The sequence below is a fragment of the Phyllobates terribilis genome, unplaced genomic scaffold, assembly GCF_046119375.1.
Source record: "Phyllobates terribilis strain yellow unplaced genomic scaffold, ASM4611937v1 Scaffold_8__6_contigs__length_399053987, whole genome shotgun sequence".
Lineage (NCBI taxonomy): Eukaryota > Metazoa > Chordata > Amphibia > Anura > Dendrobatidae > Phyllobates > Phyllobates terribilis.
The window spans coordinates 376,512,553-376,634,448 of NW_027362768.1; the positions used below are offsets into that span (position 1 = coordinate 376,512,553).

The window sequence follows — 121,896 nt, forward strand, 5'->3', positions numbered from 1 at the left end:
AGAGACCCTAAACATTGGGGACTCTAGGCAAGTGACCCGCACCTAAGCCCAGCCATGCATGTGAGATACTGCCTGCTCAGCTGGTGTATCTAACTGTATCCATGTGTGATACTGTGTTCTGAGCCAGGGAATCTAACTTTACTAATGTGTGATACTGTGTATCTAAGCACGCCTTGTGTGATGCTGTCAGCTGAGCTGTTGCATATAATCCTATCATGTGTGATACTGTATGCTAAGATGTATCTATACAGTAGTGGACAAAGACAGGAGACGCCACTGTGCAAAAACAATATATGGGCCGTCTGCAGTCCAATAGCTCCTCCTAATGCACAATTCCAGCTGCTTTAGAGATGGAAGTGGCCCCCGAGCTCCTGGGCCCCTGTGCGGCTGCTCCAATGGTCTGTCTGCCCCTGTATCTAAGTACATCTTGTACGATATGAGATTTCATGTCGCTTGTTCTTGTTATAGCATCTTCTTCATCTTCAGTACTGTCAGGTGCTCGGTGCTTTATTTCAGGTGCTCGGGTGCTCAGTGCTTTATCTCGGGTGCTCGGTGCTTTATCTCGGGTGCTTGATGCTTTATCTCAGGTGCTCTGTGCTTTATCTCGGGTGCTCAGTGCTTTATCTTGGGTGCTCGGTGCTTTATCTCGGGTGCTTGATGCTTTATCTCGGGTGCTCGGTGCTTTATCTCGGGTGCTTGATGCTTTATCTCGGGTGCTCGGTCCTGTATTTCAGGTGCTCAGTGCTGTAGCTCAGGTGTTCGGTGCTTTATCTCGGGTGCTCGGTGCTGTAGCTCAGGTGCTCGGTGCTTTATCTCGGGTGCTTTATCTCGGGTGCTCGGTCCTGTATTTCAGGTGCTCAGTGCTGTAGCTCAGGTGCTCGGTGCTTTATCTCGGGTGCTCAGTGCTTCATCTCGGTGCTTTATCTCGGGTGCTCGGTGCTTTATCTCGGCTGTTCGGTGCTTTACCTCGGGTGTTCTGTGCTTTAGCTCGGGTGCTCGGTGCTATATTTCAGGTGCTCAGTGCTGTATCTCAGGTGCTCGGTGCTTTATCTCGGGTGCTCAGGTGCTCGGTGCTTCATCTTGGGTGTTCAGTACTTTATCTCGGGTGCTCGGTGCTTTATCTCGGATGCTCGGTGCTTTATCTCGGGTGCTCGGGTGCTAGGTGCTGTATTTCAGGTGCTCAGTGCTGTATCTCTGGTGCTCAGTGCTTTATCTCGGGTGCTCGGGTGCTAGGTGCTGTATTTCAGGTGCTCAGTGCTGTATCTGTGGTGCTCAGTGCTTTATCTCGGGTGCTCGGTGCTTTAACTCGGGTGCTCAAAGCTTTATCTTGGGTGCTCGGTGCTTTAGATCGGGCGCTCAGGTGCTCGCTGCTTTATCTCGGGTGCTCGGTGCTTCATCTCGGTGCTTTATCTCGGGTGCTCGGTGCTTTATCTCGGCTGTTCGGTGCTTTAGCTCGGGTGTTCGGTGCTTTAGCTCGGGTGCTCGGTGCTTTAGCTCGGGTGTTCGGTGCTTTAGCTCGGGTGTTCGGCGCTTTAACTCGGGTGTTCGGTGCTTTAGCTCGGGTGCTCGGCGCTTTAACTCGGGTGTTCGGTGCTTTAGCTCGGGTGTTCGGTGCTTTAGCTCGGGTGTTCGGCGCTTTAACTCGGGTGTTCGGTGCTTTAGCTCGGGTGTTCGGCGCTTTAACTCGGGTGCTCGGTGCTTTAGCTTGGGTGCTCCCCGCCCTGCAGAGAATATTATCCAGATCTGCTCAGTGGATGGAAGGTGAAGGTGCCACGGACCGGAGATTAGATGCCCGCACTCACTGTAGGAGCCACCATGGGCGCCGTCAGGATGAATCATCCTTGGGCTGTGTGCCCACGAAGCATTTTTCAAGCGTCTATGCTGTGGAATTTCCGCAGCGTAAACGCTTGGGAAACGCTTGGTAATCCGCCCCCCATGGTCCCCAATGACAAGCTGCAATGTCAATGCCCGCAGCATGTCCATTAATTTTGCGGACACACAGCGTAATCGCCGCCATTGACTTGTGTTGGATCGCGTGACATCCGCATCACTACATGTGGATAAGCGGATATCACACGATTCAATGTGCGGATGGTACCCAGGTCTGGAGGAGAGGAGACTCTCATCCAGACCCAGGTACCATAGAAACTGTAAAAAAAAAGAATTTAAAATAAAAAATAAAGATTATACTCACCTTCCGATGTCCTCCCGGTGTTTTGTCTGCTCCGTCCAGTCTCTTGCAATGCTCGCGGTGTTGTGAAGGACCAACCATGATGTCATTGAGTCATGTGACCTGACACATGATTGAATGACGTCACCGCAGGTCCTTCACAACAGCGCGAGCAGTGCAAGAGACCAGACGAAGCGGAGAAAACACCGAGAGACACAGCTTGGAGTTGTGTGAAATCTCCTGTCTCATTTAAGTCTCATACTGCTGCAAAGTCCTTACTCTGTGCTTTATACTGCAAGCCCTCTCTATTAGAATACAGCTATGATTTGTGTCTGCATTTTCTGCAACATTAGTCGGAAATGGAATTCCTGTCTCAGATACTCTTATCATCCCAATGCTTTACACCGCATCTCTGCTCTATTAGGAAACTACTCTAAAATAAGCTGTATGGTCAATTGGAGAGTGAAATCCAATTTAGGGCCTCATTAGAGGTTCAGACTACGTTTGCATTCTCTCCCCCATGCTTTACACTGCATCCTCAATGAGATAATAAAAGATTAGAACAGTGTAAATATCAGATTAAAGGGATTTCCGATAATCATTGTATGTGACGTTCTCCGGAATGTTCTAATATAGATTGTGCTTCAGTTCCTCATCATTTATGCCGCTAAAAATCTATCCAGACATAAGATTTCCCAGAGCTGAGGATTTGTTACAATTGCATCCAGTCTAGACAATCCTCTGTGAGCTGAACATATCAGCAGCACAAATCTCTCTCTTCTGCTGATAGTTTGTTACAATGTATCGGTGCAGGTAGAGAAGAACAATCTGGAGGGATGTTAATGTCACAGACTGGATACAATTGTAGCAAAGCTTCTACTGTTTTCAGGTTCTCAGTGTAAACGTCAATGTTATCATTCAATGACAAGAAGCCGAGATTTTGAGAGCAGCGAAGATTTCAATCACAAAGGAAGGAAATTTATCACAAGGGGATTTCGTTTTTGCTTTTTCGCTTGTGACTGTGTTGTCTTTTTTTTATGCAACAAATTTATCAAAGTGTCGCCTGATGTTTGATATATTCTCTGCATCTTTATATTACACTTCTGTCCAGAGATTTCTCCTGACAGAGAAGGAATTGTGACTTTTTAAAAGGTTGCAAATCATAAATCTGGCTTGCACCCATTTGCGTAGCCGGTCGTGTTCACTTTTCCAACCTTATGTCTATTTCAAGTTTGGCCAGAACTGCAACAAAAGTGGCCAGTTTTTGCACAAAATCGAAATGCCTCAAATTTTGCAACAAAGGACTAACATAATACCAGCGATAAATTCCCTCCGAAGTAGATTAGAGAGTTGCTGAACTTTTCACTATATAGTTAGTTAAGTTCACCTGTTGGGAAACTCTTTGCCCCATCTGATGTGAGGTATGGAGAGATACAACAGGTTAACAGGATAGGAGATAAAAGTTTGATCTCTGGGGGGGTCTGACTGCTGAGACCTCGGGAAATACTAACAATGGGGCTCCCATAGACCCCTGTGGGAATGGACACTGCTCTATTCACTGTCCATGGGACTACCGCACCCATAGAAGTAACACGAGCCTAGCGGCTCACAGACCCATAGAAGTAAATGAGCCCAGCTGCTCCCCTAGAGAACCCCTTAAAGCTTTAGCTCCATAACACCAGAACCCCTTTAATCGGAAGCTTCTATGTAGGGTCAGACCGGACCTCCAGCCCCTCTACCTCCTGGTCCATCCATTCTAGACGGGGGGCTCATCTCCAGCTGGCCTGGTCATGGCGGCTCCAGGACCTGGGCGCTACGCTCCGTCTTCTGCACCCATGATATATTCCACTCCTGGGTCACTGTATTGTTGACGCCATCAATCAGGTCGGAGCTCGAGATATTCAATAATGTGAAAAGGTTAAAGAGCCCTTATAAAGTGCCGGATGTCTCACGAGACGCTGTGTATGCGCGGATTGACGTGAGGGTCTCGTAATTGTTTTGTTTAAAGTCACCGGGGCGGCCGCTATGTGACTGACAGATGACTTTGCCCTTTAATAGACTAATAGATTCATAGAGTCACAGACTGTACTGACTACACTCCGACCCTCAGAAAGTCGCCGCCGCAGGCAGCTGGCTGACGTTAAAGAATCGGCAAGGGAAAACATGCTGGATAAGATGACGCTTGGAGGATTGAGGCTTTTCTTAAAGAAGTAGCACGAAGATCATTGTAAAAAGGATTGTGAGCACCTGGGCCAGAGTCTCCCCTGTCACCCACTGTTGTACAATCGGGCACAAACTGAAAAGTTTTTCTTGATCCCATCTGCTGCTTTATTGATGGGGACATTGTGGTCGGTACTGTTCTATAAGAGCCTTGAGGTCGGTACTGTTCTATAGGAGCCTTGAGGTCAGTACTGTTCTATAGGAGCCTTGAGATCGGTACTGTTCTATAGGAGCCTTGAGGTCGGTACTGTTCTGTAAGAGCCTTGAGATCGGTACTGTTCTGTAAGAGCCTTGAGGTCAGTACTGCTCTATAGGAGACTTGAGGTCGGTACTGTTCTATAGGAGCCTTGAGGTCGGTACTGTTCTATAGGAGACTTGAGGTCAGTACTGTTCTATAGGAGCCTTGAGGTCGGTACTGTTCTATAGGAGCCTTAAGGTCGGTACTGTTCAATAGGAGCCTTGAGGTCAGTACTGTTCTATAGGAGCCTTGAGGTCAGAACTGTTATATAGGAGCCTTGAGGTCGGTACTGTTCTATAGGAGCCTTGAGGTCGGTACTGTTCTATAGGAGCCTTGAGGTCGGTACTGTTCTATAGGAGCCTTGAGGTCAGTACTGTTCTATAAGAGCCTTGATATCAGTACTGTTCTATAGGAGCCGTGAGGTCAGTACTGTTCTATAGGAGCCTTGAGGTCGGTACTGTTCTATAGGAGCCTTGAGGTCGGTACTGTTCTATAGGAGCCTTGAGGTCAGTACTGTTCTATAGGAGCCTTGAAGTCAGTACTGTTCTATAGGAGCCTTGTGGCCAGTACTGTTCTATAGGAGCCTTGAGGTCAGTACTGTTCTATAGGAGCCTTGAGGTCAGTACTGTTCTATAGGAGCCTTGAGGTCAGTACTGTTCTATAGGAGACTTGAGGTCAGTACTGTTCTATAAGAGCCTTGAGGTCAGTACTGTTCTATAGGAGCCTTGAGGTCGGTACTATTCTATAGGAGCCTTGAGGTCAGTACTGTTCTATAGGAGCCTTGAGGTCAGCACTGTTCTATAGGAGACTTGAGGTCAGTACTGTTCTATAAGAGCCTTGAGGTCAGTACTGTTCTATAGGAGCCTTGAGGTCGGTACTGTTCTATAGGAGCCATGAGGTCAGTACTGTTCTATAGGAGCCTTGAGGTCGGTACTGTTCTATAGGAGCCTTGAGGTCAGTACTGTTCTATAGGAGCCTTGTGGCCAGTACTGTTCTATAGGAGCCTTGAGGTCGGTACTGTTCTATAGGAGCCTTGAGGTCGGTACTATTCTATAGAAGCCTTGAGGTCAGTACTGTTCTATAGGAGCCTTGAGGTCGGTACTGTTCTACAGGAGCCTTGAGGTCGGTACTGTTCTATAGGAGCCTTGAGGTCAGTACTGTTCTATAGGAGCCTTGTGGCTAGTACTGTTCTATAGGAGCATTGTGGCCAGTACTGTTGTTCTATAGGAGCCTTGTGGCTAGTACTGTTCTATAGGAGCCTTGAGGTCAGTACTGTTCTATAGGAGCCTTGAGGTCAGTACTGTTCTATAGGAGCCTTGAGGTCGGTACTGTTCTATAAGAGCCTTGAGGTCGGTACTGTTCTATAGGAGCCTTGAAGTCGGTAATGTTCTATAGGAGCCTTGAGGTCAGTACTGTTCTATAGGAGCCTTGAGGTCGGTACTGTTCTACAGGAGCCTTGAGGTCGGTACTGTTCTATAGGAGCCTTGAAATCAGTACTGTTCTATAGGAGCCTTGAGGTCAGTACTGTTCTATAGGAGCCTTGAAGTCGGTACTGTTATAAAGGAGCCTTGAGGTCAGTACTGTTCTATAAGAGCCTTGAGGTCAGTACTGTTCTATAGGAGCCTTGAGGTCGGTACTGTTCTATAGGAGCCTTGAGGTCGGTACGGTTCTATAGGAGCCTTGAGGTCGGTACTGTTCTATAGGAGCCTTGAAGTTGGTACTGTTCTATAGGAGACTTGAGGTCAGTACTGTTCTACAGGAGCCTTGAGGTCAGTACTGTTCTATAGGAGCCTTGAGGTCGGTACTGTTCTACAGGAGCCTTGAGGTCAGTACTGTTCTATAGGAGACTTGAGGTCAGTACTGTTCTATAGGAGCCTTGAGGTCGGTACTGTTCTATAGGAGACTTGAGGTCAGTACTGTTCTACAGGAGCCTTGAGGTCAGTACTGTTCTATAGGAGCCTTGAGGTCAGTACTGTTCTATAGGAGCCTTCAGGTCGGTACTGTTCTATAGGAGCCTTGAGGTCGGTACTGTTCTATAGGAGCCTTGAGGTCAGTACTGTTCTACAGGAGCCTTGAGATCGGTACTGTTCTATAAGAGCCTTGAGGTCGGTACTGTTCTATAAGAGCCTTGAGGTCGGTACTGTTCTATAGGAGCCATGAGGTCGGTACTGTTCTATAGAAGCCTTGAGGTCAGTACTGTTCTATAAGAGCCTTGAGGTCAGTACTGTTCTATAGGAGCCTTGAGGTCGGTACTGTTCTATAAGAGCCTTGAGGTCGGTACTGTTCTATAAGAGCCTTGAGGTCGGTACTGTTCTATAAGAGCCTTGAGGTCGGTACTGTTCTATAGGAGCCTTGAGGTCGGTACTGTTCTATAAGAGCCTTGAGGTCGGTACTGTTCTATAGGAGCCTTGAGGTTAGTGCTGTTCTATAGGAGCCTTGAGGTCGGTACTGTTCTATAAGAGCCTTGAGGTCGGTACTGTTCTATAGGAGCCTTGAGGTCAGTACTGTTCTATAGGAGCCTTGAGGTCAGTACTGTTCTACAGGAGCCTTGAGATCGGTACTGTTCTATAAGAGTCTTGAGGTCAGTACTGTTCTATAGGAGCCTTGAGGTCGGTACTGTTCTACAGGAGCCTTGAGATCGGTACTGTTCTATAGGAGCCTTGAGTTCGGTACTGTTCTATAGGAGCCTTGAGGTCGGTATTGTTCTATAGGAGCCTTGAGGTCAGTACTGTTCTACAAGAGCCTTGAGATCGGTACTGTTCTATAGGAGCCTTGAGGTCAGTACTGTTCTATAGGAGCCTTGAGGTCAGTACTGTTCTATAGGAGCTTTGAGGTCAGTACTGTTCTATAGGAGCCTTGAGGTCAGTACTGTTCTATAGGAGCCTTGAGGTCAGTACTGTTCTATAGGAGCCTTGAGGTCAGTACTGTTCTATAGGAGCCTTGAGGTCAGTACTGTTCCATAGGAGCCTTGAGGTCAGTACTGTTCTATAGGAGCCTTGAGGTCAGTACTGTTCTATAGGAGCCTTGAGGTCAGTACTGTTCCATAGGAGCCTTGAGGTCAGTACTGTTCTACAGGAGCCTTGAGGTCAGTACTGTTCTATAGGAGCCTTGAGGTCAGTACTGTTCTACAGGAGCCTTGAGGTCGCTACTGTTCTATAGGAGCCTTGAGGTCAGTACTGTTCTATAGGAGCCTTGAGGTCAGTACTGTTCCATAGGAGCCTTGAGGTCAGTACTGTTCTATAGGAGCCTTGAGGTCAGTACTGTTCTACAGGAGCCTTGAGGTCGCTACTGTTCTATAGGAGCCTTGAGGTCGCTACTGTTCTATAGGAGCCTTGAGGTCAGTACTGTTCTACAGGAGCCTTGAGGTCAGTACTGTTCTACAGGAGCCTTGAGGTCAGTACTGTTCTATAGGAGCCTTGAGGTCAGTACTGTTCTATAGGAGCCTTGAGGTCAGTACTGTTCTATAGGAGCCTTGAGGTCAGTACTGTTCTACAGGAGCCTTGAGGTCGCTACTGTTCTATAGGAGCCTTGAGGTCAGTACTGTTCTACAGGAGCCTTGAGGTCAGTACTGTTCTACAGGAGCCTTGAGGTCAGTACTGTTCTATAGGAGCCTTGAAGTCAGTACTGTTCTATAGGAGCCTTGAGGTCGGTACTGTTCTATAGGAGCCTTGAGGTCAGTACTGTTCTATAGGAGCCTTGAGGTCAGTACTGTTCTACAGGAGCCTTGAGGTCAGTACTGTTCTATAGGAGCCTTGAAGTCAGTACTGTTCTATAGGAGCCTTGAGGTCGGTACTGTTCTATAGGAGCCTTGAGGTCAGTACTGTTCTAAAGGAGCCTTGAGGTCAGTACTGTTCTATAGGAGCCTTGAGGTCAGTACTGTTCTATAGGAGCCTTGAGGTCAGTACTGTTATATAGGAGCCCTGTGGTTGGCACTGTTATATAGGAGCCCTGTGGTTGGCACTGTTATATAGGAGCCCTGTGGTTGGCTCTGTTATATAGAAGCCCTGTGGTTGGCTCTGTTATATAGGAGCCCTGTGGTTGGCTCTGTTATATAGGAGCCCTGTGGTTGGCTCTGTTATATAGGAGCCCTGTGGTTGGCTCTGTTATATAGGAGCCCTGTGGTTGGCTCTGTTACATAGGAGCCCTGTGGTTGGCACTGTTATATAGGAGCCCTGTGGTTGGCTCTGTTATATAGAAGCCCTGTGGTTGGCTCTGTTATATAGGAGCCCTGTGGTTGGCTCTGTTATATAGGAGCCCTGTGGTTGGCTCTGTTACATAGGAGCCCTGTGGTTGGCACTGTTATATAGGAGCCCTGTGGTTGGCTCTGTTACATAGGAGCCCTGTGGTTGGCACTGTTATATAGGAGCCCTGTGGTTGGCTCTGTTATATAGGAGCCCTGTGGTTGGCACTGTTATATAGGAGGCCTTTGGTTGGCACTGTTATATAGGAGCCCTGTGGTTGGCTCTGTTATATAGGAGCCCTGTGGTTGGCACTGTTATATAGGAGCCCTGTGGTTGGCACTGTTATATAGGAGCCCTGTGGTTGGCACTGTTATATAGAAGCCCTGTGGTTGGCTCTGTTATATAGGAGCCCTGTGGTTGGCACTGTTATATAGGAGGCCTTTGGTTGGCACTGTTATATAGGAGCCCTGTGGTTGGCTCTGTTATATAGGAGCCCTGTGGTTGGCACTGTTATATAGGAGCCCTGTGGTTGGCACTGTTATATAGGAGCCCTGTGGTTGGCACTGTTATATAGAAGCCCTGTGGTTGGCTCTGTTATATAGGAGCCCTGTGGTTGGCACTGTTATATAGGAGGCCTTTGGTTGGCACTGTTAAATAGGAGCCCTGTGGTTGGCTCTGTTATATAGGAGCCCTGTGGTTGGCTCTGTTATATAGGAGCCCTGTGGTTGGCTCTGTTACATAGGAGCCCTGTGGTTGGCACTGTTATATAGGAGCCCTGTGGTTGGCTCTGTTACATAGGAGCCCTGTGGTTGGCTCTGTTATATAGGAGCCCTGTGGTTGGCTCTGTTACATAGGAGGCCTGTGGTTGCCACTGTTATATAGGAGCCCTGTGGTTGGCACTGTTATATAGAAGCCCTGTGGTTGGCTCTGATATATAGGAGCCCTGTGGTTGGCACTGTTATATAGGAGCCCCGTGGTTGGCTCTGTTACATAGGAGCCCTGTGGTTGGCACTGTTATATAGAAGCATTGTGGTTGGCACTGTTATATAGAAGCCCTGTGGTTGGCACTGTTATATAGGAGGCCTGTGGTTGGCACTGTTATATAGGAGGCCTGTGGTTGGCACTGTTATATAGGAGCCCTGTGGTTGGCTCTGTTACATAGGAGCCCTATGGTTGGCACTGTTATATAGGAGGCCTGTGGTTGGCACTGTTATATAGGAGGCCTGTGGTTGGCACTGTTATATAGGAGCCCTGTGGTTGGCACTGTTATATAGGAGGCCTGTGGTTGGCACTGTTATATAGGAGGCCTGTGGTTGGCTCTGTTATATAGGAGCGCTGTGGTTGGCTCTGTTATATAGGAGCCCTGTGGTTGGCACTGTTACATAGGAGGCCTTTGGTTGGCACTGTTATATAGGAGGCCTGTGGTTGGCACTGTTATATAGGAGCCCTGTGGTTGGCTCTGTTATATAGGAGCCCTGTGGTTGGCTCTGTTTTATAGGAGGCCTGTGGTTGGCACTGTTATATAGGAGGCCTGTGGTTGGCACTGTTATATAGGAGCACTGTGGTTGGCACTGTTATATAGAAGCCCTGTGGTTGGCACTGTTATATAGGAGCCCTGTGGTTGGCACTGTTATATAGGAGCCCTGTGGTGGGCACTGTTACATAGGAGCCCTGTGGTTGGCACTGTTATATAGGAGCCCTGTGGTTGGCACTGTTACACAGAAGCCCTGTGGTTGGCACTGTTATATAATAGCTCTGTGGTTGGCACATTTACATAGGAGCCCTGTGGTTGACTCTGTTACATAGGAGCCCTGTGGTTGGCACTGTTACATAGGAGCCCTGTGGTTGGCTCTGTTATATAGGAGCCCTGTGGTTGGCACTGTTACATAGGAGGCCATTGGTTGGCACTGTTATATAGGAGGCCTGTGGTTGGCACTGTTATATAGGAGCCCTGTGGTTGGCTCAGTTACATAGGAGCCCTGTGGTTAGCACTGTTATATAGGAGCCCTGTGGTTGGCTCTATTATATAAGAGCCCTGTGGTTGGCTCTATTATATAGGAGCCCTGTGGTTGGCACTGTTATATAGGAGCCCTGTGGTTGGCTCTATTATATAGGAGCCCTGTGGTTGGCACTGTTATATAGAAGCCCTGTGGTTGGCTCTGTTATATAGGAGCCCTGTGGTTGGCACTGTTATATAGGAGCCCTGTGGTTGGCACTGTTACACAGGAGCCCTGTGGTTGGCACTGTTATATAGAAGCCCTGTGGTTGACTCTATTATATAAGAGCCCTGTGGTTGGCTCTGTTACATAGGAGCCCTGTGGTTGGCACTGTTATATAGGAGCCCTGAGGTTGGCACTGTTATATAGAAGCCCTGTGGTTGGCACTGTTATATAGGAGCCCTGTGGTTGGCACTGTTATATAGGAGCCCTGTGGTTGGCACTCTTACGTAGTAGCCCTGTGGTTGGCACTGTTATATAGGAGCCCTGTGGTTGGCACTGTTACACAGGAGCCCTGTGGTTGGCACTGTTACACAGGAGCCCTGTGGTTGGCACTGTTATATAATAGCCCTGTGGCTGGCACATTTACATAGGAGCCCTGTGGTTGGCTCTGTTATATAGGAGCCCTGTGGTTGGCTCTGTTACATAGGAGCCCTGTGGTTGGCACTGTTACATTGGAGCCCTGTGGTTGGCTCTGTTATATAGGAGCCCTGTGGTTGGCACTGTTATATAGGAGCCCTGTGGTTGGCTCTGTTACATAGGAGCCCTGTGGTTGGCACTGTTATATAGGAGCCCTGTGGTTGGCTCTGTTATATAGGAGCCCTGTGGTTGGCTCTGTTATATAGGAGCCCTGTGGTTGGCTCTGTTATATAGGAGCCCTGAGGTTGGCACTGCTATATAGGAGCCCTGTGGTTGGCACTGTCATATAGGAGCCCTGTGGTTGGCACTGTTACAAAGGAGCCCTGTGGTTGGCACTCTTATATAGGAACCCTGTGGTTGGCACTGTTACATAGGAGCCCTGTGGTTGGCACTGTTACACTGGAGCCCTGTGGTTGGCACTGTTATATAATAGCCCTTTGGTTGGCACATTTACATAGGAGCCCCGTGGTTGGCTCTGTTATATAGGAGCCCTGTGGTTGGCACTGTTACATAGAAGCCCTGTGGTTGGCACTGTTACATAGGAGCCCTGTGGTTGGCACTGTTATATAGGAGCCCTGTGGTTGGCACTGTTACATAGGAGCCCTGTGGTTGGCACTGTTATATAGGAGCCCTGTGGTTGGCACTGTTACATAGGAGCCCTGTGGTTGGCACTGTTATATAGGAGCCCTGTGGTTGGCACTGTTACACTGGAGCCCTGTGGTTGGCACTGTTATATAATAGCCCTGTGGTTGGCACATTTACATAGGAGCCCCGTGGTTGGCTCTGTTACATAGGAGCCCTGTGGTTGGCACTGTTACATAGAAGCCCTGTGGTTGGCACTGTTACATAGGAGCCCTGTGGTTGGCTCTGTTATATAGGAGCCCTGAGGTTGGCACTGTTATATAGGAGCCCTGTGGTTGGCTCTATTATATAGGAGCCCTGTGGTTGGCACTGTTATATAGGAGGCCAGTGGTTGCCACTGTTACATCGGAGCCCTGTGGTTGGCTCTGTTATATAGGAGCCCTGTGGTTGGCACTGTTATATAGGAGCCCTGTGGTTGGCACTGTTATATAGGAGCCCTGTGGTTGGCTCTGTTACATAGGAGCCCTGTGGTGGGCACTGTTGTATAGTAGCCCTGTGGTTGGCACTGTTACACTGGAGCCCTGTGGTTGGCACTGTTATATAATAGCCCTGTGGTTGGCACATTTACATAGGAGCCCCTGTGGTTGGCTCTGTTACATAGGAGCCCTGTGGTTGGCACTGTTACATAGAAGCCCTGTGGTTGGCACTGTTACATAGGAGCCCTGTGGTTGGCACTGTTACATAGGAGCCCTGTGGTTGGCACTGTTATGTAGGAGCCCTGTGGTTGGCTCTATTATATAGGAGCCCTGTGGTTGGCACTGTTATATAGGAGGCCTGTGGTTGCCACTGTTACATAGGAGCCCTGTGGTTGGCTCTGTTATATAGGAGCTCTGTGGTGGGCACTATTATATAGGAGCCCGGTGGTTGGCACTGTTATATAGGAGGCCTGTGGTTGCCACTGTTACATAGGATCCCTGTGGTTGGCTCTGTTATATAGGAGCCCTGTGGTTGGCACAGTTATATAGGAGCCCTGTGGTTGGCACTGTTATATAGGAGCCCTGTGGTTGGCCCTGTTACATAGGAGCCCTGTGGTGGGCACTGTTATATAGGAGCCCTGTGGTTGGCACTGTTACACTGGAGCCCTGTGGTTGGCACTGTTATATAATAGCCCTGTGGTTGGCACATTTACATAGAAGCCCTGTGGTTGGCACTATTACATAGGAGCCCTGTGGTTGGCACTGTTACATAGAAGCCCTGTGGTTGGCACTGTTACATAGGAGCCCTGTGGTTGGCTCTGTTATATAGGAGCCCTGAGGTTGGCACTGTTATATAGGAGCCCTGTGGTTGGCTCTATTATATAGGAGCCCTGTGGTTGGCACTGTTATATAGGAGGCCTGTGGTTGCCACTGTTACATAGGAGCCCTGTGGTTGGCTCTGTTATATAGGAGCCCTGTGGTTGGCACTGTTATATAGGAGCCCTGTGGTTGGCACTGTTATATAGGAGCCCTGTGGTTGGCTCTGTTACATAGGAGCCCTGTGGTGGGCACTGTTGTATAGGAGCCCTGTGGTTGGCACTGTTACACTGGAGCCCTGTGGTTGGCACTGTTATATAATAGCCCTGTGGTTGGCACATTTACATAGGAGCCCCTGTGGTTGGCTCTGTTACATAGGAGCCCTGTGGTTGGCACTGTTACATAGAAGCCCTGTGGTTGGCACTGTTACATAGGAGCCCTGTGGTTGGCACTGTTACATAGGAGCCCTGTGGTTGGCACTGTTATGTAGGAGCCCTGTGGTTGGCTCTATTATATAGGAGCCCTGTGGTTGGCACTGTTATATAGGAGGCCTGTGGTTGCCACTGTTACATAGGAGCCCTGTGGTTGGCTCTGTTATATAGGAGCTCTGTGGTGGGCACTATTATATAGGAGCCCTGTGGTTGGCACTGTTATATAGGAGGCCTGTGGTTGCCACTGTTACATAGGAGCCCTGTGGTTGGCTCTGTGATATAGGAGCCCTGTGGTTGGCACAGTTATATAGGAGCCCTGTGGTTGGCACTGTTATATAGGAGCCCTGTGGTTGGCCCTGTTACATAGGAGCCCTGTGGTGGGCACTGTTATATAGGAGCCCTGTGGTTGGCACTGTTACACTGGAGCCCTGTGGTTGGCACTGTTATATAATAGCCCTGTGGTTGGCTCTGTTATATAGGAGCCCTGTGGTTGGCTCTGTTATATAATAGCCCTCTGGTTGGCTCTGTTATATAGAAGCCCTGTGGTTGGCTCTGTTATATAGGAGCCCTGTGGTTGGCTCTGTTATATAGGAGCCCTGTGGTTGACTCTGTTATATAGGAGCCCTGTGGTTGGTTCTGTTATATAGGAGCCCTGTGGTTGGCACTGTTACATAGGAGGCCTGTGGTTGCCACTGTTATATAGGAGCCCTGTGGTTGGCTCTGTTATATAGGAGGCATGTGGTTGCCACTGTTATATAGAAGCCCTGTGGTTGGCTCTGTTATATAGGAGCCCTCTGGTTGGCTCTGTTATATAGGAGGCCTGTGGTTGCCACTGTTATATAGGAGCCCTGTGGTTGGCTCTGTTATATAGGAGCCCTGTGGTTGGCTCTGTTATATAGGAGCCCTGTGGTTGGCACTGTTATATAGGAGCTCTGTGGTTGGCACTGTTATATAGGAGCCCTGTGGTTGGCTCTGTTATATAGGAGCCCTGTGGTTGGCACTATTATATAGAAGCCCTGTGGTTGGCAATGTTATATAGGAGCCCTGTGGTGGGCACTGTTACATAGGAGCCCTGTGGTTGGCACTGTTATATAGGAGCCCTGTGGTTGGCACTGTTACACAGAAGCCCTGTGGTTGGCACTGTTATATAATAGCTCTGTGGTTGGCACATTTACATAGGAGCCCTGTGGTTGACTCTGTTACATAGGAGCCCTGTGGTTGGCACTGTTACATAGGAGCCCTGTGGTTGGCTCTGTTATATAGAAGCCCTGTGGTTGGCACTGTTACATAGAAGGCCTTTAGTTGGCACTGTTATATAGGAGGCCTGTGGTTGGCACTGTTATATAGGAGCCCTGTGGTTGGCTCAGTTACATAGGAGCCCTGTGGTTAGCACTGTTATATAGGAGCCCTGTGGTTGGCACTGTTATATAGGAGCCCTGTGGTTGGCACTGTTATATAGGAGCCCTGTGGTTGGCACTGTTACACAGGAGCCCTGTGGTTGGCACTGTTAAATAGAAGCCCTGTGGTTGGCTCTATTATATAGGAGCCCTGTGGTTGGCTCTATTATATAGGAGCCCTGTGGTTGGCACTGTTTTATAGGAGCCCTGTGGTTGGCACTGTTATATAGGAGCCCTGTGGTTGGCTCTATTATATAGGAGCCCTGTGGTTGGCACTGTTATATAGAAGCCCTGTGGTTGGCTCTGTTATATAGGAGCCCTGTGGTTGGCTCTGTTATATAGGAGCCCTGTGGTTGGCTCTGTTACATAGGAGCCCTGTGGTTGGCACTGTTATATAGGAGCCCTGAGGTTGGCACTGTTATATAGAAGCCCTGTGGTTGGCACTGTTATATAGGAGCCCTGTGGTTGGCACTGTTATATAGGAGCCCTGTGGTTGGCACTCTTACGTAGTAGCCCTGTGGTTGGCACTGTTATATAGGAGCCCTGTGGTTGGCACTGTTACACAGGAGCCCTGTGGTTGGCACTGTTACACAGGAGCCCTGTGGTTGGCACTGTTATATAATAGCCCTGTGGCTGGCACATTTACACAGGAGCCCTGTGGTTGGCTCCTGTGGTTGGCTCTGTTACACAGGAGCCCTGTGGTTGGCACTGTTACATTGGAGCCCTGTGGTTGGCTCTGTTATATAGGAGCCCTGTGGTTGGCACTGTTATATAGGAGCCCTGTGGTTGGCTCTGTTACATAGGAGCCCTGTGGTTGGCACTGTTATATAGGAGCCCTGTGGTTGGCTCTGTTATATAGGAGCCCTGTGGTTGGCTCTGTTATATAGGAGCCCTGTGGTTGGCTCTGTTATATAGGAGCCCTGAGGTTGGCACTGCTATATAGGAGCCCTGTGGTTGGCACTGTCATATAGGAGCCCTGTGGTTGGCACTGTTACAAAGGAGCCCTGTGGTTGGCACTCTTATATAGGAGCCCTGTGGTTGGCACTGTTACATAGGAGCCCTGTGGTTGGCACTGTTATATAGGAGCCCTGTGGTTGGCACTCTTACGTAGTAGCCCTGTGGTTGGCACTGTTATATAGGAGCCCTGTGGTTGGCACTGTTACACAGGAGCCCTGTGGTTGGCACTGTTACACAGGAGCCCTGTGGTTGGCTCTATTATATAGGAGCCCTGTGGTTGGCACTGTTATATAGAAGCCCTGTGGTTGGCTCTGTTATATAGGAGCCCTGTGGTTGGCACTGTTATATAGGAGCCCTGTGGTTGGCACTGTTACACAGGAGCCCTGTGGTTGGCACTGTTATATAGAAGCCCTGTGGTTGGCTCTATTATATAAGAGCCCTGTGGTTGGCTCTGTTACATAGGAGCCCTGTGGTTGGCACTGTTATATAGGAGCCCTGAGGTTGGCACTGTTATATAGAAGCCCTGTGGTTGGCACTGTTATATAGGAGCCCTGTGGTTGGCACTGTTATATAGGAGCCCTGTGGTTGGCACTCTTACGTAGTAGCCCTGTGGTTGGCACTGTTATATAGGAGCCCTGTGGTTGGCACTGTTACACAGGAGCCCTGTGGTTGGCACTGTTACACAGGAGCCCTGTGGTTGGCACTGTTATATAATAGCCCTGTGGCTGGCACATTTACATAGGAGCCCTGTGGTTGGCTCTGTTATATAGGAGCCCTGTGGTTGGCTCTGTTACATAGGAGCCCTGTGGTTGGCACTGTTACATTGGAGCCCTGTGGTTGGCTCTGTTATATAGGAGCCCTGTGGTTGGCACTGTTATATAGGAGCCCTGTGGTTGGCTCTGTTACATAGGAGCCCTGTGGTTGGCACTGTTATATAGGAGCCCTGTGGTTGGCTCTGTTATATAGGAGCCCTGTGGTTGGCCCTGTTATATAGGAGCCCTGTGGTTGGCTCTGTTATATAGGAGCCCTGAGGTTGTCACTGCTATATAGGAGCCCTGTGGTTGGCACTGTCATATAGGAGCCCTGTGGTTGGCACTGTTACAAAGGAGCCCTGTGGTTGGCACTCTTATATAGGAACCCTGTGGTTGGCACTGTTACATAGGAGCCCTGTGGTTGGCACTGTTACACTGGAGCCCTGTGGTTGGCACTGTTATATAATAGCCCTTTGGTTGGCACATTTACATAGGAGCCCCGTGGTTGGCTCTGTTATATAGGAGCCCTGTGGTTGGCACTGTTACATAGAAGCCCTGTGGTTGGCACTGTTACATAGGAGCCCTGTGGTTGGCACTGTTATATAGGAGCCCTGTGGTTGGCACTGTTACATAGGAGCCCTGTGGTTGGCACTGTTATATAGGAGCCCTGTGGTTGGCACTGTTACATAGGAGCCCTGTGGTTGGCACTGTTATATAGGAGCCCTGTGGTTGGCACTGTTACACTGGAGCCCTGTGGTTGGCACTGTTATATAATAGCCCTGTGGTTGGCACATTTACATAGGAGCCCCGTGGTTGGCTCTGTTACATAGGAGCCCTGTGGTTGGCACTGTTACATAGAAGCCCTGTGGTTGGCACTGTTACATAGGAGCCCTGTGGTTGGCTCTGTTATATAGGAGCCCTGAGGTTGGCACTGTTATATAGGAGCCCTGTGGTTGGCTCTATTATATAGGAGCCCTGTGGTTGGCACTGTTATATAGGAGGCCAGTGGTTGCCACTGTTACATCGGAGCCCTGTGGTTGGCTCTGTTATATAGGAGCCCTGTGGTTGGCACTGTTATATAGGAGCCCTGTGGTTGGCACTGTTATATAGGAGCCCTGTGGTTGGCTCTGTTACATAGGAGCCCTGTGGTGGGCACTGTTGTATAGTAGCCCTGTGGTTGGCACTGTTACACTGGAGCCCTGTGGTTGGCACTGTTATATAATAGCCCTGTGGTTGGCACATTTACATAGGAGCCCCTGTGGTTGGCTCTGTTACATAGGAGCCCTGTGGTTGGCACTGTTACATAGAAGCCCTGTGGTTGGCACTGTTACATAGGAGCCCTGTGGTTGGCACTGTTACATAGGAGCCCTGTGGTTGGCACTGTTATGTAGGAGCCCTGTGGTTGGCTCTATTATATAGGAGCCCTGTGGTTGGCACTGTTATATAGGAGGCCTGTGGTTGCCACTGTTACATAGGAGCCCTGTGGTTGGCTCTGTTATATAGGAGCTCTGTGGTGGGCACTATTATATAGGAGCCCGGTGGTTGGCACTGTTATATAGGAGGCCTGTGGTTGCCACTGTTACATAGGATCCCTGTGGTTGGCTCTGTTATATAGGAGCCCTGTGGTTGGCACAGTTATATAGGAGCCCTGTGGTTGGCACTGTTATATAGGAGCCCTGTGGTTGGCCCTGTTACATAGGAGCCCTGTGGTGGGCACTGTTATATAGGAGCCCTGTGGTTGGCACTGTTACACTGGAGCCCTGTGGTTGGCACTGTTATATAATAGCCCTGTGGTTGGCACATTTACATAGAAGCCCTGTGGTTGGCACTATTACATAGGAGCCCTGTGGTTGGCACTGTTACATAGAAGCCCTGTGGTTGGCACTGTTACATAGGAGCCCTGTGGTTGGCTCTGTTATATAGGAGCCCTGAGGTTGGCACTGTTATATAGGAGCCCTGTGGTTGGCTCTATTATATAGGAGCCCTGTGGTTGGCACTGTTATATAGGAGGCCTGTGGTTGCCACTGTTACATAGGAGCCCTGTGGTTGGCTCTGTTATATAGGAGCCCTGTGGTTGGCACTGTTATATAGGAGCCCTGTGGTTGGCACTGTTATATAGGAGCCCTGTGGTTGGCTCTGTTACATAGGAGCCCTGTGGTGGGCACTGTTGTATAGGAGCCCTGTGGTTGGCACTGTTACACTGGAGCCCTGTGGTTGGCACTGTTATATAATAGCCCTGTGGTTGGCACATTTACATAGGAGCCCCTGTGGTTGGCTCTGTTACATAGGAGCCCTGTGGTTGGCACTGTTACATAGAAGCCCTGTGGTTGGCACTGTTACATAGGAGCCCTGTGGTTGGCACTGTTACATAGGAGCCCTGTGGTTGGCACTGTTATGTAGGAGCCCTGTGGTTGGCTCTATTATATAGGAGCCCTGTGGTTGGCACTGTTATATAGGAGGCCTGTGGTTGCCACTGTTACATAGGAGCCCTGTGGTTGGCTCTGTTATATAGGAGCTCTGTGGTGGGCACTATTATATAGGAGCCCTGTGGTTGGCACTGTTATATAGGAGGCCTGTGGTTGCCACTGTTACATAGGAGCCCTGTGGTTGGCTCTGTGATATAGGAGCCCTGTGGTTGGCACAGTTATATAGGAGCCCTGTGGTTGGCACTGTTATATAGGAGCCCTGTGGTTGGCCCTGTTACATAGGAGCCCTGTGGTGGGCACTGTTATATAGGAGCCCTGTGGTTGGCACTGTTACACTGGAGCCCTGTGGTTGGCACTGTTATATAATAGCCCTGTGGTTGGCTCTGTTATATAGGAGCCCTGTGGTTGGCTCTGTTATATAATAGCCCTCTGGTTGGCTCTGTTATATAGAAGCCCTGTGGTTGGCTCTGTTATATAGGAGCCCTGTGGTTGGCTCTGTTATATAGGAGCCCTGTGGTTGACTCTGTTATATAGGAGCCCTGTGGTTGGTTCTGTTATATAGGAGCCCTGTGGTTGGCACTGTTACATAGGAGGCCTGTGGTTGCCACTGTTATATAGGAGCCCTGTGGTTGGCTCTGTTATATAGGAGGCATGTGGTTGCCACTGTTATATAGAAGCCCTGTGGTTGGCTCTGTTATATAGGAGCCCTCTGGTTGGCTCTGTTATATAGGAGGCCTGTGGTTGCCACTGTTATATAGGAGCCCTGTGGTTGGCTCTGTTATATAGGAGCCCTGTGGTTGGCTCTGTTATATAGGAGCCCTGTGGTTGGCACTGTTATATAGGAGCTCTGTGGTTGGCACTGTTATATAGGAGCCCTGTGGTTGGCTCTGTTATATAGGAGCCCTGTGGTTGGCACTATTATATAGAAGCCCTGTGGTTGGCAATGTTATATAGGAGCCCTGTGGTGGGCACTGTTACATAGGAGCCCTGTGGTTGGCACTGTTATATAGGAGCCCTGTGGTTGGCACTGTTACACAGAAGCCCTGTGGTTGGCACTGTTATATAATAGCTCTGTGGTTGGCACATTTACATAGGAGCCCTGTGGTTGACTCTGTTACATAGGAGCCCTGTGGTTGGCACTGTTACATAGGAGCCCTGTGGTTGGCTCTGTTATATAGAAGCCCTGTGGTTGGCACTGTTACATAGAAGGCCTTTAGTTGGCACTGTTATATAGGAGGCCTGTGGTTGGCACTGTTATGTAGGAGCCCTGTGGTTGGCTCAGTTACATAGGAGCCCTGTGGTTAGCACTGTTATATAGGAGCCCTGTGGTTGGCACTGTTATATAGGAGCCCTGTGGTTGGCACTGTTATATAGGAGCCCTGTGGTTGGCACTGTTACACAGGAGCCCTGTGGTTGGCACTGTTAAATAGAAGCCCTGTGGTTGGCTCTATTATATAGGAGCCCTGTGGTTGGCTCTATTATATAGGAGCCCTGTGGTTGGCACTGTTTTATAGGAGCCCTGTGGTTGGCACTGTTATATAGGAGCCCTGTGGTTGGCTCTATTATATAGGAGCCCTGTGGTTGGCACTGTTATATAGAAGCCCTGTGGTTGGCTCTGTTATATAGGAGCCCTGTGGTTGGCTCTGTTATATAGGAGCCCTGTGGTTGGCTCTGTTACATAGGAGCCCTGTGGTTGGCACTGTTATATAGGAGCCCTGAGGTTGGCACTGTTATATAGAAGCCCTGTGGTTGGCACTGTTATATAGGAGCCCTGTGGTTGGCACTGTTATATAGGAGCCCTGTGGTTGGCACTCTTACGTAGTAGCCCTGTGGTTGGCACTGTTATATAGGAGCCCTGTGGTTGGCACTGTTACACAGGAGCCCTGTGGTTGGCACTGTTACACAGGAGCCCTGTGGTTGGCACTGTTATATAATAGCCCTGTGGCTGGCACATTTACATAGGAGCCCTGTGGTTGGCTCCTGTGGTTGGCTCTGTTACATAGGAGCCCTGTGGTTGGCACTGTTACATTGGAGCCCTGTGGTTGGCTCTGTTATATAGGAGCCCTGTGGTTGGCACTGTTATATAGGAGCCCTGTGGTTGGCTCTGTTACATAGGAGCCCTGTGGTTGGCACTGTTATATAGGAGCCCTGTGGTTGGCTCTGTTATATAGGAGCCCTGTGGTTGGCTCTGTTATATAGGAGCCCTGTGGTTGGCTCTGTTATATAGGAGCCCTGAGGTTGGCACTGCTATATAGGAGCCCTGTGGTTGGCACTGTCATATAGGAGCCCTGTGGTTGGCACTGTTACAAAGGAGCCCTGTGGTTGGCACTCTTATATAGGAGCCCTGTGGTTGGCACTGTTACATAGGAGCCCTGTGGTTGGCACTGTTACACTGGAGCCCTGTGGTTGGCACTGTTATATAATAGCCCTTTGGTTGGCACATTTACATAGGAGCCCCGTGGTTGGCTCTGTTATATAGGAGCCCTGTGGTTGGCACTGTTACATAGAAGCCCTGTGGTTGGCACTGTTACATAGGAGCCCTGTAGTTGGCACTGTTATATAGGAGCCCTGTGGTTGGCACTGTTACATAGGAGCCCTGTGGTTGGCACTGTTATATAGGAGCCCTGTGGTTGGCACTGTTACATAGGAGCCCTGTGGTTGGCACTGTTATATAGGAGCCCTGTGGTTGGCACTGTTACACTGGAGCCCTGTGGTTGGCACTGTTATATAATAGCCCTGTGGTTGGCACATTTACATAGGAGCCCCGTGGTTGGCTCTGTTACATAGGAGCCCTGTGGTTGGCACTGTTACATAGAAGCCCTGTGGCTGGCACTGTTACATAGGAGCCCTGTGGTTGGCTCTGTTATATAGGAGCCCTGAGGTTTGCACTGTTATATAGGAGCCCTGTGGTTGGCTCTATTATATAGGAGCCCTGTGGTTGGCACTGTTATATAGGAGGCCAGTGGTTGCCACTGTTACATAGGAGCCCTGTGGTTGGCTCTGTTATATAGGAGCCCTGTGGTTGGCACTGTTATATAGGAGCCCTGTGGTTGGCACTGTTATATAGGAGCCCTGTGGTTGGCTCTGTTACATAGGAGCCCTGTGGTGGGCACTGTTGTATAGTAGCCCTGTGGTTGGCACTGTTACACTGGAGCCCTGTGGTTGGCACTGTTATATAATAGCCCTGTGGTTGGCACATTTACATAGGAGCCCCTGTGGTTGGCTCTGTTACATAGGAGCCCTGTGGTTGGCACTGTTACATAGAAGCCCTGTGGTTGGCACTGTTACATAGGAGCCCTGTGGTTGGCACTGTTACATAGGAGCCCTGTGGTTGGCACTGTTATGTAGGAGCCCTGTGGTTGGCTCTATTATATAGGAGCCCTGTGGTTGGCACTGTTATATAGGAGGCCTGTGGTTGCCACTGTTACATAGGAGCCCTGTGGTTGGCTCTGTTATATAGGAGCTCTGTGGTTGGCACTATTATATAGGAGCCCTGTGGTTGGCACTGTTATATAGGAGGCCTGTGGTTGCCACTGTTACATAGGAGCCCTGTGGTTGGCTCTGTTATATAGGAGCCCTGTGGTTGGCACAGTTATATAGGAGCCCTGTGGTTGGCACTGTTATATAGGAGCCCTGTGGTTGGCCCTGTTACATAGGAGCCCTGTGGTGGGCACTGTTATATAGGAGCCCTGTGGTTGGCACTGTTACACTGGAGCCCTGTGGTTGGCACTGTTATATAATAGCCCTGTGATTGGCACATTTACATAGAAGCCCTGTGGTTGGCACTATTACATAGGAGCCCTGTGGTTGGCACTGTTACATAGAAGCCCTGTGGTTGGCACTGTTACATAGGAGCCCTGTGGTTGGCTCTGTTATATAGGAGCCCTGAGGTTGGCACTGTTATATAGGAGCCCTGTGGTTGGCTCTATTATATAGGAGCCCTGTGGTTGGCACTGTTATATAGGAGGCCTGTGGTTGCCACTGTTACATAGGAGCCCTGTGGTTGGCTCTGTTATATAGGAGCCCTGTGGTTGGCACTGTTATATAGGAGCCCTGTGGTTGGCACTGTTATGAAGGAGCCCTGTGGTTGGCTCTGTTACATAGGAGCCCTGTGGTGGGCACTGTTGTAAGGAAGCCCTGTGGTTGGCACTGTTACACTGGAGCCCTGTGGTTGGCACTGTTATATAATAGCCCTGTGGTTGGCACATTTACATAGGAGCCCCTGTGGTTGGCTCTGTTACATAGGAGCCCTGTGGTTGGCACTGTTACATAGAAGCCCTGTGGTTGGCACTGTTACATAGGAGCCCTGTGGTTGGCACTGTTACATAGGAGCCCTGTGGTTGGCACTGTTATGTAGGAGCCCTGTGGTTGGCTCTATTATATAGGAGCCCTGTGGTTGGCACTGTTATATAGGAGGCCTGTGGTTGCCACTGTTACATAGGAGCCCTGTGGTTGGCTCTGTTATATAGGAGCTCTGTGGTGGGCACTATTATATAGGAGCCCTGTGGTTGGCACTGTTATATAGGAGGCCTGTGGTTGCCACTGTTACATAGGAGCCCTGTGGTTGGCTCTGTGATATAGGAGCCCTGTGGTTGGCTCTGTTATATAGGAGCCCTGTGGTTGGCACTGTTATATAGGAGCCCTGTGGTTGGCACTGTTACACTGTGGAGCCCTGTGGTTGGCACTGTTATATAATAGCCCTGTGGTTGGCTCTGTTATATAGGAGCCCTGTGGTTGGCTCTGTTATATAGGAGCCCTCTGGTTGGCTCTGTTATATAGGAGGCCTGTGGCTGCCACTGTTATATAGAAGCCCTGTGGTTGGCTCTGTTATATAGGAGCCCTGTGGTTGGCTCTGTTATATAGGAGCCCTGTGGTTGACTCTGTTATATAGGAGCCCTGTGGTTGGTTCTGTTATATAGGAGCCCTGTGGTTGGCACTGTTACATAGGAGGCCTGTGGTTGCCACTGTTATATAGGAGCCCTGTGGTTGGCTCTGTTATATAGGAGGCATGTGGTTGCCACTGTTATATAGAAGCCCTGTGGTTGGCTCTGTTATATAGGAGCCCTCTGGTTGGCTCTGTTATATAGGAGGCCTGTGGTTGCCACTGTTATATAGGAGCCCTGTGGTTGGCTCTGTTATATAGGAGCCCTGTGGTTGGCTCTGTTATATAGGAGCCCTGTGGTTGGCACTGTTATATAGGAGCTCTGTGGTTGGCACTGTTATATAGGAGCCCTGTGGTTGGCTCTGTTATATAAGAGCCCTGTGGTTGGCACTATTATATAGAAGCCCTGTGGTTGGCAATGTTATATAGGAGCCCTGTGGTTGGCTCTGTTATATAGGAGCCCTGTGGTTGGCTCTGTTATATAGGAGACCTGTGGTTGGCTCTGTTATATAGGAGCCCTGTGGTTGGAACTGTTATATAGGAGCCCTGTGGTTGGCTCTGTTATATAGGAGCACTGTGGTTGGAACTGTTATATAGGAGCCCTGTGGTTGGCACTGTTATATAGGAGCCCTGTGGTTGGCACTGTTATATAGGAGCCCTGTGGTTGGCACTGTTATATAGGAGCCCTGTGGTTGGCTCTGTTATATAGGAGCCCTGTGGTTGGCACTCTTATATAGGAGCCCTGTGGTTGGCTCTATTATATAGGAGCCCTGTGGTTGGCTCTGTTATATAGGAGCCCTGTGGTTGGCTCTGTTATATAGGAGCCCTGTGGTTGGCTCTGTTATATAGGAGCCCTGTGGTTGGCACTATTATATAGGAGCCCTGTGGTTGGCTCTATTATATAGGAGCCCTGTGGTTGGCTCTGTTATATAGGAGCCCTGTGGTTGGCTCTGTTATATAGGAGCCCTGTGGTTGGCACTGTTATATAGGAGCCTTGTGGTTGGCACTGTTATATAGGAGCCCTGTGGTTGGCTCTGTTAAATAGGAGCCCTGTGGTTGGCACTGTTATATAGGAGCCCTGTGGTTGGCTCTGTTATATAGGAGTCCTGCGGTTGGCACTGTTATATAGGAGCCCTGTGGCTGGCACTGTTATATAGGAGCCCTGTGGTTGGCACTGTTATATAGGAGCCCTGTGGTTGGCACTGTTATATAGGAGCCCTGTGGTTAGCACTGCTATATAGGAGCCCTGTGGTTGGCACTGCTATATAGGAGCCCTGTGGTTGGCACTGTTATATAGGAGCCCTGTGGTTGGCTCTGTTATATAGGAGCCCTGTGGTTGGCTCTGTTATATAGGAGCCCTGTGGTTGGCACTGTTACATAGGAGCCCTGTGGTTGGCTCTGTTATATAGGAGCCCTGTGGTTGGCACTGTTATATAGGAGCCCTGTGGTTGGCTCTGTTATATAGGAGCCCTGTGGTTGGCACTGTTATATAGGAGCCCTGTGGTTGGCTCTGTTATATAGGAGCCCTGTGGTTGGCACTGTTATATAGGATCCTCGTGGTTGGCTCTGTTATATAGGAGCCCTGTGGTTGGCACTGTTATATAGGAGGCCTGTGGTTGGCTCTATTATATAGGAGCCCTGTGGTTGGCACTGTTACATAGGAGCCCTGTGGTTGGCTCTGTTATATAGGAGCCCTGTGGTTGGCTCTGTTATATAGGAGCCCTGTGGTTGGCTCTGTTACATAGGAGCCCTGTGGTTGGCTCTGTTATATAGGAGCCCTGTGGTTGGCTCTGTTACATAGGAGCCCTGTGGTTGGCACTGTTATATAGGAGCCCTGTGGTTGGCACTGTTATATAGGAGCCCTGTGGTTGGCACTGTTACATAGGAGCCCTGTGGTTGGCTCTGTTATATAGGAGCCCTGTGGTTGGCACTGTTATATAGGAGCCCTGTGGTTGGCACTGTTATATAGGAGCCCTGTGGTTGGCTCTGTTATATAGGATCCTCGTGGTTGGCACTGTTATATTTGGTGTTAAATTAATATGCAAAAGAGCAGCGAGTGGATGGGGGCGTGACAAAGCACGTCCTGCTCCCGGCCCTCACTCCTTATTGGCCACCCAGCACCGGCCTCCTGCGTTTAATTGACAGGTCAGTCTGGCGCTTGCATGAGATCTTGATGAGAAACAGCTGATGACATTGGCTGGACTGAGTTGTCAATCAAACATAGGAGGCAGGGCTCGAGACCTGGCAGTGCTTTGACACACCCCAATGCACTTTCCGCTCATTTGCATAAAAAAATAAACGCTGAATATCTCAAAAATGGCATCAATAATGTCAGCATGACCGCACCTTTACAACCAGCAATGCTCCTCTGGGAATTTGAGCCCTCCTTTTGACTTGTTATCCTAAGTCATGTGACTTGTTAAAGGGTCGATATTACCTTTTAGGATTGTTACATAGGTGTCACAATAGGCGTCAGTAGTTCTCTCTTCTTATTGTCTGACAGAGGAAATTATAGGATATTTAACTGATTAGTAAAAGGTTTCACCATCAAGTCCAACAATGGCGCCGCTCGCGCTGTATCATGTAATTTGGAAATCACGGTTGGATTCAAAAGAGCAGAAATTTAGACCTAAAAGGCAAATACTCAGTAAATAACTATTATTAATCCCCGTTCTAAGGTGGACTTTCTGTTTTAGAGGAGAAGCATTTTTGACATCTTTTAGTTTACTGTGATTTTATTATGGAACATTTGCAGATTGGCGGAAACGTAGAGTGAAATTTGATGCAATTTTGCCCCCTCCTGGTGATATATGGGAATTACACCTAGCTGCTGTGTACATTAAAATAAAGAAAATGCCACAGAATGTGGAATCACCAGGATGAGTAACAGTGTTAAGCCACGTTCACACGTTCAGTATTTGGTCAGTACTTGTAAGCAGCCAAAACCAGGAGTGGAACAATCAGAAGAAAAGTATCATAGAAACTCGTCACCACTTCTGCATTTATCTTGGTTTTGGCTTACTAATTCTGAGGTAGAATACTGACCAAATACTGAACGTGTGAACATGGCCTAATATGAGTGTGGAGGATGGGGAGGTGTTCACACGTTGCATTTTTTGCTGCATTTTTTTTTTTGTTCTGTAGGCAAAACTTGCTCTCTTGGCAGTAAAAAAGCAACCACAAAAAAGCAGGGTTTGATTAGTTTTTGCTGTGCTTTTTTACTGCGTTTTTGTCAGGGTACATTTGTCTGTTGTGAATGCTGATAAAGCTTAGTGCATCAAAAAATAACCTGATTCAACTTCCAAAAACGCAGCAAAACCTGATACCTGCATTTTTTGCTGCGTTTTTGCACTTACCCATTGCTTTTAATGGGGGGAAACGCTGCAAAAACGCTGAAAGAAGTGACAGGCTGCATTTTGCAAAACAGTCAGGTAAAAAAAACAATGAGTGTGCAGGAGATTCCTAAAGTCTCATAGACTTTGCTGGTACTGTAAAACGCAGCTGAAATTTTGCATAAAAAAAACGCAGCAAAAAAAAGCTGCAAAAACACAACGTGTGATCATAGACTTATTGCATTTTTTAATATAAACAGTGATTCCAACCACAGTAAACCATTTTTACAAAACTGACAAAACAGGAGTAAGTTGCAGCACAGAGGATTCCAGCTCTCGATAAAAGCTGATAGCACCATCTGGTGGTTTCTTATAGAACTTTTAGTAATTGTCCCTGGAATAATTGTAAAACGAAAAAGTTAAGAAACTTTCCAGTATAATAGAACTTTCTGCTTGTTAATATATCATTTTCTAGACACATTTATCAGACATCTTGCCACATTTTTACATTTCCGGAAACCTCAAGCTTAAAGGTTTGCTGTTCGGCAGCGCAGCGTTCCTTTGACTCCTGGTTCCCTGCTGCTAGGGGATGCGGGGCGCTCCTGATGACTGTTAGTCCGGGCCGGTCCCATCGTCGTGCCGCTGGCCCAAACTGTGCATTCTCCCATGCTGTAATGAGAGAATGCATTGCCTCTGCAGCTTCGGAGGATCGCAGGGGGTCTGAAGCCCCTCAAGCGGCCCAGATTCACAGCAGTATTTGCAAGTTTTAAAGCATAGAGCTTGTAAGCGCTGCACTCCTTACCTAGGAAACAGGCCACCTCTGACAGGCTAAGGAGGTGGCCAGTAACCTGGCAACTAGTTATAAATTATAAAATAAGAGGTATTTTGCTGTTGAACACGGTCAATAGCGACTGCAGCATCTCAGAGGTTAGATAGAGCGAGGTTGTTCCTCTGTCATCCATTGTAATGGCAGCAAGGGGCCCAACAATTGCCCCCAGGTCTGCTGTCCAAGAAAAAAAACATCACCCAAAATTTTGCATTTCATTTAAAGTTTAAGCCCTTCATTTAAAAAAAAAAACCACATAATTACTATCATTGCATTTTTCTAACATCCTGTAATTTTTTTTTGCACAATTCAAAAAAAAACAATGGCAGATTTGCTGTTTTTTGTCACCTTGCCTTCTACACAAATCGAATAAAAAGCAATTAAAAAGCTGTGGATATCTCCAAAATTATACCATTAAAAACTATAACGTGTTACCTAATGTACAATACAAAGTTATATTGTGGTATCGTGTTAGCCAAAAAAATCGATGTAAACACTTTAATGCCCAAAAATGACAAAAGTATTCTCGGAGTGATACCTTTATTGGCTAACCAGAATACATGTATACAGTTATATGAAAAAGTTTGGGCACCCCTATTAATCTTAAGCTTAATGTTTTATAAAAATTGGTGTTTTTGCCACAGCTCTTTCAGTTTGATATATGTAATAACTGTTGGACACAGTAATGTTTCTGCCTTGAAATGAGGTTTATTGTACTAACAGAAAATGTGCAATCTGCATTCAAACAAAATTTGACAGGTGCATAAGTATGGGCACCTCACCAGAAAAGTGACATTAATATTTAGTAGATCCTCCTTTTGCAAAAATAACAGCCTCTAGTCGCTTCCTGTAGCTTTTAATGAGTTCCTGGATCCTGGATGAAGGTATTTTTCACCATTCCTCTTTACAAAACAATTCCAGTTCAGTTAAGTTTGATGGTCGCCGAGCATGGACAGCCCTCTTCAAATGATCCCACAGATGTTCAATGATATTCAGGTCTGGGGACTGCGATGGCCATTCCAGAACATTGTAATTGTTCCTCTGCATGAATGCCTGAGTAGATTTGGAGCGGTGTTTTGGATCATTGTCTTGCTGAAAGATCCATCCCCTGCGTAACTTCAACTTTATCACTGATTCTTGAACATTATTGTCAAGAATCTGCTGATACTGAGTGGACTCCATGCGTCCCTCAATTTTAACAAGATTCCCGGTGCCGGCATTGGCCACACAGCCCCAAAGCATGATGGAACCTCCACCAAATTTTACTGTGGGTAGCCAGTGTTTTTCTTGGAATGCTGTGTTTTTTTGCCGCCATGCATAACGCCTTTTTGTATGACCAAACAACTCAATCTTGGTTTCATCAGTCCACAGGACCTTCTTCCAAAAAGAAATTGGCTTCTCCAAATGTGCTTTTGCATACCTCAGCCGACTCTGTTTGTGGCATGCTTGCAGAAACGGCTTCTTTCGCATCACACTCCCATACAGCTTCTCCTTGTGCAAAGTGCGTTGTATAGTTGACCGATGCACAGTGACACCATCTGCAGCAAGTTGATGCTGCAGCTCTCTGGAGGTGGTCTGAGGGTTGTCCTTGACTGATCTCACCATTCTTCTTCTCTGCCTTTCTGATGTTTTTCTTGGCCTGCCCCTTCTGGCCTTAACAAGAACTGTCCCTGTGTTCTTCCATTTCCTTACTATGTTCCTCACAGTGGAAACTGACAGGTTAAATCTCTGAGACAGCTTTTTGTATCCTTCCCCTGAACAACTATGTTGAATAATCTTTGTTTTCAGATCATTTGACAGTTCTTTTGAGGAGCCCATGATGCCACTCTTCAGAGGAGATTCAAACAGGAGAACAACTTGCAAGTGGCCACTTTAAGTAGCTTTTCTCATGATTGCATACACCTGGCTATGAAGTTCAAAGCTCAATGAGGTTACAAAACCAAAAAAAGTGCTTTAGTAAGTCAGTAAAAAGTAGGTAGGAATATTAAAAACAAGAAAATGATAAGGGTGCCCATACTTATGCACCTGTCAAATTTTGTTTGAATGCAGATTGCACATTTTCTGTTAGTACAATAAACCTCATTTCAAGGCAGAAACATTACTGTGTCCAACAGTTATTACATATATCAAACTGAAATAGCTGTTGCAAAAACACCAATTTTTATGAAGCATTAAGCTTAAGATTAATAGGGGTGCCCAAACTTTTTCATATAACTGTATATATGCAAGCTTCCAGAGCACAGAGGCTCCTTCGTTAGGCAATTTGTAATATTGCCTGACGAAGAAGCCTCTGTGCTCTGAAAGCTTGCATATATATTTTTTTCTGGTTAGCCAATAAAGGTATCACTCCGAGAATACTTTTGTCATTTTTGGCATAAAAGTATTTACATCAACTTGTTACCTAAAAAGATATAATGTAACAATGAGAACCTGATTACCATATTTCTGCCAGCAGGTGGCGCCGTGATAATGCAGAGAGGCAGCAGATCAAGTCTTGTAAAAAAAAGAAATAAAAATAATAAAGAGCAATTTCATCTCTGTCACCAACATCCAAGGACAGATGCAGCTTTGGAGGAGACTTTGAAAACATTTCAAGAGACTTGCAAATTCTTAAATAAATCCATCTTCTTAACACCAAATATTGCTAATCCCTAATCCCCATCCCTATAGTCATTATATATATATATGTATATATATAAATATATATATATATATATATATATATATATATACAGTACAGACCAAAAGTTTGGACACACCTTCTCATTTAAAGATTTTTCTGTATTTTCATGACTATGAAAATTGTACATTCACACTGAAGGCATCAAAACTATGAATTACCACATGTGGAATTATATACTTAACAAAAAAGTGTGAAACAACTGAAAATATGTCTTATATTCTAGGTTCTTCAAAGTAGCCACCTTTTGCTTTGATCACTGCTTTGCACACTCTTGGCATTCTCTTGATGAGCTTCAAGAGGTAGTCACTGGAAATGGTCTTCACTTCACAGGTGTGCCCTGTCAGGTTTAATAAGTGGGATTTCTTGCCTTATAAATGGGGTTGGGACCATCAGTTGTGTTGTGCAGAAGTCTGGTGGATACACAGCTGATAGTCCTACTGAATAGACTGTTAGAATTTGTTTTATGGCAAGAAAAAAGCAGCTAAGTAAAGAAAAACGAGTGGCCATCATTACTTTAAGAAATGAAGGTCAGTCAGTGTGAAAAATTGGGCAAACTTTGAAAGTGTCCCCAAGTGCAGTTGCAAAAACCATCAAGCGCTACAAAGAAACTGGCTCACATGAGGACCGCCCCAGGAAAGGAAGACCAAGAGTCACCTCTGCTTCTGAGGATAAGTTTATCCGAGTCACCAGCCTCAGAAATCGCAGGTTAACAGCAGCTCAGATTAGAGACCAGGTCAATGCCACACAGAGTTCTAGCAGCGGACACATCTCTACAACAACTGTTAAGAGGAGACTTTGTGCAGCAGGCCTTCATGGTAAAATAGCTGCTAGGAAACCACTGCTAAGGACAGGCAACAAGCAGAAGAGACTTGTTTGGGCTAAAGAACACAAGGAAAGGACATTAGACCAGTGGAAATCTGTGCTTTGCTCTGATGAGTCCAAATTTGAGATCTTTGGTTCCAACCACCGTGTCTTTGTGCGACGCAGAAGAGGTGAACGGATGGACTCTACATGCCTGGTTCCCACCGTGAAGCATGGAGGAGGAGGTGTGATGGTGTGGGGGGGCTTTGCTGGTGACACTGTTGGGGATTTATTCAAAATTGAAGGCATACTGAACCAGCATGGCTACCACAGCATCTTGCAGCGGCATGCTATTCCATCCGGTTTGCGTTTAGTTGGACCATCATTTATTTTTCAACAGGACAATGACCCCACACACACCTCCAGGCTGTGTAAGGGCTATCTGACCAAGAAGGGGAGTGATGGGGGGCTATGCCAGATGACCTGGCCTCCACAGTCACCAGACCTGAACCCAATCGAGATGGTTTGGGGTGAGCTGGACCGCAGAGTGAAGGCAAAAGGGCCAACAAGTGCTAAGCATCTCTGGGAACTCCTTCAAGATTGTTGGAAGACCATTTCCGGTGACTACCTCTTGAAGCTCATCAAGAGAATGCCAAGAGTGTGCAAAGCAGTCATCAAAGCAAAAGGTGGCTACTTTGAAGAACCTAGAATATAAGACATATTTTCAGTTGTTTCACACTTTTTTGTTAAGTATATAATTCCACATGTGGTAATTCATAGTTTTGATGCCTTCAGTGTGAATGTACAATTTCCATAGTCATGAAAATACAGAAAAATCTTTAAATGAGAAGGTGTGTCCAAACTTTTGGTCTGTACTGTATATATATATATATATATATCATATCATATACTGTGTGTATACATATTTATATTTGCAGCTTCTTTGCTTAGTAAAAATAAAATATATTTCAATTTGAAAGCATCAGCAAAATGCTGTTGACTGATCTCAAATTCTTATGTCTTTTTACTGACTCCCCTCCTATGAGCCTCTTCATCCCGGCTATGTACATATGTTAATGAGCTGTTTTGCATATTTAAATTGACATAATTGGAATGAAAATGCAGTTCCAATAAGATCCCACTTGCTGATGGTTTCCTACCAACTGATTTTTTTTTACTGCACCTCAACAGACTCAAGAGTGAAACAAAAAGTAACAGATAATGAAGATGTGGCCCAGGATCCCGGACTTCACATTTTCCGCTGTTGATCCAGGGTGGAGCGTCACTTTAAGCTGCTGTTGACTTTCCTATGACTCATGTGATTCTCTGTATTTCGGCGATACCGTTAATAGACGGAGTCTTTGTATTATTTATTACTGGGCAAATTAATGGTTCTGAATGGAATAAGCCCGGCTCCTATTAATCATGGGTAATGATATAGTGCGCGCCGAGCTCTGCTGCAATCTGCCCGCACGTCCGGCTCCACAATATCCTGAATATGATGTATTGTTACCACTGATGACAACATGGACAGCGGAGGACACGAGTGCGGCCGGTGTTAGGCCAGGGACTGTATCCAGTATTTACCACTAGCCCACCAGGGAATGTATAGCGTATTTATCAATAGCATTACACGCCTGTCCCAGAGCCAGGCTTAGCTTCACTCACCCCGGTCCACTGAACTTTTTTGTGCTCCACGTTGGGCTTTGCAGATGGGCCAACTTGCTCTCATGTGACAGTCTGCCTGGGCCTATATAAGGCCTACCAAGAACCACACGTGTGACCTGATATTAAGACTTTTAGTGTTCCTGCGTTCAGGCTGATGGTAGCCTCCAGGACCTCTGCTATTTGTCTGTGTTCTTCAAGGACCTCTGCTATCTATCTCTAGTCTTCAAGACGTCTCCTGTCTGCCTGTGGCTTCCAGTACCTTAGCTATCTGCCTGCGGTCTTCCAGGACCTCTGCTACCTGTCTGCGGTCTCCAGGAAGTCTCCTGTCTGCCTGTGGCTTCCAGTACCTTAGCTATCTGCTTGGGGTCTTCCAGGACCTCTGCTACCTGTCTGTGTTCTTCTAAGACACCTCGTGTCAGCCTGCAGCTTCCAGGACCTCTGCTACCTGACTGCGGTCTCCAGTATGTCTCCTGTCTGCCTGTGGCTTCCAGTACCTTAGCTATCTACCTGCGGTCTTCCAGGACCTCGGCTACCGGTCTGCGGTCTCCAGGACGTCTCCTGTCTGCCTGTGGCGTCCAGTACCTTAGCTATCTGCCTGCGGTCTTCCAGGACCACTGCTACTTGTCTGCGGTCTCCAGGACGTCTCCTGTCTGCCTGTGGCTTCCAGTACCTTAGCTATCTGCCTGCGGTCTTCCAGGACCTCTGCTACCTGTCTGCGGTCTCCAGTATGTCTCCGGTCTGGCTGTGGCTTCCAGTACCTTAGCTATCTACCTGCGGTCTTCCAGGACCTCTGCTACCGGTCTGCGGTCTCCAGGACGTCTCCTGTCTGCCTGTGGCGCCCAGTACCTAAGCTACTTGGCTACAGTCTTCCATGACCTCTGCTACCTGTCTGTGGTCTTTTAAGACACCTTGTGTCGGCCTGCAGCCTCCAGTAACCCTGCTACCTGTCTGCAGTCTCCAGGACGTCTCCTGTCCGCCTGCAGCTTTCGGTACCTCTGCCACCTGTTTCTCGCGTGCCTCACCTACCTGCTGAACCAACGCCAATGGCCCGTGTGCCCACCCAGACCTTGGAGTGGGAGAATACACTTCACCAGGTGAGCCTAACAACAAGGATACCAGGGGCCAAATTAAGTATAAACCACCAGGGACCAAATCCAGGATTGACTACCCAAAACTAAACCCAAAATTTGCCACTAGGTTACCGGGGACTAAATCCAGCTTTTAAAACTACTAGACCAATGGGGACTGAATCTAGTATGTATTATTTAATCACTAGGGATTGAATCAATTGTTAACTACTAGGACACGTCACCTGGGACAGAATCTAGTATTTACCACTAGGCTACCAGATGCAGAATCCAATATTTACTACTTGATCATCTGGGACTAATCCATCATTTACCAGTAGATCACCAGGAACTGAGTACAGTATTTATTCCTAGGCCACCAGGGACAAAATCCAAAATTTGCCACTAGGTGGCCAGGGACTGAATACAGTATTTCCCTCTAGACCACCGGAGACGGTTTTCATCAGTATTTACAATGAGGCCATTATGGTCAGTGTCCAAGATTTGCCATGAGGACACCAGTGACTGAATTTACCAGTATGTACCACTAGGTCACCAGGGACTGAATCCAGTATTTACTAATAGGTCACAAGCAATTGATTTGGATTTTTATTCAGAAATCCAGACTGAGAATCTGCAACGTGTGAACATATCCAAAATATCTGGTTCTCCTGAGCGGAACATCAGCAAAATAGAAGAAACATAATGTCACTTTGTAACAGTTACTGTCACCGCTCCGTCCACACCTGTCAGTCACATATCTGACTGCACCTGGTGGACGGAGGCCACGGGGAGAAGCTGAAGGTCTGTGAGATGAGGATATGACAAGGACTCGTGTTATACGGTGATTTCTTTACTGGAAACTTACACCTAAGTTACGTTTTCCAGAGATTCCACCGGCTTTATTATTAGAAGCTGCTATTAACTTGTCCGCAGATCCCTGGGAGGAGACGCCGGGATTCCAGGCAGTGATGACACACGGTGACCTCCTCAGCTGCCGTGCGATGTCCATCTATACAGAGTAATTATACGCTTCCTATTACGTGCGCTGCATCGCCAGCTGCAAACTGAGGACCGAACACAGAAATCTCCATCTGATGATCTGGACTGGATTCAGTTCTGAGCTCCCAATTCACATTCTGTAATGAGAGTGTGAAGCAAGGAACGGGACCTCCAAAACCTGGACCAAATGATGCCACTAGATCACCAGGGACTAGATCACCAGGGACTAAATCACTAGGGATCAGGATCACTTGCTCTTAATACTTCTTAAAAAGAAACTGAAGACTTGGGGTCTTCCGTGGGCATAACGCTACTCAGACAACACAGTGTGAGGGTAAAACAGCGTGGCAATACTTTATTGAACCACAAAACAGGCAATAAACACACAGAACAGTCCCAGCAAATACCCAAGATGGTGCAACATTAGTCTCTCCCTTCTCTCCCTTCCTTCCCCGTCCGCCTGGGATAGAATAGCTGCGACTTTGGAGACTTCCAGGGCCGTCTACCTCAACCAGTGGCCCCCCGCTTCTGGCGGGCCCCACAGAGAGAAGGTATCAGCAAGCTTAGGAAGCTAGCAGTCCATTGAGGTACAAGGCCAGGAGACCCAAGGGTTCCACCTTGGCCTCTTTGAGAGTTTTCCATGGAGCCAGGTGACCGGTGGGTTCCAATCTGGCTTCTCCAAATGTCTCCGTAGGTTGCAGGAGACCGACGGGTCCCACCTGGCAACCCAAAACAACATATCTAAGGGGCTAGGTGACTTCTTCATCCCAACCCTGGTCTCCCCAAAATGTATCCATGTCTCTCTGATGGTCAAATGGAGCAAATCTGTATCTTTCCCGTCAGGGCCGGTACCCTTAGGCTAGAATCATATAGATTACAAATCTGTGTCTCTTTGGGTAATGCCATACAATCCATCTACTTTCCTGAAGGATGTCTCTCATTCTCCTTGTAAAATCTTTATGACTCTCCTTGATTTTCTGTCCCAAGTCTGACAGCTACAGAAGAAGCACATGTCCCTCCTGCTTCTCTGGGATCAGCCCCCTGAATGGCAGAACTGCTCTCACCCTCCTCCCCCAAAGCTAAGTGTGCATTAGAGTGGAGTTATCTTTCTCAGGTGACCTAATCACCTGGGTCTACATGTGAGACTCCCTATGGTGAAGGTTCCACTGGATCTTCTTTCAACACTTACACAATGGGACTAGACGATTTTTGAACAATGATAAGAGGCTCCTGAGATACTAATGAGATTAGTGGAATGCTGGACACTTTACAAGGTAAATTAGTGTACATAACCTGACGAGCAAGCAGAACATTAATAAAACACAGCCAGCAATCTCTAATAAAACACAATAAGGTATTTCTCTTGGATTAACATATCTAATCATCTGGCTAATTAAAATTTTAAGTTGTATCATCACAGAAACTATCCCAGTTTGTCCTCCTAAGCAGTAAGGTATAGAAGGTATATACCAGAGGATCACTATGGGCAAATCACAGAAGACCACCAGGGGCAATACTCATACCACTAGATCACCAGGAACTAACACCACTTTTTTCATGAATTTGCTAGGAAGTGATCTTAGTATATACTACTAAAGTAACACAATCACAAGATCGACTGGAACAAATCTCAGCCAATCACAAAATAAAAATCACACAATAACAACCACAGTTTATACCACTAGCTCACCAGAGGCAAAACCTACTATATACCTAGATCATCAGGCACAAAACGTACTATATACCACTAGATTACCAGGGGCAAAGTCTACTATATACCTAGAACACCATGGGAAAAATATATTATATATCACCAGGGGCAAAACCTACTATATACCACTAGACCACCAGGGGTAAAGCATACTATATACCACTAGACCACCAGGGGTAAAGCATACTATATACCACTAGACCACCAGGGGTAAAGCATACTATATACCACTAGACCACCAGAGACAAGACCTATTATATACCACTAGACCACCAGGGGTAACGCATACTATATACCACTAGACCACCAGGGGTAAATTCTATTATCTACAACTAAATCCACAGTGATAAATCTTCTACCTACAGCCACTACTAGGGGTGCCTAGGCATTTTCTTGTAGCTGGCCTTTTTCAGGTTTTCTTCTGCCTAGATTATAGAATATTGCCTATACCGATTATTGTAAGAACTGCAGATCTGAGAGCAGATTATGGGGGAAAATCTTTACATTCACGGTCAACAAGCAGAGACCAGGAAGTAGTGAGGAATTGAAACAAAAATACTTACTTCAACTTACACGACAATCCAAATTATTCTGCAAATTGAATTTAAGTGTCATAAAGATGTAATTTTTTGTTTTTCATATAAACTCATGAAAGGTTTGTATCTCAGGGTCTTCAAATCACAGACATTAGTCTCAGACCCCTGTTATAATTAGTTGCCAGGTGCTCAATTAAAGGAAAATTACTTAAGAAGGACGTTCCACATTATTAAGCCGCTGCAGGTTTCCAGCAATACGGGAAAGAAAAAGGATCTCTGCTGTTGAACAGCGTCACATAATGCAATGCCTCAGACAAGGTATGAAAACATTACGTATTTCATGAAAACCTGTACTGTGAAGAGATTTGTGGCTGATAGAGCACAGATGGGTTTGTGCAGATAAAGGCATAATGAGGAAGGTTTCTGCAGATAAAGGCATAATGAGGAAGGTTTCTGCTAGACAAATTCATCAGATTAAGAGAGCAGTTGCTAAAATACTATTACAAAGCAGCAAACAGGTACATGAAGCTGCTGGAGACTCTGGAGTCCGCAAACCTCAAGGTGTAGGATCCTCCAGAGGCTGCAGTTGTGCATAAACCTACCATTTAGCCAACCCAAACAGCACTCACAAATAGAAACGGTCACAGTGGGCCCAGACAGACATGAAGACTCCTTGTAAACCAGCCATGGTTTCTGATGATGCCGTTCAACCCTGGATGGTCAAGATGGATGGAGCAGTGGATGGTTGATGGACAGCCACTGTGTCCCAACAAGGCAGTGACGTCAGCAAGGAGGTGGCGGAGTCATGTTTTGGGCTGGAATCTTGGGGAGAAGACTGGTTACCACTTTAGGGGCCCTGAAGGTGTGAAATTACTTTGGCAAAGACAAGTACATAGCGTTTGTGACTGACCACTTTCTTCCATGGTACAAAAAGAAGAACTGCGCCGTCCGCAGGAAAATCATCTTCATGCTGACAATGCTCCATCTCATGCTGCAAAGAAAGCTCAGAGTCATCGGCTGCTATGGGCATAAAGAAGAGAAACTCATGGTGCGGCCACCACCCTCCCCTGACCTCAGCCCTATGGAGAACCTTTAGAGTGTCTTCAGCAGAAGATCTATGAGGGAGGGAGGCCGATCACATCAGAACTGCAGCTCTGGAGGCAATTCTGACACCCGGCAAAGAATTTCAAGCAGAAACTCTCCAAAAACTCCCAAAATCAATGGAGGAGAATTGTGGAGGTGAAATCCCAGAAGCTCCGATGTTACGTGGACCTCGGCCTGTGAGGAGGTTTCTGATGGAAAAGCTTCTGATGTCAGGAAATGTGACGTCTTAATGCTGCAGATCCCACAAATCACCGTTCTCAGTTAATTACAACCTAGAAAATGTTCGGACTCTTGTTTTGCAGAAGAATTTGTTGCATTTTGAGTTTTCTTTCGTTTTGAAAAATTTTTAAAGTGGAATTTAACGTTTTGGTGCCAGTGCAAAATCTGTGCCAGGTCCACAGCTACCGTGTGCCACGTGCGACACAGGGTCTAGGTGCCCAGGTGCCCCTGCCCCCTCTGGTTACACCCTCAGCTTTCTTCTTCTTCTAGTTCTCTCTGTATCATTGCTCCATTATGAAGACACCGGTGTGATACATTATTAATGGCGCTTTCTTTTTATAGTAGTGACATGTCCGCTGCCGTCCAGGAGGATGCACATGGGATGAATATAGTACAGTCCTGCTCATCGTTATTGGCCCCATGATGTGTAAGTACATAATGTGGAATATCTCCTGAAAAAATGAATCAAGTGAAACAGTTTTTTGTATAGAGACTCGTGTTAAATACAAAAGAGCAAATGCTAAACAATAATTTATAACAAAAAACAATGGGAGAGAAAAATGGAAAAACCTAAAGTTTGCTGTGTCACTGGTATTGGCACCTTTACATTAATTTAGTATGGAAACACATTTTGACTCACCTGTGGTAAATCACAAAAGAGATTCACCTGTGATTAATTGTCGGTGCCCATGTGACATGAATTAGCCAATGAATGGGGACTTCAGTGTTTTAAAAAGCCACATGGTAGGCCCTGTTCTTTTGTCAGAATGGTGAAGACAAAGGAGCTGTCTGAGGACATCAGAACTGCTATTATTAACAAACACAAGACTTCCAAAGGGTATAAGGCCATCTCCAAAGACCTTGGTATCCCAGTTTCAACAGTGCCCAATGTTATTAAGAAGTTTGCCAAGCATGGAACCATCAATAACCTCCCTGGACGTGGGGGATAGAGGAAAATTGACAAGAGATATCTTCGAAGGCTGATGCGAATGGTGGAAAAAAACACCACGTCAAACATCTAAAGACCTGAATGCCAACCTGGAACAGTTTGGGGTCATTGTTTCAACAAGTACCGTACGCCGCACACTAAACCAAACACAGATTTATGGGCGAAGGCCAAGGAAGAAACCATTGATGAAGAAAAGACATAAAAAGGAATGACTGATCTTTGCCTTAGAGTACCTTGACAAACCACAATCCTTCTGGGAAAATGTTCTGTGGACAGATGAAACAAAAATAGAGCTTTTTGGCAATGCAAAGCAACAGTTTGTTTACAGACGGCGCAAGGAAGCTTATAAGGAAAAGAACACCTTACCAACGGTTAAGCATGGTGGAGAATCCATAATATTGTGGGGTTGCATTGCTGAGTCTGGTACTGGAGGTCTTGACTGTATTACAGGAATCATGAAATCAGAAAATTATCAAGAGATTTTAGAGCGAAATATCCTCCCCAGTGTAAGAAAACTTGGTTTGACTCGAAGATCATGGGTCCTCCAGCAAGACAATGACCCAAAGCACACATCCAAAAGTACACAGGAATGGTTGAAAAACAAAAAAAATGGACCGTTTTAAAATGGCCAGCAATGAGTCCTGACCTCGATCCCATCGAAAATCTTTGGGGTGATCTGAAATCTGCCATTGGGTAAAAGAACCCTGCAAACATTCAAGAGCTCGAACAAACTGCAAAGGAAGAGTGGGAGAAAACTCCAGATGAGAAGTGCAAGAAGCTTATAGATGGCTACAAGAAATGTGTGGAGGCTGTCAGCAATGCCAAAGGGTGTGCAACCAAGTATTAATTAGGGGGGCAACCAATTATTAATTAGGGGGGCAACCAACTATTAATTAGGGGGCCTTTATTGCTGCACATGGTGGTTATTCTGTTTTTTTCTTTGAAATTGCAAAATGGAAGTTGAAAAGCAATGTTTTATTGTTGTATTACTTTGGACCACTAATTAATAAATCCTGAGGATATAACTTTGGTACATTTCTATTTATTTCTGAAGATATTGTACAGTCTATGAAAAAATGAAGGGGCCAATAATGGTGAGCAGGACTGTATATGCTTATACTAATGACAGCAGGGTGCACAGCGCCTCCTGACGCCCACCTCGCCCTCTCTGGCTGCTATGGGTTTTCCGTGTGCTTTCAGTAATGGCATCTACAGTCATGGCCGAAAGTGTTGGCACCCTTGAAATTGTTCCATAAAATGAAGTATTTCTCCCAGAAAATTCTTGCTATTACACACGTTTTGTTATTCACAGGTTTATTTTCTTTGTGTGTATTGGAACAACACAAAAAAAACTGAGAACGAAAAGGCGAATTGGACATAATTTCACACAAAACCCCAAAAGGGACGGACAAAATTGTTGGCACCTTTCCAAAATTGTGGGTAAACAACTTTGTTTCAAGTGTGTGATGCTCGTTCAGACTCACCTGTAGCAAGTAACAGGTGTGGGCAATAAGAAAATCACAGCTGAAACCGGATAAAAAGGGGAGAAGTTGACTCAATCTTTGCATTGTGTGTCTGTGTGTGTCACACTAAGTATGGAGAACAGAAAGAGGAGAAGAGAACTGTCTGAGGACAGGAGAACCAAAATTGTTGAACAATATCAACAATCTCAAGGTTACAAGTTTATCTCCAGAGATCTTGATGTTCCTTTGTCTATGGTGCCCAACATAATCAAGAAGTTTACAACCCATGGCACTGTAGGTAATCTCCCTGGACGTGGACGGCAGAGAAAATTGATGAAAAGTTGCAATGCAGGATAGTCCGGATGGTGGATAAGCTGCAATCAAGGTACAAAGAAATTCAATCTTTGTGATAATTTTCTGGGAGAAATACTTTATTTTCTTGGAACAATTTCAACGGTGCCAACACTTTTGGCCATGACTGTATAGATATATCTATATTCTATTCTGAGTGATACATTGAGTATACGGTGCAGACAGATGATGGCGGCGCTGCCGGTGACAGGCACGTGGTGCAGCGCTCGGCCATTGTCAGCTGTGGGGCTGAATCTGCAACTTTTGTCACCAAACAAAGCGTCTCCTTGTGTTCTGGAATGTGCGGAATATGTGCGGTGGGGGGCAGAGGTGGCCGGTCATTCCCATACAGAGCGAGGGTCCGGCGGGCACAATAAGCAGATCGTGACCTGGGGGCAGAAGGTCTGACATTATATGCGAATATTGGCTCTAGTCTCCCCCATATGTGTCCAGAGAAGGGGCATAAAAGGGACCTGTCAAACCACGAGAGGTATATTTTTCCCTGAAACGCTTTGGACTTACAAGATCTGGCCGGGAACGAGACTAGTCCGGTGCTTCTGCGTACGGCCGGCTTCTCCCACACCAATCTAGGTGATTGACAGGTGTCTCGCTATGGGAATCGTGCAGCCGCCTCTGACCCGCTGCGTGTGGTTTGGGTTCCCTTTAAAGTGTAACTGTCACTTCAGGAGAACTTGCAGCAGAATGTCTGTCGGCCTCTTGCTCCTACTCCCTTCTCCATAGAACTTAATGAGCACTAACTGGCATCTCCTATCTCAGTAACAGGAAAGTCTGTCTTCGATGAATATAGATTTTACCCATGAGTGTGAGTGATCAGTCCGGGATGAGAAAGAAGCAGATATCTCTGATAAGATCTATCACAAAGCTGCTTATTTTCATGCATATTAATGAGTTATAAAATAAAAATTAACACAACGGTTACTCTTTAAATTTGCAATTACATTTTTTTGCAACCTTCCAGAGTAATATATACGACATGATAACATAGGGTGCACTGCCAGGAGTGGAATAGACATCATATAATATACGGGGGCAATGTATGCAGATATGCAGGTAGAACACAGCTCATATACAGTAATATACTGGGGCGCTGCCTGTAGCGCCCCCTACATACTGGTGCGTTGTACTAGTAACTACAGAATTGCACCCATCATATAATGCACTGGTGACTACTGCTGGTGTGTTTTGCATTTCTGCCAGTAGATTGGGGCTCGGTAACAGGAAAATCTTGAATATTTTTTTTTTAGATTAAAGGGGAGTACTCATCTTCTTATCTTCTTCCCCTCCTCTGGGCTTCCACACCATCAGATCGGACCAGTGTCATGGTCGCGCCCTGGGTCTGAACTGTGCGTTCTCCGATGCTGCTGGCAGAGGAGGAGCGCAGAGACGCTGAGGCGGCCAGATCCCGCAGCTACAGAGCAGCGCTTACAAGCTCTATAAGTGGCCGGTAACTTTGTCAACAATGAAACTAAAAAAATTCCTTCATTCTTGAGAACAGAGAGAATTCTTAGCTAGAGGTAAAGTTGCTCATTTTTACAAGCACTTTTTTAATGGTTAAACTGAAGCCCCCATTAGGTGTCGGACGACAGCTCCGCCTTTCATCTTTCCCAGATGAGAGTCTGGATCGGCTGATATCTGTGGTCCTAGTTGATGTTGACTGATCAGGAATTAGTAAGATGTTTCTTTCTGGGAAAGGGTTAATTTGATAGAGGTACAGTATACTGCACTGTTCTGGCAGTTTGGAGCACTGTCCAGCAGGTGGCGCAGTGAATTACATCCAAGCCAGAGTTACAGTCACTAATCACCTGGTGGATGGTGATCTGCAGAGATGCCCCTGACCGTGCCCGAGGCCCACCCTGACCGTGCCCGAGGCCCACCCTGACCGTGCCCGAGGCCCACCCTGACCGTGCCCGAGGCCCACCCTGACTATTATTAGAAGCTGCTATTAAATTGTCCGCAGATCTCTGGGAGGAGACGCCGGGATTCCAGGCAGTGATGACACACGGTGACCTCCTCGGCTCTGCCGTGCGATGTCCATCTAAAGTCGTAATCGCAGAGTAATTATACGCTTCCTATTACGTGCGCTGCATCGCCATAGGTCGCGCCGCACAAGTCTACATCCGATCATCCGGACTGGGCTCAGTTCTGCGCCTAAGACCCTTGTTTGCATTCTCTAATGGGAATGCGGAGCAAAGAACGTGACTCCAGAACCTGGACCAAATGATGCCACTAGGTCACCAGGGACCAGATCTCCAGGGATCGGGATCACCTGCTCCAATGTTTAGTACTTAGTCACAAGAGACAATTTATTTTACTAGATAATGAGGTATAGACTGCAAATACCATAAGATCACTGTGGACAAGTCCCACTAGATCACCAGGGACAATACTCATACATCACTAGATCACCAAGGACAATATTCCTACACCACTAGATCACCAGGGCAATACTCATACACCACTAGATCACCACGGACAATACTCATACACCACTAGATCACCATGGACAATACTCATAGACCAGTAGATCACAAAGGACAATACTCATACACCACTAGATCACCAGGACAATACTCATACACTACTAGATCACCAGGGACAATACTCATACACCACTAGATCACCAGGTATAATACTCATACACCACTAGATCACCATGGACAATACTCATAGACCAGTAGATCACAAAGGACAATACTCATACACCACTAGATCACCAGGACAATACTCATACACTACTAGATCACCAGGGACAATACTCATACACCACTAGATCACCAGGTATAATACTCATACACCACTAGATCACCATGGACAATACTCATAGACCAGTAGATCACAAAGGACAATGCTCATACACCACTAGATCACCAGGACAATACTCATACACTACTAGATCACCAGGGACAATACTCATACACCATTAGATCACCACGGACAATACTCATACACCACTAAATCACCACGGACAATACTCATAGACCAGTAAATCACAAAGGACAATACTCATACACTACTAGATCACCAGGGACAATACTCATACACCACTAGATCACCACGGACAATACTCATACACCAGTAGATCACAAAGGACAATACTCATACACCAGTAGATCACAAAGGACAATACTCATACACCAGTAGATCACCAAGGACAATACTCCTACACCACTAGATCATCAAGGACAATACTTATACACCACTAGATCACCAAGGACAACACTCATACACCCCTAGATCACCACAGACCATACTCATACACCACTAGATCACCAGGGCAATACTCATACACCACTAGATCACCAAGGACAACACTCCTACACCACTAGATCACCAAAGACAATACTCATACACCACTAGATCACCAGGGCAATACTCCTACACCACTAAATCACCAATGCAATACTCATACACCACTAGATCACCAAGGACAATACTTCTACACCACTAGATCACCAAGGACAATACTCATACACCACTAAATCACCAGGGCAATACTCATACACCACTAGATCAGCAGGGCAATACTCCTACACCACTAGATCACCAAGGACAATACTCATACACCACTAGATCACCAAGGACAATACTCATACACCACTAGATCACCAAGGACAACACTCATACACCACTAGATCACCACAGACCATACTCATACACCACTAGATCACCAGGGCAATACTCATACACCACTAGATCACAAAGGACAACACTCCTACACCACTAGATCACCAGGGCAATACTCATACACCACTAGATCACCAAGGACAATACTCATACACCACTAGATCACCAGGACAATACTCCTACACCACTAGATCACCAAGGACAATACTCATACACCACTAGATCACCACAGACCATATTCATACACCACTAGATCACCACAGACCATATTCATACACCACTAGATCACCAGGGCAATACTCCTACACCACTAGATCACCAGGAACAATACTCCTACACCACTAGATCACAAAGGACAATACTCATACACCACTAGATCACCAAGGTCAATACTCATACACCACTAGATCACCAGGACAATACTCCTACACCACTAGATCACCAAGGACAATACTCATACACCACTAGATCACCACAGACCATATTCATACACCACTAGATCACCAGGGCAATACTCCTACACCACTAGATCACCAGGGACAATACTCCTACACCACTAGATCACAAAGGACAATATTTCAGGTTTTCAGGTTCCATCTGAAAGATCCAGGTGTGGTGGATAATCGGAGGCACAGAATTCCAGAGGATGGGGGATATTTGGGAGAAATCTTGGAGGCGATTGGGTGAGGAACGAATAAGTGTGGAGGAGAGAAGGAGTTCTTGGGAGGACCGGAGATTACGTGAGGGAATGTATCGGGAGATTAGTTCAGAGATGTACGGAGGAGAGAGGTTATGGACGGCTTTGTAGGTCAGTGTTAGTAGTTTGAACTGGATACGCTGGGGGAATGGAAGCCAGTGAAGGGATTTGCAGAGGGGGAAGCGGAGGAGTAGCGAGGCGAAAGATGGACCAGTCGCGTAGCAGAGTTAAGGATGGACTTGAGGGGTGCGAGAGTGTTAGCAGGGAGGCCACAGAGGAGGATGTTGCAGTAGTCGAGGCGGGAGATGATGAGGGCATGCACAAGCAGTTTAGTAGATTGAGGGTTGAGGAAAGGATGGATTCTGGAAATATTTTTGAGCTGGAGGCGACAGGAGGTGGCGAGAGCTTGGATGTGAGGTTTGAAGGACAGGGCAGAGTCAAGGGTTACTCCGAGGCAGCAGACTGCCGGTACAGGGGAAAGAGTGATGTCATTTATTGTGATAGAAAGATCAGGTGGGGAAGATATGCGAGATGGGGGAAAGATGATGAGTTCAGTTTTGTCCACATTGAGCTTGAGGTAGCGAGAGGAGAAGGAGGAGGATATGGCTGCTAGACATGCTGGGATTCTGGACAGCAGAGAGGTGACGTCTGGGCCAGAGAGGTAGATCTGGGTCATCAGCGTACAGATGGTACTGGAAGCCATGGGACTTTATGAGCTGTTCCAGGCCAAGGGTATAGATTGAGAAGAGTAAGGGGTCCTAGGACAGAGCCTTGAGGGACTTCAACAGAGAGGGGGCGGGGTGAGGGGGTAGTGTGGGAGTGGGAGACGCTAAATGTTCGGTTGGAAAGGTATGAGGAGATCTAGGACAGGGCAAGGTCTGTGACGCCAAAGGAAGAGAGGATCTGTAGTAGGAGGCAGTGATCAACTGTATCGAAAGCAGAGGACAAGAGTAGAAGAAGAAGGAGTACAGAGAATTGTCTGTTAACTTTGGCTGGAAGAAAGTCATTGGTGATTTTGGTAAGGGCAGTTTCAGTGGATGTCTGAATATTCATGTTTTATTCCCCTGCATAGAATCAAATGATAAAATTCCATTTAATTTTACGTCTGCAGGTGATAAACAGCTCTGGGAAAGAGAGGGATGTAACACCATGCAATTTGGTGCAGGACTGAATCTGTCATGTACAGAATTATTTCCTCCTTTGTGGTTACATGGAACGAGGAAGAACTCGGCTTCATTAGAATTAAATGTTTCTCGTTGGTGTTAGGAAAAAAAAAAACTTTATACAAAGTACCAATAAATCTGATGGAATAGTTTTGGTTAGCGGCTGTGTGAGACAAGTTTTTAAAGAGGAAGAATTTTCACTCAAAAAAAAATCACTTTTGTATAGTGTAAGGTTCAGTTGAAAGATTGTAATACAGCTCTGCTATATCAGGGGCTCCATATTCCAGACCTCATAAGATCATACAATGATGATATAGTCTAGCTATACACTATCTCTTCTTTTTAGTTGGGTATACCCCTTTAATTAAAAACTCTTGCTACTTGCAGTACCCATTACCACCACTATCCAAAATTACCTAGATTTTATATTCACATCAATTCAACAGTGCCCCCAGCATGGCAATAGTACAAACAAGGAAGGGGATTTCTAGCAAATTACTGAAGTAGACAAAGTTCTGACACTTTCCAATTTACTTTGTGCTTCTGTTATTCACCATTTCTTGGTCTTTGCTGCCAGTGAATAAACACATCCAGAGGCTGACAACCCCTATTGATCAAAATCTGCTCGCAGCTGCTGGCTTCGTCACAATGTGTTAGCACAGGTAATATTGATAAGCCTGGAGTCCAGGAAGGAGAGAATGTTGCTTAACTCAGGGTTTGGCTGTAATGGAGATGAAAATGATGCCGGTGTGCAAGGTGTGGGCCCAGGACGGATGGGAGCAAAGATCAGTACAGGTGGGGGGTGAGGAATAGGACGGGTAGGAGCGAGGACCAGGACAGGTGGGGGAAAGTACCAGTACAGGTGAGGGGCAAGGACCAGCATGGTGGGGTGCCAATGACCAGAACAGGTAGGGGACGAGGACCAGGACAGGTGGGGGAAAGTACCAGTAGGGGTGGGGGGGGGGGGGAGCAGGACAGGTGAGGGGCAAGGACCAGCATGGTGGGGTGCCAATGACCAGAACAGGTAGGGGACGAGGACCAGGACAGGTGGGGGAAAGTACCAGTAGGGGTGGGGGGGGAGCAGGACAGGTGAGGGGCAAGGACCAGCATGGTGGGGTGCCAATGACCAGAACAGGTAGGGGACGAGGACCAGGACAGGTGGGGGAAAGTACCAGTAGGAGTGGGGGTGAGGAGCAGGACAGGTGAGGGGCAAGGACCAGCATGGTGGGGTGCCAATGACCAGAACGGGTAGGGGACAAGGACCAGGATGGGGGGTGGTGAGGACCAGGATGGGTAAGGGGCGTGTGAGGTTTGAACGGGTCCAGGACGATTGAGGGGTAGACCCAGGAAAGGGTTTGGGTTGAGGCACAGGACAGGTGAGGCACATGGCACAGGATGGGTGAGGCACATGGCACAGGACGGGTGAGGGGCAGACCTGGGATAGGTGATGGGAAAGCGATGTGTGAGCCCAGGACAAGTCAGTATGATCAATTATTTTTTTAATGTTTTCCAGCCCCATAAATAATCCAGCTGGCACCATTTTTGCTGGATTCGTGTGAATCAAAACCCGAAAAATTTGGATTCAGATAATTTGTAACTTTTTTTTTCTTTTTTTTTTAAGCAGGGATCACTTCTCATCTGTAATCATTCACAGTAAATTGTACCTCGTGTATACGGTGCAGACAGATGATGGCGGCGCTGCCGGTGACAGGCACGTGGTGCAGCGCTCGGCCATTGTCAGCTGTGGGGCTGAATCTGCAACTTCTGTCACCGAACAAAGCGTCTCCTTGTGTTCTGGAATGTGCGGAATATGTGCGGTGGGGGCAGAGGTGGCCGGTCATTCCCATAGAGAGCGAGGGGCCGGCGGGCACAATAAGCAGATCGTGACCTGGGGGCAGAAGGTCTGACATTATATGCGAATATTGGCTCTAGTCTCCCCCATATGTGTCCAGAGAAGAGGCTTAAAAAACTCCATTGTTTAAAGTTGCATGAAATGTGATTATATTTGATGTAACTTTCCAGTAATATCTTATATACGGCATCATAGTGTCCGGGACGGGAACACACATCATATACGGTAATATACCGGGGCACCGCCTGTACAGCACTGCATAGGGGTGTATTCTACTGGTAACTACAGGTTTATAACCAATCATATACCATAGGTATAATACACATTATATATGGTACTACACTGCTCAAAAAAATAAAGGGAACACTTAAACAACAGAATATAACTCCAAGTAAATCAAACTTCTGTGAAATCAAGCTGTCCACTTAGGAAGCAACACTGATTGACAATCAATTTCACATGCTGTTGTGCAAATGGAATAGACAATAGATGGAAATTATTGGCAATTATCAAGACACCCTCAATAAAGGAGTGGTTCTGCAGGTGGGGACCACAGACCACATCTCAGTACCAATGCTTTCTGGCTGATGTTTTGGTCACTTTTGAATGTTGGTTGTGCTTTCACACTCGTGGTAGCATGAGACGGACTCTACAACCCACAGAAGTTGCTCAGGTAGTGCAGCTCATCCAGGATGGCACATCAATGCGAGCTGTGGCAAGAAGGTTTGCTGTGTCTGTCAGCGTAGTGTCCAGAGGCTGGAGGCGCTACCAGGAGACAGGCCAGTACACCAGGAGACGTGGAGGGGGCCGTAGGAGGGCAACAACCCAGCAGCAGGACCGCTACCTCTGCCTTTGTGCAAGGAGGAACAGGAGGAGCACTGCCAGAGCCCTGCAAAATGACCTCCAGCAGGCCACAAATGTGTATGTGTCTGCACAAACGGTTAGAAACCGACTCCATGAGGGTGGTATGAGGGCCCGACATCCACAGATGGGGGTTGTGCTCACAGCCCAACACCGTGCAGGACACTTGGCATTTGCCACAGAACACCAGGATTGGCAAAGTGGCCACTGGCGCCCTGTGCTCTTCACAGATGAAAGCAGGTTCACACTGAGCACATGTGACAGACGTGACAGAGTCTGGAGACGCCGTGGAGAGCGATCTGCTGCCTGCAACATCCTTCAGCATGACCGGTTAGGCAGTGGGTCAGTAATGGTGTGGGGTGGCATTTCTTTGGGGGGCCGCACAGCCCTCCATGTGCTCGCCAGAGGTAGCCTGACTGCCTTTAGGTACCGAGATGAGATCCTCAGACCCCTTGTGAGACCATATGTAGCGTCGGCGTCCCTGCCTCCTGCTAGGCTGGGACGCTGTTCCCCTCACCTCTCCGCTCTGTGCCCGGCGTCTTCCTCCCGCTCTGCTGGCAGCGCGCGCTGCTTCCCGGCCCCGGTGCTTAGGGCGCGCGCGCGCGCTCCCCCTCTCTTAAAGGGGCCGCGCGCGCCGTCCTAAGGAGTCCCCGGCCAATGGCCGGAGGACTTCACCATATATAAGGCACCTCCTCCAAAATGGAGGTGCCCGAGCAATGTTGTTGCAAAGCCTTCACTCTGCTTGAGCCCTCAGGTCCTGTTTCCAGTTACCTGCCAGTCACCTGCCAGATTCCTGCCTGTTACCTGCCAGTCACCTGACAGATTCCTGCCTGTTACCTGCCAGTCTCCTGCCAGATTCCTGCCTGTTACCTGCCAGTCACCTGCCAGATTCCTGCTTGATACCTGCCAGATATCCGTTTACCTGCTTGCAAGCCTGCGGTCCGACGGTCTGCCTTCCGACACCTGTCAGTCTGTCTATGGACCAGCCTGCCCGCTCACCTGGGAGCGCTCGTCTGCTACCTGCCTGCTAGCCTACCTGGAGGCTCCGCCGTCACGTACCGTGACCACCTGCCTGTCCAGAGACTCTTGTCTGCTCACCTGGGAGCGCTCATCTGCTACCTGCCTGCTAGCCTACCTGGGGGCTCCGCCGTCACTTGCCGTGACCACCTGCCTGTCCAGAGACTCCTGTCTGCTCACCTGGGAGCGCTCATCTGCTACCTACCTGCTAGCCTACCTGGAGGCTCCGCTGTCACTTGCCGTGACCACCTGCCTTTCCAGAGACTCTCGCCTGCTCACCTAGGAGCGCTCACCTGCTACCTGCCTGCTAGCCTACCTGGAGGCTCTGCCGTCACTAGCCGTGACCACCTGCCTGTCCAGAGACTGTCCCTGTCACTTGCCGTGAGTACCCGTCCTTCTACCCAGAGACTGTCCCTGTCACTTGCTGTGACTACCTGCCCTTCTACCCAGAGACTGTCCCTGTCACTTGCGGTGACTACCTGCCCTTCTACCCAGAGACTGTCCCTGTCACTTGCCGTGATAACCTGCCCGTCTTCCCTGGGAGCCACCCGCTTCCTTACAAGGACCGCCCCCTTGTATAGTTGCTCAGAGGTTCCGCCTCCCAGACCCGTTACAGTTTGCTCGGGCCTCGGAATCCGGTGGCACCCAAGCTCCCTCGCTCTCGGACCTATGTCATGAACTGTCCCGTCAGAGGTCCCAACAGGAGTCCATCCTGAGTCACCTGCGGAGTGTCAACTCTCGCCTGGACACTCTGTCTGCTCCACCTGCAACCACCGCTAGTGTCATGACTCGCAACCCGGCAGCGCCGCTGCCCACCAATACCATGGTATCCTGTCCCGGACCCAGGTTTTCTGCACCTCCTCGTTTCGGAGGTGACTCCGCTCAAGCTCGGGGCTTCATAAACCAGTGCACCCTGCACTTTGAACTCTTGTCCCACCAGTTTATCTCCGACCGGTCCAAAGTAGCCTTTATCATGTCCCACCTCACGGGGGAGGCTCTGGCTTGGCTAAATCCTCTGTGGGAGAGAGGAGATCCCCTGGTGTCCAACCTGCCAGCCTTTCTCACGGCCTTCCGGAAAGTCTTCGACGAACCCGGACGGAAGACCTCATCCGCATCGTCTCTGCTACGCCTCCGTCAAGGAGATCTCACCGTGGGCCAATATGCCATACGGTTCCGTACCCTTGCTTCGGAGCTGGCCTGGGATAACGACGCTCTGGTGTCTGTCTTCTGGGAGGGTCTGTCCGGCCGTATTAAAGATGAACTCGCCGGTCGGGACATTCCTACCACTCTTTGACGACTTAATAACACTTGCCACCCGGATTGACATCCGATTCCAGGAGCGCGCCAGAGAGGTTACCCGTGAGAGGAGTTTTCCACGTCTAGCCCCCACCTTCCAGAAACCCGTCACTCCCTCCGTTACTCCCCAGGCACACTCACCTGAGCCTATGCAGGTCAACCAGACCAAGATGGTCAAAACCCGTCAAGACTTACGCCGTGCCGAGGGGAGCTGCTTCTACTGTGGCAGTAAGGAGCACCGGATCCGTTCCTGCCCAGAGAGGTCGGGAAACGCCTGTGTCTAGGATCGCTCAGAGAGGTCGCCCTAGACAAAAGTAAACCCTCTCCATCTCTGATGCTGTCAGTCTCTATCACCTGCAGAGAGAACCGCTATTTCGAATTGGCTCAACTTGACTCAGGAGCTGCTGGAAATCTCATTTCTCAGTCTCTGGTAGAGAGATACCGCATTCCCACCAAACCTCTGGCTGTACCTTTATCTGTCACCGCCGTGGATGGGGGCCTCTTACCACATCCCATCCAACTCATCACCGAATCCATAACTCTGCAGGTGGGAATACTGCATTCTGAGAGCATCTCCTTTCATGTTCTGCCTGGACTCTCTCACGCACTCTTGTTAGGCCTACCTTGGCTCCAGAAACATGCACCCGTGCTTGACTGGCAGACCGGAGAAGTCCTTCGCTGGGGACAGGACTGCCATAGGACTTGTCTAGTTCCCGTTCATCCTGCTCGTCCTTCTCCTACCCCAGTCAGTCTACCCGGTCTACCGGTTCCCTATTGGTCTTATGCGGATGTCTTCAATAAAAAAGAAGCAGAGACATTACCCCCTCATAGACCATACGATTGTCCAATCGACCTGATTCCCGGCTCTACTCCTCCCCGTGGGCGTATCTACCCTTTGTCCGCAGCGGAGACCCGATCCATGTCAGAATATATTGAGGAGAATCTGGCCCGGGGATTTATCCGGAAATCTACCTCCCCGGCGGGAGCAGGCTTCTTCTTCGTCAAAAAGAAGGACGGCTCACTCCGTCCATGTATAGATTATAGAGGCCTTAACCAGATTACAGTGAAGAATAAATACCCCCTCCCGCTCATTCCTGAATTATTTGACCGCCTGAGGGGGGCTAGAATCTTCACCAAACTGGATCTCCGTGGGGCGTATAACCTGGTCCGTATCCGTCAGGGGGATGAGTGGAAGACGGCATTCAACACCCGGGACGGCCACTATGAGTACCTTGTAATGCCCTTCGGTCTCTGTAACGCTCCTGCCGTCTTTCAAGAGTTGGTCAATGACATCTTCCGTGACCTTCTCTACTCCTGCGTGGTGGTGTACCTGGACGACATCTTGGTCTTCTCTCCGGACCTTCCTACTCACCGGAGGGATGTTCGTCAGGTCCTGCTCAGGCTCAGGCAGAACCACCTCTACGCTAAATATGAGAAGTGCATCTTTGAGCAGACCTCTCTTCCATTTCTGGGCTACATAATCTCTCAGACCGGCCTACAAATGGATCCTGAGAAACTGTCTGCCATCCAGAAGTGGCCCCGACCAGAGGGGTTGAAGGCTATTCAGCGGTTCCTGGGCTTCGCCAACTATTACCGCCTCTTCATACCGCACTTCTCTTCCCGGACTGCCCCTATCTCTGCGCTCACCCGTAAGGGTACTAATCCCAGAAGATGGCCGCCCGAAGCTGAGGAGGCCTTTCTTTCCTTAAAACAGGCCTTCTCCTCCGCCCCGGTGCTGCATCGTCCGGACGGCAACAAACAATTCTTCCTAGAAGTTGACGCTTCCTCCTCCGGAGCCGGGGCGGTACTTACCCAAAAGTCATCTTCCGGGAGAATGGTAACCTGCGTTTTTTTCTCCAAACTCTTCTCCTCTTCTGAGCGCAACTATTCTATTGGAGACCGTGAATTGTTAGCCATTAAGCTGGCACTGGAGGAGTGGCGTTACCTGCTCGAGGGGGCTCTTCACCCGGTAATAATTTACACGGACCACAAGAACTTGGCTTACCTTCAGAGCGCCCAGAGACTTAACCCGCGCCAAGCCTGGTGGTCCTTGTTTTTTGCCCGCTTTGATTTTGTTCTTCATTTTCGTCCGGCAGACAAAAACATCAAAGCTGACGCCTTGTCCCGATCCTTCCTGGTGTCTGATCTAGAGGAGGAACCTAAGCACATCATTGATCCCGCCAGAGTAATGCAAGTGGCTCCCGTGAATCTAAATCGTCTCCCTCACGGTAAGAAGTTTGTAACTGTACCTGATCGGGAGAAGATCCTACACTGGGGTCATTCGTCTAAGCTAGCTGGCCACGCCGGTCAGAAAAAGACCCTCCAGCTCATTACCCGGCATTACTGGTGGCCTACCCTGCACAAGGACGTAATAGACTTTGTTTCTGCCTGTGTGTCCTGCGCCCGCAACAAAGTTCCGAGACACCTGCCTGCCGGTCGCCTTATTCCTCTTCCATTACCTGCTGCCCCGTGGCAGCATATTGCTATGGACTTTATAACGGATCTTCCTGTCTCTGACGGTTGTACGGTCATTTGGGTGGTCGCTGATCGCTTCTCCAAGATGGCGCACTTCATTCCCCTGCCGGGTCTCCCGCCTGCACCCGAACTGGCTAAAGACTTTATCCGCCACATCTTCCGTCTCCATGGCCTGCCCCTCCACATCGTGTCAGATCGTGGGGTTCAGTTCACCTCACGCTTCTGGAGAGCCACATGTAAGTTGCTTGACGTCACTCTGGACCTCTCCTCCGCTTACCATCCACAGTCCAATGGTCAAGTGGAGCGGATCAATCAGAACCTGACCAGTTACCTCCGGCACTTCGTTAATGCCCACCATTCGGACTGGGTGGATCTCCTACCATGGGCCGAGTTCTCTTACAATAATCACGAGAGCGAATCTTCCTCCAAATCCCCGTTTTTTGTAGTCTTCGGTCAGCATCCTCGGATCCCATTTCCCGTCTCCACCTCGGTGGACAATCCGGCTGCGGAATCTCTCGTTAGCGAATTCTCCTCCATTTGGGAGAGTACCCGATCCGCACTCCTTCAGTCGTCCGAGCGGATGAAAAAACATGCTGACAAAAAACGCCTGGATCCTCCACAATTCCATCCTGGAGATAAAGTCTGGCTCTCGTCCAAATATGTCCGGCTCAAGATTCCCTCCTACAAGTTAGGGCCTCGGTTCATCGGCCCACTGGAAGTTATCAAACAGATCAACCCGGTGGCCTATAAATTAAAACTCCCGGCCAACTTACGGATCCCTAACTCCTTCCATGTATCTCTCCTCAAACCCGTGGTACTTAACTCTTTTTCCAAGTCTACAGGTACGCCTCCTGCTCCAGTTTCCGCTGAGAACGAGTTTGAGGTAGAGAACATTCTGGCCACCAAAAGGGTAAGAGGAAAAACCTTTTTTCTGGTAGATTGGAAGGGGTTTGGTCCTGAGGAGAGAACGTGGGAGCCCCGGGAGAACATCCATGCCCCTCTCATCCTTGATAAATTTCTGTCTGGCCTAAAAAAGGGGGGGGCCTAAAGGGGGGGGGTACTGTAGCGTCGGCGTCCCTGCCTCCTGCTAGGCAGGGACGCTGTTCCCCTCACCTCTCCGCTCTGTGCCCGGCGTCTTCCTCCCGCTCTCCTCTCTTAAAGGGGCCGCGCGCGCCGTCCTAAGGAGTCCCCGGCCAATGGCCGGAGGACTTCACCATATATAAGGCACCTCCTCCAAAATGGAGGTGCCCGAGCAATGTTGTTGCAAAGCCTTCACTCTGCTTCAGCCCTCAGGTCCTGTTTCCAGTTACCTGCCAGTCACCTGCCAGATTCCTGCCTGTTACCTGCCAGTCACCTGACAGATTCCTGTCTGTTACCTGCCAGTCACCTGACAGATTCCTGCCTGTTACCTGCCAGTCACCTGACAGATTCCTGCTTGATACCTGCCAGATATCCGTTTACCTGCTTGCAAGCCTGCGGTCCGACGGTCTGCCTTCCGACACCTGTCAGTCTGTCTATGGACCAGCCTGCCCGCTCACCTGGGAGCGCTCGTCTGCTACCTGCCTGCTAGCCTACCTGGAGCCTCCGCCGTCACTTACCGTGACCACCTGCCTGTCCAGAGACTCTTGTCTGCTCACCTGGGAGCGCTCATCTGCTACCTGCCTGCTAGCCTACCTGGGGGCTCCGCCGTCACTTGCCGTGACCACCTGCCTGTCCAGAGACTCCTGTCTGCTCACCTGGGAGCGCTCATCTGCTACCTGCCTGCTAGCCTACCTGGAGGCTCTGCCGTCACTAGCCGTGACCACCTGCCTGTCCAGAGACTCTCGCCCGCTCACCTGGGAGCGCTCATCTGCTACCTGCCTGTCCAGAGACTGTCCCTGTCACTTGCCGTGAGTACCCATCCTTCTACCCAGAGACTGTCCCTGTCACTTGCTGTGACTACCTGCCCTTCTACCCAGAGACTGTCCCTGTCACTTGCTGTGACTACCTGTCCTTCTACCCAGAGACTGTCCCTGTCACTTGCGGTGACTACCTGCCCTTCTACCCAGAGACTGTCCCTGTCACTTGCCGTGATAACCTGCCCGTCTTCCCTGGGAGCCACCCGCTTCCTTACAAGGACCGCCCCCTTGTATAGTTGCTCAGAGGTTCCGCCTCCCAGACCCGTTACACCATATGCTGGTGCGGTTGGCCCTGGGTTCCTCCTAATGCAGGACAATGCCAGACCTCATGTGGCTGGAGTGTGTCAGCAGTTCCTGCAAGATGAAGGCATTGAAGCTATGGACTGGCCGCCCGATCCCCAGACCTGAATCCGATTGAGCACATCTGGGACATCATGTCTCGCTCCATCCACCAACGTCACGTTGCACCACAGACTGTCCAGGAGTTGGCGGATGCTTTAGTCCAGGTCTGGGAGGAGATCCCACAGGAGACCATCCGCAGCCTCATCAGGAGCATGCCCAGGCATTGTAGGGAGGTCATACAGGCACGTGGAGGCCACACACAATACTCAGCCTCATCAGGAGCATGCCCAGGCGTTGTAGGGAGGTCATACAGGCACGTGGAGGCCACACACAATACTGAGCCTCATCAGGAGCATGCCCAGGCGTTGTAGGGAGGTCATACAGGCACATGGAGGCCACACACAATACTCAGCCTCATCAGGAGCATGCCCAGGCGTTGTAGGGAGGCCATACAGGCTCGTGGAGGCCACACACAATACTCAGCCTCATCAGGAGCATGCCCAGGCGCTGTAGGGAGTTCATACAGGCACGTGGAGGCCACACACAATACTGAGCCTCATCAGGAGCATGCCCAGGCATTGTAGGGAGGTCATACAGGCACGTGGAGGCCACACACAATACTCAGCCTCATCAGGAGCATGCCCAGGCGTTGTAGGGAGGTCATACAGGCACGTGGAGGCCACACACAATACTCAGCCTCATCAGGAGCATGCTCAGGCGTTGTAGGGAGGTCATACAGGCACGTGGAGGCCGCACACAATACTCAGCCTCATCAGGAGCATGCCCAGGCGTTGTAGGGAGGTCATACAGGCACGTGGAGGCCACACACAATACTGAGCCTCATTGTGACTTGTTTTAAGGACATTACATCAAAGTTGGATCAGCCTGTAGTGTGTTTTTCCACTTTAATTTTGCGGGTGACTCTAAATCCAGGCCTCCATCTACTATATAATTGTCTTATCCCGTCTGTCTGTCTGTCTGTCTGTCTATCTGTCTGTCTGTCTCTCTGTCTGTCTGTCTGTCCTGGAAATCCCGCGTCATTCATTGGTCCGGCAGCGGCCAATCAGCGCCGCGGGATTTCTGAAAAAAGATGGTGGCCGTTAGCGGCTCATCTGGCGGACGGAGGTCAGCGGCGATGCAGCGGGGAGATGAGCGGCGCTAGCAGCACAACTACCCCGACCGGCGCCGCTGACCTCCATGCGGCTAACGTCGGAAGATCAGCGGCTTGGCCCGCTGATCTCCCGACATTAAGTGTGAACGGAGGACCGGGGAGCGGCGCCGCCGGTCGGGATGCTTCTGCTGCGAGCAGTCGCTCATCTCCCGGCTTCTCGCAGCAGAAGGAGCAGCACAGGCAGCGCCGCTCCCCGGTCCTCGCTAATACGGAGCCGCACAAGCAGCGCCGCTCCCGGGCCCACACTAATACGACGCTGATTGGTCGCAGTGGCCGGCCGCGACCAATCAGCGAGATGGGCGGCAAATTTAAACGCCGCTCTGCTGATTGGTCGCGGTGGCCGGCCGACCGCGACCAATCAGCGAGATTAGCGCCAAATTTAACCAACGCTCTGCTGATTGGCCGCGATGGCCGGCCACGACCAATCAGCGAGATGGGCGGCAAATTTAAACACCGCTGTGCTGATTGGTCGCGGTGGCCGGCCGTGACCTATCAGCGAGATGGGCGGCAAATTTAAAAGCCGCTCTGCTGATTGGTCGCGGTGGCCGGCTACCGCGACCAATCAGCGAGATGGGCGGCAAATTTAAACGCCGCTCTGCTGATTAATCGCGGCCGGCCACCGCGACCAATCAGCGAGATGGGCGGCAAATTTAAACGCCGCTGTGCTGATTGGTCGCGGTGGCCGGCCGTGACCTATCAGCGAGATGGGTGGCAAATTTAAAAGCCGCTCTGCTGATTGGTCGCGGTGGCCGGCTACCGCGACCAATCAGCGAGATGGGCGGCAAATTTAAACGCCGCTCTGCTGATTAATCGCGGCCGGCCACCGCGACCAATCAGCGAGATGGGCGGCAAATTTAAACGCCGCTGTGCTGATTGGTCGCGGTGGCCGGCCGTGACCTATCAGCGAGATGGGTGGCAAATTTAAACGCCGCTGTGCTGATTGGTCGCGGCCGGCCACCGCGACCAATCAGCGAGAGGGGCGGGAAATTTAAACGCCGCTCTGCTGATTAATCGCGGCCGGCCACCGCGACCAATGAGCGAGATGGGCGGCAAATTTAAACGCCGCTCTGCTGATTGGTCGCGGTGGCCGGCCGACCGCGACCAATCAGCGAGATGGGCGGCAAATTTAAACGCCGCTCTGCTGATTGGTCGCGGTGGCCGGCTACCGCGACCAATCAGCGAGATGGGCGGCAAATTTAAACGCCGCTCTGCTGATTAATCGCGGCTGGCCACCGAGACCAATCAGCGAGATGGGCGGTAAATTTAAACGCCGCTCTGCTGATTGGTCGCGGTAGCCGGCTGTGACCAATCAGCGAGATGGGCGGCAAATTTAAACGCCGCACTGCTGATTAATCGCGGCCGGCCACCGCGACCAATCAGCGAGATGGGCGGCAAATTTAAACGCCGCTGTGCTGATTGGTCGCGGTGGCCGACCGCGATCAATCAGCGAGATGGGCGGCAAATTTAAACGCCGCTCTGCTCATTGGTCGCGTCTGCTGTCTGCGACCAATCAGCAGAGCGGCGTTTAAATGTGCCGCCCATCTTGCTGATTGGTCGCAGTGGCCGGCCGTCCGCGACCAATCAGCAAGATTGGCGCCAAATTTAAACAACGCTCTGCTTATTGGTCGCGGACGGCAGACGCGACCAATCAGCGAGATTAGCGCCAAATTTAAACAACGCTCTGCTGATTGGTTGCGGTGGCTGGCCGCGACCAATCAGCGATTTTGGTGCCAATTTGAAACACCGCTCTGCTCATTGGTCGCGGACGGCAGACGCGACCAATCAGCGAGATTAGCGCCAAATTTAAACAACACTCTGCTGATTGGTTGCGGTGGCCGGCCGCGACCAATCAGCGATTTTGGTGCCAATTTGAAACACCGCTCTGCTGATTGGTCGCGGTCGCCGGCCGCGACCAATGAGCAGTATTGGCGCCAAATTTAAACCCCGCTCTGCTGATTGGTCGCAACCGCCGGCCGCATCATATGGGTCGGGGACAGTAGGAAACTTTGCATATTTGTGTTCTTCCTCACCACAGTACACAGTGTAGTCGTCCGCACTGGTGAACATATTATATTGCAGACTGTAGGTGTGATACATACAGGTGCATCTCACTAAATTAGAATATCATCAAAAATTTAATTTATTTCAGTTCTTCAATCCAAAAAGTGAAACTCCTATATTATATAGAGTCATTACACACAGAGGGATCTATTATATAGAGTCATTACACACAGAGGGATCTATTATATAGAGTCATTACACGCAGAGGGATCTATTATATAGAGTCATTACAGACAGAGGGATCTATTATATAGAGTCACTACACACAGAGGGATCTATTATTGTCACGGGTGTGTCGCCACGAAGATCGTCAAGATTACACAGCCTGACTTCTCGCAGCTGACTTTTTGGTGCTTTGTGTTTTTCGGCAGTGAGGGAGTTAATTCTCTCTCTCTCTGTGCTAGATGAGGTCCAGCCTCGCCCAGCTGCAATCAATGCTGCTGTAGTGAGACTCCTTCAAATGCCTGCTGGTCTGTTAGGGAAGTGTCGGTGAAAGCATTTCATGCAGACTAACAGAGCGGATCGTGGTATTTGGAGTTTCAGAGATAAGTGTATTCGGAGAGTTTTTTCCCTTCCTCGCTTTATCATTTATCTCCTTTCCCGTTGGTGTTCCCTCTGTTGTAGTTGTGTAGTTTTTGTATGCAAGGTGGTTTTGGTTTTTCCCTTGTACTGTCTCGTTCGTCTAAGTACTGTGTGTGGGCATATTATTACTTGTCCCCTTTTGTTGTGATCGGGGTCCTTCTCAGGACTAGATTACTTAGGTGCAGGGATCCTCAGGAGGTAGGGGTTACGCTGGCGGCCTGGACCTCTGTACCTTTAACAGTACCTCCAGGTTGAGGGATTAGTCAGGGCCCCAGCTTAGGGTCAGCTTAGGCCCCCTACCTCCAGTATACAGAGACAGCGTGACATTTTCACCGACCACTTAGTTTTTCTCCAGCTACCATGGATCCAGTAGCCGGTCTAGCTCGGCAGTTGCAGAGTTTGTCCATGGAGCTGGCGGACGTTAGGTCCAAGGTTTTGTATCCTCAGGAGCAAGCCGGACCAGAACCTAAAGTAGCTCTCCCTGACAGGTTCACTGGGGGGCGGGACAAGTTTTTTGTTTTCCGGGAGGCATGCAAGTTGTACTTTCGGCTGCGGCCTCGGTCATCGGGGAGTGAAGAACAAAGGGTGGGAATTGTCATCTCGCTCCTACAAGGGGACCCACAATCTTGGGCGTTCTCTCTTCCCCCGGGCTCCCCGGCTCTCCAGTCAGTGGATAGGTTTTTCGCTGCTCTGGGACTCGTATATGATGACCCAGATCGAATCTCCTTTGCTGAGTCTAAGTTACGTAGGATTCAGCAGGAAGATCGTCCGGCGGAGGAATTCTGTTCGGAGTTCCGTAGGTGGGCCACGGACACCCAGTGGAATGACCCGGCTCTTAGGAGCCAGTTTTGTCAAGGTTTATCCGACAAATTACAGGATGTGTTGGCACAGTATGACTCTCCCGCGTCACTGGAAGCCGCTATGGCCCTTGCTATTCGCGTTGACAGACGGCTTCGGGAGAGGTGCGGGATAACTCTACCCCCTGTGATGACTCCACCTCCTACAAGGTGCCCTCATATGGTGGTTCCCCTGGTCAGTCCAGAGGAGCCTATGCAATTAGGAGGGACATCATTTCGGGGGAGGGGACCGGTGGTGCGCCATAAGACAGGAAGGTGTTTCTTCTGCGGGAGAAAGGGACATTTTATTGGGGGGTGTCCATCCCGTCCCTTGCAGAGTGAAGAGTCGTCGGAAAACTGTTGATCCCAGGTTGTGTGGTGGACGGCAATCTGGGAGTAGGTATTTCGTCCCTAGGTTCGTCTCAGTTTCTCGTACCGGCGGAGGTGGTGGTGGGTACGAGAACTGAGAGGATATCTGTTCTTCTGGATAGTGGTGCCGGGGCTAATCTGGTTGATGCTCGGTTTGCCCGGGTTCAAGGTATGCGATTGAGTGAGTTGGCTAAACCCATCCCCATATTCTCGATCGATGCCAGGCCTCTCGGTCAGAGAAGTTTTTTGCAAGCTGTGCATGACGTAAAACTTCAAGTGGGGGCGATACATAAAGAACTGTTGTCTTGCTACGTGTTGGAGGGTCTTCCCACTCCTATAGTGTTGGGCCTTCCTTGGTTAACTAAGCATAACCCGGTTATTAATTGGCAAACCAGAGAGATAAGCCAATGGAGTAAATTCTGTAATAAAAACTGCATGAACACGGTCATCGGTGCGGTTACTCCTTGGGTCTTACCTCCATTTCTGGCGGACTTTGAGGATGTATTCTCGGAGAAAGGGTGTCAGGAACTACCTCCTCATCGCGAGTATGACTGTTCTGTAAAACTGCTCCCTGAGGCCAAGTTACCTAAAGCTAGGTTGTATAACCTTTCTGGTCCTGAGAGGCAGGCCATGAAGGATTATATTTCAGAAAGTCTGGCTAAGGGGCATATTAGACCTTCATCTTCACCGGTGGCTGCGGGGTTCTTCTTTGTTAAGAAGAAAGATGGAGGCCTACGCCCTTGCCTGGATTTCCGTGAACTTAATCGGATTACGGTCCGAGATCCGTATCCGCTCCCACTTATTCCCGATCTCTTTAATCAGATCGTGGGCGCCAAATGGTTCTCTAAGTTGGATCTCAGGGGGGCGTACAATCTGATTAGGATGAAGGAGGGGGATGAGTGGAAGACGGCGTTTAACACTCCGGAGGGGCATTATGAGAACCTTGTCATGCCATTCGGTCTGACTAATGCCCCGGCGGTGTTCCAACACTTTGTTAATGACATTTTTCGCCGCCTGGTGGGACAGTTTGTTGTCATATATCTGGATGATATCTTAATTTACTCGCCGGATCTGGTGTCTCATCAGGAGCACGTTAGGCAGGTGTTACAGATCTTGCGGGATAATAAACTGTATGCCAAATGGGAAAAGTGTGTGTTCGCCGTACAGGAACTCCAGTTTTTAGGCTTCCTGGTTTCAGCGTCCGGTTTTCGTATGGACCCTGGGAAAGTGCGGGCAGTTCTTGAGTGGGATCGGCCAGAGAACCTTAAGGCACTACAACGTTTCCTGGGGTTTGCTAATTATTACCGGAAGTTCATTCGTAATTTCTCTTCCATGGTTAAGCCTCTCACAGACATGACTAAAAAGGGGACGGATTTTTCTAGGTGGTCTGACAAGGCTTGTCAAGCATTCTCCTCCTTGAAAAAATGTTTTGCCTCGGCACCCATACTCATTCAACCTGATGCGTCACAGCCATTCATTGTAGAGGTAGACGCTTCCGAGGTAGGGGTGGGAGCAGTATTGTCACAAGGTTCGTCCCCTGGTAAGTGGCATCCGTGCGCCTTTTTCTCTAAAAAATTGTCGTCCGCTGAGAGGAATTACGATGTCGGCAATAGGGAACTCTTGGCCATTAAGTTAGCTTTTGAGGAGTGGCGCCATTTTTTGGAGGGGGCAGTCCATCCGGTCACCGTCATCACCGATCACAAGAACCTGCTATATCTGGAGTCCGCGAAACGTCTGAATCCCAGACAAGCTAGGTGGTCATTGTTTTTTACCAGGTTTAATTTTGTCGTTACATATCGTCCTGGGTCAAAAAATGTAAAGGCGGATGCCTTATCTCGTAGTTTCCCTGGGGCCGGGAATACGGACGACCCGATTCCTATCCTTCAGGAGGGGGTGGTGGTTTCGGCAGTATGCTCTGAGCTGGAGGAGGAGGTATTGGAGGCTCAGGGGGACGCCCCTGTTGGACCTCCGGGGAGACTGTTTGTTCCAGATCAGTTGCGACAAAAGGTGATCGAGGCACACCATAACTCAGTTTTTGCAGGACACCCGGGGAGTAAAGCAACTGTGGATCTCCTCTCGCATCGGTTTTGGTGGCCTAACTTACATAAGGAGGTGGTAACTTTTGTCGCGTCCTGTGGGGTTTGTGCGCGCTCTAAGACCTCACATACCCGTCCGTCTGGGGCCCTCTTACCTTTGAAGATCCCGGAGCGTCCTTGGACTCCTCTGTCTATGGACTTTATTACGGACCTCCCTCCGTCTTCGGGTAAAACGGTCATACTCGTTGTAGTGGACAGGTTCAGCAAGATGGCACATTTTATCGCTCTTCCTGCTCTCCCTAATGCTAAAACTCTTGCGCAGGTGTTCATTGGGGAGATTGTGAGGCTTCACGGGGTACCCTCCGAGGTGGTGTCTGATCGGGGGTCTCAGTTTGTGTCCAAGTTCTGGAAGGCGTTTTGTGCACGGCGGGGGATGCATTTGTCGTTCTCATCGGCTTTTCATCCTCAGACCAATGGTCAGACGGAACGAATGAACCAGAGCTTGGAGACATATCTCTGGTGTTTTGTGTCAGAGAACCAGGAGGACTGGGCTTCTTTCTTACCTCTGGCAGAGTTTGCTCTTAATAATAGGCGGAGCGAGTCCACTGGTAAGTCCCCAGTTTTTTGGGGCATATGGTTTTCACCCCCAGTTTTGTACTTTCAGTAGGGGGGGCTCTTCGGGGGTTCCTGAGGAGGAACGATTTTCCTCATCACTCGCTTCAGTATGGAGAGGGGTGCTGAAGAATCTGAATACTATGGGGAACCGATACAAACGTATGGCTGATAGGAGGAGAGTGTCTGGTCCGGACCTAAGTGTGAACGATCGGGTATGGTTGTCTACCAGGAATATAAAACTTAAGGTTCCCTCCTGGAAACTGGGTCCCAGGTTCATCGGGCCGTACAGAATCAGTTCTATAATTAATCCGGTGGCATTCCGTCTTGACCTCCCCCCTACGTTTAAAATTCACAACGTGTTCCACAGATCGTTGCTTAAGAGGTATGTGGCGCCAGTGGTACCGTCACCTTTACCTCCCCCTCCAGTGGTGGTCAATGGTAACTTGGAGTTCCAGGTATCGAGGGTCATCGATTCACGCTTTAATCGCCGGTCCCTTCAGTACCTGGTTTATTGGAAAGGGTATGGTCCTGAGGAGAGGATGTGGGTTCCTGCGTCGGATATTAACGCAGACCGATTAGTTCGGGCCTTCCACACGACTCACCCGGATAAACCTGGCCCTGAGGGTCCGGAGGCCCCTCGTAGAAGGGGGGGTACTGTCACGGGTGTGTCGCCACGAAGATCGTCACGATTACACAGCCTGACTTCTCGCAGCTGACTTTTTGGTGCTTTGTGTTTTTCGGCAGTGAGGGAGTTAATTCTCTCTCTCTCTGTGCTAGACGAGGTCCAGCCTCGCCCAGCTGCAATCAATGCTTCTGTAGTGAGACTCCTTCAAATGCCTGCTGGTCTGTTAGGGAAGTGTCGGTGAAAGCATTTCATGCAGACTAACAGAGCGGATCGTGGTATTTGGAGTTTCAGAGATAAGTGTATTCGGAGAGTTTTTTCCCTTCCTCGCTTTATCATTTATCTCCTTTCCCGTTGGTGTTCCCTCTGTTGTAGTTGTGTAGTTTTTGTATGCAAGGTGGTTTTGGTTTTTCCCTTGTACTGTCTCGTTCGTCTAAGTACTGTGTGTGGGCATATTATTACTTGTCCCCTTTTGTTGTGATCGGGGTCCTTCTCAGGACTAGATTACTTAGGTGCAGGGATCCTCAGGAGGTAGGGGTTACGCTGGCGGCCTGGACCTCTGTACCTTTAACAGTACCTCCAGGTTGAGGGATTAGTCAGGGCCCCAGCTTAGGGTCAGCTTAGGCCCCCTACCTCCAGTATACAGAGACAGCGTGACAATTATATAGAGTCATTACACACAGAGTGATCTATTTCACGTGGTTATTTCTGTTAATGTTGATGATTATGGCTTACAGCCAATGAAAACACAAAACCCATTATCTCAGTAAATTAAAATAATTAACAAAAAACACCTGCAAAGGCTTCCTAAGCGTTTAAAAATGTCCCTTAGTCTGTTTCAGTAGGCTCCACAATCATGGGGAAGACTGCTGACTTGACAGATGTCCAGAAGGCAGTCATTGACACACTCCACAAGGTCCCAGAGTCTGGAGGAAGAGTGGAGAGGCCACAATCCAAGCTGCTGAAGGTATAGTGTGAAGTCTCCACAATTAGTGATGGTTTGGGGGGCCATGTCATCTGCTGGTGGAGGTCCACTGTGTTTTATCAAGACCAAAGTCAGCGCAGCCGTCTACCAGGACATTTTACAGCTCTTCATGCTTCCCTCTGCCGACAAGCTTTTTGGAGATGGAAATGTCATTCTCCAGCAGGACTTGGCCCCTGTCCACACGGCCAAAAGTACCAATACCTGGTTTACACACAACAGGATCACTGTGCTTGATTGGCAGCAAACTGGCCTGACCTTAACCCCATAGAGAATCTATTATAGAGAATCTATGGGGTATTGTCAAGAGGAAGATGAGAGACCCCATACCCAACAATGCAGACGAGCTGAAGGCTGCTATCAAAGCCACCTGGGCTTCCATAACACCTCAGCAGGGCCACAGGCTGATCCCTCCATGCCACAGGCTGATCCCTCCATGCCACATTGCCGCATTGATGCAGTAATTGATGCACAAGAAGCCCGACCAAGTATTGAGGCATTTACTGAACAGACATTTCCGATTTCAAAAACATTTTTCAAGCTGTTGTTATAAAGTATTCTAATTTACTGAGATAATGACTTTTATGTTTTCATTGGCTGTAAGCCATAATCATCAACATTAAAGGGAATCTGTCACCCCCCCCCCCGGGCGATTTCAGACCACTACTATGGGCATACAGGTGATAGAAAAGTAAATCTATACTTACCTGTATGTCCTATAGCAGAGGTCTGATTGCAGAGAAATCTGGTTTTATAAAGTGTTTTCCAGAGGCTTGGCGTCCGGGGGACTGCCTGCGTATATAATATATGAGCTTCACTTTTTGTATTAAAGAACTGAAATAAATTAACTTTTTGATGATATTCTAATTTAGTCAGAAGCATCTGTATAATATATTGATGAAATATATATACTTTTCATTCCTTGCCATGAAAAATAATATAATCACAAATAACAAACCCCACACACATTTCCGCTGATTTTCAGCCCTGATACAAACTGACCAGCTCGGTGATCTTCTCGTTAGCTCAGGAGAAAGTGTTGACAAGGACAAGGCAGCTGATGTCACTCTGCCGTCCTGATTGAATTATTAGAGCAGACTGAAGGCTTTATAAAGGGGCTGGTGCGAATGCAATTGATGTGAGCGCTGCCCAGGACAGGAGCTATAATCAGTCTCCTGCTCCGCTGGGAACTCCAGCAAGATGAAGGCTACTTGTGGCCGCGACTTGTTGAATACGGAGTGTGCAGGGGATGTCGGGTGGTGTGATGACATCACTACACTACGCCATCCAGTGGTCACTGCTATACAAGATAGAGGAGACGGGGGCCGTGGTGTACAGGGAGCCTAGATTAGGGGAGTATAAGATTTTATTTTTCTTATGTTATTTGCCCACTAAATGGGCAACATCACAAGAGGGGCCGTGGAGGACAGAACATTATATAAGGTGCTGTGGGGGACATTACACTGTATTGGAGACTGGGGGGGCCATCATACTATATAAGGGACTGTGGGGGCCATGAAACTGTATATGGGGCTGTGCTGATGACCATATTATATAATGGGCGGCTGTGGTGGACATCATAGTGCATATCGGGGGTCTGTTGTGGATACCATTGTGTATGGGCTTTCGGATTCATGTACTGGTGATGGTTCTGGTGATCTATACATCATCATCATTACATGGATACAGCACCGGAACCACCATCAGTTCGTGCAGCTGTATTCGTTGCATGACGGGCACCATCATACGTATCCCTTCATCTATAGTGGGGTCTGTTTAATACGTATCCCTTCATCTACTGTATAGCGGGGTCTGTTTAGCTTCTATTGGGGTATCCGCTACCTTTAATTCAAACCTCCATTATACTCAAGATTAGTTTCCATGACTGTCCTCGGTTCTGACATATAAAATATAGGACATCGGGGATGAATCTCGCCATTAGTCCCTGTGTAAATGGTCTACAGACAATGAATGATTCTATAGCGTTGACTTTCCCTATTGAGCCTCGCCTAGAAAGTACATCACTTTTTTTTTTACTTTTTCTGGTATTTTTTTGGAGAAAAAGGTAAACTCTATAGTGGAAGGAGTCATCAGAGCTTGTTACCTGACCAGTGCTTTGTCTGGGGGGAGGCATTGGCCTCATCTGCTCAGGGCACCAAGAACTCTTTCCTGGCCCTGCAGAAACTTGTGTCAGTCTGAAAACTTTTGGCCACTGCTGTATAATGTATACTGTTCCCTCATTGCCTCTAGCGGCGGCTGTTGGTACAGCAGGTGTCTCTTGCTTTTATAGCCAGCGCTGTCCCCGCCCACTCCTCGCTGATTAAGCCTGAGGAAGGCGTGTCTATGATCATAGTGGGTGTGGCTTGTGCTATTAGGCACGCCCAGTAGCTGCAAGACACGCCTGTGCGTCATGACGCAGAACGCCGGCTGAGGGGGAGCGGGCGTGACTTCTCCCGGCAGGAGCCGCTGCTGGTGCCGCTCCGCACTCAGTGTCATCCCGGCGGGTGCAGCTGCCGTGTGGAGCCGCCGCGGCCGGTCACCTCCCCAGCTCCAGGTAATGTCTGTGCACCTGCGGGGGGAGGCGGGATGTCCGGGCAACCTGAGGCGCTCCCCAGCTGTGTGGGACTACAAGTCCCAGCATGCCTACCATTTAGTGGCCGAGGCGGGCGTTCTGGGGCTTGTAGTTCCCCAAGCACTGGTAATATGTGTCCCTCACATGAGCCCCCCAGCGGCGTCCAATAGGGTCATGTTGTGACATTTTTGGGATACTTGCGCGTGTCTTTACTGATTGACCCCCAATACCTCTCGCAGCAGAGTGTTACAGTTGCTATGACGTCTCTGCACTGACTTCCCCCTTCGTTGACAGCAAGCGGAGGTCTGGAAAGTGATGGAGGAATGAAACGCGCAGGTAACGGTGCAGCGCTGAGTGTGGAGGGGGCACCAGGGAATATTCCCGGGTGGGGGGTGAGGACCCTCCTGGTAGAGCACCTGCTGCACGTACGAGCCGAGGCAGACCGCTGACAGGTGTGAATACAGCCCGAAAAAACCTTCACCGGGGGCTGAAGGCGCAGGGCAGTGATTGTGGGAGTCCTAGGAGGTGGGATGCAGTAAGGACCCCCCCCCCTTATCCTGCAAAGGGGGGGGGGCATATAACTAAAGCGCACCCCTCCTGTATGACTAGGGGATGGGATTTAGTAAGGACCCCCCTTATCCTGGAGGGAGGCATATAACTAAAGCTCACCCCTCCTACAAGACTGGCGGATGGGATACAGTTAAAAAAAACAACCAATCCCGCAGGAGGGACATATAACCACAGTGCACCCCTCCTGCGGGACTAGGGGATGGGATGTATTGAGGGCCCCCATCCTTCAGGGGGACATATAACCACAGTGCTCCCCTTCTGCAGGCCTAGGATGTAGTAAGGACACACTCACTCCCTCCTTCCCTGCAGGGGGGGACATATAACTAAAGCGCACCCCTCTTACAGAACTGGCGGATGGGATACAGTTAAAACAAACAACCAATCCTGTAGGAGGGACGTATAACCACAGTGCACCCCTCCTGCGGGACTAGGGGATGGGATGTATTGAGGGCCCCCATCCTTCAGGGGGAAATATAACCACAGTGCTCCCCTTCTGCAGGCCTAGGATGTAGTAAGGACACACTCCCTCCCTCCCTGCAGGGGGGGGACATATAACTAAAGTGGACCCCCACTTGCAGGACCTGGCATCATTGAGTGGGCAATCACACACAGACTATGCGCTCTGGCAGCAGATATGAACGGTCGCTGGGCACAGGGAAGCAGATCTGTGCACGCATGGCAGGGAGCGGCAGGTGGTTATCCCATAAGCCTCGTCCTTCCCGTCTGGCATGGGAGGGGGGGGGGGTGAGGCCACATTTCTCCTTTTACCAGTGCACCCCAATCTGTAGTTCTCCAGCTGTTGCAAAAGTACAACTCTCAGCAGGTTTGTTCCAAGGACTTCTGGGATTTGTAGCTCTGCAACTGCTGAATTACTGCAAACAGTCGGGCAATGTTGGGTGTTAGCTTTTAGAAAAACAAAGGAGCCTTAGCTGCAGGCCTGTAGGGCATGCTGGGAGTTGTAGTTTTGCAACAGTTAAAGAGCCTCAGCTACAGGCTAAAGGCATGCTGAGTGTTGTATGTAGTTTAGTGGCAGGTTGTAGGGACGTGTTGGGAGTTGTAGTTTTGCAACAGTTGAACACCACTGTTCTTTTAACGGGAGTAAAGGAGGGGTTGATGTTCATGCCCCCTCAGTCTGGCTATATACTAATACAATGGGTTTCTCCTCTGCAGCCACTAGGTTCCCGTCTGATACCGCTGACGTGGTGCAGCACTCTGAGCGGCACCCGTTTTTCACCCGTCTCGGTTATGTAGATTTTCTTTCTTCCTCCTCCTCGCACCAAATCTGCATAGATGACAAATGGAGATCTGGGCCGGTGCCAGGCTCCGTATCTTAGAGACACGTTTGCTGCCTTTCTCGTGGGGCTGGGAGCTGCGCTGTAGGGCACGTGTGGGGTTTTCATTCCCTCATTGTTTACGGTATCTGGATAAGCGGGGGACACGCTGAAAACTGCGACCAGGGAAGATAACTATTGCAACTACAGGTGCGTCTCTGTGACTTCTTAAAGGAGTTGTCCATAGGTAAAGTCTCTAATGATTACTAATTTGTAGTAGTTGTCATTGACAACCAAGTAGATCCCTGTACTGGATCCGAGAGGTCAGCAGTGCTGCCACAGGGGGGCAGTACTGATCTGCGGTGACCTCTGCTATGAATAGTTCATGAGAGTTGTGGTTAGGTGGGCTGGGGGTCTGATGCAAGTTTTGCATCTGGCTATGTGCACAGCAGAACAGGAGTGGGTGTACGGCGTGGCGGGAGCCTATAGACGCTGCCTGGCATTGCTTCTAGGACTTCTCCCAGTGACGGTATAGATTTACAGATCAGGAACAGAATTATAAACTTTGACTTCAAGCTAATGACTTTTTGTCCACTCCGATACATTGTAACAAAGTTCAGCAGATTTAAAATCAAGATCTAGATGGTTTCCAATCACAGACAGCAAGCGGAGATCTTGGACATGACGAGTTAATGGATCATAAAGGATATGAGAAAGTTGCAAAACTTTTCCTGATGGAGCAGAGTATATTCTCCCCTTCTCTTGTTAGGTGGTCCGGTCTTTCTTGGAGGACCCTTTAATCTACAGGGCCTGTTTGACAAGATGGCAGTTATTTTTTTTTTTTTATACCTTTTTGTATTAATTAGCAGTCGCCTCGTTACTGTGTATCAGTGTACATGATCGGCACTAATTACAGGGAGGGGCTCGGTGAGAGGTATACCCTGCCACGCGGGGTCTTCTGGGTACTCGTACATGCTCAGCATCCAAGGGGGGCTCTTTGCAACGCGGACTCTGTCTCCTTCTCTAAGTACGTTGCATAATTACTAATACCCATCTGTGAGGCTTTTTCAGCCAGGGGGATTTACAGCAGGAAGAGAAACTGGGAAGTGAATGGTATAAATGGGGTTTACATTTATCTAGAATCGTGGCCTAATGTCGGATTTTCCCACACGGCAAAGACCGGTCCGCGTTCTCTATATTCCTCCTGCAGAATTTGGGATTTTATTGACCTATTTTAATTCCAGGGACTAAAACCCTTCCTGACCTTCTACTCACAGCTGAGGGTTTGTTACATCTGTATCAAGTCTAAACCGTCCTCTGACCTAAAAAGCATCAGCAACATGAATCTCCCTCCTGATAGTTTGTTACAATGTATCAGTCTGGGGGGTTGTCTGCACTGGATACATTGTACCAGCTGGAAGAAGCAAGAGATCAGGTTTTCAGTCTCTGGATGTTGACAAGAAGGGTCCCGAAAGCAAACAGAGGTCTCGCTAAGGGGAAAGTGAAGCTACAAGTCTAAAAGAACGTTGCAAAACGTTTCATTACAGGATCTTTTATATATATTTTTTTAGCTCCGTAGAAGTGAATGGAGAGCCGCCCGTGTGCCGCCGCTCCACATCTGACATGTTTGATATGAGAATACCCTTCAGGAGGAGCAGTCTAGGGGATAATGCCCTTTAGGTCGCTGACCCATGATGTTTTGCACTGACCGACCTCATTAAGAACTTCTTTTTTTTTTCACCTCCATTTACAAGATCTCTGAAATGCGTGCCGCCTCGTCATCACCGCACCAACACAGATTGCCCCCGCACTTGCTGCAATTAGGTTGATGTAGGACGGATTTACCGCAGGGTCGGCACATTGGAGACCCCCGATCTCCCTGATTCTGGTTGTGTAGTGCGGTCACCATGCCTCGTTGGGGGTCACGGCTCCTCCAGGCACCCAGGCTGCCTCTTGCTCTTAACTGCATTTTCCCAGCATTGCCTGTCTTCCAGCGTGAAGGACGCTGGCTCTGTTCTATTTTTATACATCTCCTGTTTTGCAGCGAGAGCCATTAAATCCGCATTCACCGACAGAGCAAGGAGCAGATAACTGCAGATTTACTGTTACTCTATACGGAAAATCCATTTACCTCCTCAAAGGCCATTTTACGTTTTGCAAATCCGTGGTCGCACCGGAGTCACCCTTGATCTGTAGGAGTCTGTGGGGGAGAAGGAGAAATATCCCATTATGTCTGACTTTACAGCTCAGCAGCTGTCACCCTGCTTTCCTAGAGGCCTGAGAGGCGATATGCTCTGGTGTAGAATTGCAGACTGACAGGGTTTTTTTTTTTTCCCGAAAGCTGGGTGGCCAAACCCCCTGGGAGCTGAAATGGCTATGATATTGGTTGAGAGCCCCTTAAATTTGGACCCCAGTATAGCCCTGGGCTACACTGCAGCTTGCTCCACATCTTCTGGGTATCGACTGCAGTTCTGCCCAGACAACGTGGTCCCATGCCTGACTTACTGTGGACAAGAATGGCTCATAAAGGAAAAAAGTGGTGAAAATGATCCCTTAAGATGTAGTTTTCCCTTTAAAAATGTTACCTGCTGTTCACAAGACGACATCTGAATTCGGCCTTAGATTCAGATCATGTTTTGTAAACCCATACCCCGCAGTCTAGAGCCCCCTCTTCCCTGCTACCACCGCTTCCCTATTTCCATTCGCCGGGTTTCCAGCTGACGTTTCCATTTTACCAGTCGTCTAATAGTCCCCGACTGGCAGCGTGCCCACCCAGCATTGATTTAAGTTTATATCTGTTCCTCTGGTCCAGGAAGATAACAAATTGCTGTGTAAACAGGATTATTAAAAAACCCGAATATAGTTCTGCTCCATCTGCAGTGACACGAGGTCTGATGGGAAGGCGTCCATAGAGCATCGTGCTGCATCACTACGGCCTATGTGGCTGCCGGCGCTGCCTGTCGCAATTGTGGCTGCCACCACTTGTTCTGGGGGTGTAGGGGGTGGCACTAATGGGGGTAGCACCAAAGAAGCAGCAGCCACATTGGGAGAGTTAGGGAGGCCTCTGCTTCTTTTGGGGGTGTAGGGATGGTACTAGTGTGGTTGCCAATTCTTTGGGGGAGTGAAGGGGTGGTAACTGGTGCCACACCTTCACCCCCCAAAAAAGCAGCCATTAATGGAACCTCTGCTACATTTGGGGGTGCAGGGATGGTAATTTGTTTGCTACTTCTTTGGGGGAGTGAGGTGGTGGCACTAATGCAGCAGCCACCCCCACCTCCCCCCACAAAAAAAAGCAGCTACATTAGTTATCACTCCGCAAAGAATCGGCAACTGCACTAGTACCATCCCTACACCCCCAAAAGAAGCAGAGGCCCCCTAACTCTCCCAATGTGGCTGCCGCTTCTTTGAGGGGGTGGGTTTGCCGGCACCAATGTGGCCGCTGCTTTCCATTGAGGCTGTATTTTTACTTTTAGGGGAGACTCTTATAACTGATTCTGATGCATCACTTACCCCTATATCCTGCAGTCTTGGCGTTAGGGGGACACTCCATTATATTGGTGGTCACCCATCTTTCCCAGATACAGAATGACATTAGGAGAGAACTGTGCATTTTTGTGGTGCTGGCTCCTTTAAATGGAGACTTTTTTTTTTTTCCCATAAGGCCTTGAGTGTTGCGTCTCGCTGACATCTGTGCGGCCTCTGACCCTCCATCATTCCATTAGTCGGGGCTGGACCGCTCCCCGGGGTTTCCTTCCTTTTTAATGTTCCATAAACTCTCCTATTGATTAACACTCGGCCTCCATTATGGGTGGGATCGGGGGCTATTCCCGCTGATTGTGCTGCGGTGAGAGTCCAATCCCTGCAGGAATCCTCTACAATAAAGGATCATTACATAATGAAAAGTCCTGCAGCTTTCCAATAAGACTTTGTGTATTAATCCTGCATAGTTCTCAAGATCTCTGCTTGCTGGAAACCTTCTCGTTACAGTCCAGGGACTGAATACTTCCGATGTTTGCTACAATTGTATCCAGTTCTGCTCTAAACATCCCGGACCCCCAGACTGATACAAGGTATCAGAGCAAGTACACAACTGAACTTGGGTCAGGAGGGAGATTTCCCCAAATTCCTTCCAACAGTCCTGTAGAAATTGCGTCCAAAAAAACCTGGGCTGATCTCTGCTAATGCCCTCCGGACCCCTCCGTATGGTCTCTTTGGTTCTGATATGTTTCCTATGGGAAGATGAACAAGTAAAGCCGTGCTCTCAATATTGTGGCCCTATAGCTGTCTGACACTACAACTTCCAGCGTGCCCCCAAGTTGGCTGTCCTCGCATGCTGGTAGTTGTAGTTTTATAGCAGTCTGGAGACCACTGTCTATAATCTGGCTTATACAAGAATGGGGTCCTGTCCCGACAGCCATATGTTCGCCTGCACCCACCTCTCCATTCCTAGTGGCACAACATGTAGAAGATGGGACCCTCTTTAAGGGTTCTGCCCCCTCCATGCAGTGACCGTACCGTTCTCTGGGTCATTGCCCTCTGTAGCCAGATGTGATCTGCTCGCTCTTTTCCTCTGCGATTCCTTAGGGTAATTTTTCCCATTACGCGGCCGCAGCCTAATCTTGTTCTGTGGTCGCTCTGCCGTCCTCATTGTGTCGTCCTTCCCGTTGAGACATTTGGTAAAAGCTGTCGCCCAGTGGATGTGATTAACAGTGATCTGTGGGTCCCATGTAAGTAGACTATTCCCCGCTCCTCTACCTGGTGTAAAAATCCCAGATGTGCCGGTGGAGTTCAATGCATTTATATTGTTCATCCTGAGCCTCCTGCTTCATGAGTACCATGCCAGTACCATTGTGAGGCGCAGGGGCAGAATCGGAGGGCTGCTATTACACTTCATAGTGCAACTTTTTTTTTTTTGGGGTTGTGGTTTTCACTTTTGCAAAAATCTGTTTTAACCAACTCTAGTTCTTCTAGTTTTTCCGCTTCCAGGCTGCTGGGCCCCTAAACCTGCAGGACGTCTGCTGCGAGCAGGTGTAGTAATGCGTGCTGGTTGTGATTTCATCAAGCATTGATCAGTACGATGTGATTGTTACGCGGGGGTAAAAAGAAACCAGAAAGCTCCCGTTTGTAAGAGGAGCTGTAAATGGACAGCCGGTCCGACGTGGGATCTGCAGTCCCCGCCAAGCACATGTCCCCTCCGTTTGCTGTAACGTGGCAGCGCTGGGGAGCCGCAATGAGCGACGGGACCTGCCAGGAGCAGACTGCTCCGGGGAAGAGCGTGGGATCCGGCATCGGCACACGTTGTGTATCCAGATCTACGGCAAAAGCTGCCAGGAAACCCCACCATAGTCACCGCGGGGTTAGTGTATCTTGTCACACTTTCTAATTTATGTAATGGAGCAAATGTCAGGGCGGATGTTTGATCTATGGTGCTGGTGACAGGCAGGTATGACGTCAGATAAAGCTTGTACATAAGGGGGTTAACCAAACCTGGTGGCGCTGGGGTAGGCTATGCCTCCTGGTGGCGCTGGGGTAGGCATACTGAGAGGTGTTTCCCACACATTGGTGTTGTGTAGTTTAATTCCTCAATTTTCAAGCTCTCTGCTTGCTGCTGCTGCTAAAGGAAACCTTCCTAATTACATTCATAGTCTAAAACCTATTTCTCACAGCTGTGGGGCTGCTACAGTTGCATCTAGTCTAACCAATCCTCTGTGCCCTAACCTGTCTGGCCTGGTAATGCTGATAGATGTGCCCACACAAATGCTTTTTTTTTTGCCAACCTATCAGGGGCAGAGAGGTTTGTACTGTTGAGTAACATTTAGGCTGGAGACACTGTAACAAACCTTCAGCTGTGAAAAATATAAGGCCAGGTTGGGTATCTGTTTGAGTTGAGAAAAAAATAGATGTTCAGGCCCCTTTTTCTGCAGCCACGTCGGTGGTCCACGACTGCTACACCAGAGACCTGTGAGGCTTTTCTTTTTCTTGCCGGGATGCCAGGACATGGAAGCTTTATCCAGCCGCAGGCTGCTGACATGGCGGCCGGAACAGGCTCCTGTGAAGTCTTTTGCCTAGATCTACCTCTGGATATAAACTGAAGTGACTTGATTCAGTGACAGTAAGAAAGTTATTGAAACAAGAGGAAAATTAAAAAGTTGCAGAACTTTGTTGCAAAAAAAAAAAAATTTTCGGTGCGCTCTTGTCTGTGCTGTCGGGCGTGGTGGATTCTTCTCGGTGGTGGCGGTCATGTGGCCTCTCCTCCGGTCTGTCAGTTACATTTTCTGCTGTCATTGAAAAAAAAAATCTTTTTTAATATTCCTACTAAACCCTTTAATCTCTTGCCTTGTTAACCCCGTGCTTGCTGGCCGCTGATCCCTGCACACGGGGCAGATCCTGATCCGCTTCCTGTACTGATCCCTGCTCGCCGCCCGGGTTATTTCTGGTTCCCGTCTCGTTAATGCGGACGTCCGCGCTGACCTCGCTGCAGATGAGCGTCTCTCACCGCCGATCGCAGGGCATCCGAGCTCCGCGGTTCATCGATCCTTTTTCAGTTTGTTCTTTTTTTTGTTTCTTTTGGCGCAGCAGCCAGCGCTGGAATAACCGGTCCGGCCTGTTCTCACTAAATCATTGCTTTCTATTCCCTAATCTGACCGGCTAACCTGGGACAGAGCAGTTTAACCCTTGCCAGTCGTGGCGGACAGGTGGAGTTGGCTCTATTTTCCTGCAGTTTTGCAGGAAGACTTGTTAGAGGGCTGATGGTGATTGCGCTCCTCAGGTGAGACAGGTGGCTATTGCTTAAAGGGATATTGTGGAAGGCAGCGACGGACAATGCATTGCTTAACGTGCACCCCAAGTCCTTGCTGTATGTACTGGCCTTCTCGCAGAGCTGCAGTGTAAAGCATGGAGGATATAGATAGATAGATATAGATAGATAGAGATATATATATATATTATAGTGCCTGATGAGGAAGTAAAAGCTTCAGACATTGTAGCGGAGGTAGGCACTGCCCATTAGACATCCGCTCTCATGACTGTATCTGTTATCCTTCCAGATTTGGATACACTGTAACAAACCTTCAGCGGCAATTCTTATTTAGCAGTGTTCATTGTGAGCAGCGGGAGCCTCACAGCTGAGGGTTTGGTACAGTTGTGTCCAGTCCAGCCCGTCCTCCAGAGTGATACATTGTATCAGCCGGACATCCGTTTTTCATGCCTGGATACAAATGTTACAGACCCTCAGCTGTGTGATTTATTAATATATTGTATTTTTATTTTTTATTGTTTCTACTCCCTGACAGCCAGCAGAGATCTTGAAAATGTTATTTATGTGAAACTACATTAGAGATTGTATCAGTTGATGGCATAAACGATTGATCTGTCTGCGGCGGTGACATGAGATGTGCGGGATCTGACGAGTCGTCCTGGGACTTGTAGTGCCCCGCTCCGGCTCCTGGTGTTATTCCCGGCGGGCGGCTCGTTGTTTTTCTGCCGCCGGTCTCCCCGGGTTCCTTGCTGGTGTAGCTGCGTCTGTTCTGCCTGCACATTCCTCCAGTCGTTCTCCTCCTTGCTGCTCCGGGGGAGGGCGACGCTGCCGTCCCACTCAGCTGGCACAAAACATTTTTTTTTTTTTTTTTTTTCTCCTGTTCTTTCTGACTGTTTTCTCTCTTTTCTACACCTCGGCTGGTAAATCCTCACAGCCCTTGTACGCGGCGTCACCGTGTAACTGCAGCTGCTATTAATAGGATCAGCCGCCATGACGGTGCCCGTAGGTATCACACAGGCTCTTCGCTGTCACTCTTTACTGTAGTTATTGCATTGCATTCATGAAACGGGCAGCACAGGATGAACAGGGGAGATGCCTCACGAGTATTGACTGTCTGGCAGATGTACATTTTGTTTTTTTTCATTGCTGACTTCTGTAGAAGGGGTTTGTCCAGGACTTGGTTACTGGCGCCAGGTCTGAGATTGACCACTACCTGCTGATCGGTGGGCTGCCGGGGTCAGACCCCCACCACCGCTCTGATATTGATCCTATGGAGGGGCTCATCTATATCTTCAGATTGGGGACCCACTGCCCAACCACAACAAACATCCATTGTCAAACAATCCCTTTTAAAGGAGACGTATGTGACACAAATGGCGCCATTCTTGTCTGATGTCCAGGGACTGAGTGGTGCTGTTTATGGGGAGCTTTAAGGCTCCGATTTATCCCCCCCCCCCCTTCAGATAGGCGGCTCCCGGTCAGTTTAGGGTTAAGCGTTGCCAGACTGATCCGCACGTAATAAAGGGTATAAATATAACATAAAATATGCATGCAAGCACGGCCCGGAGCGGTGAGCCAGATCTGTCCTGTGCTATTAGCTGCGCGCTCCGCAGCGGCACAGTTGCCCTTGGATTAGGCCGCGCTCGGCTCTGCCGTTATCGCTGCTCCAATATTTGCTCGTCTCTAACTAATCCTTCGTGAGAACGGCAATTATTAATGGATTTCATCAAACGGACACGTATTGCACTGGCGCCTGCAGGATAACACCTCCTATCCTGTCCTCTGACAGTTCTGCCTGGTCACAGTTGGATCCGCGTCCGTCCTGTTGGGGCTCCGTCCCCCCCAGCCGTCTCCTCATGATGAAATGGGAATGAGCATGTCATGCCGGAAGTGTTGTCATCGGGACATATATGTTAAGTCATTTACTTGTGATTCTTGTCCATACAGTGACGGCTCCAGACGTCGGGGGGCTTCTTCTCATGGGAGGCTACAGGCCGTACTAGATGTCCAGCCGCAGTCACCGGCTACACGTAAGTAAGACGCAGAGTGCAGTCAAGGATTGGGGTAGGGTGATGGAGAGGTTGGTTTTACCTACTGGAGAGGTTGGTTTTACCTACTGAGGATGTCGGGGGACCGCACCCCTCTTTCATGTTTACCCACATCTTGTTTCCATCTTTTTGCAGATTTGGTAGCGGTTATAAAGCAGCAGATCTCCGCGGAGCGCTGACACCGACTCTTATGACTTCCCTACGCCCGTCCCCACGGGTCTTGGGGGCCTACTCCATCCACTTCAAGTTAAAGTAACTTCCTCGGAGGACGACGCCCAACCAGCGACCTGCGCACCGGAGATTTGGGGAGGGGAAGAGGGCATGGTTGATGTTTTCTGATGGAGACCCCCGGCAGCGACAGCCTCTGCGATGATGCGGACCCTGGGGGTAACGAGTGCAAGAGGCTGGTGGACGGCGAGCAGAAGGCCCCCAAGGGCTCGCACTTCGATAACATCAATGTGATCGGCCAGGGCCTGAAGCACTTGTTTCAGCATCAGAGGCGCCGCTCGTCTGTCTCGCCCCATGACGTGTCACAAGCCCAGCCTGAGCCGGAACCAGAACCGGATCAGTCCCAGGTTCAGGAATCGGATGCAAGCGCTCAGCCCACCGCCCTGAATCGTGTCCTGCAGCAGATCCGGGCCCCTCCGAAAGTCAGGAGAGGAAGCGGCCTGCAGCAGAACCGCAAAGGCAAGACGACGCGGGGGAGTCCGCAGATCGGCCGGCGATCAGCTCAGGATATCATGGCCGTCCTCGCCTATCCAGGACGCCCACGCTCCTCGTCCACCACTGACGCCTACACGGCCACTGCCGCCCTGGAGATGTGCAGCGCCTCCTATCTGTCTGGAGAGGAGTCGGCTGAGAAGGTAAGAGGCCTCAGATTATTAGTGGAGGGTCTTCCAGTGAAATTGTCTGACGTCTCACGTTTTAAGGGGTTGTCCCATAAATCCTTCAGATGATAAATGTATAGTCGCTGGGGATTCTGAGACCCCCCTCCGACTACTAGAACGGGAGGCCGCTGCGACCACCCTCCTATGGACCGTGAATAGAGGCGGTCGCACATGTTCACAAAGGCTCCATTCACTTAATGAACTGGGTTCCTGAACAATGGGGGTCCCATAGATCGGACCCCCTAGTTATCATACACTTATCACCTACCGATGCTTTGTGGGCCAACCCCTCGCTTTAAGAGTACAACTATAGCGGCAAGCAAAAAATTATGTTGCTGCCATTAGGGGGCAGTCCGGAGCATAGCCTATTAAGGTCATTAAAGGACTTAAGTGCTGATAGTTCGCCCCCTAGTGGAGGAAGTAATGCAATTGCCTTTTAAGTGTGAGGTTTTCTGACTAACATATCACCCCTTTTAAATTTCACGTGCGAGTCTCTTATTTAAAGTTTGTCCAGGACGTATAAAAGCAGGAAATATAAAATAATTTATAGTCGCCTGTTTGTTTCCCTCTGCTCCAGTGAGGCCCATTATTCACTAGTGCTGTACATGCATCAGACCGCTGCAGCCAATCACTGGTCCCAGCGGTGACGCCTGCACATATACGGCACCTGGCTGCTGAGTTCAGTGATGGGCTGCAGTGGTCTCATGCATGTAGAGCACATTATTTACTGGGACTGCCGGAGTGGAAGTGCTGGAATGGCAGGGAAGTTCTTGCTTTTAGTATTTATTTTTTTTTTGCTGGACCTCCCCTTTAATATCCCTACCCCTTATACTTTTGGGTTGTTTTCTCCTTTAAGAACTTGTGAAAGTTATATGCGCTACCATTGATGCCAAGGACATCAGATAACGCCTCCGCTGTTTGTCTGGAGGGCGGCGTATAATCTGGATTTACGTGCTCCGCTTCCTTTACTTTTTGCGCTTCCAGTAATCCGGGCCGTAATCCCCCCCCCCCCTCACCCCAGGGGCAGCGTCGGCACCCGGGCAAGTGCTGGGGCCCTGAGCAGGCGGAGGGGCCCACTCACTGTCGGGGACCCCTGCGCGCTATGAGACCCGTGAGCGGTGCGGTGCCAGCGCCCGCTCCCCCCCCCGGCACAATACTACAATACTTGCCCCTCCCCGTGCCTCCGCAGCAGCTCCTGTGTCTTCCGCGGCTGCTGCACTGTGACGTCTCAGGTCAGAGGGTGCGGTGACGTCTTAACACCACGCTCTCCTGAGCAGTCACAGCGCAGAGCGGCAAGACGCCGGCGACGCTGGAGTCCAGAGCAGCGGCAGCAGGTGAGGAGTGAGGTGAGTATTTGTTTTTTTGTTTTTAGTATATGGAGGCGTGGGCATTATAAGGGGGGGGGAGAGATGACATCCTGCATGGGGCATTGTAAGGGGGGGGGGGGGAGAGATGACATCCTGCATGGGGCATTATAAAGGGGGGGGGGGTTGACATCCTGCATGGGGCATTATAAAGGGGGGGGGGGTTGACATCCTGCATGGGGCATTATAAAGGGGGGGGGGGTTGACATCCTGCATGGGGCATTATAAAGGGGGGGGGGGGTTGACATCCTGCATGGGGCATTATAAAGGGGGGGGGGGGGGTTGACATCCTGCATGGGGCATTATAAAGGGGGGGGGGGGGGTTGACATCCTGCATGGGGCATTATAAAGGGGGGGGGGGTTGACATCCTGCATGGGGCATTATAAAGGGGGGGGGGGGTTGACATCCTGCATGGGGCATTATAAAGGGGGGGGGGTTGACATCCTGCATGGGGCATTATAAAGGGGGGGGGGTTGACATCCTGCATGGGGCATTATAAAGGGGGGGGGGGTTGACATCCTGCATGGGGCATTATAAAGGGGGGGGGGTTGACATCCTGCATGGGGCATTATAAAGGGGGGGGGGGTTGACATCCTGCATGGGGCATTATAAGGGGGGGGGGGGGTTGACATCCTGCATGGGGCATTATAAGGGGGGGGGGGGTTGACATCCTGCATGGGGCATTATTTTGGGGCCAGTATTCTGTGCAGAGCGTAGTTTGGGGGCCATTATTCTGTATGGAGCGATTCACTAGTTTCTGAGCTATTGTAGAATTTACAATAGATATCACTCATGTATTGTAAGAAGTGAAATCTTTGCATTGTACTATATATATTTATTTATCTGCTGTATCTGTGCATCATGAAGCGTGGTATTTGTTAAAGGGGCCACTGAGACTCTTTCGCCCGGGGCCCACAGAGACCTGGAGCTAGCCCTGTCTCACCCCATTGGTGACCGAGAGCATTGGATTATCGGGGGATACGGCCGCCTTGTCAGACAGGGGTTAATGGAGATCTGATAAGGGTCTGTACAAAGTTCAGGTCAGCTCGGTGCCTGGTACTGCCAGCTCCGGGTTCCATGTCCTGCCACCAGAGCGCGGTGCAGAACGCTGCCGCCAGGTCCCCTGATCAAGGGGTGACCGGGCATAACCAGATCAGGTCAGTCCAACAGAGCATGACGGGGCGCCCTGTAATAAATACAATGTTATCTAATATATGGCTCTGCCAGTCTGGCCAGTTGGCGGCAGGTCGCTGTGGTAACTGGTAATGGTGGTGACGCCGGCAGGGTGTGACGCTTTTCGCCGTATTTGGCTGATCTAAGCCGATCGATATTTGCAGTGTTACTTTGGGACAAGACATGAGTGTAACCTCTCCATATGGCACCGCAATGGCGCAGTTTGACCAGCAGGTGGCGCCCACGCTGCATTCATATTTTTCACTTGCTGCTCCGTCCCGAAAAAGTTTTAAACTGGATTTCCTTTGGATTTTTGTCGTGCAGTGGCGCCCACTTCCTCCCGTTCATTTTCTGTGCTTCAGCTCTGAGTACGTGGACCCCCGAAAGTAAAGTGATTGCATATCCTAAAATTGTATCTTACACTCCAGTCACATCCGGAGCTTCACATAGACCCGGCACGGGGTCTTACCCATCTATCTGGGCCCTGCGGCCGTAGGTGGACTCGGCTTACACTGTACAGACCAAGGCAGCAAAATTCAGAGTGCAGCTCTGGATGTGACTGGAGAAGAAGTTGGCATAAATCAGCACTATTATCGGGGAGAAACTTCTTAATTTTGGCATTCGTCCATCTGAGATTTGTTTGGGCAGGAATTGCTATATATGCAAGTGTCTCAGACTGTACTACAACCCTCATCCGAGCTGCTACATCCTCCTCCTCCTCCAGTGATTCCTCAGTGTGGGAGGCTTCTGGTTACACGGCGTCTGCTCGGCTCCCCCTGGCACGGCGCCCGTCCATGCCCACAGAAGTGTCATACAACTCCGTACTAATCCAAATGTTTGTGTTTTACTGAAACCCCAGACAATTCACAGGAGATTTGTCAGGACGCAGTCTGTGCAGGGCCGACGTTAACTTACACCAATTACTAGTAACCCATTGCCTGCTGGAGAAGTTTTGGCGCGGGTGATATGGGATGTCTGTACAGCATTGGCATCCTATTGTGCCCCTCATGAGGCCATTTTAAGTGGATGTGTAGTCAATTTTTTATTTTTTTTTTTTAAAGTAATTCTGTGTTTTCAAGACCTCTGCTAGCTGTCACTGAATTGACTCCATTGTAGTCCTAACACAAGCAGGTGGTTTAGGCTGGGGTCACATTTGCGTTACCACCAAAGAAAACGGAAAATTAAAATGACAGCAGCGCCAGACCAATCGCCCGACCGGTACTAACGGTGCCCGACCGGTACTAACGGTGCCCGACTGACCCCACACGCCATCAAGAAGAATAACCCATGTACAGATTACACGGTTGTTTCTGGTTATTGTCGAGACAATGTGGACTGAGGCCAGGGATAGACAGCAAAAAAAGTCGCATGTGACTTGCGTTAACGTCTTTGACAAGTGACAGCGGCCGACGATCCGACGCGTCTGGTAACGTTTGTCGGTCGCTGGTCTGTCCGTCTCTGGCAGCGTACACCAAGATGCCCTCTGCAGCCGGGCGAGGGGAGGAGGCGGCGTGACGACCTGATCTGCCCAAAACCTTAATCTGCTCCAGATGTCTGTCTCGGGGAAGAAAATGAAGCCAAATCATTTAATTCCCCGTTATCCCAGCTGATTAAATGGGGCGTCTCCTAATACCCAAGACATGCCAAGAATCCTGGTTATTTGCTGCCTCCTGCCTGAATGTCTGAGCGGCCGGTGCCCGTGCCACCCCGACCATGATGGATCCCAGGGCATCTTAAGGGCATGGCTGCTGCCCTGCAAAAGCACGGCCGCCCCTGTCAGGTATATGTAAACGAATGGGGCAAAGCTGCAGTACCATATGCTACCTGTGAACAGGGGTGGCGCTGTTTTGTTGCTGGCGTTGGATCCTGCAGTATTTCCAGACTGATGGCCCATCTGACTAGTCCTGCAGTAATAGGGGAGCAGAGGGTGGACATCTATGGACGGGATACTAAAGCAATGTCCCAAATAAGCCCATCGCTGCGCAGCTGAGGGTTTGTTACATTGTATCATTGTAGATAGCAGTGTATCACCGATTTGTGCTGATGCTTTCACCTTGTAAGGTGGTTGTAACAAACCCTCAGCTGTGAGAAGTGTCTGGTTATGGATCATTCCTGGAAATCTCCTCATCGCCCCCACCTGCAGGACGTCCGTCCGTCCGTCCCCAGGATCTCGCCAGGTGGACGGAGACGTCGCAGAGGGGAATCCACACCAGAAAAATCCATAAGGCCGTCTTTGTTGATCCGTGCGCTGACGTCGGGGGTTAAATGATTTTTCTTCGGGTCCGTGCACAATGGGCCACGTTCATGCAGTTTGTCTGGAGTTAATAGTCCTATAGTCCAGAATCACTGATAATCCGGCACATGCCTGAATTCTGCAGCTTTTTCTAGGATAAAACCCTGTTCTCCAGCTGCTGTGGAACTACAACTCCCAGCATGCTCTGTCAACCTGAAAAAAACACAAGTTGTAGGTGGCTGGGGCATTATGGGAATTGTAGTCTTGCTACAAGTGGTCAGGTCATGGTAGGAGTCATAGCTTTTCAATAACTGGAGAACCACAATGTCCAGCATGCTTTTGACATGTAACTCTCAATCTGTTGCAAAACTACAACTCCCAGCATGCTCTGACAGCCTGTGGCTCACCGGCTGTTGATGAACGACTGTAGGGGCATGCTGGGAGTTGTAGTTTTGCACCCTCCTATCTCTGTCTCTACCTCTGGTGCTTCAGCTCTTGCTGAACTACAGCTCCTATCCTACTTCGATGACGTGCCGTTGTGGGGGCAGCTGGGAGGTATTTTGCAGCAGCTGTGCCACCGCAGGTTGGAGGCTGCTGGGAGTTGTAGTTCTGCAGGAGCTGGCGTGCATGGCTGCTCTATTATACTCTCAGGAGGTGAATCCCGGGGCAGCAGCTGAACAATGGTCTTTATTTAATGCCGCCGCCGCTCCCCTGCGCTCCGACCGGTTCCACATCGCATTTAACCCCTCGTGCCCCGAGCCGCCGTCTAAGAGGCGCGAGACGTTTCTCATTGATTATCCGATTATTTCACCTTGGAGGCTTCGCTCCGCGGTCGTCAGATCTGCTCCGCGCAGCCGGTGAGCGACACGGTGAACCCGGCGCCGAATCCAGCAAAACGCTGCAACCTCTATAGCCGGGAGCAAAGAAAAGCCGAAAACTGCTGCCCCCCTCACACGGAAAAGTGGCGCTCCTGCACATTTGGCATTTTATTTTTTTTTTTGTTTGTTTCTGACTCCTTTAATTTGCGTTGTAGAATCCAACCCTGAGCGTCTCCCCGCATACCCTAACCGCCCTGGATGCAGGGCATTCTGGCACTTGTAGTTAAAAGTATTAGTAGTGTCTCCATTAATTTAAAAAAAAAAAAAAAAAAAAGTACATGGTAATGCGGAAGATCAGGCTGATGGTACAATCTGTTGTTCCCTGTTATCAGCCGCTACACGCAGGGAAGAATGAGGGGTCTGGGATAAGTAAGTGCACCCCGCAGTCTCTATCATAGTTGCAACTGATGAAATTGAGGTAATGGCGGGTCAGGTGTCTGGCGGGGGGGTGGAGGCGGTGGATAGTGTGTCAGGGGGATTGTCCTCAGGGTCCATCTGTCTGGGACCCTCTCAGCTGACTCACAGGAAGCGCAGAGAGCAGCGGCCGCCCCTCCCTCCTCGCCTGTCACTGGCAGCGGACGGACGGCAGGAACAATGAGGCTCCCAGAACTTCAGGCGGCTGATCAGCCTCCTCCGTCCTGAGCTGCTGACCGTGGGGGACCCCCTGCCCTCGCCCCACTCTCTGCCCCCACTGTCCTCTGGAGAATGCTCCAGTAAGCGTCGGCGGCCACCGCTCCCTCCTGTTTCTTTGTGTGAAGAAGGGACTCAACATGGTCCAGCGGTTCAGCCTGAGGAGGCAGCTGTCTAAGGTGGGTACGAGGTGGGTGCGACCCCCGGGCATTCATCCTGAGGAGGCAGCTGTATAAGGTGGGTACGAGGTGTGTGCGACCCCCCGGGCATTCAGCCTGAGGAGGCAGCTGTATAAGGTGGGTACGAGGTGTGTGCGACCCCCCGGGCATTCAGCCTGAGGAGGCAGCTGTATAAGGTGGGTACGAGGTGTGTGCGACCCCCGGGCATTCAGCCTGAGGAGGCAGCTGTATAAGGTGGGTACGAGGTGTGTTTGCCTACCTGGCATTCGGCCTGAGGAGGCGGCTGTCTTAGGTGGGTACGAGGTGTGTGTGCCCCCTGGGCATTCAGCCTGAGGAGGCAGCTGTCTAAGGTGGGTACGAGGCTCTCTGCTCGCCGGCTGAATGCCACTTTTTGTTTTACTTGCTTAGTGTTCGACAATTGTTTTTTATTTTGCATTTACGGTCACTGATTCTATGACTTCTGCAATGATGTGGGGGCTGATATTAGATTTGCTATATAACTTTATTTTTTTTATTTTGATATTTGTTTTGCTGTTTTTTTTTTTTTTGTCTGTATTTTCCCCTTCTCCGGATGATCGATAACACCGGCACCATTCCTCGATCTCCTTATTGTCATTTACTTCTGTCATTCAGGGATCTAGGAAAGACCCCCTTAAGGCTAGCCCCCGGCTTTTCCCAGGCATCGGCATTCATACGACCGTATAGCACCTGTGTTTTTTACTCTTTAGTGTCTGACAGCCGGACGTATGAGACCATTAGTTTTGGCACAAGACCCGGGGTTGGGTAATACGCACAGTGTGAATTTGCCTTGATGATCTTAGTTGTGATCTGTTGCTGGAAAATGGGAATGTTTTGTGATGCGGTCGCATAGGAGGAAAGATTTGGTACCAACGGTGCTTTTACTAATGTCTACCGCTCTACCAACTTTATTTTTTATTTTACTTGCGATGTAGAATAAAAACTCGGAAACGTGATCATTTTTTGTTGTGAATTCTGCTCCTTTTTGAATGCAGCGAGGTAAAATCCTGCAACAACTTCCCAAGGTTGGGTATGAGCACAATGAGGTTTAGAAGCAGAAACTCTCCAGGTTCTGCAAAAAAAACCAAACCTTGTAGTTTCTAAACTCTGCAAAAAGACTCCGTCGTCGCACAACCTTCCATGCGCTGTTTTGTGGATTTTGCTGCGGGTGAGGACTCGGCCCCATCAACCACTTTCTTAACGTTTTCCCACATTGGATCTGCAGCAGACCCTGTGCTGGTTACGTGAGGATTTTGCTGCAGATTTGCTTTAAATTTTACCATTTTCATTGCCAAAACCCTGCTTTGATTCTGCACAAAAAAACGTCCGGCTGTTTACTGTCCACACCTGCAGGAAGAAGCACGAGCGCACAGACTCGGGGATCCGAAAAAGCCATATGGGTTGTCATCCAGCAACAGAATTGGCATTTAGGAGACTTTCAGGGTCTGGAGCTTGCAGATCGGGCATGTCGGTGGAGTTTCTGTGTCGTCAGATGCCAGGAATGTGCCCGGCCCGGTTCCTTCAGGAGACGAGGATCTCGTCCGGCTTCCTGAGCGCTGAGATGAGGAGCGGTCATCGGACTTCTCATCCTGTGCGGTGTATTCAGGGCTCGTCAGTCTTCTTGTCCCGGGGGCCGATTATCACTTTTTTCTAGATTCCTTCCTGCAGTTCTTGTTTGCAGACCCTTCATCTTCTTGGATCTTTCTTTGCCGGGTTGCTTTTTTCTTTGTGCTGACCTGATGTTGTGTCTGAAGACATTCTGCAGTCTCTGATGGTGGGGAAAGCTGGGTGACCTGACTGCAGAATAGGACATCTATCTAGATATAAGTGAGTGTAAAGCACGAGATTTACCATTCATGACATGGGAAAGCTGGGTACTGACCCCTGCTGGAGCTGTGATGTTATCTGTACAATACTATGAGGGCAGCCATGTATAACGGGTGATTTAGCCATGCAGGAGTCTGGAAAAGCTGAGTGACGACCCCAGGGTGAATGTCACGGCAGCCATATTACTGATATTTTGCTTTTCTGTAGTCTGAGAAGGAGCAAATTGCGAATACGTCGGTAATATGGGGGCGCGGGTGTCTGTTGTCTTTCTCGGCCTACTTTTACCCTAGTAAAATCCGCGTCTTGCTGTAATTAAACCAGAAAGCGATCAGGAGCCGCCGGCGGGATAATGACATTTTCATTAAGAACCTGAGCCGTCGGTAAGCCTGTACTTGGCTCTGCGCGACGCTGACCAACGCCTGCGGCTCTGCACCGTTTACTAACACTACAGCCAGCAGCTTTAATGAAAGATGCATGGAAACCATCAGCAAGCAGGCCCGCAATCACTTGATCTTATATTCTTATTCTGGCTCGGGGGCGGCTCAGCCCGGTACCAGATCTACCTGATACTCATAGGTGCAGCTCTCATTTTTCGCCATTAGTTTCCTTTCTTGCTAGACGCACAAGGCGGCTGCTCATCCTGGCTCTTTAAGGAGGAGACTGATGATTTCTGCTCCGGCTGCAATGTGACAAGGTGAAGTCCTAAAACTCGTGTTTGGGTATTTTTGGCTGAATGCTCCCTGGAGTGACTAAAGCTGCTCACATAACGGGTGATAAAACTCGCTGAGCGTCCTCCGCTGCACTCACCATTATACATCGTGCCCGGTTTCTATATACCTCAGGTAACGAGCAGATTCTGACATTGCAGGTAAATGCATAGATTACGTGCAGCTTAGTACGATCCCCCCCGTGTCGTAGATTACAGGGGGCAAACATTGACCTGCGGTGCAGAGGATTCGGCAGATTCACCCTTTTCGGGGCACAAACCTTCTTCTAACACATTTGAGTTCTGAAACCTGCAGGTTCCCTTGTGATATGTTCACACGTTGCTGTTTTGGGTGCGGATTTTCCAGCAAAATGATATGAAATGTTGTCAGCAAATCTCCTCTAGGTCTCGCTGAACGTTTGTGCGGTGTTCTGGAGTGTAGAATCTGCAGTAAGTCGATTATTTGTAGATTTCAGCCCTTGCAGGAAAGCAGGTGAAATCTTCTGCAAAATCTGTATGTGACCCCGTGCGTAAAAACCTGCTCCAAATCCGCAATGTGTGATGGTAGGAATGTGTCTCGGGTGACACTGGCACACGGCCTCTGTGCCGATCCTGGTGACAGATGCATTTTTTTACATTTGCTATTTGGACGAGTTGCACGACCGCACTTGTGAACTTTCCCTCCACATTACAGAAGGGTCTCGCACCACCGTGGCCTTCCGCCTAGTAAACGCAGTTCACACCATGAACATCGGCTCTGCAATGTATTAGTGATGATGAACGCGTTTCAGGTTGTTGGACTCGTAGCTGCTCTTTATCCTCTATAAAGCTCCGTAGAGCAGCAGACGCACCGCCTGTATAGAAGACCCCATTGTCCATATCACCTGGGGATACAGTATATACAAGGACTGTAACCGTCACGTGTGTCTGCATCTCCCAGATAAGTCATCGCTGTTCCCCTGATCAGCTGCCCCCGCCGGCTCGGCTCTGCTTAATCTGTGACCAGCTCCTTCCTTCAGAGCCAGAAGGGTGCAAAGTTAATCAGTGAAAGGCTGGGGGTGGTGCAGAGGGTGGTCCCATCAATATGGTCCCCTCCCAGCATGCTCTGCTTCACTTGTAACCAGTCTGTCATAGTTTGCTACCATCTATCAGAGGATCATCTGGACCGGATGCATTGGAAGGTGCCATGGCTGACCGCAAGCAGAGATCTTAAACACCTAGAAGGTTTAACCTAATGCCCCAGTCGGTGCACACATTGAATGCCGTCATCGGGCACGGCCGCATCCTCCATGGGTGCATTCATGGCACGGGGCGGACTGCCTTCTCCGTCAGTGTCTGTACCTGCAGCGTCAGAGGTGGATCAGTGTCCAGGGCGAGGGTCCGCTGCTGCCCTGCATCAGAGCGACAGCCAATATCAGGATGCACTGATGACCCAAGCACCACCATTGTCGCTGCGGCTCTATCCAGGTGTAGATGGACGTCCTTACTGCTTATTTTACTGAATTCACACTCAAGACCCCACTGCTACACGCGGACGCTGGCGCTGCCGTGTGGACAGACCCGACTGCTACACGCGGACGCTGGCGCTGCCGCGTGGACAGACCCGACTGCTACATGCGGACGCTGGCGCTGCCGCGTGGACAGACCCGACTGCTACATGCTGGCGCTGCCGCGTGGACAGACCCCACTGCTACACGCGGACGCTGGCGCTGCCGTGTGGACAGACCCGACTGCTACACGCGGACGCTGGCGCTGCCGCGTGGACAGACCCGACTGCTACACGCGGACGCTGGCGCTGCCGCGTGGACAGACCCGACTGCTACACGCGGACGCTGGCGCTGCCGCGTGGACAGACCCGACTGCTACACGCGGACGCTGGCGCTGCCGCGTGGACAGACCCGACTGCTACACGCGGACGCTGGCGCTGCCGCGTGGACAGACCCGACTGCTACACGCGGACGCTGGCGCTGCCGCGTGGACAGACCCGACTGCTACACGCGGACGCTGCCGCGTGGACAGACCCGACTGCTACACGTGGACGCTGGCGCTGCCGCGTGGACAGACCCGACTGCTACACGAGGACGCTGGCGCTGCCGCGTGGACAGACCCGACTAAGACACGCTGGCGCTGCCGCGTGGACAGACCCCAACCCACTGTATTTAAAGAGAAAGCAGTGATAATATTTATCTGCTAATAGCCAGAGACTGCAATAGTTTGTCACTCTCCAGCGCTATAGGTGCTGGCACTAACCCTTTAGGACCCTTGGAATATGAGTTTAATCTCCAAAAGTGCATCCATCCACTGATTTGTCTCCTCAATGGGTGGGGCTAGAGCTAATTCTGTGACCACAACGCCCCTAGTGGTCAGTGCCAGAAGTAAGGTACCACGGCCCATAGTTATCTACCAGAAAACCCTGCGTCCTCCCCAGGACACGGCGCACTCAGCGCTCAGTCTTTGGCAATGTGAGGGTTGTTCCTTTACCCACCCGGCGCCGTCTGTATCCTGATCGCTCCAGCCGATGCCCTCTTTGCTGTTTCGGCCTCGTCTTGCAGAGCTTCAGCCTTATAACAATATCCCCTGCACTCAGGTTTCCGGAGACGTGCGGCTTCACGGCGCCAACTCAATCTGACACCCCGGATCAGATGAAGGGATCGATGTGGGGGAGCAACGCCGCGGCCAAGTGACGAGTCCTAATTCGGGCCGGCCGGGCGGCGGTACTTCCACTGGTGATTTCTTTACTTATTCAGCAGCTTTCTGATGATCTGACGATCAGGAGGTCGGGGGGAGTGGAGCGCGGATGGAGAGGCTTCATACAGCCGGCACCACCTGAGAAACCATCGCCCCCTCCCCGAGATTCCAAAAAAACAGCCCAATGCAGGATTCGAAGGAATCGGTCTGAAGCTGGCGCCTGGGGGCCGCCGGCGGCGTGACGGAGCTGGCGCCTGGGGGCCGCCGGCGGCGTGACGGAGCTGGCGCCTGGGGGCCGCCGGCGGCTTGACGGAGCGGGCAGTCAGTGCTCTGGTCTGGGGTTAGATAGGACCTGTTCTGCAATCCGCTTTCTTTTCTGCGTGGGGGAAGGGAAGTGACAACTGCTCAGAACCATTTCTGACTTATAAAGGTTGTCAGTATTTGAGGCTCATCAGACCCATATTACCGCCACATACTGTAATAATAAATTGACATCCCCCTCCTCTCGTCTGCCGCATCCATTGCTCTAGTAACTGGTGACAGTCGTTGTTTGGAGACCCAAACTAAATATCATCCTTAACAGAAGCAAACAGACGTCCCGGCCTGATCCCAACCCCGGCCGAAGGGGGAAAGACTGTGAGGAGCCTGGAGGGAGGCTGCACGGGAGATATATGGTGATAGCTGCGATAGAAACCGCACAGTGATGGAATATTGCTTAAAGGGTAATTCCAGGAGACCCCACAGATCACAGATGTGACCTGGCGATAAAGTGCCGCTCTCCAGCTGCTGCTGTGCTACAGATCTGGCTGGCAGTGATGGGAGTTGTAGTATTGCCGCTGCCAGTCGATGGCAAACACTGGGCTAAAATATACAATATGGCTGAAGGGCTAGTCCAAAAATAAATCCTGTTATCCCCCAATGCGAAGAGTAGGTAATAGCATGCGACCCCGAGAACCGCGCTGCGGCCCCATCCTGCATCCGGCCTCCGCTCAATTCATTGTCTAGAGGTCTGCCATGAGCGCTGCACTCAGCAGTCCCATAGACGATGAATGGAGCGAAGGCCAAACGTGCACCCCGATGTAATCAGTGTCCCTTTCTCTGGAATGAGGGGGGGGTCTCGGCGGTCAGCAAACCATCCCCTATCGTATGGGGGAATCTTGCAACGTTTGCCCTATTTCTCCACCATTTAAAGGGAGTGAGATTGTTCTTCCCTTACATTTAGGTATGGACAGACAGCTGGTGACCCTGTGACTACAGGAGCTCCACACCTGTTAACAATGGCCGCCATAACTGAGCAACCACCGCTAACGGCAGCAAAACATGTCAGACGTCAGTTCTCCCCCGTTATCACGGTCATCTTAGGTGAGGTTGGATCCATTCTGGGAGGCCGATGGGTTAAAGTTCTGTCCCGAGTATCAGGCATCCAGAGGTCCAGGCAATTTCTCATCCTGTAAGTAGCATCACCGACCTTATCTGCTGTTTATCTAAGCAATAAAGATAGCGCTGGATTTACGAGAGTCTCATCAGGGTCAAAATCCCCCTCCCCCGCCGCTGAAATCCGCAGATCCGGAGAGGAAGCGCTCACGTATCGAGAGGAGCAACGCGACGCCGCAGATTACATAACTGAGACTTTGAGATGTTTTATGGCTCTGAATTGTTTTATGGTTTTGTTGTTTTTCCAGTGTTTGTTTTTTTGAGCTAAAATAACTGAAGGAAACTTGAACCTTATAGGTACGGTCTGCATCTCAACACGCGTACAGTCTGCATCACACTCTTCTCATCCCAGGAGGAATGCTGCAGAAAAAGGCAAAAACCCTGCAAGAATTAAATAGAAGTATAAAACTGCATCAAATCTGCAAGGAAAAATAAGCATCGTGTGCACGAGATGACAGGGAGCTCACTTTACTGGGACACGTCCTCTGTCTACCACACTGCGCGGGATACGTCCTCTGTCTACCGCACTGCACGGGCCACGTCCTCTGTCTACCGCACCGCACACGTCCTCTGTATACTACACCACACATTCCCTATATACTGCACCGCATGGGACACGTCCTCTGTATACTACACCACACATTCCCTATATACTGCACCACACGGGACACGTCCTCTGTATACTGCACCACACGGGACACGTCCTCTGTATACTGCACCGCACGGGACACGTCCTCTGTATACTGCACCACACATTCCCTATATACTGCACCACACGGGACACGTCTTCTGTATACTGCACCGCACGGGACACGTCCTCTGTATACTGCACCACACATTCCCTATATACTGCACCACACGGGACACGTCTTCTGTATACTGCACCACACGGGACACGTCCTCTGTATACTGCACCACACATTCCCTATATACTGCACCACACGGGACACGTCTTCTGTATACTGCACCACATGGGACACGTCTTCTGTATACTGCACCACACGGGACACGTCTTCTGTATACTGCACCGCACGGGACACGTCCTCTGTATACTGCACCGCACATTCCCTATATACTGCACCACACGGGACACGTCTTCTGTATACTGCACCACATGGGACACGTCTTCTGTATACTGCACCACACGGGACACGTCTTCTGTATACTGCACCGCACGGGACACGTCCTCTGTATACTGCACCGCACATTCCCTATATACTGCACCACACGGGACACGTCTTCTGTATACTGCACCGCACGGGACACGTCCTCTGTATACTGCACCGCACATTCCCTATATACTGCACCACACGGGACACGTCTTCTGTATACTGCACCACATGGGACACGTCTTCTGTATACTGCACCACACGGGACACGTCTTCTGTATACTGCACCGCACGGGACACGTCCTCTGTATACTGCACCGCACATTCCCTATATACTGCACCACACGGGACACGTCTTCTGTATACTGCACCGCACGGGACACGTCCTCTGTATACTACACCGCACATTCCCTATATACTGCACCGCACGGGACACGTCCTCTGTATACTACACCGCACATTCCCTATATACTGCACCGCACGGGACACGTCTTCTGTATACTGCACCGCACGGGACACGTCCTCTGTATACTGCACCGCACATTCCCTATATACTGCACCACACGGGACACGTCCTCTGTATACTGCACCGCACATTCCCTATATACTGCACCACACGGGACACGTCCTCTGTATACTGCACCGCACATCCTCTATATACTACATAAGACGAACTGCAGACAGTCGCTCTTCTGGAGTCTCCGCCGGTATCGCAGAGATCATGAAGCCTTTTCTGTCCTAGTGCAGAACACACAGTCGTCCATCCCTCCTCTGAAATGGCTGATTGCAGAGAAATACATTGCATTGATCAGTGAAGGGAGAGGGAAGGTCCCGTCCCCTCACACCGAGTGCACTGACCTGAGGCCAGCTGTGTTTGGGACGTGGCCCCGTCCTCACCACGGCGGCCATCTTTACAGCGCTGCCTCTGATCTAATCGGCCCGTTCTGTTATCAGCTGATCGCTCACACAGCGATCGTGCAAAATGCGTTCTAGACCGAGGTAGCAGAGCCGAGCGCCGGCAGCAGCAGCAACATGCACGAGTCCACCGCAGCCGCCCTACTGACCGCCGGGATGGAAGCCTCCGCCGAAAACATGCGTGACCACAACTGTCTGTGCTACCTGCCGGGAGCATATCCTGCCAAGAGGACGCCCCCTCCTCTAGTGTTCTGGGCTTGCAGATAGTGTTGTTCCTAAGAATCATATATGGCCGCCTATAAGGGTCTTCCTCACAGTGTAGCTATAACGGGTGCAGTGTAGCCCCGGGGGCCATGTAAGACCACCGGCAATATAAAGCACTCATGATGCCGGGGGTCCCTGTTGAATCTTACAGACCCCAATGCAACATTTTCAAGTTACGCCACTGCCTCTTCCCCCACAAACTTTTTCTTAAGCCGTCCCTCATCTTTATGTGATGTTATCCAGCTTTCCTAAGACCCTGAATGGCAGATCTGCCTGGTAAGCAGGAGCCATCATTGCACAATATGGCATTCAGACATCTGAAAAAGCTGGATGACCTCCTACCACGCCATACAGGCAAACGTTACTGGGTCTCTAGCTATGGAAAAACTCACCAGTCATTGGTGGTCTGTCCTCGGGGACCCTCCGGGATCTCAATAATGGGGCTCTGCAGCTCTTTCCTGTGTGCAGCGGAGATGTGCATCCTCCATTCATTGCCTCAGTGATTGGAGCTGAGGCCGAGCACACACAACCTCCATTCAGGACAGGACTGCAGAGCCTCATTCTATGCATCGCTGTTGGTCCCACTGATCGGACCCCCGCAGTTCAGCAAGATATCCCCTATTAGGATAGGGAGATAACTTCATTTTTGGGAATAACACTTTTTAAACAGAACCAAAGAAAGCAGAGAAGAGAGCAGTCTCCAACAATTGCACCATTGCAGCAAAATTGCTCTTTTTACCCATCTGCAAAGTGCACTGGGGGCATCGACGCACGTGCAGCCCGCTGGGGGCATCGACGCACGTGCAGCCCGCTGGGGGCATCGACGCACGTGCAGTCCGCTGGGGGCATCGCCACCTATGCCTCCGGCCACAATCTTGCACATGCTCCGCTCTCCTTTTGGCCACAGCAGTATGTGTTGCACAAATCAATACACATGTACTGCGCATTCACCGTCCTGTAGCGGAGCGCCGCACGTGCGACTTTTCCGCAGCAGAGAAGTGGAGAGGAGCCACCGCCTGCAGGAGCATCGGTACGACCCCGGCGCACATTGCAGATGGATATAAAGCTGAATGGCGACAATTGTTCTCCCCATGCACCGCTCTGTCTTGTAAGATCTCTGGTTGCAAACCGAGAATATTGCCGGCAGCTTCCTTTTAATGGTCGTCACCCAGCTTTCCTAAACTCAGATAGGACATGACTCATGCAGTGAAGGAGCGACGCTTGGATGTAGGATTGGAGGCAGCGCAGCGTCCGCGGGATGATGCTTTGCTTATGGATCTACTTTAAATATTTCCCCCAGGTAGAGCGCCGATTACACCGACCTCGCCAGCGCCGCTTGTCATGGCGGCTGGGCCCCGGCGTCTCCTACGTATTTATATACAAGGTTAAATGACGACCTGTGGCTTCCTGCGCGGACCTCCCAGGGAGGCATGAGACCCCCAGCCCTACACACAGGATCCCCGACTCATAAGGGGGATTACAGTAAGAACTTATCACTGGGGTGGGCCGTCACATGCTAATCAGCGGGGGTCTGACCAAACGGACCCCCAGCATTCTGAAGGACATTCTTGCACTGTGCCTGGACCACCATCTCAAAGCAGTTTGCATTTCCTTGTTCCTTAAAGGGGAAGTTACCCTTGACGTCTTCTGCAAGATAACGATTTAAGTAGATAATCGAGGCTCTAAAATCCGAGGGAAGGAACTAACCTGACGGCGATTAAGTCACTGCATAGATCACCCTGAACTGTATGGACCACAGAGATGTACGGCCACTTATTAAAGGGACACTGCATAGATCACCCTGAACTGTATGGACCGCAGAGATGTACGGCCACTTATTAAAGGGACACTGCATAGATCACCCTGAACTGTATGGACCGCAGAGATGTACGGCCACTTATTAAAGGGACACTGCATAGATCACCCTGAACTGTATTGACCGCAGAGATGTACGGCCACTTATTAAAGGGACACTGCATAGATCACCCTGAACTGTATGGACCGCAGAGATGTACGGCCACTTATTAAAGGGACACTGCATAGATCACCCTGAACTGTATGGACCACAGAGATGTACGGCCACTTATTAAAGGGACACTGCATAGATCACCCTGAACTGTATGGACCACAGAGATGTACGGCCACTTATTAAAGGGACACTGCATAGATCACCCTGAACTGTATGGACCACAGAGATGTACGGCCACTTATTAAAGGGACACTGCATAGATCACCCTGAACTGTATGGACCACAGAGATGTACGGCCACTTATTAAAGGGACACTACATAGATCACCCTGAACTGTATGGACCACAGAGATGTACGGCCACTTATTAAAGGGACACTGCATAGATCACCCTGAACTGTATGGACCGAAGAGATGTACGGCCACTTATTAAAGGGACACTACATAGATCACCCTGAACTGTATGGACCACAGAGATGTACGGCCACTTATTAAAGGGACACTGCATAGATCACCCTGAACTGTATGGACCACAGAGATGTACGGCCACTTATTAAAGGGACACTGCATAGATCACCCTGAACTGTATGGACCACAGAGATGTACGGCCACTTATTAAAGGGACACTGCATAGATCACCCTGAACTGTATGGACCGCAGAGATGTACGGCCACTTATTAAAGGGACACTGCATAGATCACCCTGAACTGTATGGACCGCAGAGATGTACGGCCACTTATTAAAGGGACACTGCATAGATCACCCTGAACTGTATGGACCGCAGAGATGTACGGCCACTTATTAAAGGGACACTGCATAGATCACCCTGAACTGTATGGACCGCAGAGATGTACGGCCACTTATTAAAGGGACACGCGATGCAAAATGTAAATCGTATTCTGCGACTTGCTGACACCTCAGCTGGCGGATTTTCATATATATATATATATATATAATATTTATTTTGTTTTTTTTTAATTCACGAACTTTAATCTTGAAAAAAGTGAAGAATCGGAGCACAAAGATAAGAAAACTTTCTCCGAAACCATTTAATGTCTGCAGTCTCAGGACTGAAGGCGTTACGTAGCTGTCATCTGAAGCTTTCTAAGTTTTGCAATATCCTTCTATATTTATATCGGCGTACGTATATATTTATATCGCTGGGTACGCAGCGCGGTTTCCTGCCGCAGACCTCATCTCTTCCTCTACTGCTGGTGCCGAGATGACAGGAAGGGCACGAGATGCCGCAGTTTATTCCTTTATGCCCGTCGCTGTATACACCCGGGTGGCATATGCTTCTCGAAAGTTCAACATGGTAGAAATAGAAGAGAATTGCTTAAATAGCACTTCCCAAATGTATTTAGTTTATTGGAAATGTTCGGAGATCCATTTCCCCTGTCCTGAGCGTCCAGGGGGAGAATGCAGGATGCCATCTTTATTCGTCATGCGTGCAATTCACAAACGAGTGAGGTAAAAGCTGCCATTTCTAACAACGTTTATTTCAATGGAAAAGCAATATGCAAATATCCTTTGATCCTTCTGCAGATCAGTCCAGCATTTATATGGTTAAAGCAGACTATTTTCCTCCCAAGGAAAAGTTATAATCACTCTCTCACAGTAATGTACACAGGACTCTGCTGAGGAATGCAGTTTGGGGCACACTTAGCTCTGCACCGCCATCTGGTGGTGAGATGCGGAATTGTATCTAAACTTTTTCCCAATTCCCTAGAGAAAAACTTTATTCTCCTATATAGAGGGGAATGAGTAATGGGCAGTTTTTCACTTGTATATAGTTTTAGGTGTTTCCTCATATTTTATCAGTAGAGCCATAACATTTGGAAACTTAACCCCAGTTTTGGACTTTGCCCCCTGCCAGTCGTGGATGGATCCATTACACAGCTGCCGCTGACCGTACTGGGTGCATTTGGCCGCAGGTGTCGCCCGTGACCCCAGCATTGTGTCGCTCAGACATTTATAGCCAGACAGAATTCCTGAAGCAGGTAGTAATCGGGCTCTTCCTCACCTGCGGCTCCCATCCCCCACCCTCTCATTCAGGTGTGAAGCTCAAGAGTTCTCAAGTGCCAGACTATTAACCCATGCCGCATGATACAGATAGGTGACCATGCAACCTGGGAGCGCGCTGGTGTACCTATCCACATTCCCAATTGGAAAATGGGCACATATCCGTCTCTGCTGCCCCGAGAAAAAGGTACATATAGGATTGGGGAGTGGAGCGTAAAGACCCTTTATAAGAAGCAATGAGGGGGGATTCCAATTTTAAAACTTTCTCAAGAGGCGTTCATAACTTGTGCAGGGTGCACCCCTTTGCTATACCCACCCATGGACATTGCCATTGCTCTTTCACCCATTCTCCCCGTCATTGCCTCCTCTCTATTCCAATTATTTTTGCAGATTTTTAGGATAATTCCTTATAGTGCGGCTCATTCTTATAATAAAGCGTCCCAGCTGCTGCAGATCTCACCCGCAGGACTGGGCAACTTATGCTGCGGTTTTTCTCTGCTGGCTGTGAATGAGATTTTGCCCAGAGGGCGACTCCAGCCTGTACTGGTGAAACCACAAGTACCAGCCTAACCTGTCCCCGTGGTCTGCATGTGATCAGTGTCTGCTAGGGGCTTGGGTATTCTGACGGCTTGTGCCTAATTCGGCCGCGCCCGGTTCCTGTTTGCAAAGAGGAAACAATCATCAGTGAAGTGTCTGCAAACAGATGGTGGGTGGAAAGGTCCACAAATACCGCCGCTTGCGTCTCTGCTACGTGGCACCGAGTTCCCATACAGGGCCCTACCGCTTCATACGTGTCCATGCCCCCGGGCTTCTCTGTCGTTGTCAGACCCCATACTCCAAACTGAGAGGAAGATCCGCAATGGGATCAAAAGATGGCAGCCAGGTCATCTGCAAAAGCGTGGACATCTGCAGCCACAATGGTGACGCATCAGTCGCTGTCGCAGGCAAAAATCACTAGTGTAGGATCACAGGACCGCTGCAGCCAATCACCACCCTCTTCACTTGCCATACATTGCCTGAGACCAGTGATGGGCCACTTAAATGGTGGCTGTAATGTTATCGCTGCAGGACCAGCGGGGACCACCAGAGCGGCAGTGTTCAATCTGTATTTTATTTGTAATGTTGGTTTCTGAATACCCCGGACAACCCCTTTAAGGCTGCGTGCAGACAGCCATATTCACGGCCTCCGGTGCAGATGTGAGCAAAGGATTTCTCCTCTGGAGGAATCGCAGCACCTCGGCTTGGAAGCAGCAGTCTGGCGTCTGGTCCTCTGTGCAGCCGATCTTCACTTTGCCCACCACCCTCAGCTCGGCAGTGAAGACCGGCTGCAGGGAGGCTGGACCAGATGCTGCCCGTGGCACTGCAGGTCCCATCAGATGGCGCCGTATGGCCGCCCCCTCACCATTGGGAGCGACACCTGTCAGGAGCAGTAAATTTCACCAACTGCAACTTTTGATTCCTTGAGTCGCTCTGCACTGCTCTGACGGGTGCACAGCAGCACAGAGGGCCTCCAGGAGTAAAGGGTTGCATTTGGAAGATGCGTCTCTATTAGCCGGGGCCTGCAGCATCTCCCTTCCAGACCTGTACACACTGCTCCGCTTGCTTTGCCAAGAAATATGTTTACACGACTGGGACGGGCAGAGGCCTCTCCGGCGGCGCACTTATTAGGATAGCGAGTCCGCACATACGGCCGCTGACAGAGATTTTCCTAGGCTGCTGCGGATCCCCGATGCCTCTAAATGTTTCATCCCTCTGTAAATTTTTGAACTTTTGTAACACCGTCTTCCGCTAGAGTCCTTGTTATAGCTACATGTAAATGAAGCAAAGCTGCAGTGTAAAGTATGGTGGAAGGAGATTCCTGTATTAAGGCTCTTCCCCTCCCTGCTGCCCCAAATCTTCCATCTTGTAATAGAAATCTGTTTGCAGTGGACAGAGTTTGTGTTAATACAGTTGCTGCCAGTGTGAATAAGCAGGGCTGCAGTGTAAAGCATAGGCGAGGGCTGGAGACGCAGTCTGAGCCTCATAACACAGGAGGGGGATTACAAGCAGCCACGAATATGTGCATTTGGCACAGAAAACTGCTTCTAGGGGAGAGCTTAGATCCAATATAGTGGGATGCTTGGCGCCATATTCAGGATCTGTAGGTACAATGTGTTTCCTACGGAGGATGGTTTATACAGCGGCAAGGAATGACTTCTCAGAATATCAGGTGTCGCGATGAATCTGGTCCGACCCGTCCGCTCTGTGCCCGCCGGTGCATCACCATTCCTCCGCATGAATCATGCCGGGATACGAGCATTTCTAACATGGGATTCATAGACTTTTAATAGGCCAGAAATTACAGGGCGCCGATTATACCGACACACGTGGCTCGTGAGCCGTGACCGACGTCACCTGGAAATGTACAAGTCCTTCCCTGATCTCAAAGCTTCCTAATTATTATCTGGAAAAGATGGCTGACAGCCAATATGGCCGCCAGCCAATATGGCCGCCATACATCCAAGAGCCCAGAGTACCCAGCTGTCTGCAGGAAATGCTGATGGGCCAGTGTGGCAGCCATATTGCTGGCCTCGATTTACTGGGAATCTGATGTGAGGTGTAAATACGAGGCACGTTGTACCTCACTCGCCTCAGATATCCAGGAATGTTTGGCCACGGGGATGACCACTTCAGACATTTTTTACCATGTGGTTACAAAAAATATATAGTATAGCACAGTTTATTTTTGACGCGGTATTCTGCCTCCACGTATGACCGCAAATTCTGTCACGCAGACGTCGCCATGTATCACATAAACCGTGGTAACATAAAGTGCGTTTTATGTTTTAGGCTTCAAAAAAAAAAAATGTCCGTCACCACCTCACTCCTTCCCCTCAATAGGATATTGGTGTAAGAGCCATAATAACGTCCTTCAGGGGATCCGCGTGTGATCAGCGCAGGGGGCGAGCGTTGATTACTTTCCTCACACTCATTTATTTGTGTCTCTGGGGGTATCAGATTTATCATGTATTCGCCTCCGCCTCTTCCCCACGCATTTCACTGCCCGATACCAATCATATGACTATAGGTAAAATGTGAATTTTTGTGGGTTGTGCGCCTCCATCTTGTCTGCCTATATTACAGATTCGTCCGCTCTCTCCGTGTCCTTTGACACGTATTGGTGGCTCTGTCCCACCGATGTGCGGGGATTGTACACGAGTCGGCCATTATTCTTTTTCTCACTATACACTTATATACTTGAGATTTTTTTTTCTCTTTTTAGATAAGGCGGCTCCGTGCATTATTGTAACCGAGTCTTTGTACATTTCCCAGGAAATGTCAGTGATTTATACACTTTTTGCTCGCGGCTTTGTCTATGTGTTACGCCCGGATTTCTATGACTGCCCCCGTGTAAGCGATAGGTGTAATGTTTCCTGCTCTCGGGGCTAAATCCCTCCGTATACAGTCGCCTGACAAATGTAAATCCTGTCATGTACATGGGATTATAGCCGCCATTTAACAAGTAATGAAGAGGGGTAACAAAAGAAAACGCCGCCATATTATTTCCCGAAGAAGTGGCGTGTTCGTGTTTTTGCCTTTTTTCTAGTCGTACTTTGACAACCGCCAGCGTTCAGTGTGAATTGTGCTTAGTGGTTGTCGCTTCCCTTCCCCCACACAGTAGTTAAAGGGGATTTATCGTTCTTTTGTCTACGTGACGTGGTCTTCTGTTTCAGAGCTATGTGACATATTTTTGCTTTAGGTCAGAATTTTATTTTTCCTTATTTCCATGCTCTCCATCCCGAGTCCTGGGAGGTATTACTTTCTTAAAGATTATCTTGTCAGTAAAGTTGAGGACGGCGGGCTTTCTATCGGCCTCCATCTGTCTGCAGCGCTCTCTTCACAGACCTGTCATCTGTGAGATTCAGAGGCATGTGCCCAGCCGTGAACACGCATCTCATTAACCTTCCATTTTACACTTTCGCTGCTTAGTTCTAGGTTATTTCTTAAAATGAGTCATCGCAGAAAGTACCGGACATTGTTTTAGGAGCTTTCTCTCCTTAAGGACTTTGGCACTTTTTACGCCCTAGTATGTATATTGGGCTACCTTCCTGTAAATGTTGGCCCGTTCTACAAAATGGCTGTAAGTGACTGGACCGACTACAAGTAATATTGTTTTATCTCACAAAATGGCCGTTTGGTTGCTATGGGTTACCTTATACTCTGAGGCCTGTATGGTCCAATCAGAGGCTGTGTTTCATTTTTCAAATGCTGGTTAGAAAATGAAAGCTGACCTGTGATTGGTTGCTATGGACAATGAGGCCTGTTCTCTGAGGTGGGTTTGTTGCCAGGGCCTAGGAGCGCTATAATGGCGCCCATATTTCAAGTTATAATAGTAATTACCACACAGACAGATTTTTTTTTTCTTCTGTAGCTTTTCCATGTTTATTATGACCTATTCAGCTGTCAGAGCAGCTGCACCTGCCACGTCCTGTGCAGTGATTTATGGCGGCGGAGTATGAGGCTGTGGTGATTTGATGTGTACATTAGATTAGACTACAATGGGATCCTGCTCAGGTGCTGCCTCTGAGGTAAACAATCGCTGCCTGCGAGCCCAGAACCGACCTGCAGGGAGCTGTGTACGCTGGGGGGGTCCGGGCTGGGGGAGCCGCGTACACTGGGGGGGTCCGGGCTATGGAGCGGCGTACATTTTGTAGTGTGGAGGGCTGGGGGAGCCGCGTACACCTGGGGGGGTCCGGGCTGGGGGAGCCGCGTACACCTGGGGGGGTCCGGGCTGGGGGAGCCGCGTACACCTGGGGGGGTCCGGGCTGGGGGAGCCGCGTACACCTGGGGGGGTCCGGGCTGGGGGAGCCGCATACATTTTGTGGTGTGGAGGGCTGGGGGATCAGCGTACATTTTGGGGTCCAGGCTGGGGGAGCTGTGTACATTTGTGGTGTGGAGGGCTGGGGGATCAGCGTACATTTTGGGGTCCAGGCTGGGGGAGCTGTGTACATTTGTGGTGTGGACGGGGGGGGAGCAGTGTACATTTTGGGGTCTGGGGGAGCCGTGTACATTTGTGGTGTGGAGGGGGCAGCCGCATACATTTTGGGGTCCAGGCTGGGGGAGCTGCGTACATTTTGTGGTGTGGAGGGGGGGGGGGGAGCAGCATGCATTTTGGGGTCTGGGGGAGCAGTATACATTTTGGGGTCTGGGCTGGGGGAGCCGCGTACATTTGTGGTGTGGAGGGGGGGGGCAGCAGCATACATTTTGGGGTCTGGGGGAGCCGTGTACATTTTGGGGTCCGGACTGGGGGAGCTGAGTACATTTTGGGGTCTGCGGGAGCCGTGTACATTTTGGGGTCCGGGCTGGGGGAGCTGCGTACATTTGTGGTGGTGGTGGTGGTGGGGGGGGGCAGCAGCATACATTTTGGGGTCTGGGGGAGCCGTGTACATTTTGGGGTCTGGTCTGGGGGAGCCGTGTACATTTTGGGGTCTGGGCTGGGGGAGCCGCGTACATTTTGGGGTCTGGGCTGGGGGAGCCCTGTACATTTTGGGGTCTGGGGGAGCCGTGTACTTTTTGGGGTCCAGGCTGGGGGAGCCGCATACATTTTGGGGTCTGGGGGAGCCGTGTACATTTTGGGGTCCGGGCTGGGGGAGCCGCGTACATTTTGGGGTCTGGGGGAGCCATGTACATTTTGGGGTCCGGGCTGGGGGAGCCGCGTACATTCGGGGCTCTGTCTCCTCCCCGGCTGGAGCTCACGGTTTGCGCTCGTGTACTCGGCAGCGGCGGTGACGTGTGTCGCACTCTCTCTCTCGGGGTAGGTGTCCTGATTCCAGGATGCTTGCCCCGGGCACTGAGCCTTGGTGTTTGCTGGGGGTAGTAGTCACTTCCGCCTCCGGTATCAGCTGTGACCCACACCTCCCTGGAGCTGCTGTTTTCATGCCATAAACATGAGCTGTTCACTGATCACCATGATGTCATGAGAGGAGAAGTTTCTTTTAACCCTTCCTCCCCAGGGCGAACATGATTAACCCTTCCTCTCCCAGAACTAGACTAATGACTGGGAAGCTTATCTGACGTGGCTCGATATACTTTGCTGCTTCCATGTAAAGGGGGGAAATCCATAGGGAAGGAATCCGCAGCAAAATCTACCAGTGGATTAGCGAGGAAACATCGGTCCCATAAAACCAAATTCTGGTTGTTTCTGAAGTGGGTGTGTGGATTTCTGCAAACTTTATCTATCTGGGAAAGGTGCAGAACGACCAATCTACCTGGTGAGAGTTTGCCCGGATGATCTGGGCGCTGCGGGTGGTTTGGCCCTTTAGGGGGTGGCAGCTGGTCACTGCAGCTGCTGCAGAACATTAGGTTTGTGGCCGTCATTCATCTGTTGTGAACGGTGCTACTTCTCAACAGCTGAGGTTTGTAGCATCGTCTGAAATGTGAGGCCGCAAAGGAACCCGGAGGCGGATTTTTTATTTTTCTGTCCATAATTCATAAAAAAAAAAAAAAAAGCTCTTAGAAGACGGAGAGCAGGTTGGCAGAGGCACAAGAATGTGACCGGCTGTGCACACATCGGGGGCCCCCACATGAACATAAACCCTTTATTCGAGAGAATGGGGTCAGAACGCTCTGGACTCCCACCCACTTCTGGCAAAACCGTGTGTCCATCCACACATATATAATGTATCTGCAACCTGTGACTCCCTCCCCCCCTCCCCCCAACCGGGGTGAGACTACAACTCCCAGCATGCCATGTCATGAGAACCGCCACCCCATAAACAGGATTTCCGTGGCCGGCAGCAGGATTAGGTGTTGGTTTACACTAACCGCATTGTTCCCCTGAGTTATATAACCCCATATCAAGAAGACATTGTTTCCATATTTTGCGTAACTGGATTATACCCCGGAATTAATCCGCTATCACACGGGAACGTTCATGGATCGGATTATGGACACGAGATTGTTGGGGCTGGGACGCTGAGCCGCCATTGCATCCCCGAAGGACGGCGTTTGGTTTTATGAAGTTCTGCAAGTTTTTAATGGAATTTTGGGTTTCAATTTTGCACCATTTGCAAGATGTCTGCTTGCTGTCAGTGAATAGGAACAACCATGCTGACATCCAGAGGCTGTTACAAATCAATACAGGGTTGTGATGCAATCTAGTCCAGACAACTGATACATTGTTGCAAAACCATCAAGGCTGGATACAGATGGGTATTGGATATGATTGTAACAAATCCTCTGCTGTGAGAAGTACAGGAATGCATTTAAAGGGTCCTACCATGAAATCAAGGCAAAGTGCATTGGTTTTTCTATCATTTTAGGAAAGCTGCACATATGGTGTGTTTTTGTTTTGTTTTTTTGCATCAATCTTTGCAAAAGCAAAAAAAAAAGTGATTTGACCCGACCATGTGACTACATTGCTTTTACATTTGCCGGATGGCGCTGTCTTTTCTGCCAATTCCAACTGGGCAGGATCATTGTACGCATGTGTTTGAGCTTTTGTGATGCAGATTTTGGACGCGGAAACGTCTGTGCTAGAAAAGAAAAAGCGCCACTTTTGCAGTAAGACAGCGTCATATCAAAACCCCCCAAGAATATGCTGCGTGTGTAGCGCTTGTGCGGCTGGTTTTCGCCGCGCGCGTGCGTGTGTGAACCGTGCCACAAAGATCACATGTGGTTTCCCTGCAAATTTCTTCATCTGTGCTTGGTGCAAAACAGAAGCGCGTCGTAGTAAAACTGCCTGCGGTTTGTGCCGCCTGCAAGAACGGTGACACCGCCGTTACGTGGGAGTTTACGTGTCGTGTCATGGCTTTGTTTTTTTGCCCCTAGGACTGTAACAAGTTTCAGCTTTTAGTCTCCCCATTTACTAAGGGCAAGCAGAGATCTTGACAGGTTGAGGCATTGACCTGTCCCAGTGACCTGTGTATAGGGACAGGATAGTCGCCGACCACAGATATGGCTGCTGCGATTGCCAACCGTCAGGAGTGTGCATGTATAAAGCGGCGTCACATTTCGGATGCGGTACCCCAGATCAGGGACACAGGTCACACTTATACAGAAGACGCCGAAAGTCCCATAAGAGAAATAATGCAGATGTCTATAGCCGAGTGGTAGATTGTCAGCTCTTCACACCCCAGATCTGTGCGGTTTTGATCCATGTTCCCTACGGAGATGAAATCTCTGACTCATGTGATAGTGAAACTCCCTGTGATCTCTCTGGGAAGTAAAGGGTTAGCTCACCTCCTGGCCGCCGGCGGTCCCGCCTCGTGGGAGGGCGCAGGAGCTCATCCCGGTGATTGACAGTTTCAGGTGGAGAGATACCTCTGTGCTCACAAGCAGCTGAGCGCCGGAGCATGCGGCAGGCGGCAGCCACCAGATATGCACTGGGACAAAATACTGAGGCTGCACAAGCAGGAGGTGAGCAGCGGGCAGTGCCAGCGGTGGGGGGCACTGTGCTGAGGGAACAAGGGTCAGGGTATTGTGCTGCAGGCGGCATGCCAGGATTCGGCAGCGGGACCCCAGTCAGTATTGGTGTGATCGGTGCGGGATGGTTGTGCCAGGAGTGTGTGGACAAATGTGGCATCAGTTGTGCCGTTTATGCCCTGGAGACGGTCATCAGTGTGGTACCATCGTGTGAATAGGTGATGTGCACACGTCACTTGGATCAGCGCTTGATCCAGGATAGAAATGATCAGTTACCCAGACACGAGGATGGTAGTGTGCCAGCACTGTACCCGTAGGGCCGGGTAACACTGATTATTATGATGCCATTACGTCTGGGTGATGCTGATCCATGTGCTTCCATGGTGCCCCAGTGATAATGTTCAGCTCATGCTGGTGAGTGTACTGTGATTGTGCGTCACCCGGGCGCCATCGCGGCCCACTGATCGGCGTCACCCGGGCGCCATCGCGGCCCACTGATCGGCGTCACCCTGGCACAATCACAGCCACTGTGCCTGGATAACGTTGATCAGTGTGCCAGGTTTATGCCCAGGTGTTGCTGGTTGGTGATTTACATGGGGTCTCCCTCGGTGGGCATAGGTGCCATCTTTGATCAGTGATTGACCGCTGTTCTTGGAGAGGGAATAAGAAGCATCAAAGAGTTAAGTGAGAGTTCCCTGCCCCCCACTATCGTTCGCCCCTCTGACCACTCAGAATGGCCCATTGTTCAGGGTCCTGACACCTGTAATCCGTCCTGCAGCCTCCTGACCACTGACTGCTCCCAGATTTACAGGATTACACCAGGGTGGAGAGCAGAAAATCCCACCCTGCACTAATACAATTACAGAGATGACTCCTGAGGAAGATGCACGCTTAACCCCGTGTCTCCCGGAGAAGGCCCCCGGCTGCGGGATCTCCCTTGCTTCCCTGGTGACGAGCGGCTGCCACTTTAAATAGATCATTTACATTTTTTCTAATTACAGCGTTTGGTTAATTTTATGTATTGGAAGCGCTGTATCCAGAGTCTGTACAACTAGTGGAAAACTAACTATCCCAGCTCAGCTTTAATGTAATGTTGCTGGGATTTGTAGTCCTTTCCCATCTGCTTTTGTAGCTGTCATATTGGAAATAATTTTTGTGATCATTTTGTCTCACAGCTCGATCGGCTGGAAGGAGGAGGCCTCACACAGGTGTCCAGTATGGTGTCCTCGGGGGCGGACGGCATGTTGGCCGCAGACACGGTTGACGGGACTCCTGACCCCCAGCGGACCAAGGCGGCCATCCTCCAGCTGCAGCAGAAGATCCTGAAACTAACGGAACAGATCAAGATCGAGCAGACGGCCCGAGACGACAACGTGGCCGAGTACCTGAAGCTGGCGAACAACGCGGACAGACAGCAGGGTGCCCGGATCAAACAGGTGAGACCCCCGCAATGTAACGTAAGCCCACCCAGGGCAGCTCCAGATCATTAGATGTCCTGTGTATGGACCTCTGGGGTCTGGGAAATATCCAGCCTCACAATATATTGGGGGGCCGTCCTGCTGATCCTAACCTCACATTGCAGCCGCAGGGCCTCCACCTATATAATACTGGTGTGGGGTCTTTAGGCACATCTGTCATGGGGGTCTAAGAGCAGCGTCTACCTGATGGTCTGTGACAGTGTGTCAGCTTCATTATGTCGGACGCGTTTCCTGACTTTTCTTCTTCTGTTCCTCAGGTGTTTGAGAAGAAGAACCAGAAGTCGTCTCAGAACATCCTCCAGCTGCAGAAGAAGCTTGAGCACTATCACCGCAAGCTGCGCGAGGTGGAGCAGAACGGGATGGCACGCCAACCCAAGGATGTCCTACGAGATATGCACCAGGGTCTGAAGGACGTCGGGGCCCGAGTGACCGGCTTCAGTGAAGGGGTGGTGGGCAGCGTTAAGGGTGGTCTCTCCAGTTTCTCCCAGGCCACTCACTCGGCCGCGGGGGCGGTGGTGTCCAAGCCGCGGGAGATCGCCTCCTTGTTACGGAACCGCTTCGGCAGCAGCGACAACATTTCATCCCTGGACGATACCACCGGCCTCGGGGAGGATGGGGGGCCACACGGGAAGAGCCTGGCACCTATGAACATGTTTCAGGCTAGTCCCAAGTACGGGAGCGAGGAGGACTGCTCCAGCGCCACCTCGGGCTCACTGGGCGCCAACAGTACCAGTGGCGGACCCGGCGGGGGCGGAGGGGGCAGCTCACGAACAAACACCTTGGATATGCAAGGACTGATGGGATTTGAGATGGTGATTCATGAGATCCAGGAAATGCGGGAAACCCAAAACCAACTGGAGGAGTCTCTGGAAGGACTCAGGACTCAGTATCAAAGCGACTACTCCTTCATCCTCCAGTCCCTACAGGAGGAGCGGTACAGGTGAGTGCCGTCAAGACGACGAGGGCGTGTGATGGTCCGGCGGGAAGGAGCAGCACAGAGTGTTTCAGCAGGGGGGTGAACTGATCTTGTGGGAGGGTACAGACTGAGTGAGCAAGGTGTCTAGCAGCACAGAGTATTTCAGAAGTATTCTGATCTTCTTATTAAGCAAGGTCTTTAGCAGCACAGAGTGTTTCAGCAGATCTTGTAGAGGGCTATAGACGGAGTCTTTAACAGTGCAGAGTATTTAAGGAGAGGAATGTAGTGCTGAGTAAGAGTGGAAGGAGCCTAGGTGCTCAGCAGCACAGAGTGTTTTTGGAGACTTGTATGAGGTCACATAGCAGAAGAAGCAGGTCCCCAGCAGCACAGAGGATTTCAGGTGATGAGTATACTGTCCGGTCACGTAGATTAATATCGGCAGGTGACGTTACTGCCGCGGATTCCCATGAGCTGTCTGTGTATATGTGTATATTATTATAGTATTATATATACGGCGGCGCTAATCTCTGAGGTTAGTCAGCCGTGTGTAACTTGGTAATGAAGCCATAAAGGCTGCACCGTCTGAATAATCCGCTCATTAACGTTGTGTAATGTCTTGGGGGGTTTATACTTTTTTTTTTCTTTCCTCCCGGCACATGATGTTCTGTGTAATCTTGTTCCCGTGTTTGTACTAATTAATAAAAACCTAATCTACAGCCGAGAGATCTTACACAACGTCCCCCACCATTAGAGCAGAACATGCTACCGCTGACAATTATCTGTGCCCTACATAAAGGGATCACTTATCAGACCCCAATTTATGTGTCTGGACTCCCCCTTTAAACCGTTTAGTTTATATATTTGTGTGGTTGGAGCGCCACCTGGTGGTGACTGATAGGAATGACTGATAACCTGTCCTTATGTGATATGTGGTATTCAGCCTTTGCAGCGCTTGCTGATGTGAAACCACAAATCCCAGGATGTCCTGACATGTTATAAATTCATTGATTAACCCCTTCATGCCATGGCCATTTTCCATGGGTTTTTTTTTCATTGTTTTCCCCTACTTCCAAGTGCTAGAATTAATTTTTTTGTTTGTTTTTTTATTTCATGGAGCAAAAGGGGGGAGATTTGAACTTTTTTGTTCTTTTGCTTTTCATATTTTTAAAAGCTTTAACTTTTTACTGAATTTAATAGTCCCCTTAGGGGACTTGAAGCTACGATCGTCTGATTGCTTGTGCTATACATAGTAGGACTTCAGCGCTGCTATGTATAGGGAAAATCACGATCTCCTATGAACGCCATGGGCGGGCTTTCACAGGAGGATCGTAATGACAGGCACGGGGGTTTGCAGCAGACCCCCTGTCATGACAAACCACCGGTGCCCCACAATCATGTTACGGGTGCGCCGATGGGAATGTGGAAAGACACGCACCCTTGTCAGCGTGCATTAAATGCCAGTATTAGAGATTGACAGTGGGATTTAACATGTTAACAGCCGCCGCCGGCCCTCCACTCCATCCGCGGCTGTTGGAGGCAGATGATGGCTGAATAACACAGCTATCATCTGCCTGGAAAGATGTGGGCTTATCTTGTGAGCCTGCATTAAAGGCAGGGACACAGCATATGACGCAAGTTGATTTTTAATTCACCCAGTATTTGCATTTCTTGCTTATTTTGCAAAATTGCACAGATTGATTGTCAAATCTTAGGATCAGATCTCTCATCTATTTTCTTTTCTCCTTCTATTTCAGATGTGAGCGGCTGGAGGAGCAGCTGAACGACCTGACGGAGCTGCACCAGAACGAGATCCTCAACTTGAAGCAGGAATTGGCCAGCATGGAAGAGAAAATCGCTTACCAGTCCTACGAGAGGGCGCGAGACATCCAGGTGAGGTATCGGGGCTTCAGACGGCTTCTACATTGTCTTGGGGATCTTTGACTGCTGTGATCCGGGTCTGCAGTACGGCTCTGTTCACACACTGACAGCTGCACTACACTCCATATAGTCCAGTCCTTATGGAGCTACAATATTGATGAAAACCAGTGTGAATGGAAACGTATGCCGTGGCCCATCACACCCCACTGCGATACGGTTCACCCATAAATCCCAGCGCACACCACCTTTCACATTTTTAATATACTTTTTGTTTCTGTTTTTCACCATTTTTAAAACTCCTTCTTGCTGTAAGTGAATGAAAACATTCCAGAGGCTAAAAACTCATCCTAAACTTAGGAGTCTGTTCACATACTGTGGATTTGACGCGGATTTTGGTGTGGATGTCGTATTGAAATCAGCGCCACATCGAAGTGCAGTCCGCCTCCATGGCACGTGACTGGAGATTTAGAGACACCGTTCACTAGACATGAGCAAATCTATTTGCAGGACCAGCAGTGGCCACGTCGGTAGTCCGGTCCGCCAGGTGAGAACCCTACGCATCGCCTCTTCTGATTTGTACGCCCGGTCTGATGTAGCATCGGACCTGCTAATCAGAAGAAGCTGCCAGTGGCTAGGAGGAGGCTCGCCGGGCTCCCGTCTGTTGGCCACTTGACTACCGACGTGTCTGCTGGACCAGGATCCTAGGAATCGATTCGCTCATCACATGTTTTGGAAAATAATCTGGATTATCTGCAAGAATTAGTAGCCGCCCTGTATTTTCATACATGCCGCAAGGAGAAGCCGAGGATTAGTCCCATCGAACGGGACTAATCCTCACACGGGTCTGCAGCACGTCGCCCTGCAAATCCACGGCAGAGTCAGCCACTCTGCTGTGGATCCGCTAGTAAATCTGCGCAAATCCACCATGTGTGATTACAGCTGAGAGTCTATTCCTCTGTAACGGACCGATACACTGCAGCAAACCACCTGCACAGACCATTGTGCTGCTCCTGATCAGCAGCTGAACGGTAGCAAACCATTAGGTATTAGGTCTGGTTATGTTTCTATTCAGTGACCGGAAGCGGCAAAATGCTGCAGAATTGAACATCGTTTACGATTATTTTTGCTGACATTTTTCGTGGCAAATTCATCAAAAGTGAACCTGGATCATGAATTCTGCGTAAAAACCTAAAATGCCCTTTTATTTCTGCCTTTAATCACCTGTTTTGCTAATTTGTAGCCTGAAGTATGGGGCATGCTGGGAGTTGTAGTTTTTCACTTTGGCAACCATTGCTGTTGGTTCCGTACATCTGAGCTGACATTGTATTTTCTGTCCTCTAGGAGGCGCTAGAAGCTTGTCAGACCAGGATCTCCAAGATGGAGCTGCAGCAACAGCAGCAGCAGGTGGTCCAGCTGGAAGGACTGGAGAACGCAACAGCCCGTAACCTTCTGGGCAAACTCATCAACATCCTGCTGGCCCTCATGGCCGTGGTTCTGGTGTTTGTGTCCACCGTGGCCAACTGCGTGGTCCCGTTACTGAAGACCCGTGGCCGGACGTTGGGGACTCTGCTCCTGGTCCTGTTGGCCGCGCTCCTATACAAACACTCGGATTCATTCTCTGGGTACCTGGAGAGACTGCTGTCACCACCGAGATAACCAGAGTCTCGAACACCCCCAAGATTGCGACTTGGATGGTACAGTCTGTACTTGGATACATTGGGAGAGTCCACCCGGCCTGTGCCTGGGGGGGGGGGGGGGTCATACCTTTTCTGATCACAGGGATAGTCCTTGAATTGAGGCCATTTTGAGTTGGATAACTGCCAATTCACGCTGCCCTCCTCCTCACGCCTTAAAATCCAGGAGGGTCACATCGGGCATTTTGCAAAACCCCCAACATGAGTAATGGGACTTGCAGCTTCTGGATCGGACTGGGGGGGGCAGTCGGACGTGAGAGTGTACTGTTTACATTGTGAGAGAATTTTTGGACTTTTTACATGTTTTTACTTTTTTTGGGGGGGCGGGGAAGAGGGGTTCTCCCCTACGACTGAAGGACGAGTGCTGCAATATGTTTTGTGCTCCGCTACTCCAGCACCTGCACCCCATCACCCAGGTCGGGCCCCGAGGGGGTCTGTGTCCAGGGGCGGCTCTGAATTGCAGCAAGACATGGACGCTGAGCTGTGGCAATAAGGCACGTCCGCCTGCTTCTGCCACCCTCCTGACCCGGGCACCATCACCTCGCCCAAGTGCCTTATTGCTTCCATTTCTCGGGGAAAGTGTTTTGCAACTAAAATTGAGGTCAATAGGTGGCAAAATAGATGATAGAGGGTCTGGGGGGGGGGGGGGGGGGTCCGAACTGCCTTTTCACTGAACCCGTGGACTTCAATTGCTCTTCTCTGATTTGATTAACCCTTTCCTGGCTGGAGCAGGCATTACAAACGCCCACGGCGACACATTCCTGGAGAGGGCAGGCGGCCGCGACTCTGGGAGGAGTGAGGAGAGGGGCGACCGAGGACAGGACTGAGAAAGTCTCTACGCCTACCCCTTTGCTGCTCAGGATGTCGTTTCTTTAAGGTGACATCTGCCTTCCTCACCCCCTGTATAAATACATGAGCGCAGTATTTTTGGTCGTTTGTTGTTTTTTTTTTTTTTTTTTTTCTAAGTCCTTCTACTTTAATATTTTACGGTAGCAGGGACGCTGTTGTTTGCCGGAGGGGCGACGTCCCCCTCCCCGCAGCACTATCCAAGCCCCTCTGGTAGAGAAAGGCGCAAATCGATCAATTGGCCACACTTTTTTTTTTTTTTTTTTTTTTCTGAGATGCTCGTGCTGCTGTGAGCCACTAGGGGCAGTAGTGGTGTCTGTGGGAGACGCGGAGCGGGTGTGACTGGACGCAGCGCTCGCTCGGTACAGTGTTCCCTTCCTGCTGTGTGTACGGAGGTTTGTTATATCCTGTTTAATATTTTAATTATTATTTGGAGTGGGGGGGCGTGGAATAAAAAGTCATGTTTTTAAAGAACCATTTGGTTGGTTTCTATTTTGTAAATGTCATGTCAGACCGGAGGGGTGATGACAGCGGAGGGAAATCCAGCGACGGCCGGTGACGTCTTCTCTGATTGGCTTCCGACCGCCGTGATGACGACTTCCAGCCGGGACTTAACTCTACAGACTATAATGGCTCCTTGTGTCTCCAGTGCACTCTACACCTATTTATCACCCTCTACACAGACTCCCAGTGCCCCACAGGTATAGTGCCCCCACTTGGTGCCCTACTCGGTGGTCGTGCCCCACATTTGATCCCCATACAGACACTGATGAGGCCCCGACCTATAATATACCCCCATATAGGCCTCACACAGCTGAAATGTCCCCTATTGTGCAGAAGTAGTATCCCATGGTGCCCCGGTACAGCAGTAGTGGTGCCCCCCTCACAGTAGTGGTGTCCCATGGTGCCCCCGCACAGTAGTTGTGCCCCCGCACAGTAGTGGTGTCCCATGGTGCCCCCCTCACAGTAGTGGTGTCCCATGGTGCCCCCGCACAGTAGTGGCGTCTCATTGTGCCCCCCGCACAGTAGTTGAGCCCCCGCACAGTAGTGGTGTCCCATGGTGCCCCCCTCACAGTAGTGGTGTCCCGTGGTGCCCCCACACAGTAGTGGTGCCCCCGCACAGTAGTTGAATCCCTGCACAGTAGTGGTGTCCCGTGGTGCCCCCGCACAGTAGTGGTGCCCCCGCACAGTAGTGGTGTCCCGTGGTGCCCCCGCACAGTAGTGGTGTCCCATTGTGCCCCCGCACAGTAGTGGTGCCCCCGCACAGTAGTGGTGTCCCATGGTGCCCCCGCACAGTAGTTGTGCCCCCGCACAGTAGTGGTGTCCCATGGTGCCCCCGCACAGTAGTGGCGTCTCGTGGTGCCCCCCTCACAGTAGTGGTGCCCCCGCACAGTAGTGGAGCCCCCTCACAGTAGTGGTGTCCCATGGTGCCCCCCTCACAGTAGTGGTGTCCCATGGTGCCCCCGCACAGTAGTGGCGTCTCATGGTGCCCCCCGCACAGTAGTTGAGCCCCCTCACAGTAGTGGTGTCCCATGGTGCCCCCCTCACAGTAGTGGTGTCCCGTGGTGCCCCCGCACAGTAGTTGAATCCCTGCACAGTAGTGGTGTCCCGTGGTGCCCCCGCACAGTAGTGTCCCGTGGTGCCCCCGCACAGTAGTGGTGTCCCGTGGTGCCCCCGCACAGTAGTGGTGTCCCGTGGTGCCCCCGCACAGTAGTGGTGTCCCATGGTGCCCCCGCACAGTAGTGGTGTCCCATGGTGCCCCCGCACAGTAGTGGCGTCTCGTGGTGCCCCCCGCACAGTAGTGGTGTCCCATGGTGCCCCCGCACAGTAGTTGTGCCCCCGCACAGTAGTGGTGTCCCATGGTGCCCCCGCACAGTAGTGGCGTCTCGGTGCCCCCCTCACAGTAGTGGTGTCCCATGGTGCCCCCCTCACAGTAGTGGTGTCCCATGGTGCCCCCCTCACAGTAGTGGTGTCCCATGGTGCCCCCCTCACAGTAGTGGTGTCCCATGGTGCCCCCGCACAGTAGTGGCGTCTCATGGTGCCCCCCGCACAGTAGTTGAGCCCCCGCACAGTAGTGGTGTCCCATGGTGCCCCCCTCACAGTAGTGGTGTCCCGTGGTGCCCCCACACAGTAGTGGTGCCCCCGCACAGTAGTTGAATCCCTGCACAGTAGTGGTGTCCCGTGGTGCCCCCGCACAGTAGTGGTGTCCCGTGGTGCCCCCGCACAGTAGTGGTGCCCCTGCATACTAGAGTTCAGATTTCATAGCAGTAGACCCCTTGACACCCTAGCACAGAAGTTGTGCTCCTTTTTGCACATTAGAAGCCCCCTTTCTGCCTCTGCACAGGTTTAGTCCTCCTTGGTGCCCCCGCTGAATAGATGGTAAGACAGCATTGTAGTAGATCCCCACAATACCCTAGCGCTGGAGCTGTGCACCTTTTGTGCCCTTGTACAGGACCAGTCCACCTCAGTGCATTTGCTCAGTAGTGGACCCCTTGATAGCCTGGCACACAGTAGTAGTTCCTGCTGCACCGTCATAGTCCTACCTAGGTGCTCCCACCCATAGTGACCCTCTGTTTACAGCCTGCTGGTTGAGGAAGGAGCGGAGGCTTTGTAATGATGGACAGCTGACAAGTCTCCCTCTACAGGGGGAGTAAAAAGGGATTATACTGTGAGCTGCCAGAGGGGGTAGGAGACTGATTCTACCCATAGCCCACCCTCAGCAGTAGAGACCAGCAGTACTAAGTGGGACACATTACCGGTGAATGTGGCTGTTTCTGCGTCATATGCATAGAAACCTACAGAATCTATTTACATAGTTGGAACAGTCACAAAAATTTTTGCAACCAACCTGCTGTGTGTGAACGTGGCCTTATGGAAGGCGACAGACGTGCAGCTGATGGAAAGCAAGGTATGACCTTCACAAGTTGTAATATGTCTTATAGACAGCAGATGGCGCTGCACACACACTGTCGCTCACAGAAAAGTCATTACAGTTTTCACGTTTTTTTTGTTACTCGCTTTTCTTTTGTTTTTTTTTCTTTTTGTTATTTAGATTTTCTAGCTGGAAAGATTACAGCAACTACCGATCAGGGCTATATCCTCACTACATTTAATATAAAAGACCAATTTACCTTTGGAGTCCCAGTGGTGGGTGTGTGTATATACACACGTGGTCAAAATTGTTGGTACCCCTCGTTAATGAAAGAAAAACCCACAATGGTCACAGAAATAACTTGAATCTGACAAAAGTAATAATAAATTAAAAATCTATGAAAATGAAGAAATGAAAGTCAGACATTGCTTTTCTGCTTCCACAGAATTTAAAAAAATTAAACTGATGAAATCGGCCTGGACAGAAATGTGGCAATCAAATGATTCCTGTAACTGTCAATGAGACTTCTGCGCCTCTCGACAGATATTTTGGCCGACTCCTCATGAGCAAACTGCTCCAGTTGTCTCGTGGTTGAAGGTTGCCTTTTCCAGACGACATGTTTCAGCTCTTTCCAAAGATGCTCAATAGGATTTAGGTCAGGGCTCATAGAAGCCACTTCAGAATAGTCCAATGTTTTCCTCTTAGCCATTCTTGGGTGTTTTTAGCTGTGTGTTTTGGGTCATTATCCTGTTGCAAGACCCATGACCTGCAACTGAGACCAAGCTTTCTGACACTGGGCAGCACATTTCTATCTAGAATCCCTTGATAATCTTGAGATTTCATTGTACCCTGCACAGATTCAAGACACCCTGTGCCAGATGCAGCAAAGCAGCCCCAGAACATAACAGAGCCTCCACCATGTTTCACAGTAGGGACAGTGTTCTTTCCTTTATATGCTTCATTTTTCCGTCTGTGAACATAGAGCTGATGTGTCTTGCCAAAAACTTCCATTTTTGTCTCATCTGTCCATAGGACATTCTCCCAGAAACTTTGTGGATTGTCAACATGTAGTTTGGCAAATTCCAGTCTGGCTTTTTTATGATTTTTTTTTAACAATGGTGTTCTCCTTGGTCGTCTCCCATGAAGTCCACTTTGGATCAAACAACGAAAGATGGGTGTGATCTGACACTGGTGTTCCTTGAGCTTGAAGTTCAACTTTAATCTCTTTAGAAGTTATCTTGGGCTCTTTTATTAACATTCGTATTATCCGTCTCTTTGATTTGTCATCAATTTTCCTCTTGCGGCCACGTCCAGGGAGGTTGGCTACAGTCCAATGGATCTTACATTTCTGAATAATAAGTGCAACTGTAGTCACAGGAACATCAAGCTGCTTGGAGATGGTCTTATAACATTTACCTTTAACATGCTTGTGTATAATTTTCTTTCTAATCTCCTGAGACAACTCTTCCCTTTGCTTCCTCTGGTCCATGTTGAGTGTGGTACACACCATGTCACCAAACAGCACAGTGAGTATCTGTAGCCCTATATACAGCACAGTGAGTATCTGTAGCTCTATATACAGCACAGTGAGTATCTGTAGCCCTATATACAGCACAGTGAGTATCTGTAGCCCTATATACAGCACAGTGAGTATCTGTAGCTCTATATACAGCACAGTGAGTATCTGTAGCTCTATATACAGCACAGTGAGTATCTGTAGCTCTATATACAGCACAGTGAGTATCTGTAGCTCTATATACAGCACAGTGAGTATCTGTAGCTCTATATACAGCACAGTGAGTATCTGTAGCCCTATATACAGGCACAGTGAGTATCTGTAGCCCTATATACAGCACAGTGAGTATCTGTAGCCCTATATACAGCACAGTGAGTATCTGTAGCCCTATATACAGGCACAGTGAGTATCTGTAGCTCTATATACAGCACAGTGAGTATCTGTAGTCCTATATACAGCACAGTGAGTATCTGTAGCTCTATATACAGCACAGTGAGTATCTGTAGCCCTATATACAGGCACAGTGAGTATCTGTAGCTCTATATACAGCACAGTGAGTATCTGTAGCTCTATATACAGCACAGTGAGTATCTGTAGCCCTATATACAGGCACAGTGAGTATCTGTAGCTCTATATACAGCACAGTGAGTATCTGTAGCTCTATATACAGGCACAGTGAGTATCTGTAGCCCTATATACAGCACAGTGAGTATCTGTAGCCCTATATACAGCACAGTGAGTATCTGTAGCCCTATATACAGGCACAGTGAGTATCTGTAGCCCTATATACAGGCACAGTGAGTATCTGTAGCTCTATATACAGCACAGTGAGTATCTGTAGCCCTATATACAGGCACAGTGAGTATCTGTAGCTCTATATACAGCACAGTGAGTATCTGTAGTCCTATATACAGCACAGTGAGTATCTGTAGTCCTATATACAGCACAGTGAGTATCTGTAGCTCTATATACAGCACAGTGAGTATCTGTAGCCCTATATACAGGCACAGTGAGTATCTGTAGCTCTATATACAGCACAGTGAGTATCTGTAGTCCTATATACAGGCACAGTGAGTATCTGTAGCCCTATATACAGGCACAGTGAGTATCTGTAGCTCTATATACAGCACAGTGAGTATCTGTAGTCCTATATACAGGCACAGTGAGTATCTGTAGCCCTATATACAGGCACAGTGAGTATCTGTAGCTCTATATACAGCACAGTGAGTATCTGTAGTCCTATATACAGCACAGTGAGTATCTGTAGCTCTATATACAGCACAGTGAGTATCTGTAGCTCTATATACAGCACAGTGAGTATCTGTAGTCCTATATACAGCACAGTGAGTATCTGTAGCCCTATATACAGGCACAGTGAGTATCTGTAGCTCTATATACAGCACAGTGAGTATCTGTAGTCCTATATACAGCACAGTGAGTATCTGTAGCTCTATATACAGCACAGTGAGTATCTGTAGCTCTATATACAGCACAGTGAGTATCTGTAGCTCTATATACAGCACAGTGAGTATCTGTAGCTCTATATACAGCACAGTGAGTATCTGTAGCTCTATATACAGCACAGTGAGTATCTGTAGCTCTATATACAGCACAGTGAGTATCTGTAGCTCTATATACAGCACAGTGAGTATCTGTAGTCCTATATACAGCACAGTGAGTATCTGTAGCCCTATATACAGCACAGTGAGTATCTGTAGCTCTATATACAGGCACAGTGAGTATCTGTAGCTCTATATACAGCACAGTGAGTATCTGTAGCTCTATATACAGCACAGTGAGTATCTGTAGCCCTATATACAGCACAGTGAGTATCTGTAGCCCTATATACAGCACAGTGAGTATCTGTAGCCCTATATACAGGCACAGTGAGTATCTGTAGCTCTATATACAGCACAGTGAGTATCTGTAGTCCTATATACAGGCACAGTGAGTATCTGTAGTCCTATATACAGCACAGTGAGTATCTGTAGCTCTATATACAGCACAGTGAGTATCTGTAGCTCTATATACAGCACAGTGAGTATCTGTAGCTCTATATACAGGCACAGTGAGTATCTGTAGTCCTATATACAGCACAGTGAGTATCTGTAGCCCTATATACAGCACAGTGAGTATCTGTAGCTCTATATACAGGCACAGTGAGTATCTGTAGCTCTATATACAGCACAGTGAGTATCTGTAGCCCTATATACAGGCACAGTGAGTATCTGTAGTCCTATATACAGCACAGTGAGTATCTGTAGCTCTATATACAGCACAGTGAGTATCTGTAGCTCTATATACAGCACAGTGAGTATCTGTAGCTCTATATACAGGCACAGTGAGTATCTGTAGCTCTATATACAGCACAGTGAGTATCTGTA

General features: G+C 49.6%; 1 protein-coding gene across 5 annotated transcripts; it reads left to right on the forward strand.

The window, feature by feature from the left end:
* The first annotated feature begins 68,794 nt into the window (after nucleotides 1-68,794).
* Nucleotides 68,795-115,581, forward strand: TMCC1 (transmembrane and coiled-coil domain family 1). 5 transcript variants are annotated; one of them, XM_073644993.1, is made up of 7 exons: nucleotides 68,795-68,950; nucleotides 79,514-79,596; nucleotides 79,750-80,477; nucleotides 109,488-109,748; nucleotides 110,048-110,730; nucleotides 112,461-112,596; nucleotides 113,926-115,581. In XM_073644993.1, exons 3-7 carry the CDS (start codon nucleotides 79,953-79,955, stop codon nucleotides 114,238-114,240), a joined length of 1,920 nt encoding a protein of 639 aa, XP_073501094.1. In that variant the 5' UTR covers nucleotides 68,795-68,950; nucleotides 79,514-79,596; nucleotides 79,750-79,952; the 3' UTR covers nucleotides 114,241-115,581. The 5 variants fall into 5 exon arrangements, with proteins under 5 accessions (XP_073501094.1, XP_073501096.1, XP_073501095.1 ...); XM_073644995.1 differs by lacking the exon at nucleotides 68,795-68,950 and adding an exon at nucleotides 71,001-71,019; XM_073644994.1 differs by lacking the exon at nucleotides 68,795-68,950 and adding an exon at nucleotides 77,264-77,578.
* Nucleotides 115,582-121,896: the final 6,315 nt, after the last annotated feature.

Coding starts and splice junctions, on each gene's coding strand:
- TMCC1 (XM_073644993.1), top strand. CDS start 79,953: ATGGAGACCCCCGGCAGCGACAGCCTCTGCGATGATGCGGACCCTGGG. Junction 110,731..112,460: donor CTACAGGAGGAGCGGTACAG/GTGAGTGCCGTC, acceptor CTTCTATTTCAG/ATGTGAGCGGCTGGAGGAGC. Junction 112,597..113,925: donor AGAGGGCGCGAGACATCCAG/GTGAGGTATCGG, acceptor TCTGTCCTCTAG/GAGGCGCTAGAAGCTTGTCA.